General features: G+C 40.8%; 4 protein-coding genes, 1 long non-coding RNA gene and 1 pseudogene across 20 annotated transcripts; 4 read left to right on the top strand and 2 right to left on the bottom strand.

Annotated features, from left to right (window-relative positions):
• The first annotated feature begins 42,688 nt into the window (after positions 1-42,688).
• Positions 42,689-70,954, top strand: CDC23 (cell division cycle 23). Its single transcript, XM_043980079.1, has 16 exons — positions 42,689-42,862; positions 42,956-43,028; positions 59,203-59,340; positions 62,494-62,536; positions 62,806-62,911; positions 63,496-63,628; positions 65,127-65,304; positions 65,386-65,483; positions 65,576-65,657; positions 67,296-67,449; positions 67,566-67,685; positions 67,926-68,001; positions 68,407-68,468; positions 69,078-69,156; positions 69,236-69,355; positions 69,864-70,954. Exons 1-16 carry the CDS (start codon positions 42,708-42,710, stop codon positions 70,032-70,034), a joined length of 1,788 nt encoding a protein of 595 aa, XP_043836014.1. The 5' UTR covers positions 42,689-42,707; the 3' UTR covers positions 70,035-70,954.
• A 163-nt stretch (positions 70,955-71,117) lies between these two features.
• Positions 71,118-79,189, bottom strand: KIF20A (kinesin family member 20A). 2 transcript variants are annotated; one of them, XM_043980939.1, is made up of 19 exons: positions 78,804-79,189; positions 78,213-78,401; positions 77,779-77,868; positions 77,562-77,681; positions 77,176-77,314; positions 76,333-76,520; positions 76,108-76,243; positions 75,417-75,611; positions 75,200-75,311; positions 75,026-75,094; positions 74,671-74,811; positions 74,335-74,500; positions 74,047-74,211; positions 73,788-73,927; positions 73,537-73,639; positions 73,102-73,309; positions 72,796-72,887; positions 72,415-72,552; positions 71,118-71,687 (listed from the first exon to the last, which is right to left on the bottom strand). In XM_043980939.1, exons 2-19 carry the CDS (start codon positions 78,378-78,380, stop codon positions 71,361-71,363), a joined length of 2,697 nt encoding a protein of 898 aa, XP_043836874.1. In that variant the 5' UTR covers positions 78,381-78,401; positions 78,804-79,189; the 3' UTR covers positions 71,118-71,360. The 2 variants fall into 2 exon arrangements, with proteins under 2 accessions (XP_043836874.1, XP_043836875.1); XM_043980940.1 differs by lacking the exon at positions 71,118-71,687 and adding an exon at positions 71,716-72,041.
• On the top strand, positions 74,422-75,518 carry LOC122739087. Its single transcript, XR_006354662.1, has 3 exons — positions 74,422-74,657; positions 75,064-75,222; positions 75,387-75,518. It is a non-coding gene; the product is annotated as an uncharacterized LOC122739087 (long non-coding RNA).
• A 169-nt stretch (positions 79,190-79,358) lies between the features above and the next one.
• Positions 79,359-111,514, top strand: BRD8 (bromodomain containing 8). 15 transcript variants are annotated; one of them, XR_006354734.1, is made up of 30 exons: positions 79,359-79,429; positions 80,734-80,830; positions 83,401-83,470; positions 86,670-86,719; positions 86,965-87,087; positions 87,198-87,278; positions 87,746-87,810; positions 89,583-89,719; positions 90,655-90,873; positions 91,242-91,386; positions 92,081-92,290; positions 92,688-92,968; positions 93,240-93,794; positions 94,242-94,335; positions 94,503-94,549; positions 95,435-95,649; positions 95,862-95,954; positions 96,082-96,150; positions 96,587-96,764; positions 97,618-97,722; positions 97,965-98,048; positions 98,346-98,390; positions 102,792-103,070; positions 103,770-104,042; positions 104,433-104,587; positions 107,895-107,984; positions 108,791-108,884; positions 109,740-109,839; positions 110,554-110,594; positions 111,108-111,514. XR_006354734.1 is itself a non-coding variant. In XM_043982364.1 (30 exons), the coding sequence occupies exons 1-30, from the start codon at positions 79,411-79,413 to the stop codon at positions 111,112-111,114; spliced, it is 4,122 nt and encodes a 1,373-aa protein (XP_043838299.1). In that variant the 5' UTR covers positions 79,359-79,410; the 3' UTR covers positions 111,115-111,514. The 15 variants fall into 15 exon arrangements, 14 of the variants coding, with proteins under 14 accessions (XP_043838299.1, XP_043838303.1, XP_043838296.1 ...); XM_043982364.1 differs by lacking the exon at positions 110,554-110,594 and adding an exon at positions 110,752-110,918 and having other exon boundaries at positions 108,791-108,859; XM_043982368.1 differs by having other exon boundaries at positions 108,791-108,859.
• A 116-nt stretch (positions 111,515-111,630) lies between these two features.
• Positions 111,631-134,659, top strand: NME5 (NME/NM23 family member 5). The gene is made up of 5 exons (XM_043982375.1): positions 111,631-112,353; positions 124,406-124,611; positions 125,549-125,649; positions 131,183-131,301; positions 133,800-134,659. The coding sequence occupies exons 1-5, from the start codon at positions 112,225-112,227 to the stop codon at positions 133,896-133,898; spliced, it is 654 nt and encodes a 217-aa protein (XP_043838310.1). The 5' UTR covers positions 111,631-112,224; the 3' UTR covers positions 133,899-134,659.
• On the bottom strand, positions 115,438-116,373 carry LOC122740317 (annotated as a pseudogene).
• Positions 134,660-143,112: the final 8,453 nt, after the last annotated feature.

Below are 143,112 nucleotides of genomic sequence, written 5' to 3'. Positions count from 1 at the left end.
TATCCTCCAAATTTGCATCTAGATTGGGGTAGTAGTGTGGCAGCTCCCGCAAAGATGGCTTCCCAGCTTTCCCTTTTATACGGGAAAGTTCTGTGTTTCCTCCTTTTTTGGAGGGTGGTGGGGAGGGGGTCAGGGAAAGATTCCAGAATGGTGATTGGCTGAGAGAGCAAAGGGTTGTCTGTTACCTCCATTTTCACCTTTCTGCTTTAGGATCTTTGAATATGGAACCAGAATGCTTTCCAATCTATTGAGTTGGCTAGGTTGACTCACAACTGGGATGTGGAGGATGCTATCTGTGATCCCAGGTGTTATGGGGTATGTAGCATGAGGTGTCATTGTGTGGCTTGAAGAGAGGCTAGCTTTTTCTCCCTCCAGTCTTTTCTTTCTTTTTCTTTTTTTGGCAGAGTAATGAGGGTTAAGTGACTCTCCCAGAGTCACACAGCTAGTAAGTGTCAAGTGTCTGAGGTCAAATTTGAACTGAGGTCCTACTGAATCCAGGGCCTGTGCTTTATCCACTGCACCACCTAGCTGCTCCTCCCTCTAGTCTTTTCAAGGGAGGCTTTAATTCCTGACTGGGAGGGTGGCGGGGGAGGGGAGGGGAGGGGAAGGGGGTTGAGGAGGAAAGAGACCTGGCCACTTTTCTATCCTCAAAGAGAAGAGGTAGATGGCTAGAATTATGTTTCCATTAATATTGTTAGTTTAAGGGGTGTGATTTTCAGCTTCAAGCTAATTTCTAATCACTGTTTCATTAATAGGGAGATGCAGGACCCTGGGTTTTCTATCCAAGGCCTGACTCCCTTACCATCAAATACCAGTTTCACAATGAACACATATAGCACTTAGCCAAGAAATCCATTTATCCAAATTGGTAGCAAAATAGATGTTAGAGAAAGTATGCATATGAAAATGTATACCAGACAATACAGAGTCTAGGAGCTCTCCCAGTGGGAGCAAGGTAACTCAGTTTAATTGAGAGAGAGAGAGAGAGAGAGAGAGAGAGAGAGAGAGAGAGAGCGAGCGAGCGCGAGAGCTGCTTCTTCCCCAAGGGGAAGTTTTTTGTATTGTAAGTGGAGGGATAGGGACATGCTGAAGACTGGCAGGTCGTCTCATGTCAACTTCTTTGGAGTCTTTTCTTCAGCAACCTGAAGGGGGGGAGGGGTTGGCAACTTCTATCTTCTCTCTTGAAGCTGGAAGCATCTGAATCAATTAAAGTGACCTCAAGAGACTCTTAAGGTTGAAGAGAACTGAAAAGCTCTTCTTCCTCCTGTTTTTGCCAACTCTGCCCTGCCCCTCAAGCAGGTATAGGACATGGATCTCCACCAACAAAGAGTCCCATAACAATGGGCTTTGGAACCGACTCTTACATTCACTTGTTTCTACAAGGTGTTTGCAAGCCATCTCACCCATTAGGTTGTGAGCTCCTGGAGGGCAAAGACTATTTCTTGCATTTTCCCCCTCAGTGTTTAGTATTTGGCACATAGTTGGTGCTGAATAAATGTTTGTTGACTGACTGAATAAATGTGTGCATTCATCTACATATTCCCTAGCAAGTAATAATAATTAATTTACATTCTCCCGAGGAAAGGATAGCACTGTAGTTGTATCTATGACTGCTGTGATTCATTTCGCAGTGTCTGGTTTGTGGTGTCTCCTTTCTTATGGAAATTAGGATACATTTGCTTTTTAGAATTTTCCTGAGACCTACCTTTACTCCAGTATCTTTTTTTTTTTTTTGCAGGGCTATGGGGGTTAAGTGACTTGCGCAAGGTCACACTGCTAGTAAGTGTCAAGTATCTGAGGCCGGATTTGAACTCAGGTACTCCTGAATCCAGGGTCGGTGCTTTATCCACTGTGCCACCTAGCTGCCCCTTTACCCCAGTATCTTTCCCACCCCACTAACTGAAGAAGCCCTGGGGGTAGTTAAAAAATCCCCGTCGGTTTGAATATCACATAGCTGCAAATACCCCAGGAATCTTCCCCTACCAGTGGAAATCAGCACCTGAACCCAAGCTCCTAGCTCAACGCGCCTCCAATCAAGCTTCTTTACTATCACGTTGTGGGCTGTGGGCTCTGTGTTTCCTCATGCTGGACAGTAGATGTATCAAAACTTTAATTAATTCCCTCCTCCGTCTGTCTGTCTGCTGCTGGCTTTGTCCGTCTGCAGCGCCGTGCGCAGAATTCCCGAGCACTGCCCGGCCAGAGACCGCCCGACCCGGCCCGGAAAGGTCCCGGGCCTGGCCCAAGCCGTGAACCATTGTCCATTGTCCCGCGTTCCATTGTCTGGCCAGCTGGCCGGAAGCGGGGCCCAGCGTGGGGGTCTGGAGCGCTGGGTACCAGATACAATCAGTTAGATTCGGTCCAGTTTACCTGCTCCATGGGAACAGCCTAAGAACTGGATGGAGGGGCAGCTAGGTGGTGCAGTGGATAGAACACCAGCCCTAGAGTCAGGAGGACCTGAGTTCAAATCCAGCCTCAGACACTTAACGCTTACTAGCTGTGTGACCCTGGGCAAGTCACTTAACCCCAATTGCCTCACACACACACACACACAAAAGAACTAGATGGAGTTGTTGGACTGTGGGGGCTGAGAACAACTCATTGCTTATGTATACCAGCACACTGCAGCAGAGGTGGGTGCCAAGAGTTACATGTGCCCCATGTGTGGCCAGGCCCTCAGCTCCCCAGGATCTCTAGGCCGCCAACTCCTCGTCCACTCTGAGGACCAGCGGTCCAACTGTGCAGTCTGCAGAGCTTGTTTTACCAGCCACACCACCTTCAACAGTGAAAAGCTTCCAGAAGTACTGAATATGGAAGCTGTACCCCTCACAGCTGTATCCCTGTCACAATCTGGGGGAGCTCCAATACGTTCCCTATTCTCCTATTTCTTCCATTCAGCAGCTGATCACATCTGCTTTACCTAATCTGCAGTGGCCTATGCCCATTCCTCTAGTCTCCTTTACTCCATCTCCACCCACCACCCAGGCGGAGCCAAAGACTGCTACCCCTCCCCCACCTACCTCACAGACTAACCTGACTCCGCCTCAGCCCGAGCCATTAACCTCCACATCCCCTCCCCAACCTGCTTCACCCAGGTCCCTACCAGCATCTCCCACTGCTCCCCTGCTTCCATTAAGGGAATTTCCCATTGGGAAGGATACAACATTAATGCATGTTCCTTTTTCCATGAGCAGTTTATCTCAGATTAAAGAGAAATTGGGGTGTTACTCAGAGAACCCCACAAAGTTCATAGATGGCTTTAAGTCTGTGACAGTGCAGTTTGACCTTTCCTGGACCGATTTGCCCCATTGTCCTCATGGGAATCTAGCCCTCCCCTAGTTTAGAAACAAAGCCAGAAAACTAGAATTACACGTAGGAGACTTTAGGCATTCTGAAGGATGAGGGAGTCAAGAAACCCTCTTCTTATTGGTCTACTGGAGCAAGCTCTTAAGTAGGATCTAGGATGCTTAGGTCATTTTCCTCTCTCAGTAAATTCTTTGCTAGTGCTTTAACCTCAGATGTTCCATTTGTTGTGGGCCCAAAGTACCCCAGAAGTTCTCTGGGGCACATCAAGGAATCTTGTCCTAGAGAAACTAAACCAGAAGACAGATACACCTAGAGAAATAAGCAGAACCAGATAGGACTGCGCTAGCTTCAGGACCTCCACCCTCCATTCTAATCTCCCTTACCCCTGGGGAGATAACTTTGGGTGTGGTTGTGGCCTTTGTGTCCTGAATAGAGAGATGGCTTGAGAGATCTGATCCGTAGCCACCCCTAACCCAAACCCCACACCCCATTTTCCCCCATAACACATATGAGCACTGGAAAGAGGAGAAGAAAGGTGTTACTCACAGGGATCATATACTGGACAGGACTTTAACATCCATCTAGTCCAATCCTCTCATTTTACAGATGAGGAAATTGAGGACTAGAGAGGTTAAGTGAATTGCTCAAGGTAACAAAGTGGGCATTTTGAGATTTGAACCTAGGTTTTCTGATCTCAAATCCAGCATACTTTCCATTACAGACATAACTCATTTTATTGCACTTCACATACATTGTATTTTGTTTTACAAAATTGAAGGTTTGTGGCAACCCTGCACTGAGCAATTCTATCAGCACCATTTTTTCCAACAACATATGCTCACATCATGTCTCTGTGTCAGATTTTGGTAATTCTCATAATACTTCAAACTTTTAAAAATTATTATTATATCTGATATAGTGATCTGTGATCGGTGATCTTTGATGTTATTATTACAATTGTTTTGGGGTACCCAATGAACCCACCCATAAAAGATGGTGAACTTAATCAATAAATATTGTGTGTTCTGATTGCTTCACCTACTAGTGGTTCCTCTGTCCTCCCTCTCCTCAAGCTTCCCTATTCTCTGAGACACAACAATATTAAAGAATATTACATAAACTTAGCTGATAAAGCCAGCAGCAGGGTTTATGAGGATTGACTCCAATTTGGAAAGAAGTTTTACTGTGGGTAAAATGTCATCAAATAGCATCACATGCTAACGAGAAATCTTTCATGAAAGAAAGAGTCAATTGATATGGCAAACTTCTTTGTTGTTTTATTTTTTTAAATTGCTACAATCACCCCAACCTTCAGCAACCCCCACCCTGATGAGTCAGAAGCCATCAACATTGAGGCAAGATCCCCCACTAGCAAAAAGATGACGAAGTCTCAGGTGATGGTTAGCATTTTTTTTTTTTAGCAATAAAGTGTTTTTCATTAAGGTATGAACATAATTCTTTTAGACATAATACTATTGCACACTTAATAGACAACAGTATAGTATAAACATAACTTTTATATGTACTGGGATACCAAAAAATTCATGTGACTTGCTTTCTTATGATCTTCACTTTATTGTGGTGGTCTGAACTGAAGCCACAATATCTCCTTGGTATACCTGTATCCTATTCTGCTTCCTATTCATAGAGCATCAATCATTTAAGAAAGTGAAGAATCATGCATTAAACTGGGAACAGCTCTGATTTCAGTTTCTTCACCTGGAAAATGAGGCTGTTGGACTAGATGGTCTCTGTGGTAATGTTTGTCAATTTTTTTTTTAAAAAGAAAGTTTTGGGGGGCAGCTAGGTGGCGCAGTGGATAAAGCATTGGCCCTGGATTCAGGAGGACCTGAGTCCAAATCCAGCTTCAGACACTTGACACACATACTAGCTGTGTGACCCTGGGCAAGTCACTTAAACCCAATTGCCTCACTAAAAAAAAAAAAAAGAAAAGGCTAGAGAGATTATTACAGAGAGCAGAGATCAAAGGTTCCATGACTATGTAGCACATGAGGTTTATTAGGCTGACCCAAGTGATCAGGGAATCACTGAATGCTCAACTGTCAGTGTTGCAACTGCAGAAGCCTACATACCAGGAACTCAGCTACTCAGATGTGCTCTAGTCAATCAGGGAGCTAGAAGCATGGCACATGGAAAAACAGAGAGTAGCCAGAGGCTATGAAAAGTGGTTCCTTATTGGTCTCTAAGTGACCTTTTTTAGCTGTGGAACAGATATAGACCTGTTTTTAGAGGCCAATGCCAACAAGATAAACCTCTCTGTAGAAGATGGAGCCAAGACTTCTATTTGTTTGACTACCATTCAGAGTCATTCTTCCCAGAGGGTCAAAAAGGCTCAGGTTCAGAAGGCAAGACTGCCAATTTCAGAATGCTGCCCTAAGAGCCTTCCCAAGTGTGCCAGGTGGTATTTGGCTGCAACTATGGGTAAGATGATCAGAAGCACATGAAGTATACTTGAGAGTCCAATGTTAGTCTTCTAGGAGTTGAAGAGGATAAGCTAGGACCAGGGGCTACCACAAACCTCGAAAAAGTGAACTCTTTTTTGCAGAAATCTATTTCTTGGGTTTTTCCACCTGGACTCATAGGATATAATGCAGCCAGCAATGGTTGTGAGAACTGAAGATGTAGAGAGTCTTGTTCTGGAGAGCAGATGGACCCAGTGAAAATTGTATCTCAGTTGTTCTATGAAGTATATGTCAGGGACATATATTGCTTACGAAGAAGTTGATTTCTTTATATTGCCAAGACCGCATATGCAGAACTGTAATGTACCTCTATCTGGAGACTTAAAGATCTTTCCCTGTAACGACTGGAGTGACGCCACCTGCTGGAGAGTTACTGTAGGAAAGCTCCGCCATGAGAAGAAGGCATCTGAGGGCAAGTCATGTGATCAATTCCTTGGCATCAGGAAGTGACGTTTGTTCGTGGGTACTGTCTATCAAAGCTACCAGCCAATTAACTTGAGGAGCCTCCCATTTCTGGGAGGAGAACATGAAGTAGGAAGCAGATGCTGGTGGAGGGCTTCTTCCTCTTTGGGTTCAAGACATCAGCTTGGTGGCAGGACTTCATATGGGAGGTTAGGAAGGCTAGGATTTCCATGCTATAAGAAATCTATTCTCAATCTTTCTCTCTCTTTACTATCTTATATCTTTTTTGTTTGTTTGTTTGTTTGTTTGTTTTTTAAGTGAGGCAATTGGGGTTAAGTGACTTGCCCAGGGTCACACAGCTAGTAAGTGTTAAGTGTCTGAGGCCGGATTTGAACTCAGGTCCTCCTGATCCAGGGCTGGTGCTCTATCCACTGCGCCACCTAGCTGCCCCAGCTTATATCTTTTAATAAACCCCTAAATGCCTAAACTCTTGATGAATTTATCATTGATTTTAGCTAGTTTCCCCTCAAAACTGGGAGGGGGGGACAGATTAGAATCCACATTTAGATTTTTAAACAACATACCCATAAGTTGTTTGTCCTTTGTTTGCAAAGAAGACCAATCATATCATTGGGTGATGTTTGACTTGTGTGTGTTAGATATAAGTGAAGCAGAGTTGTACAAAGTCATCAGCCTCACTCTCTTATCAAAGTCCAGTGGCAAGACAAAAGTCAATATGACTGGTAATGGCCTGGGATGCAGTATATGACCATGGCCCCTTCAATGTCTGACCAAGCTCTAAGCACCCCTCTGCTCCTGCTTCAGCCACCTTCATGGCCATTGGAACAAATTGTTCTTATCCACCCATTCTGCTGGGGTTGGGGGTGGGGAGCCTTCACATGCTTGGGGTAGACATCTCTCTAACTCACTGAAGGGTCTGAGGCCTACTGGTTACCCTCAGCCTGGTTTAGCCCATCTACTGAGAATTTTACCAGGGTATGGCCACTGTACATGTTGTAGCTTCTTGGAGCCACAAGTGAGTGTTGGGCGACAGGTGGATATCAGAGGTGAATGAGCAGCCCTGAAAAGGGCTCAGTAAGCCCTCACAACAGAGGTGCTAGTCCTCCCTGAATACCTCATGCGCTCCATACACAATTCTTATTTCCCCATAAGTATATTGGTTATGGAGGACATGGATTTGGAAAGCAATTTCTTAAGGTCCCATGAGTGATTCACAGATGTCACTGCATGTGGACTTTGAAGCTAAAAGTAAGAGAAGAAGGGGGTGGCTAGGTGGCACAGTGGATAAAGCACTGTCCCTGGATTCAGGATGACCTGAGTTCAAATCTGGCCTCAGACACTTGACACTTGCTAGCTGTGTGACCTTGGGCAAGTCACTTAACCCTCATTGCCCTGCCAAAAAAAAAAAAAGTAAGAGAAGGACAGAAATGCAAACATAAGGTAGTCTTTGACTGACATTGCTAAATAGAAAACTTTCCCGCTTCTCTAGTAGCAGAAACCAGGAGTCTTGGGAAGTGTGAAAGTGAACGACATCTTGGTATTAGTATGAGTAAAAGAGCTAATAAGTGAGCAATGTGAAAAGCCATTAGGGTTGTTGTTAAATTTTCTGTAATCATTTGAAGTAAGGAAAAGAATTTCAGCTCCTTTGCTGATACTGGTTATAGCAATTGACCTGTTTCTCTCCCAGATTCTTGTAAGAATCAGATTTAAGTTTTGCATTAAACATTTGAATTTTTGTTTCACACTTCAAGGAGGAGCCAGTGGAGTGAGAACTGAGATGGTGGTCCCTTCTGAAATACATGTGTTTATTGCTTCAGCTTAAAAACCCCTTTTTTCTAATGCAATTAAATTGCTTACTGAGATAACATTCTTTTTTTGTTCAGAGGCTTTTTTTTTTTTTGTGAGGCACTTGGGGTTAAGTGACTTGCCCAGGGTCACACAGCTAGTAAGTGTTAAGTGTCTAAGGCCAGACTTAAACTCATGTCCTTCTGAATCTAGGGCTGGTGCTTTATCCACTGTGCCACCTAGCTGCCCTCTATTCAGAGGCTTTTGATTGACACAAATCAGTAGGGAAAAAAGGGGAGTGATTAGTGGAAATGGAACAGTAAAATGAATAAACTACTCTTAGATAAGGACCTGGGGAAAGGGGAAGACAGAAGTGTGGGTAGGTCATTACTCACCCATAGATTGACAGCTACTCCTGACCATGGTCTTACTTTTTTCATGAAGGACCACAGATACACCAAAGGACCACAACACTCACTCTTGTTAGAGTAAATCTGTAATTTTCCAGAGAATTTGTGAGTATCAGGAAGAAAGTAGACAACACAGCCCTGGTATGTCAAACCCCAGCCAATAATTTTAGAGTTTTGGCATTGATTGGGTCTAACCACAACTCTTCAGAGAACTCTAGGCAGCAAGCTGGGACTCAGTACCCTGACAACCCACGTCTTTTGTGCAGAAGCTTTCTAGAGGAAAGAGGAGAATGTTGAAAAAGAATAATGAGAAACTCCAACTTGGAAATAGATCTAGAGAAGTTCAATTTTGAAGATTTTCCATTGCCCAAAAGATATAAGGATCATCTGAGTAAGAAACTCAGCCTCATGCCTGGGGTGTTTTCATTGCATGAATGAAATGTAGCAGAGATGTGCCCAAGGTCCATTGAATGAGTTTCACCCCCCTAACTCCTATTCTCTTTGACATTTCTCCTAGAAAATCATCCTTTTGGAGAGGCAGGAAGAGAAGAATCTTAGAAAAGAATGGTTAGGAAATGGTATGATCAGAGAATCCCATAGTTTGTAATTTTACCCATATAGGTGATGAAAAAGAGTGAGGACATCTATAGAACATCAAACTTTGAATAAAAGAACTAAGATGGCTTTAGTATGCCACGAGATCAAAATACCCAGGATTGTTTTCTGGAGACAGTGATTTTCAGTGTTGTCTTGATGGTGGAGAGAAGACTTATATTCACCTGTCCAGTAAGATTTTATCAGTATAAGTGTGCAAGCTCCAAGGGAATTCTGAGAGCCTGTATCTGAGAAGTACCTTGGCCTAATGGATAGAGAGCTAGAGTTGGAGTCAGAAAGACCTGAGTTTAGATCTGACTTCACATCCTTATTCACTGTAAGACCTTGGATAAATCACTTAGCCTTTCTTATTCTTACTTTTCACATTTGCAAAAAGGGGTTACTAAAAACATCTAACTCACTGTGTTACAGTAAAGATCAAATAAGGGGGCAGCTAGATGGCGCAGTGGATAGAGCACCGGCCCCGGAGTCAGGAGTACCTGAGTTCAAATCTGACCTCAGACACTTAACACTTACTAGCTGTGTGACCCTGGGCAAGTCACTTAACCCCCATTGCCTTACTAAAAAAAAAAAAAAGATCAAATAAGATCATATATGGAAAATACTTTGTAAACCTTAAAGCTCTCTAAAAGTGTTAATTATTATTATTTTTCCCAACATTTATGGAAAAGATGGCTAATGACATGAGTTACTTGTAAGTATATATATATATATTGTGTGTGTGTGTGTGAGGCAATTGGGGTTAAGTGACTTGCCCAGTGTCACACAGCTAGTAAGTGTTAAGTGTCTGAGGCCGGATTTGAACACAGGTCCCAGGTCCTCCTGAATCCAGGGCTGGTGCTCTATCCACTGTGCCACCTAGCTGCCCCATATTTATTTAATCTAGATGAACTCATTGCATTTGGGAAGACATTGGAAAAGGACAAGGCTATACCATTGAAAGTTTTAAATAGGCTCAAAATTGTTATTCTTTTTTTTTTTTTTAGTGAGGCAATTGGGGTTAAGTGACTTGCTCAGGATCACACAGCTAGTAAGTGTTAAGTGTCTGAGGCTGGATTTGAACTCAGGTACTCCTGACTCCAGGGCCGGTGCTCTATCCACTGCGCCACCTAGCTGCCCCTCAAAATTGTTATTCTAAAGTTATTGATTGATGGTTGCCTGTTCTGCTGAGCCTCTGGCAAACATATAGGTCACACAGTATCTTAACTGGGATCATGACAGGATCAAAGGATTAGAACTGGAAGGGTTCTTAGAGGACATAAAGTCCAACCCCCTTATTGTCCAACCCCCTTATTTTACAGATGAGGAAAGTGAATCCCAGAGAAGTTAAGTGACTTGTTCAGGGTGGCTGAGGAGGGACTTGAACTCAGGTCGTCTATGTCTCCAATTCCAAAGCCCTATCTACTACAACACACTGATTCTAGGAGAAGAGTGCTTACCCTGAAAGATAGAAGCACTTGTCATTTGGTGGCATCTGAAAAATTATTGATTGTTGAAGATATTTCTGGAATTTAGTACCTATTATCAGATCTGTGAATGACTCTGTTATCATTGCAAAGGCTATCTATGATCTCACACTTTGATCTATGGCTGAAAAGAACCATTAAAAGCAGGATGGAAAGGAACAACCCATCCTGGATCCCATGGCACCTTTTTTAAGATTGTTAGGATAAGAAAAAGAATTACGTGTATTAGGACTTAGTTATCTGCCTCATAATAATAGTTGACTTTTTTCTAATAGGACCATGGGGCAAGTCACTTAACCTATCTGAGTCTAAGTTATCTCTTTTGTAAAACAAAGGGGTTGGATTTGCTGGTTTCTAAGGTCTCTTCCAACTCTAAACCATTGGTCCTAAGATCCTTTTGTATTGCACAGGTATTATGTCAGCCTTCAGTGGTTGGGACAGTTTTGTAGAGAGGAGGAAAATGACCATTAGAAGACACTTACATTTATCTTCAATCAGTTGGTCAATAAACATTTATTAAGCACCTATGTGTACATATTCTGTGCCAGGTACTGTGATAAGTACTGGAGATGCAAAAAAAAAAAAAAAAAAAGGGGCAAGACACAGTCCCTGCCCTCGAGAAGCTCACAATCTAATGGGGGAGACAACATGCAAACAACTATGTGAGAACAAGCTATATCCAGGTTAAATTGGAGATAATTAACAGAGGGAAGGCACCAGAATTGAGGTATAGGGACAGTCTTCCTGTAAAAAGGGGCATTTTAGCTGAGATTTGAAAGATGCCAAGGAAGCCATAAGGTGGAGATGAAGAGGGAGAACATTCCAGACCTGTAGGACAGCCAGTGAAAATTCCCAAAGTTGGGAGATGGAGTTTTTTGTTTGAGGAACACTGAGGAGGCCAGTGACACTGGATCAGAACATATGGTATAAGTATAAGGTATAAGAAGATTGGAAATGACTGGGGGGGGCAAGAGAGGGGCATGGGGGACTTAGTTATGAAGGGCTTTGAACAACAGAGGATTTCATATTTTATCTTGGAGGTGAAAAGGATGCAGTGAGTCCCTTTATCCATCTATAGATTAGAATAAGTAGCCTTGAAGAGAGTTGTCACTGAAAAGTTTCAAGACTGGGCACAGACCTCAATTTCAAGTACAGATAAATAACAATCCACTGACATATATCTTGGCAAGTGCTAAATTGGATAACACCAGCCAGAGGTGGGATGAAACTCTGGCTAACTCTGATTTCAGCTTGTTTTACTGGCCAACGAGAACCACTATGGAAGGAACCCTGTCCATTAGGTCCCTGGCGATTCCCATAGAGAATGATGATCTGTGACACAAAGGAAGCAGGACTAAAACACAATATCATGGCTAAGAGTTTAGAACTTACTCTGGAGAATGTGCCATTTTGTAGTTTTGAATCACATTCCCTGTCCAGAATGAATATGGGCTATTGGTAATGAGCTCAGTTATAGGATAAAGGTTGGTGAGTAGTGATATTGGTCAAAATAAAGGGGTGAGACCCTTGAGACATTAGTTATACCTTCCCTGAGGGCATGCTATTGTTGAGGGAGTGGCAGGAACTGGCACTCTGCCATGGAATGCTGAATCAGACTACAACTGATCTCCAGGGATCTGTGCTTGGCACCATGCCGGTTAACGATTCCATCAATGAATTGAATAAAGGAATAGGTGGTACGCTCATCAAATGATGATACAAACATGGGATTGATAGCTAACTTGCTGGATAAATTAGAATTCAAACAGATCATAAAAGGTTAGAACATTGGGCCAAAGGGAATAATAAGGTTTGGTGTAGCTAATATGTGGACATTCTGGTATATGTCTATGGTGTTACTAGCACCTATGCCATATACTTTACTCTGTGCCCTTTATTTCTGGAGATAGCCCCAATTTGACCCCAAATATTCACAGGCCAGTGGATAAAACCTGTTCCCTCAAAGAGGATGAGAAGACCAAGTGTTCAAGAAAGGACATCTAGTCAAAGCAGAAGTGGTCAAATTATGTAGACAGTGATCAGGTTAGCATACAAAACCCTGGGGCATGATGGCATTCAGAGGACAGAGTGTCTTTTAAGTCTACTATATGTAACTCTACACTATGATATTCTATCCTACACAATACCTACATGTTAGCTGTTTATCCAGTGTACTTTGCATGTACTTCTACTGTATGTGACCCATGCAGAGGAATAGAAAGAACCCTCTCTATGTCCCTATTTCCAGCTTGCTGCACTAGAGACTTCAGAGAATTTCCTTTGGATGAGATTGTTGAACTGAGATAGGGACATGCTCGAGGCACCTGTCCATTTTGACTTCTTCCCAAAGTCTTTCTCTCCTTCTGGGGCACTCTCCCTGGAGCTTAGAATTGTGTGTCCTCTCTATAAAACAGAAGCCAAAAGAATCTCTTTTCTCCCAAACTCTCACTTACTCTGCCCCTCAGGCAGCCCAGACCATTGAGTAATCATCTAAGCTACATACCTTTTTTGGGGGGGTGGGGCAATGAGGGTTAAGTGACTTGCCCAGGGTCACACAGATAGTAAGTGTCAAGTGTCTGAGGGCAAATTTGAACTCAGGTCCTCCTGAATCCAGTGCTTTATCCACTCTGACACCTAGCTGCCCCGAGTAATCATCTTCTACACCAATGAGGATTATCCCATGCAAATGTCTGGACTTGAATTTGGGATTATATCAACTCTTTTGTTGAGCATTTTATGGCTTCCCTTCCACATATTCTGCAGTTCAGTTACACTGAGCTTCTTGCTGTTCCTCAAACAACAATTCCATCTATCATCCTGTGTTTGCACTGGCAGTCCCACACACCTGCGATTCTCTGCTCACTCACCTCCACCTTCTTGTTTCCTTGGCTTCCTTCAAGACTCAGCTCCAGGTCTGCCTGCAGGAGGCCTTTTCTGATCCTCCCAGTTGCTAGTGCCTTCCCCTCTCAGATTACCTTCCCTTTACTCTGTATATCCCTAGTTATTACATGTTGTCTTCCCCATTAGAATACAAGCTCCTTGCTCAGGTAAACAAGTAGTGGAGGAACAAAAAAGGATTTGGTATATGGGCATCTGAAGGAGGAACTGATCCCATAGGAAGAATAGGAATATCCTTTGAAAATTTCATGGATCCTACATCCCCCTGTCCTTTTTGTTTGTTTGTTTGTTTTGGCGGGGCAATGGGGGTTAAGTGACTTGCCCAGGGTCACACAGCTAGTAAGTGTCAAGTGTCTGAGGCCAGATTTGAACTCAGTTACTCCTGAATCCAGGGCCGGTGCTTATCCACTGCGCCACCTAGCCACCCCTCCCCTGTCCTTTTAAGACTCCAGAAATGACCTCTCCAAGTCCAGAAGGGAAATTAGGAAACCCTGAAACTCCTGAGTTACAGGCCAGTGAAGTTAAGGATGTGAGACAGACAGCAGAGACAGAGACTGGGTTTGGAGATGCTCAAATGGAAGATGCTCAAATGGAATGGGTCAGTGCTTTGGGAAGACCAGCTGCCCATACTCTAAGTCTACATTTTAGCCTGGAGGGGTTCCAGCGTCTCCTTCAATTATACCAGAATGGGTTGGTGAAGGGTGAGAATTGCAGGGATTTTGGAGCTACTCTTCCCTGTGATAAAAAGGACAGAAGAAAAGATCATATCCACTTTTGTTGGAATCCCAGGAAACCATCCCGTCTGTCTCTCCAGATGGGTGAGAGGTTTTCTGATCTTGGGTAATATGAGTTGTATCCAAACATGGGAAGTAACCGAGAACAACTCGGTAGATTTTTTCATCCCTGATCCTCCTCCAAGCCGACCTATGGTGGTATTGTGGTGGAAGATCAACCTTACCCCCTAACTGGGCTGGAACTTGTGGGTTGGTTTGGCTGGCCACCCTCTTTTACCATGGCATCTGAGCATTTCTCTGAATCGGAATCTAAATCAAGAAAGAAACACAGCCCAGAGGGACAAAAAAGGTCATCTGATGCTCTAATCTGCCTAGATAGCATATGATTCACAGATTTAGACCAAAAGGCAGAGGAAATATTCAATACATGGAATGAGAGGAGCCAAATAGTCAAAAATAAAGAGGAGGGATTGTGAGAAATGGGTAGTTGTCTCCTCTCAATGTGGATATAACAGTCAGTCATACTCCCCCTGACATGTTTGTAGGACAAAGGTCTCAGATCCCCTCTTCCCCCTCAGGTTAGCAAGGTCACATGATTCAGGGAGCCCTGGTCTCAATAAGGTCCTCTCCGGAGTTGTGTCCATATAAGGAAGTATAAGGTCCACTCCTGAGTTATGCCCATACAAGGAAGAGGAGTGGGAATACTGCGTTCCGATTAGCTAGTTTTTGCCTGTAGATTGTAACCCCACCAGTGATGAAAAAGGGGAAGGTCCATTCGCATTAGGGACTAGGTTATAAAACAGGGCCTGCAAGCCCCCTTTCTGGGCACCCACTAGCTGCACACTAGGGTGTCTCCTTCTCATGAGAAGAAAATAAAGCCTTTGTCACTTCAAAAAAAAAAAAAAGAATACAAGCTCCTTGAAGAGAGGCATTCTCCCCTCCCCCCATTTGTATCCATTGTGCTCAGCACAATGCCTGGCACATAAATAAAAGCTTAGTAAATGCTTGTTGACTAACAAACTAGTGTTTATCCTGGATCCTGTGTTACCTAAACATTGCATCTCCTAGACATGCAGCAGACCTTTTGTTAGAAAAAATTTTTAATTTTCGGGGGGTGGGGCAATGAGGTTTAAGTGAGTTGCCCAGGGTCACACAGCTAGTAAGTGTCAAGTGTCTGAGGCTGGATTTGAACTCAGGTCCTCCTGAATGCAGGGCTGGTGCTTTCTCTACTGTGACACCCTATAATATTTTTAATGGAAATGAATTTTTAATTATTTTCTTGGGGCAGCTAGGTGGCACAATGGATAAAGCACCAGCCCTGGATTGAGGAGGACCTGAGTTCAAATCCGGCCTCAGACACTTGGCACTTACTAGCTGTGTGACCCTTTGCAACTCACTTAACCCTCATTGCCCAGCAAGAAAAAAAAGATATTAAACACACACATACATTCATGGTCAATAAGTTAAGAATCCTGGAACTAGTGCAATCCCTTATGTAACAGATGAGGAAACTGAGACTTAAAGTAGTGAAATAAATTGCTCAAGGTATCACAAGTGTCAGAGTCTGGATTTGATTCCAGATCCTCAGGAAATGGCAAACTAACTCCAGTATCTTTGCCAAGAAAACCCTAAATAGGCTCATGAAGTGACAGATACAACTGCAACAACTGAACAACAAAAACCTTCCAAATCCAGCATTCTTTCCTCTGAGTAAGATCCTGCAGGGACCCCACCCCAACCCCACCCCCGTCTTGAAATATTCCCTAATGAGAGAACACTTGAATCATAAGTTGAGAAATTTTTTTCTTGGAGTTGTTTCATTTCACAGCCTTTGATGAAGTCAGTAAGTCAGTAAATACTCAGGGCTCTCTCCTACCTAAGGAGTCAGATATAGGGGGAGCGGACCATCCAGGGAGGGGGAGGGGGGAGGGGGAGATCACCTCAGTCTTAGATTCACTCTCTTTCTCTTCCCCTAGGGAAAACTCTGTATGGTAACAATCTGTCTTGATCAATAGTGATGTCACCACTGACAAGATGACCACTTCACTCCTTTCTACTTGGATGAGTCTCGCAGGGCCCTGTTGGGGGGGGGGGAGGGGGAGGCAAGGGAGATGTCCTTTGCTCCTTTGCTCCTTGCCCTAAGCACGGAAGCTAGGTGGAATGGATTCTGTGATGGGGTTGAAGAACATGAGGAATTATGGATGTTAAATCCTGGGCGCCATCTCCTGTCCAGAATCTTGAAGCACAGTGGGAGGAAGAGACAAGTCCTGATCAGTCATTCTGCCTCTTGGCTGGCTTGCTAAGCATCTCTTGACGCTCGACTTCCAGCTTTCCTTCCTCTATTCTTCCCCACCCCCACCTCTATTCTTTCCCCCTACCCCCCTGTTCTTCTCCCCCACCCCCCAGATTTTATCCCATTTTCTTTCTCCCGGAGTAACTTCCCATATGCACTTATTAGCTGTATGACACTGGACAAGACATCTCACCTCCTTGGTCCTCAGTTTTCTTATATGAAAAAGGGATACAATGTACACATACTTCCCTACTTGGAAAGCACTTTGTAAATCTTAAAGCACTATATAAATATGTAATACTAGTAATAGTGACTAGACCTATGATTTTAGTACAGGGAACTTTGGCGTGAGGAAATGTCCCCTACCAATACAAGTGGCACCTTTCTGTAACTTGTTCTGGAGAGTTGCTTAGAACAGAAAAGAAAGAAAGAAAGAAAGAAAGAAAGAAAGAAAGAAAGAAAGAAAGAAAGAAAGAAAGAAAGAAAGAAAGAAAGAAGGAAGGAAGGAAGGAAAGAAAGAAAGAAAGAAAGAAAGAAAGAAAGAAAGAAAGAAAGAAAGAAAGAAAGAAAGAAAGAAAGAAAGAAAGAAAGAAGGAAGGAAGGAAGGAAGGAAGGAAGGAAGGAAAGAAAGAAAGAAAGAAAGAAAGAAGGAAGGAAGGAAGGAAGGAAGGAAGGAAGGAAGGAAGGAAGGAAGGAAGGAAGGAAGGAAGGAAAGAAAGAAAGAAAGAAAGAAAGAAAGAAAGAAAAAGAAAGAAAAAGAAAAACTTTGCTCTTTGACTCATCATTTCTGATCTAATGAGGGGCCACTGGGTGGTGCAGTAGATAAAGCACTGGCCCTGGAGTCAGAAGGATCTGAATTCAAATCCAGCCTCAGACACTTGACATTTACTAGCTGTGTGACCCTGAGCAAGTCACTTAACCCTCATTGCCCCACAAAAAAACAAAAACAAAAATAATAATAGGAGAGGCAGTATAATATAAAAGATGTATTCGATGCCAGGAAGACCTCTAATTCAAGTGCCACCTCTGACATATTTAGCTTGTGACCCTGGGTTTGTTTGGCAAAGATACTGGAGTGGTTTGCTATTTCCCTCTCCAGCTCATTTTACAGATGAGGAAACTGAGGCAAACAGGGTTAAATTACTTGCCCAAAGTCACACAACTAGTAAATATCTGAGGCTGAATTTGAACTCACATCCTCCTAACTCCAGGCCAGCATTCTATATCCATTGCACCACCCAGATGCCTTCTCTCTCTCTTTTTTTTTTTAAGGTTACACTCTTGCTTACATTAAGCTGTAAGGGGCCTTACATATCACCTACTTTAACTCCACCTTATTTTACAATTCATAAAACTTGGACTCAGAGAGAGGGTGAAACTTACCCAAGATCTCACAGTAAGGGGCAGAGCTAGAACTTGAACCCAGGTCTTCTGGTTTGAATGGGACATTGTCCCCTCTCCCGTCATGGTCTCATCTGTGCTTCATAACGCCCTAGGGAAGGATGCAGGAAAAGGATTCTTATATTAATTTTATAGATGACAAAATTGAGGTCCAGAGGGGAAAAAAAACGGGGAAACTGTAAATTACAGAGCTAGTCAGTAATCCTCCCTGGATGGAGGCAAGGTCCTTAGGCTTCTGGTGCAATGCTCTCTGGACTAGGTCACCCACCTTGCTGCTTCCAACCTTCAAGAGCCATTGGAATGACTCTCTAACGGTGGACTTTCAGGTACTATCACATGTAATGGGCAAAGTATTTGGGGGAGAAGAGTGACATATTCCCTTTTCATGAGACTACCACATTGGCATTATGTGGGGCTAAGGAGAACACCCAAGAGTTCAGAATGTACAAGATCTTTATTTTTTGTTTTTGTTATTGTTTTGTTGTGTTTTTTTGTTGTTGTTTGTGGGTTTTTTTGTTTGTGGGGTTTTTTTTTTGTTTGTGTTCTTTTTTGGTGAGGCAATTGGGGTTAAGTGACTTGCCCAGGGTCACATAGCTAGTAAGTGTCAAGTGTCTGAGGCTGGATTTGAACTCAGGTCCTCCTCAGTCCAGGGATAGTGCTCTATCCACTGCACCATCTCGCTGCCCCAATATCTTTATTTTCTAGTGGATCCTCCTGTTTTCTGGAAGCTCTACCCTGAGAACTTAGAAATGTGTTGCCCTTTGCCCAGCCCTAAGCACAAGTCTGAGTCCATAGCATGACCAATGAACTCTTTGGGCTCCAAGTGTCACAACTGAAAAAAAAATGGCCATGGTTGTCTTATGAAATGCTTAATAAATACTTGTTGAATGAAACTGAATCAAATTAAGTTGAATGATTCTATCCCAAAGCTCCTGGGTCCTGTTTAGTGCTGACAGGAAAGAAAGTAGCCTTGTAAATTGTCTTAGCAGCAGAATACCTTAGCAGTGACCATCAGTGAGACACTGGGTCTGGACATAAACACCAGGTTTTCAACTGGTTGGCAAGGCTAGATTCTGGTAAATCACAAAGACATCTATCTGTGAGGTGGGGCCAAGGGTAGAGGGTGTTTGCTTATCTGAAGGAGCCCAGGTCTCCTAATAGTTGAAAACTTTTTTTCTTTAGGTATTAGAAGAGTTAAAGGGTCTAGTTTTATTATGAAAATTAACCTCTGAATGTCCAGTCACTAAATTGTGACCCTTTGATTTAGTAATGCCATTACTTGGTCTATACTCCAAAGAATTTTTTTAAAAGAAAGAGGAAAAAAACCCATTCCTACACAAATGTTTACAGCATCAACTTTCATTGTAGCAAAAATGTGGAAACTAAGAGGGTGTCCGCCTATTGGGGAATGGGTAAATAAATTATGATATTTGAATGTTACTATATCATTAAAAAAGACAAAATGGAAAGTTTTGGAAAGTTTCAGAGAAAACTGGAAAGACCTGTATAAATGAAGTGAGCAGAACTAGGAAAAGAGTTTATATAATAACACCACCATTATGAAGAAAAACAACTTTGAAAGTCATGAAATATGTTTTGCATGACTTCCTACGTATAATGGGTACCATGTTTCTTGCCTTCTCAATGAGTGAGGGAAGAGGTATAGAATTTGGAGGGAAAGAATTTGGAACTGAAAATAAAAAATTTTTAAATAGTTTAAAAAAGAAAGACGGGGGCGGCTAGGTGGCACAGTGGATAAAGCACCGGCCCTGGATTCAGGAATACCTGAGTTCAAATCCGGCCTCAGACACTTGACACTTACTAGCTGTGTAACCCCGGGCAAGTCACTTAACCCCCATTGCCCCGCAAAAAAAAAAAAAAAAAGAAAGAAAGACCTGAGAACACTGACCAATGTAATGACAAACCACAATAGAGTACCAAATATAAAACATGCTACTCTACTCCTGACAGAGAAGTAGCGGAATCAAAATGCTGAATGAGACATAAGTCAATGAAGGAATTTACTTTGTATAACTTTGCATATTTATTATAAAGGCTTTTCTTTTTCTTCCCCTTTTCCCTGTTTCATGTGGATGGATGGGAAGAAGAGGAAGAGAAAATAGATGCTTGTTAATGAAAAAAACCAAACAAAATAAAATTCTAAAAAATTTGAAAACCAGTAAGGGAATATGTATATTAATATATATTGGAAAGAACCCCTAGGTTGAGGATTAGGAGAATCAAGTTTTTGTACTGAAGCTGCAGCTAGCTGTGTGAGCTTGGATAAGTTATGTCCCCTGAGCCTCAATTTCACCATCTGTCAAATGAGAGGGGTAAGTCTAAGATGATTTTTTAAAGATTCCTTATAGTTCTGACACTCTGTTTCTCTAACATTCTCTAACACATTTGTGTGTGACAGACACAATGGTGATTCCAAGCAGAGCAATGACATCAGCCTAATCAATTTTCTCTCATTTGATTGCTCTCAGCCAAGGCCTTGGAGGTGAGACTTTTTTTTAGGGGGGGATGGGGAATAGTGTTGAGCAATATGTGATGGGCAGAAGGAAGGGAGGGGAGGGCCCTGGGGGAGGGGAAGGATTTGGGGAGACTACTGGCAGAAAACTGCATCAGGCTGAGGACGGTCCATTATGTCCCTAGGGTGATTACCTTGGGGAGGTGGAAATTCCATTATGCTAAGAAATGGCTCTTCAACTAGATATCCATTTAAGTGTGAGCTTAGATAAGTGAAGATGGACCATAAGAAGGATGATTGTCCTTTTGTGGTTATTAAGAAAGAAACAAAACATTTTCCACTGTCCTTATGTTGCTTCCTTTGATCATATTGTCCATTCTAAAATCTCAGTTCACTTTTTTTTTTTAATGTATGAGGTATTTTATTTTTTCCATTACATGTAAAGATAGTTCTCAACTTTTGTTTATACATGCTTTACAATTTCAGATTTTTCTCCCTCCCACCCCTCCCTCCCCCCTCCCCTAGACAGCAGGTAATCTGATATAGGTTATATCTATATATCTCTATACATATACATATAGAGATATATAGATATATACACATAATAACATTAATCCTATTTCTGCATTAATCCTGTTACAAGAGAAAGAATCAGAGCAGTGATGCAAAACCTCAAAATAGAAAGAAAAAAAAAACCAACAGCACCCAAAACAAAAGAAATAATATGGTTCAATAGGAATCTATACTCCACAGTTCTTTCTTTCTTTTTTTTTCTTGGATTTGGAGATCCTCTTCTATCATGAGTTCCCTGGAACTTTTCTGTACCATTGCATTGGTGAGAAGAATATAGTCCATCACAGTAGGTCAACACTCAATGTTGATGATACTGTGTACAATGTTCTTCTGGTTCTGCTCATCTCACTCATCATCAGCTCACGTAAGACCCTCCAGGTTTCTCTGAACTCTTCCTGCTCATCATTTCTTACAGCACAATAGTATTCCATTGTATTCATATACCACAACTTGTCCAGCCATTCCCCAATTGATGGGCACCCCCTCAACTTCCAATTCCTTGCTACCACGAAAGAGCAGCTATAAATATTTTTGTACATGTGGGTCCCTTTCCCCCTTCCATGATTTCTTTGGGCAAAAGACCTAAAAGTGGGATTGCTGGGTCAAAGGGTATGCACAGCTTTATCGCCCTTTGGGCATAATTCCAAATTGCTCTCCAGAATGGTTGGATCAGCTCACAGCTCCACCAACAATGCATTAGTGTTCCAATTTTCCCACAGTCTCTCCAACATTTATTATCTTCCTTTTTTGTCATTTTAGCCACTCTGATAGGTGTCAGGTGGTACCTCAGAGTTGTTTTAATTTGCATCTCTCTAATCATTAGAGATTTAGAGCATTTTTTCATATGGGAATAGATAGCTTTGGTTTCTTCATCAGAAAACTGCCTGTTCATATCCTTTGACCATTTCTCAATTGGGGAATGACTTGGATTCTTATAAATTTGATTTAATTCCCTATATATTTTAGAGATGAGGCCTTTATCAGAAGCACTGGCCTCAAAAATTGTTTCCCAACTTTCTGCCTCCCTTCCAATTTTGGATGCATTGCTTCTGTTTGTACAAAAATTTTTTAATTTAATATAATCAAAATCATCTATTTTGCATTTTATAATATACTCTATCTCTTGTTTGGTCAAAAACTGTTCTCCTTTCCAAAGATCTGATAGGTACACTATTCCTTTCTCTCCTAATTTACCTATGGTATCACCTCTTATGTCTAAATCATGTATCCATTTTGACCTTATTTTAGTTTAAGGTGTAAGATGTTGGTCTATGCCTAATTTCTGCCATACTATCTTCCAGTTTTCCCAGCAGTTTTTGTCAAATACTGAGTTCCTATTCCAGAAGCTGGAGTCTTTGGGTTTATCAAACTCAGTTCACTTTTAATGCTGTGAATAAACTCTCTGAACGGTTGGGAGGACAGACATGGAAAGTGTACTGGGGGATAGGAAACCTGGGTCCTTGTTTGCTCTTCCTGTAGGGCTCTAACCAGAGTGAATGACAGATGTTTTGCTCCAGGGCCCCAACGTGGTTGTTTTGGAGAGTTTGAAGAGTTGTCATAGGAATTTAGCCACATACTCCACCCCTGCTCCCCAAACTGTTAGAGCTGGAGGAAGGTATAGATATAGCCTCCTAACCATACTCTTCCTATTCCCATCAGTCCTCTTTCTGGGCAGGCCTTTTCCCATTAACAGCATTCTGTCATCATCTTGGAGACCTGTGTGAAAGCTGGAAATGGGTACATCTGGCCTTGGGGTGTCCTAATGTTTCCCTCCTGTTTCACCCCTCCAAATGAATTTGCCCCAGGTACTGAAATTCCTTGTACCTTAGCTACTCTGCTACTCATTAGTTGTGTGACCTTGGTGAAGTCATTGTCTGGGACTCAATTTTCTTTCTTGGCAAATGAGGATAATAATTCAGTCTCTATGCCTTTGCTCACCTTCTCTATTCTTCCCACCCACTTTTTTTGGGGGGGGCGGGGCAATGAGGGTTAAGTGACTTGCCCAGGGTCACACAGTTCGTAAATGTCAAGTGTCTGTGGCTGGATTTGAACTCAGATCCTCCTGAATCCAGGGCTGGTGCTTTATTTACTGTACCACCTAGTTGCCCCCCCTCCCCACTCTTTATGTGTTGAATTATTTTTTTGTTGTTGTTTTTTGTTTGTTTTTTCAGGGCAATGAGGGTTAAGTGACTTGCCTAGGGTCACACAGCTAGTAAGTGTCAAGTGTCTGAGGATAGATTTGAACTCAGGTACTCCTGAATCCAGGGTTGGTGCTCTATCCACTGCACCACCTAGCTGCCCCTATGTGTTGAATTCTTTACCATCATTTAAAGCTCATCTTAAATGCCACTTCCTCCTCTGTATATAATGACCCCTCACCTTGCTGACCAACTCACCAACTGAGTAATCTGCTTTCTAAGAGACTTCAATTCTTAAGTCATTCCTAACCCATGTATGGGTTTTTCCAAACTAGTCAACTTCCCTTCTTTGAACTTCTCTGCTGAACTCCCAAGCCACTCGTTTGGGTGATTGATTTTCCCTGCTTCTCAAGCCTGCAACACACATCATAATGATTCCTTTTAGCTTTTAATGAGAAGTTCTCAATTCTCCACACCATGTTGTTCATCCTCCCATTTCTATCCTCATCTCTCACTTATGGTGGGTTTCTAACTCACCAATTTCAATTTCAGTGGAAGAAAAGAAGCATCATGCTTTTAACAGGGAACAATAAAGTCCCCCTCTGTTGAGTCTTCTAGTAATATAATTTAGTATTATTGCTTGTTAAGAAACACCTGCTAAGTGGCTAGCAGCCCTTAAAGTACTGGGTGGCAGAAATGGTATATGTAAGAACTGGCTGTCTATGCAAGACTTGATTATCTTTTTAGTTGCTCAGTCTCTACTGTTTTTTCTCACATGCAAAAGGATGGAACTATGGGAAGTCATACAACCAGAGTGACCATATCCATTACAAGTTTTAAATTATAAAATCTCAGCTGGGCTCTCACTATAGTAAGGAAATTCTTTAACTCCTTTCTACTTTTTCTATCCCATTTCCCACAGCTGCTGTTCCCAATCTTCTCTTTTCTCCTCAAACCTCCTACACTACTACTTCCACTTTGCCCTTTTAGCTGAGGGTGTCATCTTATACTTTGCTGAGAAAAAGAATCTAGGCCAACCCATTCTTGGAAGAAAATCTCTCTGTAGCATACTCAAGAAGAGATCATCCAGTTTTGGCTTGAAGATCTCCAATGAAGGGCAACCCATTACCTCTCAAGGAAGCCTATTTTACTTTTGGACATCTCTAATAGTTAGGAAGTTTTTCCTGGCATCAATATGACTAAAAGTGCCTCTTTGCAACTTGTACCCATTGCTCCTAGTTCTTCCCTAATCAATGTGACAGGCCTTAAAGATAGTTAAGATATCCTGCCTCTTCTCCAGACTAAACATTGCAGTTCTTTGAAACAGCCATCATAGGACATTGGACTCAAGGCTCCTCACTTTGTTGTCTTTCTTTGGATCTTATCAGTCATTCTTAAACTGTGGTGTCTAGAACTAAGCACAACAATCTAAATGTAGTTGAACTAGGGTGGAGTAGAGAAGGACTGCCATCTTATATGCTTTTTTTTTTTTTGGCAGGGTTAAGTGACTTGCCCAGGGTCACACAGCTAGTAAGTGTCAAGTGTTTGAGGTCAGATTTGAATTCAGGTCCTCCCAAATCCAGGGCTGGTGCTTTATCCACTGCGCCACCTAGCTGCCCCTGGGTAATAGCTTTTTTTTTTTTAAGTGAGGCAATTGGGGTTAAGTGACTTGTCCATGGTCACACAACTAGTAAGTGTTAAGTGTCTGAGGCCGGATTTGAACTCAGGTACTCCTGACTCCAGGGATGGTGCTCTATCCACTGTGCCATCTAGCTGCCCCGGTAATAGTTTTTTTTTCTTTTTTTAGTGAGGCAATTGGGGTCAAGTGACTTGCCCAGGGTCACAGAGCCAGCAAGTGTTAAGTGTCTGAGGCCAGATCCGAACCCAGGTACTCCTGACTCCAGGGCCAATGCTTTATCCACTGCGCCACCTAGCTGCCCCCAGTAATAGCTTTTTTATACTGCTTCATCACACTGCTGACTTGTTGAGTTTGCAGTCCACTAAAGCCCCCATATCTTTTTTTAGATGCACGGATATCTCAATACACCTCCCCTATCTTGTATTTGTGAAATTGAGTTTTTGAACCCAAGTATGAAACTTTATATTTATTCCTGTTGAATACCATCTTATTAGAATTAGTCCAGTGCTAATCCTGGATCCTGAAACAGTTATTTTAGGGTCCTGATGCCATTATTGACATTATAAGCTAGCCCTCCTGCTTTGTGTCATCTGGAAATTTGACACACATGCCATCTATGCCTTCATCCAAGTAATTGATAAAAGTGTTAAACAGCACAGGACCAAACACAGATGCCTGGAATGTTCTTCTCGAGACCTCTTTCCAAGCTGACATTAAACTGCTAAAGACTACTCTTAAGTCTGTTCAATTAAGCAATTCTGAATGCATCATTGGACAAATATTTGTAATTATTGAGTGCAAGCATACAACGCCAGTATCTCTTTCACTAGTTGTTTCATATTTATATTGCTTGTCTTGTTTGTTTCTTGTGGTTTTAGACTGAGATCATTGCTCTACTCTGAATGTGTCAGACTCACAGAAGATGCTCTGCCCAAGACCCAGAGACTGTCAGACCTGGAAGGAACCTTCAGAACCACTTGATCCATCCCTCCTGAAAGAATAACCTGAATGGATACTGATGGGTTCTCTGAATGCACTTATCATATGTTATTGTATAATGTAGTTAACTATGTTTGTGTTCATGTCTTATTTCCCTACTAGACTTATAAGATCCATGAGGGCAGGGACTATGCTTTATATAAAGTTTAATATCTCTGCTCTCCTTCCCACTGATTATATACTCTGTACACAATGGACAGTGATATCTATTGTTGAACACTTGCCCTGTCTCACAGAATTGTTTGTGTGTATTAAATGAGGTAATGGGTTTTTGTTAAAGTACTTTTAAAAGCATGAATCCCCACAGAAATACAAAGAATTATTGTTACAAACTTTTAATTGGACAGGCAGGGGTAGTTGAGGTAGAGGTCAGAAGGACAAGTAATTAATTCCAAGACTCCCAGTTAAGAGTATTCTGGGAAAGGGGCTCAGGACTACAGATGCCCATTTCTTACCTCAGACTATAAATTCTTCCCTATTCTACATGACCACAGAGGGTATAATACCAATGCATGTTCCTGGGCACCTAATTCTCCTTTCCTCATAATATTACCACCCTTTAGGTCTCCTAGACTAAATATTCGTCCTCCCATCCTAGCACTCCCCTACCCACCCCCAAGCCATCCTCCTACAATGGCCGGACACTGGACAAAGTATCCTGCAGCTCTGACCACTAATGTCTCTATCCCCTCTTCCCAGTAAGGGCTAAAAAGAGATCTATCCTAGAAAATTTCCTAATCCTGTTCTCAGGAAAAGCTCATCTGTGATCAGTTATAGGGAGTGCTGAGGGAAAAGGAGTTAATAACTGTTAGAGCTACAGCGCATCAGGGGAAAGGCAATCAAATCCTTTTATAAAAGAAGACTGATGAATACACACCCAAGGGTGATGAGTAAGGGAGGGACGACCAGGGCAAAAGTATCAGACTGAGGTTATGAAATGTTGTAACCCAGGTATAGATCCTGAAACTGATTTAGCAAGACTCTTTGCAGCTAACCTTTTAATTTTCTTTCCCTCCCTCCCTCCCTCACTCCTTCCTTCCTTCCTTCCTTCCTTCTTTCCTTCCAGCATGGTGTAGTGGAAAGAACACTTTTTCTGAAATTGTCAAGAATTCAAATCCTATCTGTGTGATCTTGGGCAAAACCACTTAACCTCCTTAAACCTCAGTTGCCTTATCTATTAGAGAGAGAGAGAGAGAGAGAGAGAGAGAGAGAGAGAGAGAGAGAGATGGACTAGATTGTTTTTGAACAATTGTCATTGTCTTCCAGTTCCTCTAGATCATAATCCCGTGAGCCTCCTTACCCCCACTTTCTCCTTCTCACCATATAAGACTTCAACAAACAAGCAATGTCCTCAACATTAGGAGGACTCGTATTTCTGTCTTTTGGGGAGGGCGGGGTAATGAGGGTTAAGTGACTTGCCCAGGGTCACACAGCTAGTAAGTGTCAAGTGTCTGAGGCTGGATTTGAACTCAGGTACTACTGAATCCAAGGTCGGTGCTTTATCCACTGTTCCACCTAGCTGCCCAAATGAAAGACCTTGTCTTTTTTTTTTTTTTTGAGGAGGACTCGTATTTCTGTTTTGCTACTTAACTTTGAATTTGATTCCACAGTTTACTTGAGAACCTACTCTACTCCTCCTGACTCCTATGCTCCTATACACTATAATTCTCCTACTTTTATTACTTATATTTTAAGTGCAACATTGATGTGGGCTGCTTATGCACTTGGTGAGTGTTCTAAGTTACAGTTAAAGTGCTATAGTAGCAATTGCAACTTGTTTTCTGTCAGAAAAGCAAGGTGTCACCTTATTAATTAATTAACCAGCAAAAATGTGTAATAAATAATTTGGCCACCAAGTAGCATTAAACAAGCTACCATAGTTGACTAGTGCTTTCCTCAGAAGGTTTATGTATGCTCACACACATAAAAAATATATATACACTATATATATAGTATATATATATGCACACACAGTGTCATATCTACTGACATATATATATGTGTGTATGTACATATATTTAGGGGGGGGGTCTGTCACAAAGGTTTCAACATACCCATATGTCATCAGAGAGCAATCAGCCTGCACACTCTAGACTAATCCCCTTCCAAAGTCCCAAATCTGTAGTATCTTAGGAAGTAGTGGGAAGATTGGGTAGGAATTGGGCTTCAATTCAGTATCGACTCAGGGGGCATGGAAACAAAGTGGAAAGCATTCTGAAATATTAAAAATTATAACAATCATAATATGGCTCTAGTCTCTACCCTTCCTTTCAGGGAAGTATCCTTTTGTCATCCAACATCATTTATAATATTCAGACAATTGGCTTTTTAGTGGCCACACATTTTTTTAAAATGCAGTAAAGTAAAACTTTAATGGGCTAACCAAACCCAATTGCTTCTTGCAAACTTTCATCCAGATCATGGGAAGTATTTAGAGAAGGAATTATATATAAACTGTCAAGATCAGCTTGGCAAGAAACGGAGAAATGAGGACAATTACAGGGGATTGGAAATCAGTCTCCTGTCCTGCTTTCACCATCTCCCAAGATTTTATATTAGCTGATGGTCCAGTCCTTCTCTGTCTCTGTCTCTGTAACATCTTGGCCTTGTGGACTTCCCAGGGTTTATGTATCAGTCACTGAAGCTCCCTAAGATCAATATCATGGGGTCAGCTAGGTGGTACAGTGGATAAAGCACCAGCCCTGGATTCAGGAGGACCTGAGTTCAAATTTGACACAAGACACTTGATACTTACTAGCTGTGTGACCCTGGGCAAGTCACTTAACCCTCATTGCCCCACAAAAAACCAAACTAACAAACAAAAAAGTTCAATACCATGATCTGCAAAGATCTGCCTTTGCCATGTAGAGGCCCAGCAGCCACAAACTACAAGCAACTATTGGCAACTGACTGTCACAGCTCTTGCTTTCCTTTTTCTGTTTTCAGACACATAAAGTTTAATGCTTAATGGAAAGGCACACTAACATTCCTTCCAAGAGCAAAAACCATCAAATAATAGGGGGAACAGTTGAGTCAAATCTTGTCCTGTCTCCCCACCTGTCTTGTAGTTTCATCCCTGTCCAGAGCCCAGGAGAACAATCCTACTTTTGATTTTCTGAAGACTCATTTCCCCTGTGCTTCCCCTTCAAGGTTCATTTGACTCCTACAGAGATGAAATATATTGAAGGGTATGACACAATTGTTTATTGATATCTTTTGCTTTTATACATCATGGTCCTTTCTGAAACTCCCCTACTTAATTTTTCTTGTAACAAAAGAGAGAAAAACAAAGCAGTTAAACAAGACTGAATGACAAAAAGGTCATATCTGACAGCACATGGAACATTCCACATGTGTAGTCTCCAACCTTTCCACTGAAAGGAAGTGGGTTTCATCATCTATTGTCCAGGACCAGTTTTGGTATTGGACAATATATGATGGCAAATCATCCATGGAAATTAATCTAAATCTAGCTGCCTTCTTGTATTATTTTTATCCATATTATTGTAATTTTAGTGTAGATTGTTCTCCTGCTTCTGTTTTCTTTGTTCTCTATCAGTTCACACAACTCTCCCTATATTTCTCTGAGACTTACACTCATGTATCACAAATGTTCAGCTATGTCCCAAACAGTGGAAACTTTGTTTAGTTGTTTTTGTTTTTTGCTGCCACAAAAAGTGCTTCTATGAATATTTTGGTATAGGGCTTTCTGTTTTCAACCTCTTTGGGCTGTATGCCCTAGTAATAAGATCGCTAAGTCAAAGAGTGTGAGTGAGCAGTTTAGTGACTTTTTTTTCAAAAATACTAATTTTTTGGTGAGGCAACTGGGGTTAAGTGACTTGCCCAGGGTCACACAGCTAGTGTCAAGGATCTGAGGCCGGATTTGAACTCAGGTCCTCCTGAATCCAGGGCCAGTGCTTTATCCACTGTGCCACCTAGCTGCCCCCTAATTTTTAAAAAATACTAATTCTTTTCTAGAAAGTGAAAAAAGAATAATGACATAATCACTACTCCAAACCTACAAGTCATCACCACTCTGTCAGTTGATGATGTAAACCCATGAATGGAGAGCACCCCTATAGATACAGAAAATGGAGGATGGAGAGGACATAGCTCATACTTTGAGTAACTCCAACACTAGGAAAGCAGTTAAGAAAATTAAAAAAAAACATTTACTGATAAATAAGTGAATAATTACTTTTAATTAGTATCATCAATTAATTACTATTCCATTAATTACTTATCCTAATAAATAATAATCAATTCTGGGGCAGCTAGGTGTCACAGTGGATAAAGTACCTGCCCTGGATTTAGGGGGACCTGAGTTCAAATTTGGCATCAGACACTTGACGCTTACTAGCTGTGTGACTCTGGGCAAGTCACTTAATCCTCATTTCCCTGCCCCTCCAAAAAATCAGTTCCATGAATTATTCTCCTACAATTGTATCTGCCATAACCCATGGCCCAGAACTGACATTTATGTTTGTTATAGGCTGCATTCAATATTTCAGAATTTCTTACAAATCACTCTTTAGTCTGTGCTGCCCCCTAGGTTTTCTTCCTAAGAACATCAGAATGTAGATCACATCTAGGTCCTTACAGAAAAGGTAAAAGGACCTTTAACTCTCATGTAAACACCCAGGATAACAATACAATGACCATAAAACAGGCCTTATTTAACTTGAGAGAAAAACACAATAGACTTATACCCTAGCCCTTAAATAGTCAAAACAACTTTCATTCTCTCTCCAATAGACCTCTACTCTCTCTAGGGCCTACGGTAGGGTTGAGGCCTCCCCAAAGGTGGAAGCATTTGGGTGTCTTCATAGCATGGACATTGGGTTCATAATGACTATTCCAGTGATCCTCAAGCTCTGGCTGGGCCTACCAAGATGAAATGGCTTGAAATACAGACTGGGGGATAGTGAAGGGGGTGTAGATTTTGCATCTGTCTTCTGAGGTGATCTAATCTAAAGAATTCAGAAAGGCTCATTACCAGGTTGGCCATCACGTTGTTTTGGCCACAAGGCCATCTACTAAGTCATGGAAGAGTTATCATTTGCCCTGGTGGATAGAGTACCTGCAATGATCAAATAGATCTTTTTGTTTGTTTGTTTTGTTTTGTTTTGGTTTTTTGGTTTTTTAGTGAGGCAATTGGGGTTAAGTGACTTGCCCAGGGTCACACAGCTAGTAAGTGTTAAGTGTCTAAGACTGGATTTGAACTCAGGTCCTCCTAACTCCAGGGCCGGTGCTCTATCCACTGCGCCACCTAGCTGCCCCCTCAAATAGATCTTTTGAAGTGTTGAAGAATAATTCTATAGTAGAATATATTGTTAATGTATTAAGAATCTATATGGGGGCAGTTAGGTGGTGCAGTGGATAAAGCACCGGCCCTGGAGTCAGGAGGACCTGAGTTCAAATCCAGCCTCAGACACTTAACACTTACTAGCTGTGTGACCCTGGGCAAGTCACTTAGCCCTCATTGCCCCACCAAACCAAAAAAAAATCTATATGAATACAGTGTGGACAATGGAATGAGGAAGTAAACAGAGTTGGAGAAGATGAGGCATGGAAATACTATTCTTTCACATCTTCTCTTTAAGGGAATCCAGTTAATAGGGGAAAGGGGATGTTTGGCTTCCTGGTTTTCCCAGAATTAATGAGATCAGGACAGACTAAAATCTTCATAATCTTAGAATGGTCCTGGTTACTCTGCAAGCAAATAGGCCCAAGTGGGGAGGGGAAAGAGAGTTCCTGGTTCTTGATCCCAAACCACACCTTCCTCCATTCTCTTTATATTATACCTTGTGATTTATGTATTAATTATGAACCACTCCTACTTCCCCACTAACCTTAGCACTACTCTTAGGGTAATTTTTTTTATCCTCTAATTTATAAACTTAAATTGCTATACAAATGTGAGCCATTGTTATTATTACCCTCCAGTGGTAGGGGCTGAAATACTTGAAACAAACTCACACTGAGGAAAGCAAATTCCCATGAAGTAGACAAGAGCAAATTGCTATCATGTACTACTCCTCTCCAGTTAAGTCACTAAGAGAATGAATTCTGGGCTTGGAATTAGGGGAGCATGCTTGAATACCACCTCAGATACTTAAAAGATACACAAACCTGGACAGCTTCATTAATCTAGTTGAGCCTCATCTATAAAATGAGTATAGTAATGTTTATGTCATATAGCTTAAATGACTGTTGTAAGGAAAGCCTTTTGTAAACCTTAATGCCCTAAACAAATGTGAGTGATTATTACTTTCTTGGGAGGGTAATTAGAAATACATTCCTATACAAAAGTTTACTTGTATACACAAACAACTTTTATATCCATTATCTTATTTAAGCTTATTTATGTAACCCTGCAAATTAGTACAGAGATTATTATTCCCATTTTGAGGAGTCTACCCAGGTTAGAACAAGCAAAATGATTTGCACAGTCATACAACTAGAAATTTGTCTATCAGTCAGGCCAATGTGATTTTCAGGTATGAATTAGAGTATAGGAAGATATTGTAACACTCAATATCAGGTCAAATGAGGCTTTTTAATTGAGTAAAGGATACATGTAAGAATATATTACATAAAAAAGAATGTATTACATTGGCTGAAATCCATATTTCAGGATTCCCAGCCTCTGGGGCTATGTAGAGACACAACTGTCATAGAACCATACCCTAAGCAAGAGACTCTTACCCACTCTGAACCCTCATTCCCCAGGTGACCTAAAGAAGGGATACGGGTACTGAATTTTTATAAAATAAGCTCCAGGAGTGGGCACAAATATACCTACCAATTCACAGCACTAAGAAATGATTTAAGGGAATTCAAACATTAAAGGGTCATCAATCCCCAAATTTGGACCCGCGGTTTAATTATTCAACCCAGGTAATTTAAATTAGCACAGAGTGCAATATTTGAAATAGCCACCAGGTGGTACCCCAGGTAAACTATTCCTTTATGTCCGCTGTTCACGCCCCCCCCCCCCCCCCCCCCCCCCCCCCCCCCCCCCCCCCCCCCCCCGCCAGCTAGACACTTTCTATTGAAGACTTGAATCAACCTGGCTGTCTGTCTCCACCCTCAAAATAGCCCTTTCATGTACTTGGCTTGGAAGTGACATTTTTAAACTTCCTATTAGCTGGGTTCCAGTTGAGTCCAGGAGACAAAATGTTTTTGTTGTTGTTCAGTCGTTTCAGTTGTGTCCAACTCTTTGTGACCTCATTTGGGATCTTCTTCCCAGAGATATTGAAGTGGTTTGCCATTTCCTTTCCTAGCTCATTTTACAGATGAGGAAACTGAGGTAAACAGAGTTAGGTGGCTTCCCCAGCTAGTCTGAAGCTGCATTTGAACTCAGTTTTTCTGACTACTAGGCTCTGAGCTTTATCCACTATGTTACCTACCTGCCCAATGAAATATTAAATTATACAATCTACTACCTATAGCTGACTTGTAGTCTCTCACCCTTTAGAGTGTTATTATTCTCCTTATTCTATTCTCTCAGGTGACTTGCTGTAGCATTCCTAAATAACACCTACGGTGGAAATGGGCAGTTTGATTCAACCTCTTTTGGCCAGTTTTAAAATTAACCTAGAGTGGAGCAGTGGATAGAGCACCGGCCCTGGAGTCAGGAGTACCTGAGTTCAAATCCAGCCTCATACACTTAACACTTACTAGCTGTGTGACCCTGGGCAAGTCACTTAACCCCAATTGCCTCACTTTAAAAATAAATAAATAAAATTAACCTAGAAGGGGCAGCTAGGTGGCACAGTGGATAGAGCACCGGCCCTGGATTCAGTAGGACCTGAGTTCAAATCCGGCCTCAGACACTTAACAATTATTAGCTGTGAGACCCTAGGCAAGTCACTTTACCCCAATTGCCTCATGAAAAAATAAATTAACCTAGAAGATGAAATGGAATATTACTCAAGATATTAAAATATAAAATCTATGGTCAGAGATCATGATGCCTCCAAATCCAGATAGGTTCCTCTCTCACTGGCCATGAGGCTCTACTCCATTCATGTACTGATGTTCTAAATATGTCCACACGGTTCATTGAACATAATGTAAAGTGAAAGGATGGAGGTTGTCTTTACCTCGATCTCCAATCCCTCCATCCCTCAGTTCTTTCCCAGGATATCATCTGCAGAGAAAAGGACCCAAATATAGAAAGGCCCCACATGTGGCAAGGGCTGTCTCTCCCAGTTGTAGCATGGGGGTGTTGTTGTGTAGCTCTAAGGGAGGCTGAGTAGACATCTCTAGCCTCTTCTTTCCTCACTCTTCTCCAAGGAATACTTTAATTCCTGCCAGGAGGGGAAACAGGAATTTGGGGCCCAAGGCTAGCACTTTGCTCTCTTCAGAGAGAGGGGGTACTGGGCTAGTACCTATCTGCTTCCTTAGATATTGTGAGTCCAGGGAATATGATCAGAGTCAACTTCTGATCACTGTGTCATTACTGGGGGTGATGGATCCTAAGTTGTTTTTTTTTTCATAGTAAATACTCCTTTATTTAAAGTTTTGAGTTCCGATTTTTATCCCTCCTTCCTTCCCTCTCTTCCTCCCTGAAGTGATAAGCAATCATATATAGGTTATCCATGTGCAATTATGTAAAATATTGACATTATTAGTCATTTTGTATAAGAAAACTTGAACAAAAGAAAAAAATGAAAGAAAGTGAAAAATAGCATGCTTCAGTCTATGTTCAATCAATTTTTTGGACGTGGGTAGTGTGCTTCATCATTAGTTCTTTGGGATTGTCTTAGATCATTGTATTGCTGAGAATAGCTAAGTCATTCACAGTTCTTCATCAAACAATATTGCTGTCACCATGCACAACATTCTGCTTCTGCTCACTTCACTATGCATCAGTTCATATAAGTCTTCCCAGGCCTTTCTGAAGTCATCCTGCTTGTCATTTCTTATAGCACAATAATATTCCATCATCATCATATACCACAGCTTGTTTAGCCATTTCCCAATTGATGGGCATGCCTTTGATTTCCAATTCTTAGCCACCACAAAAAGAGCTGCTAGAAATATTTTTGTACAAATAGGTCTTTTACTCTTTTTTAGGATGTCTTTGGGATATAAACCTAGCAGTGGTATTGCTGGATCAAAGACCCTAAGCTTTATATCCAAGGTTTGAACCTTTTCCTACCAAATACCAGTTTTACAATAAATACACATAGAAAAGAAAGCAAAAAAATCCCCATTTATCCAAATCATAGCAAAATGGAAATCAGAGAAAGGATACACAGAGGAATATATACCAGACAAAACAGAGTAAAGGAGCTCTCCCATTGGGAGCAAGATAACTCAGTTCAAGCAAGAGAGACAGTCCTGGATCTTACCCAAGGAGAAGTCTTCCTGAGTCTCTCGAGTAGCTAGCTGGGGATTTGGACATGTTAGAAACTGCCCACTCCTTTCATATCTTCTCAGAGTCTTTTCCTTCAGCAACCTGTAGTGGGGTTGGCCTCTTCCATCTCTCTCGAAGCTGGAAGTTGACTCAAAGCTCACAGAGGACTGAAGGCGGTTGCCCTCCAGGTCTTGCCAAGTCCACTCCATTTTTTATGCAAGGCAGAGAATTCATTTCCATTAGTGAGGAGAGAGTCCCATCCCAGTGTGCTTTGGGACTGCAGTGGCTGCCCTGTCCTCTCTTTCCTGTCCTGACACCTTCCTAGTTTCCATCCTATATCTTTCTTCTCCTTCTTAGAATAAACTCCTTAAGGGGAAGCTAGGTGGCACAGTGGATAGGGCACTGGCCCTGAAGTTGGGAGGACCTGAATTCGAATCTCATTTCAGACACTTACTAGTGTGACCCTGGGCAAGTCACTTAACCCCAATTGCCTTAAACATGTTGGGCCATCTCCAGTGTCCTGATGTATATTTTGCCACTGAATCCAGATGGCTCTGAAGGAGAGAGCTGAAGTTGGTAACCTTGCACAGCCCTCCCTCATTTCAATCCAATTCATTTCAAGTTACGACATCACCCCGATGTCACAGTCTTCTTGGAGAATGAAGGAACAACAACAACAACAACAAACTCCTTTAAGATAGCCTTTGATGCTAAGCCTCTTCAATCTGGCTTTCAACCTCATCATTCCACTGAAATTGTACTCACAAAGCCACCACTTAGCTCTTAATTGCCAAATCTAATGGTCTTTTCTCAAGCCGTCATTCTTGACCTCTCTAGCATTCAGCAGTATTGATCACTCCCTTTTTGATACTCTCTTCTCTAGGCTTTCATGACATTTCTCTCTTTGTTTTTCTCCTACCTGGCTGACCAATCTTTCTCAGTTTCCTTCCAGATCATGACCATTAACAGTGGGTGTCCTCCAAAGTTCCAAAGCTCCTAAGACATCCATATTCTCTCATTTACCGATTTCATAGGCTCCTATGCATTTATTTAGTTATTTATTTATTTTAGTGAGGCAATTGGGGTTAAGTGACTTGCCCAGGGTCACACAGCTAGTAAGTGTTAAGTGTCTAAGGCCGGATTTGAACTCAGGTACTCCTGACTCCAGGGCCAGTGCTCTATCCACTGCACCACCTAGCTGCCCCAGCTCCTATGCATTTAATGATCAATTATTTGAAGATGATTCCCAGATATATATATGTATACACACACATACACATATATATACAACCTAGTCTCTCTGCTGAGCTACAATCTCCTATCACCAATTGTCTCTTGTACATCTTGAATTGTATGTCACATTGATATCCCAAACAAAATTCTTCTCCACCTCTCTGCAAATCTTCCCCTCTTTTGAACTTCCTCATTAGTCAACACCACCACCATACTCTCAGTCATGCAGTGCAAAACCTTATTGTCTTCCTCGATTCCTCCCTTGCACTCACTGCACATATCTGATAGGTTGCCAAGCCTTATCATGCATACCTTCCCAACATCTCTTTCCACTCACAGACACCACCTTGTTGCAAGCTCTCATCACCTGGACAATTGCAATAGTCTTCTGGTTGGTATACCTGCCTCACGTTTCTCTCCCATTATTCACCATTCAGTTTCCAAAGTAATTTTCCTAAAGCACAAATCTAATCACCCCACTCCCACCCCCATGCAATTCAATAAACTCCAGTCATCCCCTATAATCTTCAGGATCAAATATAAAATGCTCTTTTTGCCATTTAAAACCCTTCACTCCCTGGTTCCTTCCTACCTTTCTGGTCTTACACCATAATTCTTTCCACATACTTTATGATCTGGTAACACCTGCATTCTTGTTCCTCAACATGACATTTCATCTCTCAGCTTGGCACCTTATCAGTGGCAGTTCATTATGCTTGCAGTTTTCTTCCTCCTTATCTCTGCCTACTTATTTCCTTAGAGCAAATCCTACCTTGTTCAGGAGGCCTTACTTGTTTCTCTTCCTCTCCCTCCCCTAGCGCCTTCCAACCGAGATTACCTTCCATTTACTCTCTAGATACACTGTCTTATATGTATATAGTTATTTGCATCTTGTCTCTCCCCTTAGATTGTGAACTTCCTGAAGACAAGTGTTACCCTTTTTTGTATTCTAAGTTCTTGGCACTTGAAAAAATGATTTTTGACTGATCAGGGATTGCAATATAAAAACATATACCCTGATTTCACATGTATAATTGATATATTGCTTGCCTTCTCAATGGGTGGAAAGAGGGGGGTGGAAAGAATTTAGAACTCAACATTTTAAAAAATGAATGTTAATTTATTTTTTTTACTGGAAATTTTTTTTATTATAGTGGAGTAGGAGACTGGACACAGTTTAGATGATTTCCAATTTTGCTGGCAACATCCAAAGCATCATAGTCTGGAGCCAGTAGGACATAGGCCTTCTTCTCTCCATCAGGCTGGATCAGTGTGTTGATCTTGGCCACATCGATGTCATAAAGCTTCTTTACAGCTTGCTTGATCTGATACTTGTTGGCCTTGACATCCACAATGAAGACAAGGGTGGTGTTGTCCTTTCTCCTCTTCATAGCAGACTCAGTGGTCAAAGCAAACTTAATGATGGCATAGTGGTCAAGCTTGTTTCTGTGCAGGGCACTTTCCCAAGGGCATTTGGGCCGCCTTTAAAGTCTTAGGGTCTTGGGTTGCCAGAAGGTAGGGGATGTTCAGATCTTCTTTTTGTGGCTATAGACACCTTTCAGTACTTCCTTCTTGGCCTTCAAGGCCTTGGACTTGGCTTCCTGTCTCGGGGGGACCAACCACTTCCTTCAGCTTTGGCATCATCTTAAGGAAAAGGCGAATGTTAAAATTTTTACACATAATTGGGAAATATTTAACAAAATAAACAAAAATATTACAAAAATAAAAATTAAAAAGACACATACCCCCCTTCCCTACTGTCTCCTAAAATTTCTTCCTCTTGACATCCCAATTCTGTTGGGGTGGCCAGGAGAAATTCCTGGCACGTGTAGCTTCTGGAAAATCATAAGCAGAGGAGAGACTTGCATACAGTCTCTGGACCATGGACTAGAAAATTTGATAAAGTGGTTGAGAAAGCTCAATATCTAACAATCTCATCAGATCAGGATCTTTTTTTTTTTTTTTTTGATGGGCAATGAGGGTTAAGTGACTTGCCCAGGGTCACATAGCTAGTAAGTGTCAAGTGTCTGAGGCAGAATTCAAACTCATGTCCTCGTGAATCTAGGGCCAGTGCTTTATCCACTGTGCCACCTAGCTGCCCCCTCTTTTTTCTTTCTAACTGATGTTTCTACTCATCTCTACTCCAGGATTAGAGTCTCTCTCTCTCTCTCAGTGCTGGTTTTTGGTAATTTAACTTATTGGTTCCTAGTATCTCTGGTTACAACAGCAGTGGCCACCATAATCACAAACCTGGAAGCTCACCTCTACCTCATGGATCTATGATTCATGAAATACTCCCCTAAGGACTTCATTCCAAGTTGACATGGGCTCATTAAATCATTAGCTATTTGGATGTGGATTCAATCATTCTTTATATATGTTAATTGTTCTTACTATCATTTAATCCATATATCACCATCTTGTTCACAAAAATAAGCATGAGAGCCTTTGTCTTATGACTTGTTAAGATCTCAGTAAACTATATGTAGCATGGGGAAGAACACCTAACTGGAAATTAGCTGACATAGATTTTAGTCTTGGCTCTGTTTCCAATTATCCTTGTGACCTCGAGTAAATCCTTTCTCTTTCTCAAGTTTTTACTTTTATCAATTATAAAACAAGAGGGTTACTCTAGATGAGGGCTTTTTCCACTTTTTCCACTCATGACCCCTTTTTTGCCCAAGAAATTTTTATGCAACCCTGGCTACATAGGTATATAAAATAGGTATACATAACCTTTTACTGTTGCCAAATTTTTCAGAATCCCCTCATTCAGTTATGCCACCCCATATGGGGGTCCAGACCCACAGTTTAAGAAACTAGGCTCTAGGGGTGGCTAGGTGGCGCAGTGGATAAAGCACCGGCCCTGGATTCAGAAGTTCCTGAGTTCAAATCCGGCCTCAGACACTTGACACTTACTAGCTGTGTGACCTTGGGCAAGTCACTTAAGCCCCATTGCCCCACAAAAAAAAACAAAAAAAAAACAAACAAAAAAAAGAAACTAGGCTCTAAATCAAAAGTGTCAAACTCACTCTGGTAGGCCTATGTAGCTACAGAACTCCCTAGTTCAATTTGAACCAGATTAAAATGTAATTGAGAAGTGTTTAACAAAACAAAACAAAAAATACAGTACAACATAGGTAAGGTTAATTTGTAGTTTTTTAAATCAGTAAGCCCCCTCCTTTCTATTTGTGTTTGATGCCACTGCTCTAGATTATTTTGAAGATTTCTTCCAGCTTTAACATTCTATGGTTCTGTGACACTATGCTATGAGATATAACTAAGAAGTGCTTTCAAATGTCTCTTTAAAAAGTAATAACTGGGGCAGCTGGGTGGCGCAGTGTATAAAGCATGGGCCCTGGATTCAGGAGTACCTGAGTTCAAATCCAGCCTCAGACACTTGACACTTACTAGCTGTGTGACCCTGGGCAAGTCACTTAACCCCCATTGCCCCGCCAAAAAAAAAAAAAAGTAATAATTGATACCTCTTCCTTCATGGCAGAGAGGAGGGAGACTACTAGGAGAATAGCCTATTGTATAGTGTTATATAATTTTTCAGTATCAGATGTTTTTGCTTAATTATTCTTTAAAGCCACAAGGTAAGGTTCAATCTATAAGAGAGAGAAGCAATGATTGTGATATAAAGACAAAAGGTATTGATAAAATATTTTTAAAATCTTGGCATCAAGCCATTAGCACTCATTAGCAATCTGAATATGTACACTTACATACCCTAGAGTATGTAAGAGATATGGGTTAAAGGACTGGAACTGGGAGATTTGAGGAAGAGGTCCATTACATGGTATTTAGCCAAATTTGAGGTTCTAGCTAGAAGAAAGGACATTGGGTATGTAAGGGCAGCAGATATTCACGGGCTATTTCCATGTGTTGGAGATGTGATCAGCTTCTCCCACCCATTTTCCAATATTTAATTGTAAATTATAACTAAATAAATAACTATGTGGTAAGAAGAATACTTGTGGCCCGTCAAAAGGGAGCAGGGGCCCTGGACCCTTAATATGTCCCTAGGATTATCATAGGATAATAGATTTAGAACCGGAAGGAACTTCAGAGATCAATCACTATGTCCAGGTTCCTGATGTTATAGATGGGAAAACTGAAGCCCAAAGAAGTCAAATAATTTATTCAAGTTCACACAGATATTAATTAAGAGTCAGAATTTGAACTTAGGTCCTCTAGCACTAAATATAATACTCTTCTCTATAAATGATCTGGCTACCAATGATATTTTGTGACTATCATAGATCTATTATTTATTAAGCAATACTATACGTACATCAGGCTAAGAAAGATGGCCCATACCTTTAAATGTGTTGTTCAGTTGTTTTTCAGTCCTGTCCCACTCTTCCTCATCCCATTTAATGTTTTCTTGGCAAAGATACTGGAGAGGTTTGCCATTTCCTTTTCCAGCTCATTTTACAGATGAGGAAATTAAGGCAAATGAAGTTAAGTGACTTACCAAAGGTCACAGAGCTAGTAACTCAGGAATATTATTCTTTCTGACTCCAGGCCTGGTACAGTATCCACTGTGCCACCTAGTTGTCCATAACTTTAAATAACAGAATAATTATAGAAAATTTGTGTGTGTAAGTATGTGCCTTTATCTGACTACTTTTCCAGGTCTCAGCAGCCTTTCAAATTGGGTTATTATGAAGTACCAAGAAATTTTAAAGTTCTAGTTAATTTTTTTCTTTTTTCTTTTTTTAGTGAGGCAATTGGGGTTAAGTGACTTGCCCAGGGTCACACAGTTGTGTTAAGTGTCTGAAGCTGGATTTGAACTCAGGTATTCCTGACTCCAGGGCCAGTGCTCTATCCACTGCGCCATCTAGCTGCCCCTAGTTCTAGTTAATTTTAACAGCAGTTTATTATAATTATAATGATTACCTCAATTCAACAAGCAGATATTAAGTGGCTATTATGTACAAAGCACTGTGCCAGGTGGTGGAAGATACAAAGACAAACCTGCGAAATAGTTTTTGCTCTCAAGAAACTTACATTCTCTAGGTGGAATCAATATAGAAACAGATGAATAAATAAATACAAGATCAACTGAAAATGAAATAGAGATTTGTCTATGTCTTTATGTGTAATTGGTCATCAGTCCTCCACTTTGAAGACCTCCAGTATATGGAAATCACTTCCTCTTGAGGTAAGTTTTTTTTTTTTTTGGTAAGTTATTTTTTTATCTGGACAGCTAATTGTTAGGAAGTTTTCCTTATAAGGAGTTTAAATTTGTCTCTACACTTCAACCCATTACCTTTCTTTTAGGGGGCCAAGAAAAACTACTCTAACCTTTCTTCTTTGGGACAACTCTTCAATACTTGAAAAATGTGATCCTCTCTACCCCAAAATTTCCCTTCTCTGGGTAAACAACCTTAGTTCCTTGAAATGATCCTCAAATGACATAATTCCCAACTCCTTCACTACTCAAACTGTCCTATTAGCGAACTGATCCCCTTACAGGAAATGTCTTCTTTCTCAAGCCTGCAAAGTAATCTCCAGCTTCCTTCAAAACACTGCTTAGTTGTCAACTTTCCACTTGAAGCTTTTCCTAATTTTCTTCCTCACCTTTTCCGACTCTCTCCCTAGAAATTACTTTGTTTTCATTCATTCATTCATTCGTGTGTATATGTGTATACACACATACACATGCACACCTAAACACACACACATACATACATAATCAAGTCACCTTCTTCCCTTCCCCCAGCCCCTGTAGACTCCTTGAGAGAAGACTTTTTTTTTTTTTTTTTTAGTGAGGCAATTGGGGTTAAGTGACTTGCCCGGAGAGCAGACTTTTGTAACGTGTCTTTATTTACAGAGTCCAGCACAGAGCCAGGCAGATAGTAGGCAGTTAAAGTTTGTTGGATTGAATTGGGTGGTGGTCATCCTCTCTGGAGAACCTGTGACAGTCATAAGTACAAAAGCGGTCTGACATAAACACAAGTAGCGAGGACGCTTTCCCAGACTCAGGTTAAGTTAGGAAATCGGGGCCACACCCTGTACTCAGTTAAACCTGCAGAATTTTGCCCCGCCCCTTATTCTAACCACGCCTCTCATCGCCATAGGAACAAACCAAGCCTCCAGGGTCCCACCCAGTTCTACACAGGCCCCACCCACCAGTTTGTCCAGCATCCAATCATCGTCCCTGGTTCATGTCTAGTACCACCCTTATTTGGAAGGGGCCGGCTGCTCTCTTCCTTTTTCCCTGCCCAGGTGTCAGGGCTCTTTTGACTTTTTAGTTCTGACTTTCCCGCCTCAACGACTCCCAACCAATCAGGGGTCTCAGCCACTGTGCCTACCCAGCCTATTCTGGACGAGATGAAAAGCCCTAGTTCTGATTGGTCTAGCTGCCACGGGAGGTACCCTATAACCATGGGGCTCCTTACTAGGTGATCGTCAGCAAGTATCACCTCGCGTGATTGGCCAGGATAGGGGGACGGAGCCAGGAAGATGGCTGCTCTGGTCTCTGTTGCCGCGGCATCTATGCCTTCTGTGGTGGTTTCGGGGACTTGCAACGACTTCTCAGATCTGCGGGAAATCAAGAAGCAGCTGCTCCGGATCGCGGGGCTGAGCCGGGAGCGGGGTTTGCAGCACAGTGGGAAATGGTAAGGCTTCGGGGTCTGGAGTGGGAAGCCGGGCCCGGGCCCTCGCTCCAGGTGCCCTTTCTCCCTCACTGGCTCGGCTTTTCTCTGTTTCAGGGCCTCGGAACTGGCCTTCTCCCTGGCCCCTTTGCCCCTGTCTGAGCTGCCGCCGCCTCCACCCATCACTGAGGTAATAACTTTTCCCCACCCCACTCCCCACCTCCGTTACAGGTGTCTGAATAATGACACCTTCATCTCCCGTCCCGGGAATTTACAAGACATTTACAAAACTCTTTACACGTCATGTTTCTTTGGCTTTTCTCGAAGTTCTTGTTAAGGGAAAAAAAAAGGCAGTAGTTTAGGTCTCGCGGTTCCCATTTTACAAATGAGAAAGCCGAGGCTCAAAGGAGTAAACTGAGTTAGCATAGGGTGTACAGGTGGAAAAGGCCTTAGCGATCAATTAGGTCAGTCCCCTTATTTTGTGGATGAAACTGAGGCCCTAAGAGGTGAAGTGACTTTCCCAAAGCCATCCGTCTAATAAGTGGTAGAGCCCTAAGTCAGAATGGAAAAGGACTGTATGTAGGTCGTTCAGTCTAGGTCCCAGGGTTACCGTCTACAATATCTTGGACTCGACAGTTGGTTATCTAGCCTCATTTAGAGATTTAGAGGAGGCCTTGGGGGATTGGAAGAGCAGGTTATGGGACTTGAGATAGATGGGCTGGAAGCTACGGTGTTTGAGGAATTACCAACAAAAATGATGAGGAGTCACGCCCAGTATCTCTTGAGCAACACATTCGACTTTGGGACACTTCTAGTTTTTAGGAAGTTTTGTCTTGCATTGAACATTAGTATATACTCAGTGCTTCTATCTTTCCTTTGTGGCCCGGCAGAGCAAATCTAATTCCTCTTCCACTTGACAGCCTTCTGTATACTTCAGTCAATCAATAAACGCTTATTAAATACACAGTATCTAGCATGTGGGGTAGCTAGGTGGTACAGTGGATCGATCACTGGGCTTGGAGTCAGAAAGAGCAGAATTCAAATATGACCTCAGACACTAGCTGTCTGAGCAAGAATTCTACAGGCAAATAGGGAGATAGGAGACATAAGTGAGTAAGTCACTTAAGCTCTGCCTGCATAAAACTGGAGAAGGAAATGGCAAACCACTTCAGTATCTTTGCCAAGAAGACCCCATGGACAGATTGGTTCACAGGGTCATGAACAGTCTGGACACAACTGAACAACAATAACAAATATGGCATGTACTCTGCTAGATGATGTGTATACAAATAGAAAAAACAAAGCTTGCTATTCTGTGTGTGTACATGTGTATATACTACATAAATACTAGGTAGGAAGAACATTAGTAGTTTGGGGGAATCATTCGAGGCTTCATATAGAAGGAGGTGCTCGAAGTACATTTTGAAGAGTAGGATTCTATGAGATGTTTAAGGAGTGTATTCCAGTTATAGGGGATGGCCAGTGCAAAGGCCCTATAGTTGGTGGGCACTTTGCTAGGTGCCTGCTGACAAGTAGTAGCGCCTCTTTTTTTTTTTTTTTTTTACTTTTTGCAGGGCAGTGAGGGTTAAGTGACTTGCCCAGGGTCACACAGCTAGTAAGTGTCAAGTGTCTGAGGCCGGACTTGAACTCAGGTCCTCCTGAATCCAGGGCCAGCGCTTTATCCACTGTGCCACCTAGCTGCCCCAGTAGTAGCACCTCTTGAAGAAAAGGTTTCTGAGAGGTGAGGTATGGGGGAAGGAAGGGAAATGGAATGATAGGAAGTTATAGTTAGAGGAATGTCAAAGAAGTGGAATACTTGTAGGTAATAGTGAGATCCAGGGTGTAAACGTTCCTGGGGAATGGGAGGAGGGCTTGGAGGATTGGAAGAGCAGGTTATGGGACTTGCGATTGATGGGCTAGGAAGCTAGGGTATTTGAGGAATTACCAACAAAAATGTTGAAGTCTCCCAATATAAGAAAGGAGTTGGGGGTGGAGGGCAGCTAGATGGTGGAATGGATAAAGCACTGGCCCTGGATTCAGGAGGACCTGAGTTCAAATCCAGCCTCAGACACTTGACCCTAGTTGTGTGACCTTGGGCAAGTCACTTAACCCTCATTGCCCAAAAAAAAGAAGAAAAGAAAAAGAAAGGAAAGAAAGGAGTTAGGAAGGAGAGGGAGGCAGTGAGCCAGGTGCTGGATGAATCCCTTAGTAAAGGAGGAAGAATGAATAACGACTATGATTTGAATAAGGTGGAAAAATTGTAATTGAGTCAACTTAAAAGGACGGGTTTCTAAATGATATCTACTAAGTCAGTGGCAGTGGAGAGCAAGAATTCCAATTCTCTATTTGGGAACAGTGTGCGTTGTGTGAATTAAGGTTCAACCAGTACTGGAGAAAATGGCAAGGGATATAGTATTCTTTAGGGGAAGTCACTTCTCAGTGAGAGCAAGCAGATGGGGTATGAGAGGAAGAGGTCCAAAAAGAAAGGAAATTTGTTGACTACAAAAGGTAAATTCTAGAGGGCACAGTAGGAGTGGGCAGGATTGGAGTGAGAGATGGGGTAAGGTTAAGGAGAGTTGGATTGGTAGAATTGAAGGTAGAGGTTGGGCATAGTCTAATGCTTAGGTAGTTGGTGATTAAGCAAACCCTGGATTGGAGGGTAGCTTGAAGACAGCTAACATGTCCCCACTCAGTTTTTGCTTCTCCAGATTCCATTAACCAACTTCACGGCAAGTGTTTTTGCTATTATAACACAGCTGCTTCCAACTTATAAAGTGCTTTACTCATAATAATGTGGGTTGAGGAGTAAAGGTTTTTTGTTATACCTTTTGCATTTTGCTAAACATGTCTCTACTAATTTCCTGTTTCTCTTGTTCTTTTTTTGTGGGTAATCTTTTTTTGTTTGTTTGTTTTTTTGGTGTGGGCAGTTAGGGTTAAGTGACTTGCCCAGGGTCACACAGCTAGTAAGTGTCAAGTGTCTGAGGCCAGATTTGAATTCAGGTCCTCCTGTATCCAGGCCCGGTGCTTTAATCCACTGAGCCACCTAGCCGCCCCCTCTTGTTCTTTTTTTTTTTAATAAAACTAGAGATTTGAACTTGATCTTTAAAACTTCCTACTTTGACATTGCACATTCAATTTTGTGTGGGAAGGCAGGGCAGGGATTATTTATTTTCATTTTTTAACAGGTGAAGAAATTTAGGCCTAGGGAGATTAAGCAACTTGCTGATGGTTGTTGTTGCTGATGGTGAGTGTTATATTGTGATTGGATCCTAGCTTTCTTGATTCCTAACCAGTTGTTTTCATTATACCGTACCACTTCTTCATAGGAAAGGGAAAATCCTTTTCTTCTTAGTAATTTATCTTCATTCCTGTTCTGTGTACTTCTAGGATAGTGCTTCTTATGCACAGATCTGTCATTTCACTCTTCTGCTCAAAAATATTCAGTGATTCCTTCAAGAAAGCTCAAACTTTGGCTGGCATTCAAGACCCCCATAATTTGGTGCCAATGTACCTTTCCAGCCTTATCCATCTGCTCTAACTGAGCTAAACTGGACTACTCATGGCTCTTGAACATATTTCTATTCCTTTGCTGTCAGTGTACCCTGTGCCTGGAATGTCTTCTATCTCCCTATTTGCCTGTAGAATTCTTATGCATCATTCAAAGCTCAACCAAATGCTCTCTTTGAAACAACATAGTAGACAGAATGGTAGATTTGGAGTATAGTACAGATTCTGTCTCTGATATTTAACTGTGTATGATCTTGGGCAAGTTATTTAACGTCTCTATGTTTCAGTGCCCTCATCTTTAAAATGGGACTTTGGACCAGGTGATTTTTAAGGTCCTTTTCTGCCCTAAATCTAATCCTAATTTCTTCCCAAAGTCTTTTCTAATTTTCTCTACTCCCACCAATTAATACATCATTCAAGTGCCTACTATATGCCAGGAACTATGCTTGGTGCTGGGGATTCAAAGACAAAAATTAAATAGTTCCTGCTTTGAAGGAAGTTACATTCTATTGGGAGACATGCAAAGTTAGTCCATGGTAGCTTTCTTTGGGAGGCTACAACTGCCCAGTATCAAATGAGACCTAAAATGGCACTTTAGCTCGGCTTTTAAGGAAGCAAGAGATTCTAAGAGACAGGGGTACAGCAAGAGTATAGTGCAGGCTGTGCAAAGGCACAGATATAGGACAGGAGGTGGAACGTTGTGTGTCAGTAGCAATTTGGAGGCCAGTTTGTCTGGAATAAAAAGTACATGAAGGGGAGTGATATTTAATAGTCCTGGAAAAATAGACCTCACTAAGATTGTGAAGGGTGTAAATGCAAAACAGAAGAGTTTGTATTTGATTTCAGAGGCAACATGGAGCCATTTGAGTTTTTTGAGAAGGGGAGTTACATATTCTTGTGCTCTATGTGTGCCTGGTGGACTGGAGAAGGGAGAGACTTGATTCAGGAAGACCACTTGAGAGTATAGCAGGAGTTCAGCTTAGAGGTGATAAGGGTCTGAACTGGAGTGGTGGCTATGGGGATGGAGAGAAGGAAATGGATGACAAAGTAGTTGTGGAGGTGGAATTGCTGATTGCTTATTGGGGTGAGGGAAAAGGGAGAATGAGGGAGAGTGAAAAGTTGAGAGGAGAATCTTTTTGGGGGGGGGGTGAGGCAGTTGGGGTTAAGTGACTTGCCCAGGGTCACACAGCTAGTGTCAAGTGTCTGAGGCCAGATTTGAACTCAGGTCTTCCTGACTTCAGGGCTGGTGCTCTATTCACTGTGCCACCTAGCTGCCCCGAGAAGAGACTCTTGATGTTATTGTCAACCTGAATCCCTAGAAGGCTAATGGTGCCTTTCATCGAAATGGATAGACATGTTGAGTTTAAATATCTATGAAACATTCAATTGCAAATGTTAATCAGGGCCTATCTGCTCAGTTGTACTAGTGCATTAAAGAGTTATGATACAAAGTTTGATTTTTAATAGTGTATATTGTAGTTCTAAGTATCAGATTCTAAGGCCCCTACTAGATTATTTATTTCTTGAGATAAGGAATCATAACCAATCCAAATTTTAAATATTATCCTCCATGTGGCATACTTCTTTATACACACACACACACACACACACACACACACACACACACACACACTTTCTCTCAATAATTTCCTTGTTGATTAATTGATCCCCATAGCTCCCTGGAAAGGGAGATGTGCTTAATTACCTTCTTTTTTCTTTTTAAAAATTACCTTCTAATGAAAGGGAAGCAGATCATTTGGATTAGACTCCAATTATGAATTTGGATTAGAATCCTGAAAAGGGCAGTTTTGTTGAATTAGTTCAGAACTAGGTCCCCTATATTTAATTCTAGGCAATCTACAAAAAAAGCCCACTTTTTGGTCACCTGACCACCAAGTTGTAAGTGATATTGATTAGCTAATATTTGTTATGTATTGGGCTAGCATTAGATTTATTATTGTACTGATAACCTTCAACCTCCCATGAGATATATTAATCTAGTATGTTCTTATGTTCTTTGAAATGTATTATATGTAGTGTTTCCATGAAGCTCCATATTTGTTTTTTTGGAACTCTTCTCCCCCCCCCTTTTTTGGGGCAATGAGGGTTAAGTGACTTGCCCAGGGTCAAACAGCTAGTGTCAAGTATCTGAGGCTGGATTTGAACTCAGGTCCTCCTGAATCCAGGGCTGGTGCTTTATCCACTGCACCACCTAGCTGCCCCTAGAACTCTTTATTATTAAAATAACTCATTATGTGGTGATTTAAGGTTTATAAAAGTTCCTCATGACTGTGAGGTAGGCTACTGAGGCCTTGGAGTGACTTGCCCATGGTGACACAACTAGTAATGTCTGATCTGGGTCTGGGCTGAGGAGTTTCTACTCTAGGTCCAATACACTCTGTACCATTTGATGGGGCACTTCTTTAATTTCTTGTTAAGACATACAACTAATCCGTCTTTGAGCTTGTGAATTTAAACCAAAATGAGTCTTAAAGCTTTGCCTTTATTTCTCTAGCTCTTAAGAGTTTTGCTTAGGCTTTGTAGATACATTGTTGGGAAAAAAGATAAAGAAAAAACCTTTTCATGGGAAGTTTGGTTAAAAAAAAAAACCATTATAAACTTAACTGTCTGCCAGCATATTCAAATAAAAAAGAAAATGTTGTATATGGAACCATAGAACTTCCATTTATTTTTTTCAAGTGTCTATTAGTTTTACTAAAATCCCCCTCATTGTATCTATGTCCTTTTTGGTCAGTTATTCAGTGCCTTCCAGATGGCTTCTTGTTGCTTCTGGGATCAAATACAGACTCTTCTGTTTGGCATTTATACACCCTTCACAATCTTATTGCAGCCTTTCTTTCCAGGACTATGAAGTATCACTCCCTTTCATGTACTTTATATTCCAGACAAACTGGCCTCCTTACTGCTGCTGACACACAGCATTCTATCTCCTGCCTCCTATATCTGTGCCTTTGCCCAGGTCTTTCAGCAACCTGCACTAGACTCTTGCTGTACCCCTGCCTCTTAGATTCTCTTGCTTCCTTACAAATTGAGCTAAAGCACAATATTAGGTCTTTCCTGATCATTGGGCAACTAGGGTCTCCCCTAAATAGTTGTCTCAGTTCCTGTATCTGTTTACTTCTTCTACATCACTACATCATTTCTGATGTCTTTCCATCCTTATGTTTATTGTTCATGCTTGTCATTTCTTAGGGCACAATAGCAATTCTCAGTGTTTGTATTTCAGAATTTAACTGTTTTTCAATTGTTGTGCAAATGTTTTTTCCCTCCATTTTTGTGCTCTTTTTGTAGAGATGGGCCTTTTTTCTTTTTGTCTTTATAAATAATTTCCTTAAGGTATAGTCTTTGTAGTAGAATCCTTTACTTTTCCTTCCTTCCTTCCTTCCTTCCTTCCTTCCTTCCTTCCTTCCTTCCTTCCTTCCTTCCTTCCTTCCTTCCTTCCTTCGGGGCAGTGAAGGTTAATTGACTTGCCCAGGGTCACACAGCTAGTAAGTGTCAAGTGTCTGAGGCTGGATTTGAACTCAGGTCCTCCTGAATCCAAGGCTGGTGCTTTATCCACTGCGCCACCTAGCTGCCCCCTGAATGATATCTTTTAATAATGATATTCCTTTTTTAAGGCAGCACTTTGTTTTAATCTTTTAAATTTAATCTTTTTTTTTGGTTTTGCTAACTTGTTGGAGGAACATTGAAACATTGTACTTTTGTTATAAAGCTAAACAATGAGTCTCTCAGTTTGACAGCTTAGATATCTCATAAAATCTTATCCCATCCAGTTCCCTCATTTTACAGATGAGGGACTGAGGTCCAGAAAAGTTAAGTAACTTGTTCAGGGTCACAAATGTTTATTGACTGACACAGACATTTATGATTAAGGATTTCAACCCAAGTCCTTGGATTGCAAATTTAGCATATTTCTTACCATCTACTGTAATTTTAATTTAAAATTTTTTCTCAATTACATGTAAAGATATATTTTTAGTTCCAAATTTTTCTTCCATTCTCCCTTCTCATCCCCCTTCTGAGGCCAACAAGCAATTTGATATGTTATATATTACAATCCTGTTAAACATATTTCCACATTAATCAGAACAAAAGAAAAAAAAACACAAGAAAGAATAAGAACAGGAACAAAAAAACCAACAAAAGTGAAAATAGTATGCTTCAGCCTGCATTCAGACTCCATAGTTCTGTTTTTGAATGTGAAGAACATTTTCCACCAGAAGTCTTTTTCTTACCATCTACTATAGCACACCACTGGTGGTTGGTTTTTGTTTCTTTTTTGCTGTGGGGTGGGGGAGGTGAAGATTGAGCTTTTCATAGTTTTATTTTCTAATTTTTAAAACTTTAACTCGTTAATTTTTGATTTTTTTTGTAAACAAAAGCATTCAGTGATATAAATTTTCTTTTGAGTACAGCTTTGTTTGAATCCCAGACATTAATAGATTTAGTCAATTAACAAGCATTTAGTATGTTCCTACTATGTACTAGGCACTAGAAATACAAATACAAAGTCAAGGCAGACCCTGCCTCTCAAATAGCTTGTATTCTACTGGGGGGTATATAATATATTCAGAGATAAGTAAATGTTGAGTGTACCTGGATAAATACAAAGTAATTTGGGAGAAGTTGGGAAATGCCTCTGGAAGAGAGGCTTGGGGTTCAAAGAAGCCGAGGTAGGGAACGAAAGTAGTGCAAAGGCATGAAGATGGAAGGTCCGGTGTCATATATAATATGTAGTACAATTGTATTTAGATTATCATCTTTAATATGTTTATCATCTCTGTAATTTGATCTTTAACCCAGATGTTAGTCAGCAAGTAATTTTTTTTTTTCTAGTTTCCATCTACACAGACCTTCATCATTTTGTTATGTTCTGTGTTAGTTACTGTTTTTATTGCAATAGATGGAGGGATTAGGTCTGTGATTTTTTTTTTTTAAGTGAGGCAATTGGGGTTAAGTGACTTGCCCAGGGTCACACAGCTAGTAAGTGTTAAGTGTCTGAGGCCGGATTTGAACTCAGGTATTCCTGACTCCAGGGCCGGTGCTCTATCCGCTGCGCCACCTAGCTGCCCCGAGGTCTGTGATTTTTGAGTGACATGGATGAGGTAACTCCTCTTGGATGAGGTAACTCCTCTACCAATGCAGGTCAACCTTCTGTGCAATTTATAATCTTAGTTGCCCAGAGCACTGGGAGATAAAGGAACTAGCTCAGGGTCATAATCCATTATCTGCCATATTGCAATATTTTAAAAATTCATTGTTTATTATTTCTAACTTTTTCTTTGGACCCTAGAACATTCTGTCTTTGTTAACATTTCATTCATTTGCAAAAAGAGTTATATTTCCTACTTTACCTTTTCAGTATTTATATGTTAAATTCAGTTTCTTCATCATGCTATAAATGTTAGTATTTCTTCTTTACTTTGTTTGTAATACTCTATTAGTGTGGCACTTTGAAATCTCCAGCTACTAATTGTTTTTCTCTCTAATTCTTTTAGTAATCTAGCTAAGTCTTCCCTTATGATTTTCCTATGTCATTAGGTATGTAGATATTTAATGTTTATATTCTATGGTTGTCAATGGTATTGTTGGAAGTATAATTTTCTTATTTCTTAAGCTTTCCAATATTCAACTTTTTTCCAATAGCAACACTTGTAGTCCATTCTTTTGTCTTACATTTTTATGTCTCACTGCATTAGGTGTGTTTCCCGTAGCCACATATTGTTATGATGTTTTTAATCCATTCAGTTACCTTTTAAAAAAAATTTCTGTGATGTAATTCATTGAAGGTTATAATTTTTAAATTTAATTTATCTCCATGAGACTATTTTATTTATTTTTGTTGGAAAGGAATACTTTCTTGTTTGACTTGTAATAATCCTCTCTGAATTTTAACTCATACTCGTACAATACTAAATGTAATTACTATGTCTTCTAGTAACTCTATAAATTCTTAATAAATTGAACTTCTATATCCCCTCCTCTGTGATAGTTTTGCTCTACGATTGTTTTCCTTCTCCCCATTGTGTTGCTTTTGACTTTTTTGATTATCCTTCCATAATTTCTCATTTTTTCCCCTCAGATTGTGACTAGTTATTCAGAGTTGTAACTGCTTTTCATAACTCGATGATGCTCTGCTTTCTTGTTGGTTTTGCATATCAGAAAGTGTTCTTCCCTGCCACAAGATTCTGAAATTCACATGGACTCCTAAATTGCCATCTTTTATCTCAAAAGGAATGTTTATCTTACCTAGAAGATTGATTTTTGGGATGAAATCCTATATTTTTTAGTTTTCAGAATCACCTTTCTCTCTGTGTCTCTCTCCATCTTAGACTGTTAAATTGATTTTTGGAAGGTAATCAGTGTTTTCCTTTATGACTACTTGTAAAGTTATCATTTTGATTGCAATTTTTAAGCTTGACATTTATCACAGAATCTCTCCTCTGAGGAGGAAGAGGCCACTTGGAAGCCATCCAGCTGAATCCATACCTGAATCTGAATCCTCTCTATAATATATCCACTAAGTGGTCATTCAGCTTTTGTTTGAGGATCTTTAATGAAGAGGCATCCTATTCCAATGTGAGATGGTTTTAAAAATCATTGATATTTTTCATTTTTACATACTTATCTAATTATCCTTTCCCTTCCCTTTGTATTATTCCTTGTAATAAAGAATACAAAAGAAGGGGACAATAACTGTTTGCCAAAACTAACCAGCATATTGAAAAAAGTCTCACACATTTTTTGCTGCACACCCATGGTCCATTTGGGGAGCAGTTTTGGTTGGTACAAAGTGTTTCTTTACACCAAGGTTAATTTTGCCTCCATGAAGCTTTTTATTCATTGCTCCTAGTTTTCTCTTTGGGCCCAGGAGAACCTGTTGGAAGTAAGATCAATGTAACATCCCTTCAAATACTTAAAGATATCTATCATGGGCCCCATGATAGACAGGTTAAACATTTTTTCCTTCGGGTAGTTTAGAAGAGTTATGAATATATTTATAATTAGCTTGGAGTCAGGAGAACAAAATTTGAGTATCGGCTCTAATCCTAGCTGTGTATTCCAGGGTCTTTAATATTGGGGATTAAATAATATTGTACTTGTACCACCTACATTGTATAAGTATTGTGATTAGTGCTTTGTAAACCTTAAAATGCTACAGAAATGTCAATTATTAATATTCTTGGATTATTTGCTTATACTTCCATAGCCTTTGCAGTCTACTAGTCTACTAAGAATAGACTGTCTCTATATCAATGTGTTATTGCTATTTCTGAGTTTTGTTTTTTTTTAACTTTTATTTATTTATTTGTTTTTACTATCAACCAATTCCCCTACATTAAAAATATACTGTTAATGTGGGAGGGGAGAAACAAAAAATCATGAGAAGAGTGAGGTAGGAGCAGAAATTATACCTCAGTGAACACTTTTTTTTTTTTAAGTGAGGCAATTGGGGTTAAGTGACTTGCCCAGGGTCACACAGCTAGTAAGTGTTAAGTGTCTGAGGCCGGATTTGAACTCAGGTACTCCTGAATCCAGGGCCAGTGCTCTATCCACTGCGCCACCTAGCCTCCCCTCAGTGAACACTTTTAATGGACAAACCTTTGAAGTTTATATAGATGAATTGGGTGGTAGAAATTTTTCCCTTTCTACTTAGCAAGGAATTTTCTCTATGAATATAAACTTTTAGCTTATATACATATTTCCTTAATGAAAAATGGAAATATCACACTTGCACCCTGAACAATACCTGTCAATATCACTGTATTTTAAAACTATCCTGAGAGTGTAAATATAATACACTGTTGGTGAAGCTATATAAACTGATCCAACCATTTTGGAAAGCAATCTAGAATTATGCTCAAAGAGTTATAAAACTGTGTATATTCTTTGACAGCAATACCGTTATTAGGTCTGTTTCCCAAGGTTATCAGGGAAAAAAGAAAAGAACTTACATGTTCTAAATATTTATAGCAGGTCTCTTTGTGATGGCAAAGAACTGAAAATTGAGGGGATGCTCATGAGTTGGGCAATTCTAAACAAGTTATAGTTTATGATTGTGCCGGAATACTACTTTGCTATAAGAAATAATAAGCTTGGGGCAGCTAGGTGGCGTAGTGGATAAAGCACCAGCCCTGAAGTCAGGAGTACCTGAGTTCAAATCCGGCCTCAGACACTTAACACTTACTAGCTGTGTGACCCTGGGCAAGTCACTTAACCCCAATTGCCTCACTTTAAAAAAAAAAAAAGAAAGAAAGAAATAATAAGCTGGTTGATTTTAGAAAAACATGGGAAAACTTCCATGAAATAATGAAGAGTAAAATGAGTAGAATAGAGATTGTTGTATATAGTAATATCGTTTGAACAATAACTGTGAACAACTAAGTTATTTTGAGTATTGTAAATACTCAGATCAACAACAAAGGACCTGTGAAGGAAGATGCTATCCACCTCCAGGGAAAGAACTTATAGATAGAAGTACCTATAGTATGGTTTTATACATGTCTGTATCTTTGTCTAATGGTTGCCCTTCTCTAGTGCAGGATGGGGAAGGAAGGACGAAAAAATGCACAACAGAACAAAAGAAAACTCAGAAGTGCAGAAAAGCAGGGTAGCTTTGAAAACAGTGTGTAGTATTTATTTCGTAGGTTTTTTTTTTTAAAGTAAACAGTGTGAAATGGAGATTTATGGTTTCATATTGAATCCTTTTTTTCTGTTGTGTGGTATACGTGGTGTTTTTTTGGTCTTTTTATATTTGTTAAAAATAAATAATAAATTTTAAGATTAGTATAAATAAAAACAATTAGCAATTAGTTTGTATTTATATGGGACTTTAATTTCAAATATTATATAAAGGCATTATATAATATCCTCATAAATATGTACTATCCTTCATGAAATAGAACAGATTTTCTTTTTTGGGGGGGGGAATGAGGGTTAAGCGACTTGCCCAGGGTCACACAGCTAATAAGTGTCAAGTGTCTTAGGCCAGCTTTGAAATTAGGTCCTCCTGAATCCAGGGCCAGTGCCCCAACAGATTCTTATACTTTTTTTTTTTAAGTACAAGTTGTTTTATTCATAAAATGTTGGGAGATTTTCTGTTTTTTAAAGTGGGTCTAAGAATTTTTAAAGCATTAGGTAAGGGGGCAGCTAGGTGGTTCAGTGGATAAAGCACTGGCCCTGGATTCAGGAGGACCCAACTTCAAAGCTGGCCTCAGATACTTGACACTTACTAACTGTGTGACCCTGGGCAAGTCACTTAACCCTCAATGCCCTGAAAAAATACTGTAGTCTAATATTATGGTTTCTAGTTTCTCCTAGTAGCCCTTTGAACTCTCTACCTTTTATCTTTCATAATTATTCTTTCCCTACATCTTTATGAAAGACAAGTTTAGGGAATTGGGTTAAATAGTATTGGATGAAGTTAGAAGTGTCTTATTTGAAACTTTGTTTCCATTTTAAAAACAAATATTTCGGGGCAGCTAGGTGGCGCAGTAGATAAAGCACTGGCCCTGGATTCAGGAGTACCTGAGTTCAAATCCTACTTCAGACACTTGACACTTACTAGCTGTGTGACCCTGGGCAAGTCACAAAAAAAAACCCCATTGCCTTGCAAAAAAGAAAGAAAGAAAGAAAGAAAAACAAATATTTCTTTGTACATTAATTTCCTCATTTGGAAATATTAAAATAAATTAATAAATGCCTCCTTTAGTAATTAACTCCTGCTTTAGCTATTTATTAATACCCAGACAATAATTGAAAGTTTCATTCATTGGGATATTGCCAAATACCTGTGTTATATATATATATATATATAGGTGAGGCAATTGGGGTTATGTGACTTGCCCAGGGTCACACAGCTAGTAAGTATCAAGTGTCTGAGGCTGGATTTGAACTCAGGTACTCCTGACTCCAGGGCCAGTGCTCTATCCACTGCGCCATCTAGCTGCCCCACAGCCTTATATTTTAACCTTCCGTCATACTGTTTTTCCTGAATTAATATAATTTAACAGTGAACAGTGCCTTTTGGGGCAATTGTTAGTGACAATTTACAATATGAGACATATAGTTTCTGGGTAATTAAATCATTTTATTAATATGACTGGTGGGTTATTAATAAAATGAGGTCTATGGCAGTCTCTCTCAGACCAAACTGTCTTTGTCTTGCCGTTGGGTCTCCATTCATATACCCTTCTAGCTGTAGGAGGTCCATCACACAGCAATCAAACCTAATAGGTTAGCATCATTCAAGTCTAATTGCTTAGGAGGCAGAGCCAAGGTGGCAGAGGAAAGGCAGTGACTCTCCTAAACTCTCCCCAAGACTCCTCCAAATACCTTTAAATAATGCCATAAGACAATTCCTGGAGCAGAAGAACCCACAAAAGGACAGGGTGAAATAATATTTCAGCCAAAGATAACTTGGAAGGTTGGCAGGAAAGGTCTATCTCACTTGGGTGAGAGTGGAGAGCAGTCTACTGTAGACCATACCAGGGCAGTCACAGCTAGCACAGACCCAGCCCCAGCAAACCAGGAGCAGGCTTTGGGAGCCACTGAATCAGCAGAGTCAGTGAATGTTTCTGGAACTCTTAACCTACAGATGTTAAGGGGGTTCAGTAATTGGCTAGAAGGACATTATAGGAGTTTCTTTGCTGACAATGAGGCAGGACTCTGTAGCTTTGCCTGTACTTGGATCTAGGTCCCAGTCCTGGGTGGCAGTTCCAGAGTAGGGAAGAGCACTAGAACACCAGATCTTGTAGCCACAGTGGAGCAGGGACTCTCCTCATATTTCCAGGGCAGAAAAGCAGGCTTCTGATGACTCACAGACCAGAGCACAGGCCAGGAGAGTAGTAAACACACCTCACCTTAGATCATACCACTTTGGAAGAACTGAAAACTTGTAGATCCCTAGAAGTATCTCTGAAAACAGTTGCACAAAACCCCTGGACAGTGCACTTTCTACCCTGGAAGTAGAGCCCTGCTTTAACAAAGAGTTAAAAGTCAACAAATGGGCTGGGGAAATGAGCCAACAGAAAAAAAAAATTCTGACCACAGAAAGTTACTATGGTGACAAGAACGATAAAGTCAAAGCTTCTATATCCAAAGTGTCCAAGAAAATTGGTCTCAGGCCATGGAAGGACTCAAAAAGGACTTTGAAAATAAAGTAAGAAAGGTAGGGGGGAAAAAGGGGAAGAGAAATGAGTGATGCAAGAAAATTATGAAAAAAAATCAACAGCTTGGTAAAGGAGACAAAAAAAAATACTGAACAAAATAACACCTTAAAAAACAGACTAGGGGCAGCTAGGTGGCGCAGTGGATAGAGCACTGGCCCTGGAGTCAGGAGTACCTGAGTTCAAATCCGGCCTCAGACACTTAACACTTACTAGCTGTGTGACCTTGGGCAAGTCACTTAACCCCAATTGCCTCACTTAAAAAAAACACCAAAAAACAAACAAACAAACAAACAAAAACAGACTAGGCCAAATAGTAAAAGAGGTACAAAAAGCCAGTGAGGAAAAGAATGCCTTGAAAAACTGAATTAGCCAAATGGAAAGGAGGTAAAATTTTTACTGAAGAAAATAACTCCCTAAAAATTAGGATTGAGCAAGTGGAAGCTGATGACTTTATGAGCAATCAAGAAACAATAAAACGAAGCCAAAAGAATGAAAAAATAGAAGGCAATGTGCAAATCTAATTGATTGACATGATTGGAGGTAGGTTATATTGAAATTTGGGGTGGACTCGGGTTACTTATCTCTTGGGGAAGATGATGAAAAAAATGTAAGAACACAGAAAGAATGTTAGATCTCTATTTTCCACCTAGGTGTGCCTTAATCTCTTCAGTAGCTTTGAGTTATCTAGACAAAAGGATCTGTCTCCACTCAAGAGTCCTTTGTTAGCTTGGGTCTAGTGTGACCCAGATGAATCTTACTTTCAAGGACTTAGACTTTGAGTGGGGGTGGAAGAAAGGACTAAGAAAGAAGGGGAAGTCACTGGGTCCCCCAGTATATTGATTTTTGAGAAATATTTTTCACGTATTTTAACACCTTTCCCTCTCTTGTATTAAGCAACCAAGATAATTACTTTCGGGGCAGCTAGGTGGCGCAGTGGATAGAGCACTGGCCCTGGAGTCAGGAGTACCTGAGTTCAAATCTGGCCTCAGACACTTAACACTCACTAGCTGTGTGACCCTGGGCAAGTCACTTAACCCCAATTGCCTCACTAAAAAAAAAAAAAAAAGAAGAAGATAATTACTTTCCCTGAGACCTCAGTCAGCAGTAAAGCCAAGATCTGGAAGTTCAATAAAATATTGCCTGTATTCAAATTTTCAGCCTTTTATAGGTGCATATTTCTGGATTTATGTCACCATAAGTAATGACTGTGACATTGAAATATATAAGAAATTTTCTTTTCAGGAGTTTTATTACTCTTGTTTTTTTGTTGTTTTTTTTTTCAGGGCAGTGAGGGTTAAGTGACTTGCCCAGGGTCACACAGCTAGCAAGTGTCAAGTGTCTGAGGCCGGATTTGAACTCGGGTCCTCCTGAATCCAGGGCCGGTGCTTTATCCACTGTGCCATCTAGCTGCCCCCTATTACTCTTATTGTAAAATTTTAACATGAATAAAGAAGTGGTAGGTGGAAAATTCATGATCAGTGTTGGTAGTAGGAAATAAAAGTCAACAGGGAGAAGTTAAATAGGTATTTCTTTCTTCAGTTTTGAAATTCACAGGTATATTTCCTGGACTCTCATTGCTTGCTTTCTACTACCTTTGTTTTTCTTCTCCCTCCTTTTTCTCCTCCCCCTCAAGAAAAAAAATCTCTTCAAATTTTTTTTTTCTAGGAGGATGCACAAGATTTGGATGCTTACACTCTGGCCAAGGCCTACTTTGATGTAAAAGAATACGATCGGGCAGCTCATTTCCTTCGTGGCTGCAAGAGCCAGAAAGCCTATTTCCTCTATATGTATTCCAGATACCTGGTGAGAACGATTTCCAGATATGAATGAAGCATTTATTAAATGCTTAGTATGTGTAAAGCACTGCTCTAAAGTGCTGGGGATATGAACAGAGAAGCAAAACAGTCCATACTCTTAAGGATCTTTTACTCAAACTGAGGAGATAACACATAGGGAAGATTTAGAGTACAGCAGCAAACCACATATTAATGTATGTCTCTCTCTTTTTTTTTGCGGGGCAATGAGGGTTAAGTGACTTGCCCAGGGTCACAAAGCTAGTAAGTGCCAAGTGTCTAAGGCTGGATTTGAACTCAGGTCCTTCTGATTCTAGGACCAGTGCTTTATCCACTGCACCACCTAGCTGCCCCCAATGTCTCTTCTTTAATGACATTTCTGCCACAAAAAAATCATATCGGCTTCTAATGTTGAATCATTTGACAGTGCCAAAGATTTTGCTAGCAAGAACTTTTCTGAGTTGTTAGTAGCTGTGGCTGTAGTACCTGTAGGAGCAGATATAGCTTCAAGACCTTAATATAGCTTTATTATTTGGCACCAAAAAGAAGAGTGTTTTCCATTGCTTATGTAGCAGGATTTGGGGTCAGTTATATTCACTTGTAGGTCACCTTATCCTGCTAATGATTCATTCCCGTATTTAATTTTATCATCTTGAACTTTAAAGTAATCCAGTGAGATGTTTGAATATTTTCTTACTAATAAAATTGCAACATATTTCTCATTAATTGATCAGTTAACTCAAGCCTCTACCCCAGTTCATGAAATATTTTTATTTTAATAATTGGAGGAATCTCCTTTCCCAATAGTAGTTACTTAAAGCTCTCTCTAATATTACATCCCTTAATTTCTTAGGATTAAATAAACATTAAAGTTACTGGATATATAATTTATTAATGATAAAATCACTAATAAAACAGACATTTATTTACAATATTTTAGTTGTGAGAGAACAGAGCCAGAGTAATCTTCTCTTAGTTTGATGGCAAATGATTTGTTTTCCCTTCTGGAAACACAGTTCTACCCTTTGGTTGATTCAAGACACTGATTAAGGGCTCTTAAGAATTCTCTTCATATTTCTTCTCAAGATAAGAGTTAAATTCAGTTTCTTAGGAAAAAAAGTTACTTTAATTCTTTTTATTTGTTTTTAGCCATCATAGGTAATAGTCTTTGCAGGATACAGTATAAACTTTGAGTTTCTCACAGAATCTCCACAAAACTATTTTTACAATATTTCTTCATAAATTAATAGTTAAGACAGTTTTAACAAGAAAGAATTTTTTTCGCTTTTTTTTTTTTTTGTATTCTCCAGATACTCCTCATAGATCAAAACTGAAGCCAAATAAACTATCCTTGGCACCATATGGACAAACGCCTCATAGAATGACAGATATAGTACAACTGTCATTCCAAACTGCCCTTTTCTCAACATCCCATTTGGCTCTTAAAGACAGAGTAACAATATCTATAGTCTTTATGGGAGAGTCTAAGGAATGAGGGGTTACTCTTTTTTTTTTTTTTTTTGCATGGGGCAATGAGGGTAAAGTGACTTGCCCAGGGTCACACAGCTAGTAAGTGTCAAGTGTCTGAGGTCGGATTTGAACTCAGGTCCTTCTGAATCCAGGGCTGGTGCTTTATCCACTGCACCACCTAGATGCCTCCAAGGTGTTACTGTTAAATTGTGATAGCAGTAGGTATAGCAAAGAGCTACTTAATGAAATAACTTCCTAAATATCCCACTGGGGTGATGAAAGAATCTTAGAAATATTTCTCTTGGGGCACAATTTCTGGGTTATGTATTTCAAGTTGTGAAAGCCGCTTAATGCTCAAGAGTTTCCACTCTTGGGGCAGCTAGGTGGCTCAGTGGATAAGGCACCAGCCCTGGATTCAGGAGGACCTGAGTTCAAATCCACCCTCAGACCCTTGACACATACTAGCTGTGTGACCCTGGGGAAGTCACTTAACCCCAATTGCCTCACCAAAAAAAAAAAAAAGTTGCTGCTCTTGCTTAAGAAATAGTATAGGTACCCTGGCCTATCTTTTTTTTTTTTCAGGGCAATGGGGGTTAAGTGACTTCCCCAGGGTCACACAGCTAGTACCTGTTAAGTGTCTGAGGTCGGATTTGAATTCAGGTCCTCCTGAATCCAGGGCCAGTGTTCTATCCACTGCACCACCTAGCTGCCCAACCCTGGCCTATCTTAATCACAGATCTCAGTTGGTGCATTTTTTTTTTTTCCATTAAAAGCTATTAAAATTGGTCAAGGGAATTTTGCTTATGCTTCTTTGACTTCTGGAGCTGTAATGGACCCTTTCAGTTCTCAGTTTAATGTTTTTCCTGTGACACAATGTGCCCTCAAAACTCTCTGTGTATCAATAAAGATGCCAGCCATGAAATAGGACCTTTTGACCAACTCACCAAAATTGTGAGCTTTGAGTGTTGTTAAGGGCTAAAATTCTAGCTATACTGTCTAAAATATCTAATGAGTGGTCGCCAATAAATTATAAGCTTTAGCAAGAGTTAGACTTTTAAGCATTTTTTAAGGAGAATAAGAATTTTGTAAATAGAGAAAGAAAGGCCTAGATTCCTCTATTAAAGGGAGAGAGCATTCCTAGCTCTGCTCTCCGCCAGAGTCCACAGGAAAGAGCGCAAGTCAGAGTGCCAGGCTCCCCCTTCTTCCTTCCACAAGCAAACGTCACTTCCTGATGCCAAAGAAAAGACGCATGGTCTTGCCCTCAGGGACCTTCACCTCTTGGTGGAGCTTTTCTACAGTAAGTCTCCAGCAGGTGGCATCATTCCAACATTACAGAGTAGTGTCATTAAAAAACTAATAAAAAATTATTTCACTTATAGACCTTTTAGTTGTCTTTCTAGATGCTCTATTCAAAAAGACTTCAAGATACTAAAAGTGTTTTAGACAAGCAGCTATATAAAAAGAAGCAACATTTGCTGAAATATGGAAGATGTACTCCTTTGAGGGCAAATACATCATCAAACTTTATAGAGTGATGAAATGGGACAATTACACTTATTGACCAGTCGTAGATACTGTTTTGTGTGGACTAAGGCCCTTAGGAAAAGTTTAAAAATATAGACTAGTTTTTCATTGTTGTAAACAGGTTTTAGAATGAACAATGAAAGACTCACTTTTTAATTTTCCTTTACAGTCTGGAGAAAAGAAGAAAGATGATGAAACAGTCGACAGTTTGGGTATGAAGTTCTTCATCTTACCTTGTGGGAAAAAATAACTAGCACACTGGTGTATGTTTGTTAGGTATGGTTGTAAGAGGTGAATGGCCAAAGGCCTCTTTTCTCAACCAAATTAAGGTAGCTTTCAGGCTGAGGGGCTCCTTGTAGCCATTGTTTCTTAGAAGTACTAAGCAAATGTAAATTTTCCACTTCATGCCACAGGGAGTAATTACACCCAAGAAAATAAAGCAAAACTAGTTTGAGCCTCAGAGATTTTATTTTGTCCATAGGCCCCCTGGAGAAAGGACAGGTGAAGAACGAAGCCCTCAGAGAGCTAAGAGTTGAACTCAGCAAAAAGCACCAGGCACGAGAGCTTGACGGATTTGGCCTTTATCTGTAAGTCTGGATAATCATTGGAGGTTTTTGTATTTTTCCTGAGTTGAAGAGGTGCAGTGTACCAGGGCATAGCAGAAAGAGCATTGGGTCAGAAGTCTAAAGATGGGGGGTTCAGTCCATGTTCTGTGTCTCAGCTGTGTGATATTTAGCAAGTTATTTAATTGCTAAGAGCCTCAGTTTCCACTTCTGTTAAGTGAAACCAATTATGCTTGCACTGGTGACCATATGGCATTTTCGTGAGTAAAGCTCTTTGTAGAACATAAAGAGCTGTATGATATTCATTAGTGTTTATGTAGCACTCTAATATTTGCAAAGTACTTTACAAATATGATCTCATTTTTATTCTCCCAACAACGCTAGGAAGTAGATGCTATTATTATCCCCATTTTACAGATGAGGAAACTCAGCCACATGAGGTTAAGTGCCTTGCCTAGAGTTGCAGCTGGTACATGTCTGAGGCAGGATTTGAACTAGCCTCTTCCTGACTCTAGGCACTGCACTCTCTCAGTTGGGCCACTTGAGTGATAGTTGTCAGGTGAAGTGTTGATTTTTGCTTTGTGATCCCTGATGATTTTCTCTCCTAGGTATGGGGTGGTGCTTCGGAAGCTGGACTTGGTAAAAGAAGCCATTGATGTTTTTGTGGAAGCCACCCACATTTTACCTTTACACTGGGGAGCCTGGCTGGAGCTGTGTAACCTGATCACAGACAAAGAGATGGTAAGTTGAGAAAGGAGCTATGAAAAATCTTTCATGTGCACTTTCTATTTTGTGGACTACTTAACTCTGAAATATTCAACCAATCCTTTTACTTGTTATTAGAATATTGCTGGCTAATGTAGTTAGCCTTTATATATTTTTTTGAGTTGTTTTGCTGAAAATTTGATCTTGATGTTAAAGCTCACTGGCTAGTGATGGATCCTTTGTGGTTATTGTTGTTTCGTGGTTAATGTTGGTTTGGTATCAGATTTGATTGGAAAATTCTTTCTTCACATGGAGTTTTATTGCATCTAAACTTTGTTACTTTTCAACAGCACTATTTAACCTTTAATATAATCAGGCAGTTTCATCACTGCCCTTATAGTTCAGGATTATTTTTTTCTGACATTAAGAATTGAATTAAATTAGTTTAGTTGTTTCCCAGGGTTTTTTTTGTAAGTTCTGTGAAAATTTTCTAATTTCTTTCATGTTGATGTCTTTAGCATTTTTGAGCTGGATCATCTTTAGAGTGTGTTTCTATTTTTTCAGGTATTATTAATCTCCATTAAAGGAAACTTTTTGGCATATTTAAAAAGCTAAGAGTTGTCTTCTCTTTTCCTCTTGTCTCTCTTTCACCTAGTGAAGATGCTTCCTGATGACTTCAAATCTATTCTTTTGTCCTCTCACCAAGGATTCAGTCACCTGACTCTGTCTGCTGGGCATTTCCATGTCGATACTGTGTCGTTACCTCAAACCCAACATTTACAAAACTAGACTCTTCCTTTTTCTTTACAAACAAACTTTACCTTTCAACTTCCCTTTCTCTGGCAGTGGTACCATCATATTTTGACATCTCTCCTTTTTTCCCTTTTTAAAGAAAATTCTATCACATCTAAATGCTTCTGCATAGCTTTTAGAGTACCTTATGGTCTAACTATACATACACACATGCACACTCTATTACATACATGTATAGATATATACATATACATATCATATACATACATGTATATGAATATAGAGACTTATTTCTCCCTCTTCCATTCATGAGCCCTCCAGTCCATTCAGCTTCGTTTCCTCATTGCCCTCTTCACAGTGTAGACTCATTTCCTCCCATCTCTGTTTTTTCACTTGCTATCTTTTTTCTCTTCTCTTCTCTTCTTGCTAGCCATTTTTCAAAGACCTTCTCAAGTTCTACATCCTTTTCTTGAAGCCTTCTCTAACTTGCCCTTTTCTGAATTCTTTACTATAAAACTTCTAGTCTAAATGTTACAATATAGCACTTAATTGTGCTGTTTTATGTTGATCATTATTGTTATCTCTGTGTTGATTTTGTTTCTTAAAGTTTAAAAATATTGAAGTCAGAGGTCTTGTCTTTTATTTTGCTTAATACAATGCTGAACCCATAGTAGGTACTTAGTAAACTGCTGATTGTTTGTTTGATGTCTGGGAAGGGAGTTGGGGACATAAATGGCTAATTTGTAAATTTATCCTTTCTTTGGATCTTAATTGCTGCCAGCTGAAGTTCCTGTCCTTGCCAGACACCTGGATGAAAGAATTTTTTTTGGCTCATATATATACAGAGTTGCAGCTGATAGAGGAGGCCCTACAGAAGTATCAGTCTCTCATTGATGTGGGCTTTTCTAAGAGCACATACATCATTTCCCAAATTGCAGTTGCTTATCACAATATCAGAGGTAAGTGAGGCAGGGTACTGAAATGCCATCAAGCCACCAAAGAAGTACCTTTATACTTACTGCACTCTCTTTATTGTGCAGATATTGACAAAGCCCTCTCTATTTTCAATGAATTAAGGAAGCAAGACCCCTACAGGATTGAAAACATGGACACATTCTCCAATTTGCTCTATGTCAGGGTGAGCAGTTTTTTTCCTCCCGTTAACTTTTTTTTTTTGTGCAAAGTTCTAGGGATTCCTTTTTTTTTAATTTATTTTTTCTCCTCCTACAGAGCATGAAACCTGAACTGAGCTATCTGGCTCATAATCTGTGTGAAATTGACAAATATCGGGTAGAGACCTGCTGTGTAATAGGTGAGAATCATTTTTCTAATTGGAGTGCTGGGAATAAGTGGGGAAAATGGTTAAAGAAGTCAGTCCTTGGGGTAGAGATGTTAAAGCAGAAAGTTAGTGCACAGGATGAGTCAGGTTGAGCTCTTTTTTTCTGCCTGTCAACATTATTAACATTCACATGAATGGGTGTTCAAATTTCATGATGGTAAGAGAACCTCCTTTCTCTTACCTTGAGACCATTCTTAAAAGTATAAGATTAATTTCTGAATCTCTTACCTTGAGGACAATATAAACAAACTGAAGAGAGTTCACAAAATGGGGTAGTTCTAGTAATGAGGGTAGGACTTTTAAAGTAAAATGGGGGTGGGGGAGAACTTTGACTAGATCCCAAAGAGGAGTGGTCAGATTACAGATTTCAGAACAAGAGAACAGACCTGAGATATCTTTGTTCCTTTTTCCTTTGGAAAAATTAGTTGTGAGGCTTACAGCCAAGAAGGTGCATAGTGAAGTTGAGAGAGTTGGCTTCAGGGTCAGAAAGACCTGGGTTCACCACATCTCTGACACCTAATACCTAGTGAAAGTCACTCACTCACCTTTTAGTGCCCCAGGTAATTCTTCAGGGCAACAGCTGCTGATATGCACTGGTTAAGGATGTTTTCTCAAAAGGAGTGCCCTATACCAGTGAAATCACTGGTTCTGACCAAAAAACAAGTATGGGCATCAACTTAACCATTTAAACAGTTCAGCATGGGCAGAGCAAAACTTTTTTTTAATTTTAATTTTTTTTAGTGAGGCAATTGGGTTTAAGTGACTTGCCCAGGGTCACACAGATAGTAAGTGTTAAGTGTCTGAGGTCAGATTTGAACCCAGGTACTCCTGACTCCAGGGCTGGTGCTCTATCCACTGCGCCACCTAGATGCCCCTAAAACTTTTTTTTAATAAGTATAACATGAGAAAAATTTTTTTTTCCTAACATAACCAGATAAGGGAAAGAATGTACTAAGGAGAGGAGGAAATAGGGACTGAGATCATGAAGAGAGAAGAAATGAAGAGAGACTTGGAGAGAAACACATCCATTTGCCTGACCCCACTTCCCACAGTACTCCTTTCCCTGCTGGCTTCTGTTCCCAAGGCATAGGCCTAAATTGGCTTCTTTGCAGCAGCCTTAGTTTTTTTTTCCTCTGCTACCACTAACCAACATCATTGGTCTACCCAGATTCCCTGATGCACCTGCTTCCCTCTCCTCTACTACCACTAGATGGCTGTCCAGCCTGGCCTACCCACATTTGGCATTCTTCCTATCCATTTTCTCTCATGACTGGACAGTTGGGGCTCCTGCCAACTAGTCTTCTGCTTTTCCTATTTCACCACCTAAGTTCCTCCATCTTTTAAATACTGTCTCAAGATATTTTTCCATAGGATACCAGACCATATGTCTTTCTATAGGAACTCTTGTAGATTTGTATGAAATTATTTTTGTTAATTTTAACTGCATGATATAAGGGTAGCAGCTTTGCAGATGCTTAATTTTAGGAAACTTGTTACCCTGAGCCAGATGAAAAACAAAATGGTGGTTTTGTCTCCAATTAGATTCTTTTTATCCCAAGGGAATTTCTATTTGTGACTGTCTAGTTTTTCTTATTTTCTTGTTCTTCTCAGGTAATTATTACAGTTTACGTTCCCAGCATGAGAAAGCAGCCCTTTATTTCCAGAGAGCCCTAAAATTAAATCCTCGATATCTTGGGGCTTGGACCCTCATGGGACATGAATACATGGAAATGAAGAATACGTCTGCGGCTATCCAAGCTTACAGGTTTGTATGTGTGATGGGGGTGAGGCTGGGCTGCGTTAGGCAAACAAGGATTTCGTGGGAATCAATATTGTTCTGACCTACCCTCATGTGTGTAACAATACATTTCCATTCTTCAGACATGCTATTGAGGTAAACAAGAGAGACTACAGAGCCTGGTATGGCCTTGGACAAACCTATGAAATTCTTAAGATGCCATTTTACTGTCTTTATTACTATCGACGTGCCCACCAGCTCCGGTAAGTATGACCACTGGTGTGGGACAACCTGATGCTAATCCAATAGTTTGACTTATGAAAAATCTTTGAAACTGCTTTGGAGTCATTTAAAGTTTTTTCTTTAGGGAATTTCATCAATGAGTTTTGTAGTGTGATTGTATAGGCCATTGAAGAGCAATTGGGATTGATTTGGGTTGGTGGCAGTGGTTGGACAGAAGAAGTTACAAATACCTGCTGACAGCCACCCCTTTTATCTTGTAGGCCCAATGATTCCCGCATGCTGGTGGCCCTAGGAGAATGTTATGAGAAACTCAATCAGCTTGTAGAAGCCAAAAAGGTGCCTGGGGTTGGGTACTGGGGTGTTGCATGACATTTTTGAAATTTAATGAAGGTTGGTTGGTCTGTTTCTGACTTCATTTGGTATTGATCTGATGTATACACCAGTCTCAATCTGGGTATGTGCTGGGTTTTATACCTCATCTGCTCATGTGCAGTTCCCTGTACAGTGTCTATCAGGCAAGGCAGGACCAGAAGCCACGATCTGTGGAAGGCTGTCTGTGGCCAGGTACCTGCCACCTGAGCTTGGTTGGCTCTTGTTCAGCGTGAACAAACAAGTGTTCTTCTGCACTCTCAGCACCAGCTTGAGCTCCTGCAGAGTTTGCTGAAGCCTGAGCCTCGAGGTAATTGTCTGCTTGTTGGTAGGTGTGGGGTGGCTCCAGTAACCACTTTGTCCCTTTGGCAGTGTTACTGGAGAGCTTACGCTGTGGGAGATGTGGAGAAAATGGCTCTCGTGAAACTAGCAAAGTGAGTAAAAAAGATGAAACATTCTGAAGTCTTTCGGGCCTGTGTGCTCTGGGAGTGTTTGCGAACATGATTCTCCCTTAGGTAAATTAGGGCACATTGGTATGTCATGAAGAATTCCTCAACTAGGTGAGGTGCTAAGAATGAAATAAAGGGAATTTACAAGCAGTGCATCTGTATGGTATCTGTATGTAACTCTCAGCAAGGCAGAGAGTTAAAGCTCTTTTGACCTATGCTGGGTCATGTTCCCCCCTGGCTATGGCCAGGACCACTGAGAAACCCACATAAGTTGTGACCCGTTGATAGGTGGGGTTTTTGTTTTTGTTTTTTAAAAGATGATCTGATCCCTTCCAGCTCCTTCCTGGGTTCCTGAAAAAAATATAAGTTGTCCAGTTTTCTCTAGGACTCACCCTCTCAGCTCTTCCCATATTTATCATTAGCAAAGTAATGGTACTTTGAATGGTGGTGATTATTAAATATTGAGGTCACTACTAATACTATGGGTTTTTTACTTCCATGTGGTCCAGTTTATTTTAGGCTCTGGGCCTGTGTTGTGTGTTGCTGAAGCCTTGGTTCAGCAGTCTGTTTATGCTTATAGTCCATTTCTTTCAGGCTCCACGAACAGTTGACTGAATCAGAACAAGCAGCTCAGTGCTACATCAAATACATCCAGGATATCTATTCATGTGGGGTATGTGTCAGAGGCAGAGGAGTTAAGCCAGTGCATCTGTCACTGTCACTTCAGTCATTTCTGTTCTTTGCCTTTTCAGGAAATAGTGGAGCACTTAGAAGTGAGCACTGCTTTTCGATATCTGGCTCAGTACTACTTTAAATGCAAACTCTGGGACGAAGCCTCAGCCTGTGCACAGAAATGTTGTTCATTCAATGATGTGAGTGCTGTCAAGATTTCTTATTTGAACAGAGTATCTTTCAGGGGTTGGGGCCCTTAGGCTGGGGGATATCTTTATTAAAAGTATATAGTTTTTGGGGGCAGCTAGGTGGCGCAGTGGATAGAGCACTGGCCCTGGATTCAGGAGGACCTGAGTTCAAATCCAGCCTCAGACACTTGACACTTACTGGCTGTGTGACCCTGGGCAAGTCACTTAACTCCAATTGCCTCACCAAAAAAAAAAAAGTATATAGTTTATGGGGCAGCTATGTTGCACAGTGGATAAAGCACCAGCCCTGGATTCAGGAGGACCTGAGTTCAAATTTGGCTTCAGACACTTGACACTTGCTAGCTGTGTGACCCTGGGCAAGTCACTTAACCCTCATTGCCCTGTGGGCCTCCCCCCCCCAAAAAAAAAAACCCCACCACAACACACCATTAAAAACAAAGTTTGAAAAACAAGTATTAGCCTAACTTTTTTATAACTTGGGATACATTATTTATTTCAGACTCGAGAGGAAGGCAAAGCCCTACTTAGACAGATCTTACAGCTTCGGAATCAAGGAGAGACTTCCACCACAGAGATACCTGCTCCCTTTTTTCTACCTGCATCACTATCTGCTAACAACACTCCTACTCGCAGGGTGTCTCCACTCAACCTATCTTCGGTCACACCATAGACTACTACTTTCTAGGCTGGATTGTCATTCCCCTATTAAGTCCTGACTCAGACGGAAGCTGGATCTGCTCTTTAAGGACCTCATCTCTTTCCGTTTCTGCATTTGGAGACCACTGCTTGAGAATGATATAGGGTCAGTGCTCCAGCTGCTTGCTGATTGAATCCTCTCTGAAGAAGACATTCTCTATTTGCTACAGTTAGAGCAGCTGGACTCTTTTGGAAGCACTTTTTTCTCCCTCCCGACTCAGAGACTAGCTGCAGTTTTTAGTCCTCTTTCCCAACCAAAATCTTTTTAAGAACCCCTTATGGCACTTTAGCAAGTGATGCTGCTTGGTGGGATCGTCTGTCTGAAGCTGAAGAAGGCAGGCGGCTCTCCTACTAAGATATCTGCTTTCAGCACCTATGGGATGCTGTTGGAACGAGCCAAGTTGTCACAACTAAATACTCAGAAGCAGGGTTGCTACTAGCTTGCTGAAACGTCCATCTTTCAGGCTAGGAGAACAGAGCACACTTGATGCTATATAGAGAGGGAGATGAAGCCTGGACAGGCCCTTGGTTTCAGCTCTGAGGTGTGGGGAAGAAAGATCAAGCTGTCTTATTCAACGAACAGTATTCATTATGTTCCTGTCTAGAACGGTGTATCTCACAAGTGGCTCTCTAACTTGTCATGGAGGAGAGGGAGAGCCTGGGCAGAAGACTCGTATCTGAAGAGCCAGTCTGTTTTAATAAAAATATTTTTTTAATCCAACTTCCTACATTTATTTTTCCCCAACTACATCAGAGTGATGAAAACCATCCTTGATAACTAATATTTTAATCTTGGCTCTGAAAAACTACTCCCCCTCCCCCCAAGCCCTGCTCCCCTTGAAGAAACCTCTCTGGTGACCTATGTAAATGGGAGCAACACAAAGATGGGCTTTAAAAAGTCTTAACAGGGGCAGCTAGGTGGCGCAGTGGATAGAGTACTGGCCCTGGATTCAGGAGGACCTGAGTTCAAATCCGGCCTCAGACACTTAACACTTACTAGCTGTGTGACCCTGGGCAAGTCACTTAACCCCAGTTGCCTCACAAAAAAAGGAAAAAAAAAGTCTTAACAAAGGCTAAGTATATTTATTATAACATACATACATACATACATGTTGAGTGCATAGGAACCATTTAAAATGAAAAGACAATAACATAATTATATTACATGAGGGGAAAAAAGCAGCCACTGGAGTATATCAAAGCCCTTGGTGTATATTAAAGCTTATAAAGAACATCACGACTTCATGCATAGAGCAACTTGCCCCACTTTAGCTCAAGTGCTAGTTCTACAAGTGTTTTCTTAGTATTTTTTCCCAAAAGGCCCAGACTTGAGTAAAGGGGAGCGCCGGGAACGCAGAATGCGGGTGTAGGGGCTGTTTTCTGCTGCACCTTGGCAAGCAGGGGTTCGAGGAAGCAAGTTTCGAAGGAAAGGTTTCTTTCCTGGGGGTTGCTGGGTAGGCTGCTGGTTCTCCTGGTTGGGACCTAGCCGCTTTTTTAAGGAACCAGAGGAGGAAGAGCCCTGCAGCTTCAGTACTGTATGATACTGTTCAGCGATGCAGGCAGCTTTCTTCCGAAGATCCAGTTTTACTAGCATCATGTTATTTTGTAGCTCAGCTAGGGTCTGGTCCTACATAGAAAACAGAGATATTTAAACTAAGAGAAGAGCTAAATCTCAGAATCTCTTTCCTTAAGTCCCATTCCACCCCACTCCCCATCAGTGTCCTAAAAACCAAAAAGAAAGGAGGGTCATGTACACAGTACTCAATGCTGTAGGTTGAAAAACTCATTGAGAACCACTGGGATGAGATCACTAGATTATTTATGGTGGTTCCCCTAAATTACAAAGGAGGTATTCCTTTCCCTATAACCAGATCTGTAAATAGTAACTCAAATCTTTACTAAATTCACCTGATCCTGTTGGTTTGTCTTTGTGGGCAAATGTTTCTCGAAGCCAAAGCTCAGTTGATTGCAGGGGGTTACCCTAGGAACCCAGTCATTAGGTAGCAGCCGATAGAACTCCTCACTTCCTACCACATAATATACATCCTCATGACTGCCTTTGACTTATTCAACTCTAGGTTCTGCTTATCATCCCATAATAGCATTAATTGTTGGTATCTACTTCAGAGTGTTATGAAGAAAATGCTTTTACAAAGCACCAGATAAAATGTCAATTATTTAGCAGCCAGTCTTTTCATTATAAAGATCAACAATAAATCTGAAAAAACAGTATAGATTAGTGTTCAGGTATTAACAACAGTTTCACCCTAGATTTGGGCTTTTTCCCTTACTATCTTCAGCTTTCTAGAGTAGGGGTGGTATGGGTCAGGGCAAGGACAGCTAGGCCAGACTACCTGTTTGATCAAGATGTCATCACAGATGGTCAGGGCCTGTCGGAGTTTTCCCGCTCCGGTGCTATGACAACAGGCCCTCTCAGCTGACTGGAGGGACTCACCAAGTTTCTGTAGCTCAGTCCTCAGTAGCCTGATGTTCTGAAAGAAGGAAGTGTCAATTAACTGGCCACAATGAGTTGAGAGATGAAATGTTAGTGGCTCACGGACCCCAAAAGTATATGGTGCAGCCCTCATGTAGATCTGGGGCAGTGTAGAATGTTAACTGATTGGAAGAGTTGTGGTAGCAAAGAGACAAGCTAGTGAGGCTAAAAAGTAAGGCTGTATAATACAAGGTGATTTCTGATGAGATGTATCCCCCGCCTCCCTTTTGTTCATTATTACCTTTTGCCCCTCCTCTAACTTCTTGTCTACATCTGTGGTGAATGGTTTGGCTGAAGGAGGTGGATCTAACATTCTCCGATACTTGCGCAGTTCTGAGAAAAGAAAGGAACCAGCCTAGTCAATGGACATTCCTCTTTGGGTCTCCTCTCCAGAGCAGTCTGGGAAGAGTTGGGCTCAGATAGACTAGGACATGACAGGTCCTGAGAATGAGAACCTCCCTTTCCCTCCAGTTTAGACCCTTCATTCATTCCAAGGGTGTTACTTTGCTTTTTGGCCTTTTCCCTCCCTCCCTCCCTCCCTCCTTACCTTCAGTGGTAGAAGCCAGTTCTGCCTCACATTGTTCCAGTCTGGCTTTTGTCTCCTGAAGCTGCTTGTTAGAAACGGAGGAAGCCACCCGCTCTGATCTTCGCAAGCACTGTTCAGGGCCTGACTGCAGGCTTTTCTCAAGGTGCTCAGACTGCTTCTTAGCCTCTTGCAGGGCATCCTCCAAATCCTTCATCTTTTCATCCCGCTCCTGAAGGGAGAGCAGAGTGCTGTGAACAATACTCAACCTCCCTAACTGTGGGATAACCTGCTTTTCCTGATGCCCGTTTGGTGAGATCCCATTGATGCTAAAGCCACAATGAATCCCCCATTCCATTTCCTAGAGGCTTCAGCCTCCAAGGAGCTTGGTGATAGGCACCCTAGCTTCTAAGTGGAGAGAAGATCAGGGTGGCTCCTCTGATTTTCTCTACTCCTTACCTGAAGCTCTTCCTGATAATAACTCTGCAGGGACTCCTTCAGGATCTTTAGTTTATCCTCATACATTTCCTCCAACAACTCTTTCTGAGTATCTAAGTGTTCACTGTAAGGCAAGATGAAAGCAAAATGAGCAACAGTTTTCTTTGGGGCTGAGTCAGGTATGTGGAAGAAAACAGACTTCGAGACAAAATTCCATTCTATGCCCAGAGTTCTGCTTCTCTAGGAGATCCAGGAGGCCAGCCATTGTCTACCTGTACCACTGCTCCCGCTCTTTCATCTGCTCTATCATCTCAGTACAAATTTCATCACGGAGCCGCACGTCCAATTTCAACTTCTCCTGACGCTCTTGGAGCAGAAGCTCTTTCATGGCTTCCACCACTTGTAGTAGCTCCTAGGAAAGTCATAATTCCTGTGTCTTAAATTGCAGTTACCATCTTAATATCCCCTTTCACCCATGGAATACAAATCCCAGCAGCTATCATTCAAAAATAAGTCCATTTGCTTCCTCACCTCTTTGTCGTACATGGAGGTATCCAATTCATCACTAGTGTTTTCATCGGACCCTGGTTCCTGCTTAGCCCCTGTCTCCAAACTGGGAGAGGCTCTTAGACTGTGCTCCTTAATGAATGACTGTAGGGATGGAAGCCCTAGTTTCACAGGTGGCGCATGAACAAGCTAGAGAGAAAGAGAAATCTCTTTGTACCCATGTCCCTTTATCTCAAAAAAAAAAAATTTCAAAAAGGGTTATGAACACAAAATTAACCCAACCAATTTAGCTGGTAAGTTCCAAGGACTCACCTGACTGGCAATGGCTGAGAACTTGGCCACATGAAGTGTCTCATCATAGGTAGAGGCACAAGGATTCACATTGACAATCATGCAGGAACGCCCACGACCTGTGAAGAAGCCCTGGAATACCCGGGTCAGCTTGCTGTCACGGAATGGGACTAGGTTTTGCTTGAGCCTGACAAGGAAGAAGAGACAACTGAGTTTTGGGAAGGATGCTGACCATTATGCGATCTCAAAGTTCCACTCTCAAGAGTAACCAGTATCCAGTGACAGGCCTTTCCATCTGGCCACAAGCAAAATCCAGAGGCCCCGATTGTCCTTCCTGTGCTTGGGTGGGTAACTTACCGCTGCTGGTTCTGACGTAAGGCAGTAATACATCGGCCCAGGGTATGAAGGGAAGTGTTGATATTCCCTGCCTCTTTCATCCGCTCACTGATCTTCTGTTCCTTGCAGCGCTCTGAGCCAGCCAGATCACACAGGGACAACCTGGAGGGGGAAAGAGGTAGACAGGGAGGAATTGACTCTGAACCTTTATCCCTTCTTATGATCCAGACCCTCACGCATCTCCTGGGAGAGAACTTTTATTCTAATACTTCAACAATTCCCTAGGACACCCAGCTTTGTAACTCCCAGGCCATTCCACCACCCAAAAACAACTGCCCAAGACCAGGTAGCCAAATTCCTGCAACATAAAACTCACTCGCTGATCTTAGACACCACGTTGTCTTCTCCCTGCAGGTGCAAGATCCGGATAGAGAAAATGCTGTGGCTGAAGGATACAAGAAAGAAGCAGGAATGAGCACAGTGGGCATTTTCCCTTGACAGGGCTCAAAGGTATTTTCCAGTAGTGGCTATGAATGGACCCTTTTCTCACCTTCGACTGGAGTTCTGGTTCAGGTGAGTGCTGGCAAAGCTCTGATTCTTACGACCCAGTTTCAGGAGCTTCCAGGCCTCATCAGCATCCTGGATGTTAATCCAGTTCAGATCTGAGGAAGACAGGGAGAAGGGGGCGAGTTAGAAACATCTTATTTATTCCCCTTCTTTCCTTTTCCCTTTTCTAGTTACTGCCTTTGACCTCCACTCCTCACTACCTTTCACATATGGATGGCCATTTTGGTCTTCACATAGCCGGAGGGTCTGCCTCTTCCGCTGCTGGCTGGGGGCCTCCAACAAGTCAAAGATCATCTCATTATAGATCTCAAAGAAGGAGATCCAGATAGAGAATCGGACATCAGCTGGGACACGGAATGGGGCAGTGTCTGGCTCAGCCCATCTGTAACATGTATCTGGAAGGTATAATAATAAACAATTAGCCACAAGCCTTGTCCTGATCATCATGCTTGCCTTCTTGGTAGCAAAGAGACATCCTGGGACGGCACTCCTAACAGCTGATTGTTCTCTGGATTTGTAGAAGAAACTGCACTTGCAGAGCAAAGTTTAAAAACACGCCCATCATAAGGCCAATCTGGGAATTTGTTTTGCCTTACTATGCATACTTCTTTTTTTTTTTTTTTTTTTTGCGGGGCAATGGGGGTTAAGTGACTTGCCCAGGGTCACACAGCTAGTAAGTGTCAAGTGTCTGAGGCCGGATTTGAACTCAGGTACTCCTGAATCCAGGGCCGGTGCTTTATCCACTGCGCCACCTAGCCACCCCCCTATGTATACTTCTTACAAAAGTTTGGTTTTCCTTTTTCAGTGAGGGGTGCAGAAGAGGTGAGGTGGGATGGAGAAAAAATAGATTTTGTTCACTGAAATTAAATCAAATTTTAAAAAGTTAAATACCCTCCATTTGGCTGAGGCTGACACTGCTTTGGCTAGTAGAAGAGAGTCCAGCAATGCCACTGTCAAAACTGGCACTGGTCCCCAGCCGTAGTGATTCAGCTGTGTGGCTTTTCTTCATAGAGTTTATCAATTCCTCCTAGGGAAAGACAAGAGAAAATAAATACAAAGCTTTTCTAGAAGTATTCCTGCACTTCACTGATATGGTTCTGGTAAGTGGGCACTCACCTCCCGAGCACTGCCATTCAGCAGGGCTGCTTTCTTCATTTCTTCTTGCCTCACCTGCTTGCTATCTAGCCAGATCACTTCATTAGCAAATGAAGGCTTCAGATCAGAGGCTGGGTAGAGCTGGTTCTGAACGCTATTGAAGATCACAGCTAGAGAACGAGGTAGGATTCCCCCATCCTTGTTGCTACCTAGAAATATACATATATAAAAAGAGATGGAGAGCTGAGTGTTAGCACTTAAAATGCTGAGAAATTATTCTAAAAATTCACCAGACTGTTATTGCAATAATCAACCTCATGCATGGATTTATTGCAAGGAAATCTCTTTAAAGTACTGTAGTTTACTATATTAAAAAAATCATGAGCAAGATGCTATCAGAAAAATCTGAAAAGATCTATATGAGATGATGCAAAGTGAAATGTACTGTATACAAATTGACTTCAATATTGTAAGATGATCTGCTGTGAATGACTTAGTTATTTTCATCAATCCAACGATCCAAGACAACTCTGAAGGACTTATGAAAAATGCAATCCATCTCCAGAGAAAGAACTGGTGGTATCTGAATACAGATTGAAGCATAACTTGTTTGTTAGTTTCTTAATCTGAAGTTTTGTTTTTGTCTGTTTTCTTTCACAACCTGGCTAATGTGGAAATGTTTTGCATGACTACACATATATAACTGATATTAAATTGCTTGAATTCTTAAGGCGGGGAGGGAGGAAGAGAATTTGGAACACAAAGTTTTAAAAAACTGGATGTTAAAATTTGTTTTTATATGTAATTTGGGAAAATAAAAACAAAAATTCACCAGAATTTTATGATGCTGAGAGTTTCACTTACCCTGAACAGTATGGGTCTTTCCGGAATTAGTAACTCCATATGTATAAATGAGCCAGTTATAGCCTTTGAGCACATCTCTGACTATTTCTTTCACTGTCAGGTTGAAGAAAGATGCCTGTCCTACTTCTGGTCCAAAGATCTAGAAAGAATACAGTCCATTGAAGTCTCTTTTGTTTTTAACACAGGCTCATTTCAACTCTCCCAACCTAATTCCTTCTCCCCACACCTTCCTGCCCCATAGTTGCTTCTTCCTATAACTCTTCATTACTCCCCAGGCCACCGTGGACTCAAAAACTCTGTAGATATTCCTCTCAGCAAACATATAGAAAAAACATTCTCTCACTGGTTGTATATCTGAAGGTGCCTGGCTTCTGAAAGTTTGATACCTGGGAAAAGGTGAATCTATGAGTGGCTTGGCCCACACCCCTCTCATTGCTCCTCATGGCAAAAGAATCCTTGGGTGCCTGCAGAATAAGGGTTTCTGGGTTCTCGATTCGAACACAGCCCTAGCAAATGGAACATAAATATGTTAGGAGAAGAAAGCAGTCCTGTTACCCTTTTATGTCATATCATACCATACCACGTGCCTCCCTAGGCACTCACCTGTTCTTCTTGTCTCTCTACCTCTGAAGGGAGCAGGGGCCGGACTCTCAAGTACACTTTTACCTTCTCTGTAACATCATCAGGTACAACCTGAGGCAGAAACCCAGGCAAAAGTACCACTGATTAGATTAAACAATTACTTGAGTCTGAAATCACAGGTAAACAACAGATTACTCAGGAGCCACACCAGGGGAATGGTGAAGAATTCTAGATCTCCCTCTACTGCTATGCTCATCCTAAGAAACTGAAGAAAAGCCATTTTGCTGCTTGGCCTCTTATTCCTCTCTCAACATTCCTTTGAAGACTTAACCAGCCCACAAATGTTTAGTAAAAGCCGGCAGATTTGCACCAAGAGGAGGGTGCATGCCTCTGTGTGTGTGTGAGAATGGGTAGGAGGGGAGTGAATGGGTGGGCGTCATCTCCCAGGACTTTACCTGCTCTTTATCCTCTATTGGGGGAGGGGAGATGGCAGAGAATTCAGGCAACAGGTCTTTTTGGATCCCAACTCCTAAATCAGCAGCAGTGGATTCGAACATGGGAGACACAATAACTTCCTCATCCGAGAGGAGGCCCACGGGCGGTGTCAGGATACCCTGAGACATGACAACGGTGGCAAGTTCCTCCTAGAAGAGGAAAACAGCTTTAGGTAAAAGTAGTGGGGGTGGGGCATAATGACCTTCCACACCTGGAGGTATTAACCCGTTCTTCCCTCAATTTTCCGCCTCCCCAGACTCAGGAGCGAGGTTACTAAAAAGCTTTGGTCCCCCTCCTCCCCCCAGCAGTGGAGATGAGCACCTCGTGCCACCGACCCCGCCGTGAGCTCCTGCTCCAGCCGCCGGGTGGAGAGGAGACTCCCCTGGTCTACCAGGACTGGGCGGGGCCCGGAGTACCGGAGATGGGGATCGCAAGCTTGTCCCTCACCCTTGGCAGACAGGGTAGTTGAGGGGAATGAGGCTACGGGGTCAAGTTCATCCAGATGAGAATTGCCGGCAAAGGACCGAGCCCCGGGGCATGCAAACGTTTACCCTTCGGTTCGATGACTCTCCCAGCTCGGTCTCCAGTGCCCGTCCCCGCTCAACTCTGGGTACCCCTGGCGCCCTAGGTCTCTGCTCTCCCTGGAGAAAGAAGACCAAGCCCCAGGTAGTCCCGCAGCTCCAGGTCCAGGTCCGCTCCACCCACGAGGGGCAGCTTTGTTTCTAATGCAAGGTTTCAAACTACGCGCTCTGCTCTCTCAGCCAATCCGGGGGCGAGATCATATCCGCCAATCATGGCGCTCAGAAGGTGGGTCGGGTTACCAACCGTCGCGGCGTGGGCCTTTGGGCTTTGGGCTCCGGCCCAGGGCTCCTGCCCACCCCTAAGGATCCTCGACAGCCTGTCTCGCCATGAAACGTGAAGAGAAACCCAGAGCTGAGGCCACCATCCCCCGCCCTACCGTTTTTTCATCCAGAAGCTTGTCCGAGAACTAGAGGCTCCTCCCCAACTCTACACCACCCACCACAAATAAACTCCATTTCCCAGAAGCCATCTGATTGCGTGTCGACTCAGGGACGGCACTCCATTTCCCAGAGTCCCTCGGGGCACGGCCAGATAAGGACCTGCCTCTTCCACAGTCGGGGAAGACTCGGGGCCAAGATGGCGACAGGGACGGGCAGTGAGTGTCTACGCTGCTCGGGGATGGGCCGCTGCAGCGGTTGTGGCAGAACCCTCCCGACCGAATCCCCTTCCCGTTTCCGATCGAGGGTTGGGATTCGCGGAGCCCTAGGCCTGGGGGGCCCTGTGAGATCCGCGCTAGGCGAGGCTAGAGCTTTCCGAGAGGGCCGCCGAGGAGGGGTTGTTATGGAAGGGTTGTTATGGCGGGGCCTGGGCCGTGTGCGGAGACCTTGGGAGCGGGGGCGGGGCGGGGCGGGGCAGCTAGGCCTCGAGACGCCAGAGAGACCTGAGGATGGAGGCCCCAACCCGCCCGCGCCCCTCCCTCCCTGCCTCCCTCCTTCGAGTGCTGCGTTCCTGGCTCCTTGGGAGGGACCAGGCCTCCTGCGGCCTGGCCTGTGGGGAGCGGCTCAGATTTCCCGCAGAACGTTTTGACCATGAGCCAGGGTTGCCTTCTGCGAGTCTGCAGGGGGCCGAGTGTAGGCTTAGGGGTTTTAGAGCTGGGAGGGACCTTAGACGTTAGGCAGCCGACCCCTCCTTTTTTTTTCCCCCCGTTTTTAAAAAACAACAACGTTCCCTGCAGTAGAAAGATTATGGGACTAGGAGTCAGGAGGCCTGGATTCTAACCCGAACTTGATTAATCGGTCTTTTTTAGATCTGAAGCTAGTCATTTGGAATCTTTAGGCCTTAAATTTCCTAATATGTAAATTGGTAGGAAAAAGAGGTGTTGGACTAGATGCCTTGTAGTACGTGAAAGGGTGCTGGGTATGAAGTTAGGGCTGGTTCAAACCCCAGCTCTGCTACTTGTGAGAGGTCATGGGCAAGTGATTTAGCCTCCTTTTTCTTCATTAGTAGAATAAGAAAATTGGGCTAAATCCTGGAGCTCTTAACTTGGAGTTTATGGGTAGGTCCCTAAATAGATTTCAGGAGGTCTTTGAATTTGGATGGAAAAAAATTAGATCTTTATTTCAAAATAATTGATTTCCTTTTTATTTTATCGTATGCATTTAAAAACCTTCTGAGAAGTGTAGTTTCGCTAGACTGCCAAAGGGAGCCATGACACAAACAAATATTAACCCCTGGGCTAGATGATTTCTAAGGTCTTAACTGCCTCTTTACCTTGTTCTCAAAGTGGGTTGTGGAGAATTTAAGGCATGAAGCAGGTACTGGTCCAAATTGGGGTGCTGCCCAGTCTTTGAGTTCTACAATGGAAAGAGTTGTGTGGAGACCAATCTGGTTTGTTTTGGTTGGTATATAGACCTTTGCTGTCTTTTCGATGGGCTCTCACTGAGTTTCCTTTTTCTACAGAACACAAGCTGCTGAGTACTGGCCCCACAGAGCCCTGGTCTATTCGGGAGAAGCTATGTCTGGCCTCCTCTGTCATGAGGAGTGGAGATCAAAACTGGTAAGATACTTAGGATATCGAATGTAGGGTAGCAGTAGCTTGGAACATTGAAGTTGCTGGGTAGCTTTCCTATACTTCGGGTTGTTTGATCCATAGAAGCCAGGAGCTTCTTAAACTTTTTCCACTTGAGACCCCTTTTTGCCAAAGAAATTTTTACAAACCCTAGGTATATAGGTATATGAAATAGGTATATATAACCTTTTATTGTTGCCAAATTTTTCACAACCCCATATGGAGTTGCAACCCACAGTTTAAGAAGCTTTGGTGTAAACCTTGTCAACCTGAAAATTAGTAAAATAATCAATACAACAAAATTAAGGTCTTTAATCTAGGAGTTATAACTCCTCATACTGCTATAGAGAGTGCTTGAAATACCCAAAGGTGGGAACTTGGGACAGGGTTTATATGGAGTAACAGAACTGAGAGAGGGAAGAGATTGCCTATGGAAAGAGTAAGTTTCTCACAAGATAGTTTCTTTTGCATAATAAGCTAAAGTCCTGGTAGAAAGCTTGGGAACCTTTGTAAGGGGAGCATCTAGGAGATAGACAAAACCATTTGAGGCTGGATTTGACAAAGTCTGATCCACCTGAGGCAATTCATTGGCCTGGAAACTAGTCAGTTCTCAGTCAGTTGTGTTTGCCAACCCTTAACCAAAGTTCCTAATCTTTAGATTTAGCTAAACCTTTTTTGTGCCTTTCGAAACAGAATGAGCACCTTCTTGATTAGTCTTCTGCTCTTTCCTTTAACTGTTACCACTATGGGGCAGCTAGATGGCTCAGTGGATAAAGCACCGGCCCTGGATTCAGGAGTACCTGAGTTCAAATCCGGCCTCAGACACTTAACACTTACTAGTTGTGTGACCCTGGGCAAGTCACTTAACCCCAAATGCCGCACCCCCAAAAATAAACAAATAAATAACTGTTATCACTACATTTTTTCTTCTCTCAATCTAACCCCAATTTTGAAGGTTTACACCATTAGCTTAAATGAGAACCCAGGTACTCATAAAATAGAAGATATTGTTTTCTATATAAAATTTTCTATACTTGCTTTCTGATGTTCACCTGGGCCCTTAGATGGAATCTTATAATGAAAAAGTTTGAGAACTACTTTTTAATAGTTACCACATGGTTGCCAAAATTTGTACTACAGTAGTCCTGCTTCCCATGCATTGGTAGAAGTATGTCCAGTGGTGGTAGAGAATACTATCAGTCATTCTCTACCTTATAAGTAAGTAGTAGCAATTGAGGAGCCATCCCTTATCTTCAAAATGTAATGAAAAAACTACTGGCCTTGAAGTCAAAAGACTTGGGCCTGATTTCCTACCTGAATGAATATTGATGAACTTTGTGACCCTGGACTTAGTTACAAACCCCTGCTGTGGTGTTTCCTAATTTAGTGGTGTCCAGTTTGTGAGCAGCATATAGTTATTACCAGGAGGCCTTTAATCTCCATGTATAAAAGCTTTGTCTTTATAACATTTAGTTCCAATAGCTTCTGTTAGAATTGTAAATAAAGGATGTTTCAAATATATGCAGATGATTTGGGGATTAATCAAATTCAAATAAATTTTTTTAAGATGCTTTTGAATTCTTAGTATCTTTTAGTCGTTAGGTAATTTCTCAGTTATTGGATGCCAGTATTAAAATTAGTGTCACAAAGAGGTGTATTTATTTTACATTAAAAAGGGGTCTTCATGTACAGAGTCTCGTAATGACTGTCTTAAATTTGCAGAATGGGAAATAGCACTTTTAACTCCCTATGTTACAAGAATATTGTGAGGCAATTGCTTTGGAAACCTAAAAGCACTATATAAATGTAAGTTATTACATGTAGGAGATGTAATAAAGATATTGTTGATCTGTATCATTTTGGGAGTAGAATGTGATAGAACACTGTTTTTGTTTTGGGTTTTTTGTTTTGTCAGATCAGAGGCTGAATCCTAGCTCTGTCACTGTTGTATAATCCTAGGCAAATCACCCACTCTTTCTGTGCTTTAGTTTTCTTATCTTTAAAATTAGCATGATAATACAAATATTATTTGTCTCTTCGGTTACTGTAAGGAAATTTCTTTATAAACCTTCAATTGATAACACAATCAAAGACTAGAATAAACAATAAACTATGCCAATTTGTTAAGCCCTACAAACTCAAGTGTTATTTTACTGTAATATAAAGAAACCCCCAACTTTTCATAAAACATTTAGTGAAATAGTTGGAACTGGCGTGATACTGATTTATTTTTAAGGCATTTGAGCCATAGGAAAATGAAAATATTGGTATAAACTGATAGAGCATTAGATACTTATTCTTGTTCTTTTTCACCTAGAAGTTCTACTTAGGAATATTTTTTATTATAAATTATTTTTACGTTATTTATTCACTTCCACATTCAAAGTCTGTTCCTTCACTGTTCCTAACTCTAATCCTTTTGGTTTTAAAAGTGTGACTCCTAACCTATGGACCTGAAATTCCCAACATATCTTTTGTCCTCTCATGATGGAGTTTTATAGTGTGTTGTGGTCCAAGACAGATGCTTTGAAGGTCCTTATTTTTTTCTTTTTTTGTAGGGTGTCAGTTAGCAGAGCAATCAAGCCCTTTGCTGAACCTGGCCGACCTCCTGACTGGTTCTCTCAGAAAGTAAGCTCCAGGGAGAGTGTCCTTCTATAGCAGTCTTTCCCACCCAGCCCTATTAATTTAACCAGAAGACCTTTGCCATGTTGAGAGAATTTAAAGATAAGGCACTTTTACTATAGGAGATCAGTGAAAATTGCCTTTTATTTCCTTGGTACCCCTCCTTCAGATTTACCTGTTTGTATTGAGGGTATCACTATCCTTCCATTTACCCAGTTTTATAATCTTGGGATCATTTTTTTAAATTAAACTTATTTTTTTCGACTAACCAAAATCTAATATCTTTCCCTCCCACTATCCACCATTCCCCATTGAAAAAGAAGGAAAAACAAAGCCCTCTAATGAACACGTTAAAGCAAAATAAATACCCACATTGGCCATCTCATAAAACCTCCCATAGGTTTCAGTGTCCTCTCTGAGTCCATCACTGCTTTGTCAGGAGATAGGTAGCACATTTAGTCATAAGTACTCTAATTGTCATTTTAAAGTTATCTTTCTTTAGAATGCTTTTGCTATCTTATTCGTTGTTCTTGAATCATTCTTGACTCTTCCTTTCCCTCACCCAGGTCTTGTTGATTTTTGCCTCCACATTATCTCTCAAATACATACTCTTCTTTACTTACTCCATAACCATCCTAAGTTAGGCCCTTATCACCTCTTACTTGGACCAGAGCAATAATAAATGGTTAGCATGGCTTCCAGTTTTTTCAGCAATTGATCCTCCACAAAGTTCTCACTGATCTTTCCAAAGCACACATCTGATTGTTACTTGCCTTCTCAAGAACCTTCAGTGGCCCTCTGTTGACTCTAGGATAAAATGTTGAGGGTGATGATAATGGTGATGATGATGATGAAGAAGATGATGAAGATGATGTTACATCTTTATAGCACCATGTTTGAGGCACTTTTGTTTAAGTGCTTTACAATTATCTCATTTGTTCCTAACAACAACCCTGAGATGTAGGTAGGTGCTATAATTATCTTTATTTTCTAGATGAGAAAACTGAGGCAAAGGTTAAGTGTCATGTGTAGGGTCACAGAGTTAGTAAGTGTTAGAGGCCAGATTTGAAATGGGGTCTTTCTGATTCCAGACCCAGTATTCTATCCACTTCACACCTAGCTACCTGACAAACTAAGCTTGGCATTTAAAGCAATTTGCATATTGGATCTTGTTTGTTTTTTCCATGTTTACTGTTTATTACTACCCATTGTGGATTCTACATTCAAGCCATTCCCTTTTCATCTCTACTTCTTAGAATCCTTAACTTCCTTCAAGCCTCAGTTCGTGATTTATCTTCTATGGCATTGGTCTCCAAACTTTTGATTGTACATTACTATCAGTAAAACTTTTTGCTTCCAGTGTATGTATATTTACTTAGAAATTATATTTGTTCAGTATTGTACTAGTGATGGTCATAAAACTTACACAAAAAGTATATGTTAAAAAAGGGATGTGATAAAAATTGAATAATATTTGATGCTAGTATTTGTAAGGAGCCACTGGAGTTTTGAGTATAGGAATGATATGGTTAGATCTGCACTTCAGTCACTTTTGCAGTTGTATTGGAAGTCAGGCTTGAGCCAGGCAGATGCATTAGAAGGCTATTGCAGTAGGTGATGAGGCCCTGAACTATAGTGGTAATTGTATGAATAGAGAAAATGGGACAGATTGGAGAGTGGTGGTGAAGGTAGAAAGGACATGAGGAATGGAAGATGACATGATGATTTTGAACATGGGTGACTGAAAGGGATGGTGATGCCCTTGATAAGAAATAGTGACTTTGAGAAGAGAAATGGCTTTGGTATGGCAGTTTGCTGGTAAATGCTTAATTTAACAGTTGGCACTCTGGGGAGGGTAGGAGTAGTGGAAGGCATACATATGCCACACTTTGAAGTTTCAGTCTGCATTGTTAACATTTTCTCTGCTTTCTTAAGTCTAGATAATCACGCAAACAGTAAATCAAGCCCTGATTTGTAGAGTTTGACTTCAAAGGTAGAAATGCTCATACTAAAAATTTTACCAGTTCTCTTTAGAGAGCCAGTTTGAACTTATTTCCAGTACATGGCTGGTTTGGTGGGAAAGATGACATAATGAAATTGGTGATGCAGATCACAGCCCATCCATGACTGTTTATCCTATGCTGTTCTTACCATCCCACAGGAAACAAAAAGGGAACTTTAGCAGGGTGGAATGTCTAGATGTGGGGATTACTGGGGAGAGATAGAGATAAGGCAGGAAATTGTGCCTCTGCATTTGCTGCAGATGTTTAGATCAGGGTTATGGCTACAACTCTCCCTCTCCCTCTACCACACCAAGCGGTGAAGTGGAGGAGTACCAATCAATAATGAATTGGGTCAGGGGCAGCTAGGTGGCACAGTGGATAAAGCACGTGCCCTGGATTCAGGAGGACCTGAGTTCAAATGTGGCCTCAGACACTTGACACTTAACTAGCTGTGTGACCTTGGGCAAGTCACTTAACCCTCATTGCCCTGCAAAAAAGAAAATAAGAAAGAAAAAAAATAATGAATAGGGTCATATATCTTCCTTTCCTCTAATTGGTTGATTACATGTTCTTGTTATCATGCCATGGCTTCTTGGGGATGGATAGCATCCCCATTTTAGAGACTAGTTTTTTAATTGTAAAAATGCTCTAAGAAACCTTTCCTAACTCCCTTAGTCATTAGTACTTCCTCCTAAAATTACCGTGTATATACTTATCCATCTGTAGGTTACAGCTCCCTGGTACAATATAAATTCCTTTAAGGCAGGGAGTGTTTTGCAATTTGTTTTGTATCCTTGGCTTCTTAGCATACAATGTGGGTGTTTAATTTGATTCCATTCTTTTGATTGATAGTCCTGTGGTTCTGTTCTTCCTCCTCCCTGCCAACCCCCTTTCTGAACTCTTTGATTATCTTTGCAAAGACACACATGCTCTAGGTCAGGTTTGGAACTGGTGCTAATGAACTGACTTGGTTACAAAGAAGTTTGTCTTTTAGAAGCTACTTCCTTTCTCCTCCTACAATTTGATTTGAGTTTATTGGGTCACTGAAAATCACATCTTTCCTTGAGCTGTTCAGATATTGTTTATTAATAATAATAGCTAACATTTATATAGTGCTTACTACGTGCCGGACACTGTGCTAGGCACTTCACAATTATTATCTCGTTTTATTTCATTAGATTCTTGATTCTTTGTTTCCATAGCATTGTGCTTCCCAGTATTCGGAACTTCTAGAGACCACTGAGACCCCAAAGTGAGTGACAAGCTAAGGGATTTGTCAAGTGTTTCTAGGCATATTTATGAGGTAGAGAGAAGTTATTAGGAAATATTGACTTTATATTTATGGGAGTTATTAGGAAATATTGACTTTATATTTATGGGAGGTATAATTAGAGTAGAAAGTACTTAGGATTGAGTGGTGGGGAAATTGAGGGATGTTAGTTGAGTATGGGAGGAAAATTTTTTTTTTTTGCTATCATGTGGATTGTCCTTTTGCAGGCGGAAACGTGGTGAAAAGGGGGAAGTGGTAGAAACAGTAGAAGATGTTATTGTTCGGAAACTGACTGCTGAAAGAGTTGAAGAGCTGAAAAAAGTAATTAAGGAGACACAGGAAAAATACAGGTATTTATCACAAAGGGTGCTGAGCGTCAAGGAGTGGTGACTTTTAGTACTGGGCCAGTGTAGGTGTTGAAATTGGGTAAAGGCTAAAAGATCTTTTTCTCTCCCTGAAGACAACTGAAGAAAGATGCAGAACTTATCCAAGCTGGACATATGGACAACAGACTGGATGAACTATACAATGACATTGCAATGTGGGTAGTATTGGTCTCATCTCTGTGCACCTTTTCTCCCTTTTCCCTAGAGAAAATCTGGTGTCTCTATATTTTTCTTGCCCTTTCTTTAGACTTTAGAGACAGTCTTAAAGGGGAAATCTTCCAGGTAGCTTATATAGCCAAGATTGCCCATGTGGAGCTTGTTCTAGAAGGCGATTTCCAAAAACTACCATGTTGTCATGGTAACCTGGCTTTTATCCCCAATGACAAATTTGGCATTTAATAAATTTTGGTGCAATTTGAATTGGTTCTCATTAGAAAATGACAGTTTCTACTTTGCCTGAGTCTAGAACTCAGAGATGAGCTTGGTCTCATTTCTTCCTGGCTTCACTGAAGAGGGATTGTGTGAAAGAGGCCCAGCTCATCGTAACAGAGTCTTTCCAGGACACCATAGAATTGGAGGAATAGAGCTAACTGGCAGCTAACGGTTAATGTCCTCTGCCTAGGAAAAAGAAACTGGAGGAAGAAGAGGCTGAAGTGAAGAGGAAGGCTACAGATGCTGCATATCAGGGTGAGCGGAGACACAAGGTATTCTTTTCAGAGTAGAAGATAGTGCCATTGTAGGTTATATTACCAGTTAACTGGCCTTTCTTCAATTTTCTTCACAAGTTTTTCTCTCTCCTTTTTCATGTTTACTGACCTGAGTCTAAATAATCTTTTGGAAAGTGAGAACAGAGACTTGAGCTCTTCTTGATCCTCATCTGACTCTAGATGGGTATGATTGGAAGACAGTACAGGATTGTCAGGACATCAAGCTTTAGAAATTAAATACTTGTTAAATTGAGGCTCATTCAGGGTAGATTTGAGTAAACAATTTTCAAAAGAAGAAACACAGATTGTGACTGATTACTTGAAAAAATGCTCAAGTTCATTAATCAGAAAGATGTAAATTAAAACAGTTTTGCAATGCTGCCTGACATCACATTGGCAAAAATAATCAAACAGTGTAACTCAGTGCTGACAAGTTGTAGAGGAACAGATACACATGTTCATTACTGATGGAATTGTAGACTTGAATCTTTTTGGAACACAGTCTGGTAGTATACATTAAATTTTTTTTTATGATACTCTTTGGTCTGATAATTCTGTTGTTGGGATCATACACTGAAAAGGTTAATAATCAGAAGTGAACAAAAAACACTGCTTGTTCAAAAGATTTTCATAGCACAGTTGGTAATTGTGAAAAAGAAAAAAGACTGGAAATAATCTAAATGTTCAACAAAAGGGGAATGATTAAATAAATTTAGGTATATTAATATAATGCCATGATATAATTAAGATCAAACATGAATAACACAAAGATGTCTGGAAAGAACTTTTTGTAAAATAGTATAGGACTAAGGACAGCCTGTAATTTCATGAGTACAAACAAACACCCTCTACCAATGAAAGTTGGCACCTTCTTGGCAAATCACAATCTTAGAGAGTTGCCTAGAGGTTAAGTGATTTGCCCAGGATCACTCAGCCAGTAGGTTTCAGAGCCTGGGCTTGAACTCTAATCTTCTGGGTTCTGAACTTCTCAGTTCATTCCACCATTATAGTCTCTATATAATGTGAATAAGGCAAAGCAAGAAATACAAAGCCAGAAGAAAAGAGTATACCTTATGACCAAAGAAGAGTGAATGTGAGAATAGACAGAGACTTACTTAGAAGGAGTGACAGAAAAAGATTTTATTTTTTTATACTTTGAAGCTAACTTAACTATAAGTGGCTACTAAGCAATGTTATTAATGTTTAATACTAAGTTTTCAGTAAATATTTTTAATTTTAGTAAACATTTTTATTTAAAATTTTGAGTTCCAAGTTCTAGGCCACCTTCCCTCCCTCCCCTCCCCACTCCCTGAGGCTGTTAGCATATCAGATATAGGTTATACTCAGTAAATATTTTTTAAGATAACTTTATTCACTTGGATGCAAGGGAGCTTAGTCATTAGCTTAGCAACTATATGTGTGACTGCTAAACTATAGAGATCTTTCCTTCTCAAAAATAAGTATAAACTGCCTTTGAAGAGAGGTGCCATGTGGTGATGACCACTATCTGACACCATGGACATTAGGATTATGAAGTGGGTTTGCCTGGTAATTGATAAGGATATTGAACTTAAGGAAGAAATCAGGCTGAAAAAAGATGCTTTTCCAGAATTAGCAAAAGAAGGCCAAGGACACTGGTTTTCTTTCCCTAAGTTTTTATTAATGCCACAACATTATGGCTTTTTAGTATATACAAACTTGTGTCTTTATTCTGCCTTAAGACTTTGGGTGGTGGTCTTTTATTTGTTCTAGCTCGACAGGCAGTGAAAACACCTCCTCGGAGGTTACCGAGTGTGATGGTCCGATCCCCTGCAGGCTCTACTTCTCCAGGAGGTGACTATCCACTGAGCGACTTGACTCCATCAGCTATTGAAGAGGCCAGTCCTGGAGTAAGTATGTTATCTTTGTTGAAGTCACTGCTGCTGGAAGGATAAGCCAGCAATGGGCTGGAAGGATAAGCCAGCAATGGGCTGGGAAATAAGGAAATCATTTAAAGCTTAGAAGCAATATCCAAGTTCCTCCAAATTTTTTCTATGATAAAATTGAGGGACAGCTAGGTGGCAAAACCGATGGTGTCAGGCCTGGAGTCAGGAAGACTCAGCTTCCTGAATTCAAATCTGACCTCAGGCACTTAGTAGCTGTGTGACCCTGGGCAAGTCATTTAACCCTGTTTACCTCAGTTTCCTCGTCTGTAAAATGAACTGGAGAAGGAAATGGCAGACCACTTCAGTGTCTTTGCCATGAAAATCCCAAAAAGAGGTCACGAAGAGTCAGACATGACTGAAAAACGACTGAACAATGAAAATCAAAGTCCTAATTTTGTGTCCCATGCACTGAGCTGGAGAAGGACCTAATGACTGAGTCTGAGTCTTGTGTGGGTACATGGAAAAACTGGATAGCAGTGTTACTTGTTAGGGTTTTGCTAAGGTCTCTAGGCTTATGAGAGTTGAAGCCAGGGATTTTGCTCTCTAGGTTGAGAAATGAAATTGACAAGAAATTTGATTCCTCATCTAATTCACTGTTGGCAAGATGGAAGTGAGGAATTTCTATTGAGGGGATTGGAGGAAGTGTATTGTTGGTTTGGGTGGGCAAAACAGTTGTGAGGCGGAATGGGGATTGTCTTGTGAATAGGAGATACTTAGGAGGTGTTTTTTAGGCATACTACTTGGGACTTAGATTGGAGGAAGTGGGAGTGAGAGTACCATATATAGATGTGTAGATATAGATATATAGTACCATATATAGATAAGAGAGACTAACCCTTCCAGATTAGTAGAGACCTTGAATTTGAGAAGTCAGATACAGGTTCTCTGTTGTCTCTTAGGTAACCCCTGGGACACTGCCGAATACCCCAGTTACCTCGTTTCCTGGGATTCCTGATACCCCTCCTCCAGGCTCTGCACCCTTAGAAGCCCCCATGACCCCAGTTACAGATGACTCACCCCAGAAAAAGATGCTTGGACAGAAAGCAACTCCACCCCCCTCCCCTCTGCTGTCAGAGCTCTTGAAGAAGGGCAGCCTCCTGCCTACTAGCCCCAGACTGGTATGGAGACTTCTGTGGGTGTTTTGAGAGCTATAAATGATTCGGTACTTGGAAGGGAGTGTCTGGGACTTAAGAAGTTTTGTTTTGTTTTGTTCCTTAGAAAGGTCCAAAAGCGGGAGTGGTCTCCTAGCTCTTTTACAGGGTGCTTTGAGTCCTGAGGCATCTGAACCACAACTTTCTGATGTCTCTTCCCTAGAAAACCCATGTCTTAACAAATGGGAACCTGTGTTCTGTGGGTCTGGATTTTTTTTTTCTTGTCAGATAGAGTATAGGTTTAGTTTTTCTAAAGTTTGATCCAGTGCAGAAGTTTCTTTGGGTAGGTTGGGAGAATCTCAAATGTAGCCTTCACCTCTCCTATTTTCTGATAGGTCAGTGAGAGTGAGATGACTGTGGCTTCTGGCCACCTGAACAGTGCAGGTGTTCTCCTAGAGGTAGGCGGGGTCCTTCCTATGATGCATGGAGGGGAAATGCAGTCAACACCCAGCACTGTTGCAGCCTCTCCTGCTGCCTCAGGTAAGTCTGTGCTGCTCTTTCCTTCTTTTGTGTCTTCTTTCAGGGCTGTTAAGCTTGGTACAATTATTAGTTCATTTTTAGTGGTCTTTGAAGTATAGCTAACATCACTCAAAAAAGGGTGGTGGTTTTGGGTTGGTCAGTTTGGTTTTTGACATTCAACCTTACCTCAAACTATTTTATTGACAGACCTCATAAAGCTTTAGAATTTGAAACCTCTCACCCCACAAGAAATGAGTAGCATAGACTGGCTAACCTTAGTGTAAAGAAATGAGAGAGAGGAGGGGGTGGGGTGATCTGGACAGTGACTTGAAGGGTTTGTGTTGTCTGTATAGCTTGTATTAGTTGTGGTGCTTAGATGAAGTTGTGTTTGGGCAGTTATGACCTGTCAGTATAGCTGGGAAAAGTAAGGTGATTTTGTTGACTTTACTAAAATTGGTAGCTTTATTTGTATAAACCTTTTTTTGTTCATTTTCCTATCAAACATCATGTGTTAAGCATCCTGAGGGCTCATTTCTAGTATGGATAATGACTAAAGCTTTCTGAGTGATGTATAGGGCAATTCAACAAAAGTTTCTTTCATGCTCTGATTTCTAGGAAATGATTGTTGATTGAGTTTTAGAGAAAGTAGTAGCTATTGCTTTCTGTTTGTGTGCTTTTCCGCCAATTCCGTTTTGTATACCTCTTTGTCTGTTAGGTGCTCCTACTCTTTCCCGGCTTTTAGAAGCTGGTCCTACACAGTTCACCACACCTCTCACTTCCTTCTCTGCTGTTGCCAGTGAGTCTCCAGCTAAACTTCTACCACCCCCTGTAGAGTCTGTACCCCAGGCTACCATTGTCATGATGCCTGCCCTGCCAGCACCATCCTCTGCTACAGCTGCTGCCACATCAGAAAGTGTAGTTCCAGGTGCGTCCCTGACCCAGACACTTCAGAGGCCACTTGCTCCAAGATTTCAAAGTTCTCATATGGACTTCAGGGAGGAAAAGTATGACTAAGAACATCAGCCCCAGTTCGGACCTTTATTTTCTTTATCTACAGACTGATGCTCTTAGAAAAAGTGGTGTGAGTGGGAGGTGGGTGGACTTTTGTGTCCTGGAAAGGCAGGTGGGTGGATATCAGGGGCCTGGTTCTTGCTTTGCCTCCTGGATGAAACTGGGGAGTGGTGAACAGTCATGAAAGTTCTTATTCTTGGTCTAAATGGATAAGTACTTAACACTTGTTTCTTCCAGGTGTGGGACTTTTGGTGGTTAGTTTGTACCTAATAAGCTCCTGAGGTGTTTTATTCTTTCTATTGTTCATTCAGTAAGTCAGCCTGACACTCGTGTACCTATGGAGGCTGTGAGCGATCAGCACACTGTGACTGTTTCCATGGACAGCAGTGAAATCTCTATGATCATCAATTCTATAAAAGAGGAATGTTTCCGATCTGGGGCAGCTGAGGCCTCTGGAGGATCAAAAGCCCCCAGCATTGATGGGAAAGAAGATTTGGACCTGGCAGAGAAGATGGACATTGCTGTATCTTACACAGGAGAAGAGCTGGACTTTGAGACTGTGGGAGATATCATTGCCATTATTGAGGACAAGGTAAGTGCCCAGTTGAGACTGAGTTTCACCATAAGTCTTCTCCAGCATTCCTCTCTCCAGCCTTTCTTCACTCCATGAGTGAGAATTGGTAGAAATTTCTCCTGTTTGTGTCCCTATCTTCCTTTTGTGGCCCAAAGGAAAGGTGCTGACCCCTTGGTTGCTTACCCTCGGATGGGGGAGGTGGAGAGAGTACCACATTGAGGCCATGTAATGAAATTGACGGGCTGAGGCTTTCCTCAATGACTTCATCAGTCTCTTTGTTATGGAATAGGTGGATGACCATCCAGAAGTCCTGGATGTGGCAGCTGTGGAAGCTGCCCTGTCATTCTGTGAAGAAAATGATGATCCCCAGTCTCTGCCTGGCCCTTGGGAACATTCTCTTCAACGGGAGCATTCTCTTCAACCAGAGCAGGAGAAGCCAATCCCTCCTCCCCCTGCAGACATGACAGTCAAGCAGGAAAGGCTTGACTTTGAGGAACCAGAGACCAAGGGAATCCGTGATCTGGTGGACATTGTGGAACCAAGTGTTGAGGTCAAGGACGAACCAGCAGAGCCGGAGCCCAGTCATCCCAGCCCTGAATCACCAGCTGGAGTTGTTATAACTGCAAATGCAGAGCCACCTGACCTTAGAAGTCAAGATGTAGAAGAGGAACCCAGAGAACCCAGAGGTGCTGCTGCTATTGCTGCTGCTGCTGCCACAGTCAGCACTGCTACCACCGTCACCACTGCTGCTGTTGCTGCTGCTGCTGTTGCAGCAGAGATTCCTGAAATGGAGACCTTGATTGGGAAAGTTGATGAGACGGCACATTCCACAGTAAAGATAGAGGTAGGGGGCAGCTAGATGGCACAGTGGGTAGATCACCGGCCCTGGATTCAGGAGTTCAAATCTGGCCTCAGACACTTAACATTTACCAGCTGTGTGACCCTGGGCAAGTCACTTAACCCCAATTGCCTCACCCAAAAAAAAAAAAAGAGGTATCAGGAGAGTGGGTGGCAGGTTACATTGGGGTAGAAAAGTAACAGAGGGCACCTTTCCCTTTTCCCAGTGGCATGAGATAACAGCACTGATTTGAGCTTTTTGTAGTAATGCTATGCTGAGTACTACCCTGAACCCCATAAACCATAAGGAGAGTCCTATCCTGTTCCTGATTAAGACACCAGCTAGATCTGTGGTTGAGTATGTAGATGAGATGTGGCATTTCTTTTTTTGGTCTCATTGTCAGTCAGATTTTCAAATACTGAGTGTTAAAGTTTTTTAAATTTTTTCCTTTAGGCTTCTCCTGACAGTGTGATGTCTCTCCCGCATGGTCAGAATCCCAACGAAGAACCTTCAGAGACAGATAATCAGCACAAGTTTGAGTTGTCAGGTAAATAAGCTCACCAACTAACCAACTCAATGGAATCAGTTCTTATTCTTGACATATTTTGAGGTATGGGTAGACAGCAGAGGAACACAGGTCAGCATGAAAGGGAAGACCAGAAGAGGAAAAGATTTGTAAGAAGAAACACTTGAAGATGTCTCTTTTCTCTGCAGATTCGATGAAAGAAGAATCAGGAACCATTTTTGGAAGCCAGATAAAGGTAATTTAGGATTTTCTTTCTTCTTGTCATATGACTTGCTTTTGCATACAGTGCCGTGCCTCTAAATTTCAGCATTTCCCCCCATATTTTTCTGAGACTAGAATGTTTTGGGGGAAATGGAACAATTGATTCTAGGGATTGAGCAAGATTGATGATCTCTAGTATCAATATGTTCATTTCTTGTCAAAGCAACATATAAAGCTCATCTTAGTGCATTTTACAGATGGCAATGTCTTTGATAAGTCTTGGATATAGCAATGAGTGGTAGCAGAGTAAAGATCAGTATAGTCAAGAAAAAAAGATTTAATTTTTACAAAGGCAAATTGTCTCTCCAAAGAGAAAATTTTAAGTTTTTCTTAGTCTCTCAGTCACTGCAACTTTCTGGATTTCAGAAAAGTAATTAAAGGTGGGTTTGTAAAATGACACCATGTTAAATCCATTTCATTTCTGTGCCTGAGAAAGCCAAGGACAGGATGGGGGTTCATAGTCTAGACTTAATTAAAAACTTATGTTTTAAGTTCCCATATGTGTTAAGCTTTTCTCCCCCCCCCCCTTTTTTTTGGTTTGTTTGTGGGGCAGTGAGGGTTAAGTGACTTGCCCAGGGTCACACAGCTAGTAAGTGTCAAGTGTCTGAAGCCAGATTTGAACTCAGGTTCTCCTCAATCCAGGGCCAGTGTTTTATCCACTTCGCTACCTAGCTGCCCCCATGTGTTAAGCTTTTCTAAAGCCAAAATTCCTTGACGTGAGTACAAGTGATATTTGAACATACATGTAGTGCAGGTGGATGAGGGACAATCAGTAGATATGAGTATTAGGCTATTCTTAAAACTAATCTAACTTGATTCCTAGACCAGAAATTTGCTGACTGTAACTCTTATATCCCAGGATGCCCCAGGTGAGGATGAAGATGAAGATGGGGCCAGTGAAGCTGCCAGCCTAGAAGAACCTAAGGAGGAAGACCAGGGAGAGGGTTATCTGTCTGAAATGGACAACGAGCCTCCTGTGAGCGAGAGTGATGATGGCTTTAGTATTCACAATGCTACTCTTCAGTCCCACACTTTAGCAGACTCCATCCCCAGTAGCCCTGCATCTTCACAGTTGTGAGTATCAAGTGCTCTTAGGGTTCCCCTGGGTGGGGAGGGGTAGGAAGTAAGAGTTCACCTTTTTTACTATTTCACTGTCTCATCCTCTTTCTTCTTTTGACCTGGATTAAAGGCTAAACTCAGATCTGACCAAGGGCCCTGGTAGTGTATTCTCTTGGCCCTGTGCTTAATGTGGGACTCCTTTAACTCATAGATTCTTTTTATTTCAGTTCTGTTTGTAGTGAAGATCAGGAAGCAATTCAGGCCCAGAAGATATGGAAGAAAGCTATCATGCTGGTATGGAGAGCTGCAGCCAATCACAGGCAAGTCAGAGGCAGGATTCTGTCCTCATCCAATAAATGTTCAAATAATACTAGACTGCATACGTAGCAGCAAACCTTACTAATATCTGTACTAGTAAGGTGAGTTAATGACTTCTTTTTTGGATAGGTATGCCAATGTCTTCTTGCAACCTGTCACAGATGACATAGCACCTGGCTACCACAGCATTGTACAGAGGTAAGGAGTGGTCTTGGCACTTTGAGCACACATGTGACTTGGTGAGAATCTAGCAAATTTTACATTCACTTAATTATTAAATACCTTATGAAGAAATTGTCAGAGAAATATCCTCTGCCTGAATGTGACTAAAACTAAATAGAACTGATCTTCAACAGCATTGGTAAGGGTAACCACTGGTATCAGAATAGATGAATGATAACAGTTGCTGCTTTTTCAGAGTCTAGTGTCACAGCTCTTCCAGCTCCAGAGTTCTTTGTACAATATTTATTTGCCTCTTGGTTAATGGCCAATTAATATTGACAGTTTTAGAGTTGGGGGCTGGAGTCCTGACAGTTGTGGTCCAAGTCTAGCCTAGAAACAATAGGGTTGCTCTCTTCCAAAGATTCAGAAGCAGCAGCAGCATGGTTATTTTTACCCTGTGCTCCCTTTCCAGGCCTATGGATTTGTCAACCATTAAGAAGAACATTGAGAACGGGCTAATAAGGACAACAGCTGAATTCCAGCGAGACATCATGCTGATGTTCCAGAATGCTGTGATGTACAATAGCTCTGACCATGATGTCTACCACATGGCTGTGGAGATGCAGAGGGATGTTTTGGAACAAATCCAGGTAATAGCAGAATCCTCGTTGCTTGGCCTTGAGCAGTTAGCCATGCTAATAATGAGCTATAGCCATGGTGTAGTACACAAGTGTCAAATGCAAACAGAAAGGGATCTCTGCCAGCTGTAGGGAGACTTAAAAAAACTCAAATGCTCATTATGTGTTGTGTTGCATTTTTATTTATTGTGTTAAACATTTCCCAATTACAGTTTAATCTGGCTCTGAATGTGACAAATCTAGTGTAGTGAATGAAGGCGGACCAGTCTTGGTGTCAGGATAGCTTGGTTTCCTATCCCAGTTCTGTCACATCTTGGCTTGGTGTCACTTGGCAAGTCTCTCTGTCTCTTGACACTACAAACAACTCTCTATGACCATAAGATGCAGAATGGTCTTCATTGGTAGAGGGAGTTTTCCTTACCAAGGAGCTTCCTACCCAAAGAAATCACCAGAAAATAAAGTTAGTCATGGTATGAGGGTAATGTGATCTTAGTAGCCCATGGGATTTCAACTAGAAACACAGGGTTGTTCAGCCACATTTGAATGTTTGTTTCACCTACAGTTTTAAGAGTCAGCAGAAAAGTAGCCTCTTATCTTCTCTACCTCTGTCCTGTTGCTTCATTGCCAGGAACCCACATGCTTGTAGAAGTACTATATAATTCCGATCTTATGTTTATTCAACTAGTGTCTCTCTTTCCTAAAGCTCATGCTGTTAACTCTACCAGCTTACTACTGTACTGAATGATATGGAGTATAAAACAATCCATACTTAACAGTCCTGCGCTTTGCCCACTGAGATTCTTGTCCTCATTGCCATTGCCAGTCTTTTAGTGGCCTCTGCCAACCCTCTGTCTTCTCCCTACAGCAATTCCTGGCCACACAGCTGATCATGCAGACATCTGAGTCTGGAATCAGTGCCAAAAGCCTTCGAGGGAGGGATTCTACCCGCAAACAGGATGCTTCAGAGAAGGTGAGGGAGCCAGGCTATACTATGCCGAGGATAAATCTGTATTACAGAGATCTGGTGGTAGAAACCCAAAACATCTAAAAAGCTGCTGCTCCCATGATTAGGTTTTCCAACCCATTATTACATGTAGACCATTAGGACTTTAGCAACATTTATAGTCAGATGGATGCTACATCTTTTATCAATAGTCAGACTTCTGGGTGTTGCATAGACTGCTCCCAGAAGCCCTGACATTCTCCCCGTAGCACGGTGGACGTTTTCTCCCAAACCAAACATTGAAGAAGCCGGGAGTGACTGAGAGAGACAGATCCAGTCACTTGGGGGAAACCGTAAGTTGAGTGAGTGATCTTGCTGGGGGAAGCTACTCAATTTGCAAGGGTTTGGGTGCCAGCGAATCCCCTTGCTAGAAGCTTAATGACCAGATTGCTTTTAGATCTGTTTCACAATGTCCTTTCCTCTTGTTTTTGAGTGTTAAAAATTTGTGTCCATGTCTGTCTCTCTGTGTGTGTTAAGTGTGTGTGAGTGTGTGTTCGTGTATGGTGCTTGAGTCCCTGTCCTAAAGTGTGGGTTGCTCATGGCTGAGAGTATCCGTGGAACCTGATCAGTGTTTGTTTGTCCTCTAACAGGACAGTGTCCCCATGGGCTCTCCTGCCTTCCTTCTCTCTCTCTTTGTAAGTATTGAATGGCTGCAAGGGATGTTGATGCCACAAATGTTCTTAGCTCTTGGTAGGGGAGGGTGGTAGAGGGAAAACTGACATGGCAGACTCTAGCAATGTCTTGAACTTACATTTATTCAGGTCATTGAGTAAGAAGTGTTTTTCTTCTATATTCCTGTCTTCTATGCATGCATGTGTGTATGTGTGTGTACGTGTGTATGTGCTGGGTGGGTACAGCTTATGTTGATAAGGGGTCACTGGGCTAGGGTTATGTATTCTCTGGGTGGTATGAAGGATCTAGAATGCACATTCCCTTCTTTCCTTCTCTCCATCTTTTTTATAGGGTCAAATTATATAAGTTATCCCTTTGCAAATGAAAGGTTATCAAAACAGTTGTTGGCTGGCTTTCTAAGCTTTTTATCCTTGCAGATATTCAGAGTCTGTCCTCATTTCCTCCTCATAAGTTACAAGACCAAGTATACCAGAGGGTCTTGCACAGTGATAATATAAGGGGGTGGGGCAGGGATGAGGGATCCGCTGGAGTGGCCAGCCTAAGTTTGCTTTTGGAATCAAGAAAGGGGTTTTGACTTTTCTTTCTCCACTTTGTTCGTTGTGGGTTAGAGAAGCAGCATGGTGTGATAGAAAGAACACCAGACTAAGAATTAGGAAAACTGATCACTAATCCTAGTTTTGTCCACTAATTTTCTTTGTGACCTTGGGCAAGTCAGTTTATCTGTGCCTCATTTATACATTTCTTCTGCATAATAGAGCTAATGATACCTGTGTTACCTACCTCACAGGGATGTTGTGAGGACAGAATTAAATTATAGTTGTGAAAATGGTTTGAAAAGAGTTAAGTGCTATACAAATGCAAGATGGTGGTATTTTTATTATTCTTCCTGTTGCTTCACAGGCAACCTGTGTCCTTGAGTTGGGAACAGAAAAATTTTTAAAGACTTGGCAAATTAGTAACAAAAATTTACTGGCCCAACAAAGATGTTCACTAGCTCATCTTCTCCCACAGGCTTCCCAGCCTGTACTACCGAAAGAACAAATTAAATACAATCACCATTCTTTCCTACTGGCCTGCTGCCCATCATCAGTGACTCTGGATCACCCAGACAGGTGTCTGGCTGCTGCAAGGCTGGTTTATAGGATTGGTCCTCTAACCTTTATCTATTGAAGACAGCAAAATATTGCACAAGAGGAAGGAGCTGGGCTGCAGGGAGAGAGCAGCAGATGGAAAGAAGCCTTCTGATTGTCCTGCCCTCATGGAAAGCAGCTGTCAGGAGGTGCTAGGGAGCTAGTGCCAGGGTCAGTCGGCAGGAAAGGCCTTTCTTGTAGGGACCCCAACAGCTGGACAGGTACGTTAGCCAAGAATCTCACTGTTCACTGCCCTTTCTGACTTTCTATCTTTATTTTGACTCTTCCTGTCCCTTTGCACAGGGATCTGGGAACTGTGGGTGGGGTAACTAATATTCATTCTGTGGGGACCCCAAGGTGAATGTTAAAGGCCTCTGTTTTGGGTTTGAACAGGATTCCCTATCCTGTATCTCCCCTGCATCTCCTCTCACATACTACCAGGTGCTCTTCAGCCACTTTGTGGGAAGACAGAAATGCACCACATTTCCTTGGATTCCTCTGCTGATTTGTCTCCTGAGAAACTTGACTCCCAAGCGTGCCGGGTCCCACCTTCCCATAACCTTTGACCCCTCTCTGACGCTCCCTTTCTTTGTTTGCCTGTCATTTAGGATGGGGGCACAAGGGGGCGCCGCTGCGCCATTGAAGCCGACTTGAAGATGAAGAAATGAGGCTTTAGATCGCCTTTCTGTGTGGAAGCCGAGAGAGAAGAGAAGAGAGAAGAAGACTGAGCTTGGGCTTGTTGGCCTTGCTCCCAGGGTGGAACAAGAGGCATCTGGGCAACTGCGCACAGGCCAAGGAAACCTCTCGGAGAGGCAGAGCCCTCGGCGGACTGCCCGTTTTAGGGCAGAAGTGATGGCCTATGTTCATGTCTCCATGTGTAGCTAGCGATTGTGGCTAGTTTGTATTGTCATGTGAAGTGTACAGACTTTTTTAAACTTGTCAAGTGTCTATGTATACAATAAACTGTAGAAGCAAAGAAAACCCTAGCCATATTTGTGTGCTCATTTTCAGTTTCGATGGCTTTTTTTATGAGGTCAGCCAGCCTTTGTGTGTTTTCAGTTGTCTCACCATTTTTTGGCTTGAGACTGCAAGAGGGGAAAGTACATTCCCATGGTGGGTGATTAGAAAAGGTAAGTAACTACCCACAGTTTAAATCTATATGTTTAGCTAGCCTTTTTGTGGTGTGGAGGTCAGCATTTAGTCTTTTGATGGATATTTAGAAAAGAATTCTCAGAATAGAATTTAGCCAATGCATAGATATCCAGGAAGGATTATTTCAGTGATGTCAGCCACCTTTGCAAATGGCATTTCTAAGAGAAAAGACTGCCTGCCATTCCTTTGCCTGTTGTGTAATTTTTGTGTGTCTGTTTTGGAAATGAATTTCCAAGGTTTTTAATGTGAAGGATGAATAACGCCTTTTAAAGTTGTTTGATTTGGCCAACCTTTATCTATCTTCTCTAATGGATACCTAGCTTACAAATGAAGAAAGGGTGATTTTAGTGATAATCTTATACTCGTTACAGATCGTTGGAGAAAAGTGTCTTAAAGTGTGAATGTTAGTATGGTTAAAAATCACAAAGGCTCTGGCCTTAACTAATAGAAACACTTAACTGAATGATAACTTTGTTGTGCCATTACTTGGCGTTAAGGAGGATACTTGAGTCCTTGTCTTTTCTAGTCAAGTTGGAGATAAAGGAAGTGGAAGTCATTTGCAAGTTGTTTGCCAACATTTAGTGCTGTGATATAATGCCAAAGGTCTTAAGTAGAAAATAACTTTGTGAAGGAAGTGGGCATTGAAGGTCACATTGAGTGTAGATTGATGGAAGGTAGTTTATGTGAGCATAGAAATAGCATGAGAAGGCATAGAGGCAGGAGTAAGAGCTTTTATGGTGAGTGATGATGACACCGACTAGTTGGAACAAAGGTGGTTGGGGTTTGGTTGATGAAGGAACTTGAATGTTGGGAATTTGTATTTGATCTAATGGGTGATAAGAAATCTTAGTGGGTTCTTTCTTGATTGGAAAAGTAATTTAGGTTTTTAGAACAATGTTGAGTGATGCAAGAAAGACCTAAGGGCAAGGAAGGTATTGTATCATTCTAGAAGTGAATTGAGTGAAGGGCCTGAAGAGAGAAGAAAGAAGAATGAATGTAAAAAATGTGGGGTGAGGCTATTAGAACTTTTAATTTTAGAGTTCCGAAGGGACCTTACAGGTCATCTGGTTCCATCCTCTCTTTTTAAAGATGAGGCACTAGGATTAAGAGAAGTTTAAAGTGACTTGCTCAAGGTTACATAGGTAGTAACTGGCAGAGCTGGAATTCGTACAGAGATCTTCTGACTCCAAAGACAGATGGATATGGGGAGGCATATTCAAAGATGGTAAGCTCGGGAGCCTAGAAGAATGCAAATGATAGTGATGGGAGTATTGGAAAGGAGAAGCATCTTTTTAAAGCTGATTAGTTGAATTTTGGACCTGTTGAATTTATTATATCTGGGCACCTGAGGAATATTATCTTTTGGGTAGATAAATCTAAGAAACTGAAAGATTTGAGTGGTCAGGACTGGAGATTTTACATATATATGTATATATACATTTATATGTATGTGTGTATATATATATATATATATATATATATATATATGGTGAGCAGAGGGTCAGGAACTGAGTCCTTGATGCTCATTGTTAGGGAGAAAGAAGATAAGTCCAGTAAAGATGAGAAGAAAAGTCAGAGGGCTAGGAAAATTGGACGGTATGGCTTGGAAATGCTAGAGGCTTATCATTTTGCAAGAAGGTTAAGAGAACATTGGCAAATTCGGAACAGTGTCGAGGGAACGACAGAGATGAAGCTTAATAGCAATTAAGGACTATGGTTAGTGAACACATCTCAGGTTTACCTTGCTGCATTTTGTAACATGTCCCTCTTCTCCAGGAGAAGCGTATTTTTTGGGAATTTGCCTGTTTTATTTATTAGGTCTGTTATTTCTGCCTTGGGCTAAACACTGGGAAATCTAAAACAAGACTTTTAGGATTGGGAGTGATGGCTGTTTTATTTTGCTGATTGCAGTGCTTTCTCTTCACTCTTTCACTTCCTCTTCAGCTGCAATTAGGAGAAAAACTTTAAAAAATCAACTTGGGGCCTTAGATAACTTTCCCCTTCTTAAAGATCTAATAAATTCCTGGCCACTCGACTGTTCTGATTATGGAAGAGAGGTGGATGTTGGGGATGGTTCTGGAATGTTGAATAAATCTAATCCTTTTTTCTATGTATTTGCAGATGGGGCATGACTGGGTTTGGTTGGATTCTGAACAAGATTATCCTAATGACTCTGAGCTGAGCAACGACTACAGGTCCCTCGTCAGCTCATGGGACTCCAGTCTGGATCTTGAAGTGGGCAGCTGGAGGGAAACAGAAGAGCCAGGAGCAGAGGAGCTAGAGGAGAGCAACTTAGGCAGAGAGTCCAGTGACCCCGTTATGGGGGATGGAGGCAGTGAGGAATCCCAGGAAGAGACAGAACAATTCAACCACCAGAACCTCCTTCATTTCCTCTCTGAGGTAATCGTGTTTGCTCAGAGCGGTCAGGTCCAGAGTGAGGGAAAGTTTTCACCCTCTTGGACAACTTTTCCTTTATACTTTCCCCACATGTTTTTGAGGGAGCCAAGATGATTAGCTCATCAAACACTGTCAGAGTTGAGACAAGTGTGGTGTGACGTAGAGGGCCAGTTAGGAAGTCGAAGACCTCAGTTCCATCCTGCCTCTTCCACAGTTGGTTACCTTAGTGGTGTGACCACAGGTGAGGCACTTAACTTTTCAGTGCCGAGGCAGCGCTTTAAGATTCTGTTACAGATGAGTTTTCATTCTTCATCACTGGAGAAGGTTTCTGTACTGGTAATTCCCTGTGTCTAGGAAATTACAGGAAAGGCTTTTTAAAAACAGTACAGGACTATCTATAGTATTGCTGTAGTTCATTTTTTCAATATCACCGGGGAGGTCAAGTTGCCTAATATGAATGAGGATAATGGGCTTCCAGTATTTTGTGACTTCAAGCTGAAACGTAACTTTGGGTGGGAGCTAAGTGCTTTAAACGGGCTGGGTTTGGAGGGTGGCAGGGGGATAGAGGGGTATTGTATGGCAGTAGGGATAAAGCTGTCTCGAGAATAACCAGGCACACACCTGGTTCCTAGCTCAATTGTGAATCCAGATGATGATTCCCTTTGGTGTCCTTATGATTATGGAAATAAACTGTTATTGCAGGTAGCCTACTTGATGGAGCCACTGTGCATCAGCAGCAAGGGAACAAGTGAGGGCTGCAGGTCTCAGCCTGGCTCTAGGAAGCAAGAAGGAAGGGAAACTCAAGATGTTGAGGGAGAGGCAGGGGAGCCATGCAGGGAGATGGAGGAATTTCCAGCCAAGGGAAACGGCTCAGTAGCACAGAAGGAGCTGGAAGGGAAAAATGAGAGACCAAAGGTGGCCCCAGTTTCCTCAGATATATGTGAAGTTCAGGGGCCACCCCCAGAGAGTGAAGAGGTAAGTGAAGAGTTAAACCAGCTGTGTAACTAGAACATGTTTCTCATTGCCCAACCAACTTGACTGTGTGCTCTGGTCTAACCTAGAAAGACAATAGGTATCGAAGAGTAGAGCATCCCAACCAGCCTTGAGAGCTTTTCATAGCAGGGTTTGCTGAGGGTGTAGTGTTTCCTTATTTGTTCTGGAGGAAGAAAGGGAAAGTTCTATTGTAGAGTTATTAAGTATTCTTCTGCTGATTCATCTTGTCTGAAAACTGCTTGTTATTCAGTACTTTATGTAATTAGTCTCTGAAGAATAGGAGGTTCTTAAGTCACCTTAGCCAGGAAGAGAAATTGTTGCTCTGATGCTGAAGCTTTTTCTAAATCTTGCTTTGTCTCCTGGCCTCCCCAGGGGGGGACAGAGGAAGAACCCAAAGAAGAAAAGGGTGAAGGATGTGTCTCTGAGGTAGAGAGCAGACCGCCTTTGGGTGAGTGTGATGATGGCCTCAACATTAAGGAGACTCCATTGGTGGATTTAGTTTTCAGCAGTGCCTCTTCCTCCAAGATGTGAGTAATAGCTTTAACCACGGTTGTCAAATGTGTCATAATGATCTGGTTTGGGGGATTTTTGGTGTGTTTTTTAAAACTTTACCATAACCCCTTAAATATGCTAACAAAAAAAAGGTACAAAGATAGTATATGATAAATGTCAAAGAAGAAATGCACTCTGGGATGTTTTTTCTTTTGGTGATTTTTAAGCCTATTTGCATGGCAACTTTCCATCTCTAAATCAAAAGGTAGGTTCAAACATCCCTTTTCATTGGAAATGCAGTAACTGAATCCTAACTCTTTCTTTCTTTCTTTTTCGGGGCAGTGGGGGTCAAGTGACTTGCCCAGGGTCACACAGCTAGTAAGTGTCAAGTGTCTGAGGCCGGATTTGAACTTAGGTACTTCTGAATCCAGGGCTGGTGCTTCATCCACTGCACCACCTAGCTGCCCCCCCGAATCCTAACTATTTCAAGAAGACATTTGAAAAGTGGGGGTTTGCGGTTGTCCTTTTAGCTAAAAACACCTCTGAAGGTTAACATTCTTCAGAAATGGACCCCTCTCTCCCCAAAACACCTTTCCTCATTAGATAGTAAGCTCCCTGAGGGCAGAGACTGTCTTTTTCCTATTTGCATCCCTAGCACTTAGCACAGTACCTGGCCTATAGTAGGCACTCCATCTCAATTTTGGCCCCTTGCTCTGTATTGTTACCTAGTAATAGAAAGTCAGGATTCTGAGAACTCTGCTAATCCAAGAACATCTTTTATACTATTATGGTTTTTTATTTCTGCACCTAAAATAAGTAGAAGCAGAAGTAAGCAAGGTATTGTGTTTAAGGGAAATCATGAAGGTTTTTAAGGGGTTAAGGAATTTCAGGAATCTGAATTATCATTGTGCAGACCTTGGTAGACTGCCTCTGTGTTTTCTTAAATCGTATTGAGAATCACTGGCAAAAAAGATCATTTGGTTATCTAAATTCTGGTGACTGACTTTTCTGAACTTAGGTAGGTCCAGTAGGACTTTAGGACCTAAAAGGAAAAGCTGTAGAAATTAAGGTATTTTATCTTTGAGGAGAAAAAGCTTTAGAGAGACCTTAAGAAATATGGGTAGTTATTCATATAATATATGAATAATATAATGACAAGCTTTCACTAAAGGCCAGAGCTCTGACAGACCCTCCCAAACTGGAAGGGCTTCAGATAAGGAGCTAGGCATGGGCTTTCTTGTTAAAGGACCAGCCTATCACCAGGTTGGTCCACCACGTGATAAATTTGTTTGGCCATAGACAAAACTTGGCCAAGACCACCTGCTAAAGCATGGAATGGTTGTGATCTTCATTGGGGAGAAAATGCTTCTACCAGTCTTTGAAGTAAAGTGGTGATAAGGGAAAAGAAATACTTCTGATGTGGTAGACTTGTTGCCCTTTTATTGACTTACTAAACCACTGTTTTTTGAAAACTGGTTTTAAAAATTGGTTTTAGCTAATAATCCAGTAAAGCAATAAACAGTTAAAATTATAGCTAAAAAAAATTCATGGCTAAGAGGAAAGGGTATAGGAATTTATATAGATCTGCTCTATGCCAGGCACTGTGCTAAGCACTTTTTTACAAATATTACTTCAGTTGAAGATATCTTTTGTATCAGAGCAGTCGTATTGCCCTTCTTGCCCAGTCTTTGTTAGAAAAGTGGAATGAAGCCAAATAATTACCTTCCGAATTGTATTCTCTAGTACTATTAGCATAAGACAGTACTGTATGATGTTCCTAAGAAAATAGTAATAAATAACTTACACGACTTTAAAGTTGATAAAATGTTTTTTATATATATGATCTCATTTAATCTTCACAATAACCTTGTAAGGTACATGCTATTATTATCCCTATTAACAGATGAGGTAAATAAGATCTTAGAGAAGTTATAATTTGTAAGGCAGGAAGTGTCTAAGGCAGGATTTAAAACCTTGGAGTCTGCCTGAGCCCAAGTTCACACTCCTACTCTGCCTCTAAAGTGTCCTGTACCTGCTTATGAGATGTAGTAGTGTCTATACTATACCAGAGGGTTTTTTTTTTTTTTTCCTCCTCGGGGCAATGAGGATTAAGTGACTTGCCCAGGGTCACACAGCTAGTAAGTGCCAAGTGTCTGAGGCCAGATTTGAACTCAGGTCCCCCTGAATTGAGGGCCAGTGCTTTATCAACTGTACCACCTAGCTGCTCTCCAGAATTATTTTTAATGACTTTGTTTTAGATAGAATTCTATTTTTTCCTATATGGAAAAGCTGTATCAGTAATAGAATGCTGGGTTGTTGGGGGTTTTTTGTTTGTTTTGCTTGTTTTGTTTAGGGTGGTGGGTTTGGGTTTGGGTTTTTTTGAGATTTTTTGCTAAGCTTCTTTTTGGGTTTTATGTCTTTTTTTTTTTTGGTGAGGCAATTGGGGTTAAGTGACTAGCCCAGGGTCACTAGTGTCAAGGGTCTGAGCCGGATTTGAACTCAGGTCCTCGTGAATCCAGGGCCAGTGCTTTATCCACTGTGCCACCTAGCTGCCCCGGTTTTTTATGTCTTTTAATTGCAAAATGAAATGAAAGTGAAAGGTGTTTAAGTTTGTTCAGATGATTGCAGAACCTGAAAAGGCTTTTGCCTTTTCTATTGATGAAACCTAGCAAATTGTAATTGTGTACATTTTGAAATTTTGGAAACTTTACCTATGATGCCAACTTCAGAAGAAACATTCCATTTTATAAGATCTCATTTACCTAGGTTTAAATACAAAAACAAAAAATAATCTCTAAATGTGTGTGGGGGCAGAAGTACATACAATTCAGCTCTTTTGGCATGAAGGGGAATTTCCTGAAGGTGAAACTTCTTAGACAATTGGATTAGTGACTAAATATCTCTCTCCTGAAGATGCAGAAGAGAATCTCAACATTTGAGTGCCGTTCTGGCAGACAGAGGTCAGGGGATGAACTTCATAGGCCAAACTATGTAATGTCAGAATTGTAGGAGAGTACATTAGCAGGAATGAAGAAGGCAAAGACCATCATAGATATGCTATCAGGATCACGGAGAAGCCTTAAAGGAAACCCAGCTTTGAGTTACTGTGAAGACTGAGCTTGTTTATAGTGTTGTCTCATTTATGAAAACTTTGGAAACAGAGTATTTCTCATTCTCTAGTGTTTCAGTTCTTTAATGTTGAATAGACGCAAGGAGTAAAGTTTCTTTCTTTGGTGAGACCTGATAAAAAGTTTAAGACCTAAGCATAGGCAGTAATACCTTGATTGTCTGTCTGAAAGTGGTAGAACAACATTTGGGAAATGACCATGTCCCTTTCTGTAGGACTGATCCAGACCAGGGTGATCCTGTCAAGGAACAGATGCTATTCAAGAAAACCCTCCTTCCAGTCTGGAAAATGATTGCCAGTCACAGGTAAGTGTCTGCAGTTTGACAGGAAGCTGGTGGTAGAATGGCTGTTCGCCACTGAAGCATATTACAATCCAGGCTGTGTTGTCAGAAGATAGGTAGGTCAGGCATAGTAGAAGATAGGAATATATGATGAAAGTGAGCCACATAAGACAAAAGCTTGTCCTGTGTTTGGTCTTTTCTATCCATTAGCAGCAGTAATTTCCTTTATAAACCTGCTTTTGCAGGTCTCTGGAAGAAAAAGTTGCTGTCATTTGAATTTAATTTCTAGTTTTTCTTCAGAAATGGGACTTTTAAGAGATAAAATTCTAATTTTTATTTTCTGAACTGGTAATTTCATTGCTATGAGGAACTTCTAAAAGGAAACTACCTCTACCAGTGAAGAACAGTGTCTAGGGAACTACGAGGTTCCCTTGTGTGTGATCATATAGTCTCTGTGTGTCAGATGTAGGTCTTGAACCCAGATCTTGTAACTCTGTGGCTGGTTTTCTATTCCCTCCACTATGCTACCTCTGAGATAAAATTTATATTTAAAATAAATGCCTCTTCCTAGGACCGTAGCAGACAGTCTCAAACAAGTATCTGAGCTCTAAACTGGCATGACATATAGCAGTAGTATAAAGTGCTCTATAAGTTTATACATCAAGAGGGAATTTACAGGTTTTTCCACTCCCAGATGGTGTTTCCTTGGAGGAGGCTGGCATAGAACAGCACAGGACTTTGTAGTTAACCTGTTCCATCTTCTTCCTGTTTTGATTCAAAGTGACCTGCTGGGGCTCCCCTTTATCCTTTCTGGGTTTGTCCCTTACCAGGTTCAGCAGTCCATTTCTGAAACCTGTGTCAGATAGGCAAGCTCCGGGGTACAAGGATGTGGTGAAAAGGTCAGTGAAGAAGGGGGAAGGAAAGGTTGGTTGCTTCATATCCTTGTGCCTGTTCTCTTTTTATTCTGTTTCTCTGTATTTTAAATGACCCTTGTGCCTTATTTGCTGCACTAGAAATAAGGAAAATAATGTTTATCAGCAGATGTTTATTAATAAAGCTATGAAGAAGTCATTATCTTTCTCTTTGGGAGGAAAAGGAGGGTGAGAAAAGACAAACAGATCATTTGCATCAGTGTGTACTCTTGAGTCTAAGACTTTGGTTAGTAACTTTATAATTTCTGAAAATTTCCTTTTGAACTGAAACTTCTCAAAAGGAGAATCTGCATGGTTGCTATGAGAGCAGTCAGTGTTGGTTACTTCTCACTTAGGTTTTTCAGGCTCACTTGGTATGATTGCTGTTGTCTGTTAAGCCCACAAGAAACTTAGAAAATTAATGTGGGTGTATTAAGGCCAGAAAACTCAAATGGATACCACATGTAAATGAAAGCAGAATTTTTTACTAACATAGCATTTTTCATAAAAAATTGTTGTCTATGAAAGAAATACCCATTTGGGTTATCTTTCCTACTGGAGTCCTTTCTCCTCCTTTGGTTTTCTTCACCTGAGGAAAAAAATCATTCTTCATAGCATTTGAATTATCTAGAGAAAGTGGGAGTAAATAAATCAAAGATGTTTACAGTGCTCTACACACTGAGCCACTCAATAAGTACTTTTTTTTTTTACTAACCATCTGAGTTTCACGGTGTGATAATCAAGAGCGATAGCTCCTGTTGAAGGGTGGAGGCGGGGATGGGGGTCAGTTACCCAGAAGAATTCATTAGACCAGTTTGTATTCCTTGTGACTGTGTAATTCCTTCTGGTCTCTCTTGACCAATTGCAGACCCATGGATTTGACCAGTCTGAAGAGGAGCCTCTCTAAGGGACGCATCCGCAGCATGGCCCAGTTCCAGCGTGACTTGATGTTGATGTTCCAGAATGCTGTAATGTACAATGACTCTGACCACCATATTTACCACATGGCTATAGAGATGCAAAAAGAGGTCCTAGAGCAGATCCAGGTATTCTATTTTAGGGACTTCTAGGAAGAGGAGGCCACTTTTCAGAGCATTCACACAAGTGGTGGTCTAGAGTAGTACTCTGTCCCCTAGAGATGAGGGGCCATGACCAGGTGTGGTCCTGACTCCCTCATAGGTTCACAGTGAAGTTTATAGCCCAGGAAATCCTAAGTCCCAGCTAGTGTTTCCCTGGAGGAGGCTGGCATTGAACAGCATAGTACTTTGTAGTTAACCTGTTCCATTTTCTTCCTGTTTTGATTCAAAGTGACCTGCTTCAGCTTCCCTTAGACTTCCTGGGTTTGTCCTTTACCAGGGTCAGCAGTCCATTTCTGAAACCTTTCAGAAGGCAAGCTCTGGGGTACAAGGATATATTGCAGCTCTGTGTAGAGAAGTGGAATGTTATAGGACCATATATTTAGAGTTGGGAAGATATCTTGGAGATCATCTCCAGGGGTTCTTAATGTTTTGTGTGTGATGGGGAAGCCTCTGATCCTCTTCTCAAAATAATGTTTTTAAATGCATAAAATACATAGAATTACAAAGGAAAGTGACATGTTGAAATGCAGTTTACAAAATAAAACAAATTTATGGACGCCAGGTGAAGAACCCTTGATCTAATCCATCACCCTCATTTTACAGATGAGGAAACTGAGGCCCAGGGAGGTTGTGACTTGCCCAAGGTAACATAGCTGGGATTTTAACCCAGGTTCTCTGACTCCAAATCCAGGGCTCTTTCCACTATACCACAAGTAGTCAGGGGAAAGCAGCAGAGATGGGTTCTCACAGGAGCTGGGGGAAGAGGAAAGGAATCCTGAAAGGATGAATTTCTGTGGTGAGATCTTGCAGGTTGCCTGGAGCAATTTCCCAAGCCACAAGTCAACTGCCACTGGGAGGAGAAACTGCAGCCAAACTTCTAAACAAGAAGCTATAGCCATTGAATATTTTCAGGCAGCTGCTTTTGCTCATATAAATTTGACATCATTCCATCTTTGCCCATTCCCAAGGTGTGTAGCAGTCAGAAAAAGGCCTGCATGCGAAGACTATATGCCTTAGTCGCATTGATTTTTTTTTTTAAGTAATAAAAAGTTAGCTGGACAAGGGGAAAGGATATGTAGCTAGCTGCTTTCACGATTGTGCAGACATACAGGTGCTCTTGAGATTGACAGCTTTTTTCTCCTCTTTGCCTGGTACAGGTGCTAAGTATTTGGTTAAACAGAAGAAGAGATTTGAGTGATGTGGACTGATTAACCGGGCGACCATCGAGAGCCCTTGGGTTTCCCAGCGGAGCTGCTCCGGGAGCCTGACCTTAACCTCTGACCTCAGCTCTGACCAGGCCGAGGCTGTTCTGGAGTCAGGGTCTCCGCTTGGCCCCGACCTGGATCGTATCTCAGAGGTTGTTCGAGTTGTTCAAGTTGATGAGTTATCCATTGTTCCTAAGAGTGAGAGGCCTTAAGTCACGCAAGAGAAGAGGCCCGGGCTGCTTTTAGTCAGGGACCCGGGAGGAGCGGACGGGTCTGCGGCTTGTGCCTCCGCCCAGAGGCTGCCCGTTTCCACCAGGCTTCTTGTGTGACCGACCTTAGAATAAACGTTGTTTAACAAACCGCGAACTGCTTTTTAATCGGGGAAAGGAGTGAGGGAGTCGGGCGGGCGGAGCTTGGTGCTACACGCGGCCACAATCCTGGCCTGGTTTGTCATGGGAGAGGGGGAGGGACGCAGGGGCGTGGCCGCCTCCGCGCGTCCTTAGTGTCTCCTAGCAACTAGAGAGGCCGCGGAGTGCCCGGGGCAGAGGAGGGCTGGCGGTTCCGAGGTGAGCGTGGTGGCCGGGCCGGGGACTGAAGGCCCGGCCCAGCGGAGGCGAAACACCAGCCGGATCAGAGAAAGGCCCGCGCGCCCTCGGCAGCCCTCCTCACTGGCAGCCGCACCTATTCTATCACTGGTCACCGCCACCCTTGTCTCTGGGCTTCTGTGACCTCATCTGCAAAAACCGGCCCACCTGCCCTGCCCTGCCCTGCCTAGCCCAGCCCACCTCCCGGGAAGATAAAACCGCCCGATTGTGACCGAGGTGGGGAAGCCCCAGGAAAATCTTAGAGCACCTGAGGGACTCACTGGAGGTGTTGTGATTACGACCCTCGGGGTGGTACTTAACTAGTTAGAAAAATACACAGCAGCGGTTAAATTTCTACTAAATCAGCTATCTAGCTCGGAGAAGTCTCCTACCTCCTTAATCACAATCCCTGCATTTTCTGAGGGAAGTGGGCCGGGTCTCATTACTGTTTAAACCCATCAAAAAAGTTTATCTAAAGGGCCTAGATGGAGCTATTAATGCCCCCACCTCAGATTTATGTAGAAAGAACACTGGCTCTTATCAAACCAGATATTGTGGACAAAGAGGAGGAGATAGAAGATATCATCCTCAGATCTGGATTCACCATTGTTCAGGTAAATCTCTTCTGGGACACAAATGTTTCTTTGCAAATGAATGACTTATTTTGTTGGTTTTCGGAATGGCTGTTTTATTTCATGTCATACTTAATGAAAAGTTTAATGAATAGTATCATTGTTATTGCAGGGTTAGTGCTTGAGGGAGTAATGATTTGCCAAAAGCTTCTTAACCAGTTGATGGTGGGACTTGGAGGATAATGATTATTTACCAAAATAGAATATAATTGAGTATTCTTGAGCCCTTATTTTTTTTAATTAATAAAGTATTTTTTTTCTGTTACATGTAAAGATAGTTCTCAACTTTTGTTTATACAAGCTTTACAATTTCAGATTTTTCTCCCTCCCTCCCCTCCCCCCTCCCCTAGACAGCAGGTAATCTGATATAGGTTTATATATATATATATATATATATATATATATATATATACACACACATATATACCTATACATATACGCATAGTAACATTAATCCTATTTCTGCATTAGTCATGTTATAAGAGAAAAAATCAGAGCAATGATGAAAAACCTCAAAACAGAAAAAAACAACAGCACCAAAAACAAAAGAAATAGTATGGTTCATTCAGCATCTATACTCCGCAGTTTTTTTTTTTTCTTGGATTTGGAGATCCTCTTCTATCATGAGTTCCCTGGAACTCTTCTGTACCATTGCATTGGTGAGAAGAATATAGTCCATCACAGTAGATCAACACTCAATGTTGATGATACTGTGTACAATGTTCTTCTGGTTCTGCTCATCTCACTCATCAGCTCACGTAAGACCCTCCAGGTTTCTCTGAACTCTTCCTGCTCATCATTTCTTACAGCACAATAGTATTCCATTGTATTCATATACCACAACTTGTCCAGCCATTCCCCAATTGATGGGCATCCCCATAACTTCCAATTCCTTGCCACCACGTAAAGAGCAGCTATAAATATTTTTGTACATGTGGGTCCCTTTCCCCTTGAGCCCTTATTTTTTAAGGAGCTAAATATTCCATCCTCTTACAATAAAGCTCTCCTGCCATAATCCCTCGTTAGAAAATGCTAGCTATCATAACAAAAATGTTTTAAAAGAAGAAAAAAAATCAGTTCAGCAAAACTAACCAACACATCAACTGGGCCTGACAGTATATGAAACACTGATCGTCCCTCACTTTTACAAAAAAGGGAAGGAGGTTCATTTTCTCTTTTTTTTTTGGGGGGGGGGGAAACCTGCTTGGTCATTATATAACATTTAATTGTTTTTTTTCTATTTGCGTTGTAGTGATGTTTTCCAGGTTCTGCTTATTTCATTTTGCATCTTCAATTTTCATTTAAATTTCCCTTTGCATCTTTGAATTCTTCATATTCATAATTTTTAATAGAACTGTAAGATTCCATTACATTATTTGTTAAGCCATTCATTCCCCAGTTCATGGACATCTGCTATGTTTCCAGCTCTTAGTTTCCACACCTATGATTTATTTTCTTGTTTATAGGACTTTTCCTATCTTTGACCTCTGTAAGGCATGTGGCTAGCAGTGGGATCTCTAGATCAAAAGGTATGGAAGCATTAGTTATGTTTCTTGCTTAATTCCAAATTGCTTCCTAGAATACTTGGACCAATTTACAGATTTCTCAGCAGTGTATTTGTGTGGCTGCGTTTCTGCAGCCCCTCCAACATTGATCTTACTGTCTTTTATCATTTTGACAATACTGGGGGGAGAGCAGGGTTGGAGGGTTGGGATATAAGGTGAAACTCAGATTGATTTGCATTTCTCTTATTAGAGATTTTTGTAGCAGCTTCTTTGCATGGTTCTTCCTAGTTTTACAATTCTTCTGAGAACTGTTCTGTCCTTTGACCAAGTTATTCATAGGGAATTATACCTTGGACAGCAGACCCTTTGAGGGAGTGGGGCAGAACTATGATTTCTTTGGTTTATCTCCGCGAAAGGACATGACCTCTACCAATAGCTCAATCAGGCATTTTTTAAGCTCCTTCTATATGCCAGGCCAGTAACTTATAGTCTTAGAGAGTTGCATGGGGCACCTGTAGGGTAAGTGACTTGTCTAGTGTCAGTTAGCAAGGATGTAATAGGCAAGATATGAAACCAAGTCTTCTTGCCTCCAACCCTTCTTTCTATTTGCTTATTACATGTTGCCTTTCATCAGGCCTTTATTGTAGATATTTGATGCAAAGATTTTTTTTTTTTGTAATCTGTAACTTCTCTTCTTACCCTAGCTCATTTTTTTTAGTGCAAAAGCTTTTTTTAGTAAGGTAAATCCACATAAATCATCAACATTCCTATAGATCACAAACAAAACTGCAAGAAGAGTAAGAGGTACCCCATTTAAAATAACTAGACAGTATAAAATACCTGGGAGTACACCTGCCAAACCCCCACTCCCCCCCCCCGGAGCTACATAAAATTATTTTTTTTTTCAAATGCACAAGTATTTTATTAAGGAGCTTACTATTATGTGTGCTAGGCACTGTGCTAAGCACCAGGGACACAAGGAAAGGTTTCTGTCCTCAAAGAGCTCATAATCTAATGGGAGAGAGGGAGAGAGAACAAACAGCCAACTATGTACACACAAGACATATACAGGGAGATAAAGTGGGGTATAATCTCAGAGGGAAGGCACAAACATGAACTTCTATTTCTGTTAAAAAATATATTAACGATAAAAATACAGAAAGAATAGCTTTAATTTACTACCCTAAGCATAATTTTACAAAATACAAAGAAAGGTATCAAAATTCCATCAACCCAACTTTTCCCTTACGTGTTTTTTCATCTTTTTCTTTAACTGATATTGGGTTTTATCCTATCATTTAGATCAGGATTCTGAAGCTTACAGACTTTCTCTGTAGTCCAACAGTGCCTAAACCTGGAGCCAGCCAGCCAAATCTATAAAAGATAGTGACCCTTTCTCTGCATGTAAGATATGCCTTTACTCATATAAACCAACCAACCACAACAGTCAAATAAAAGAGTTACTTAAAAAGGCAGGAAAAGAAACCAGCAGTAAAGAGTTCTGAAATGAGTACTTTTCCCGGAAGGGCGGGGGTGTGTGTGTAGAAATGAGTCGCCCAGATTATGACTGAAATATAGGTATTCCACTGGGATCTAAGAATTGTGTTTGAACGTCACTGGCCTGCCAATAATAATCATAGTCCTCTTCTGATTTGCTGTGAGTCGGTTGCACGTTCATGGAGTAGCTTGGGAGATATTCGACGGTGTGGGGGGAGTTAAAACTCATAGTCGTCTGTGGTTTCATGGGATAGACTTCGCCAGTATTATTTCCAAAGGTAGTCCCTAAGTCACTGGCAGGGTAGGGGTGCTGAAACCACTGGTGCTGATATGAGCCCTCGCCACCATTCTGGAACTGGTTATTCCAAGTCTGGTTACTCCATACTGGAAGGTTTCCAGAAGGATTCACCATAAAGTCCTGGTGGGACGGAGAGTAGAAGCTTAAGTACTTCCCAACAGCTGATGCATTCTGAACCATATGATTGCCATTCTTTGGCCACATGGTGTCTTTCTACCATCTCTTTGATTTCATTCTCTGGTTCTGAAACCAGGTCTTGACCTGTTTGTAAGTAAGGTTCAAATTCTCAGCCACATTTCGGATCTGCTGTGGGCTGAGGTATTTTTGCTCCACAAATCTACTGTTGAGTACATTCAGTTGAGCTTGAGAAAACACTGTCCTCATCTTCAGTTTTTTGACCAGATTCTGATCTTCTTTTCCCTGATGAATCTTGGACTTCTTCTGGGAGGAAAGGTTGCTTGAAGTTGGGCTAGTGGCAGATTCAGGAATATCTTGAACAAACATATCAATGGATGGAGGAGGAGGAGGAGGAGAAATTGCTGTGCTCGGCTGCAGTTTTTACGGGCTTTGGAAATTAGAGTACAGGCTGGAGGAGGTAAATGGCTCTGGCTGGGACTGGGAGATACAGGCGTTGTAAGGGCAGCTGGCATCACCTTCGGGCCGGGAGGAATGGCATTGCTGCGAGTGGGAGCAGGAGGTCATGTTTAAGGCAAGATGCTCGAAGAAAGAGGTCCCACCAGGCCAGTCACAGTTCAGGAGCAGAAGCCTCGCCTGTTTGGTGAGTGAAGTGATTTGTAGAGTAAAAAATGCACTACAAATGCAAAATAGTCTGGTAAACACTGGAAGAGGCTGAAAAATGACAAAGGCCCAGGCTAGCCTAAGAATACCAGCCTACACAAGAGGGTGTCAGCTACATAAAATTATAAAAAACCTTTTATACAAATCAGCTTTAAATAATTGGAGAAATGTTAATTGTTTATGGGTAGGCTGGGCCAATATAATAAAAATGACAATTTAACCTAAATTAACATATATTCAATGTCATCCCAATTACAAAAAAAAATTTTTTTGGAGGGGGGGTCCCCACTTAATAGTATTTTATTTTTTCCAATTACATCTAAAGATAGTTTTCAGCATTCATTTTCATAGGATTTTGAATCCCCCCCCTCCTCCTCCAAGACAGCAAGCAATCTGATATAGTTTATATATGTACAATCATGTTAAACATATTTCCACATTAGCCATATTGGGAAAGAAGAATCAGAACAAAAGGGGAAAAGCACAAGAAAGAAAAAAACAACAAAAAAAGTGAAAATAGTATGTTTTGATCTTCATTAAGACTCCATAGTTCTTTCTCTGTATGTGAATAGCATTTTCCATGATGAGTCTTTTGGAATTGCCCTGGATCATTGTATTGCTGAGAAGAGCTAGCTCAATCATAGTTGATCATTGTTCAGTATTGCTGTTTCTATGTACGATGTTCTGGTTCTGTTCACTTCACTTAGCATCAGTTCGTGTAAGTCTTTTCAGGTTTTTCTGAAATCCATCTGCTTATCATTTCTTAGTGCACAATAGTATTCCATTTCATTCATATACCACAATTGATGGACATTCCCTCAATTTCAAATTTTTTGCCATCACAAAAAGAGCTGCTATTTTTGTACATGTGTGTCCTTTTCCCTTTTTTATGATCTCTTTGGGATATAAACCTAGTAGTCGTATTGCTGGATCAAAGGGTATGTACTTATATGACCTTTGGGCATAGTTCCAAATTGCTCTCCAGAATAATTGGATCAGTTCACACCACCACCAACAAAGTTTTCCTACATCTTCTCCAACATTCATCATTTTCTTTTTCTGTCATATTAGCCAGTATGATAGATGTGAGGTGGCACCTCAGAATTGTTTTAATTTGCATTTCTCTAACCAATAGTGATTTAGAGCATTTTTTCATATTGCAGATCAAAACTATCTGGTACTGACTAAAAAATAGAAAGGTAGATCAATGAAATAGAAATGCTAATATAATCTTAATTTTTAACAGTAGAGGTTAGGGTTGGATTAAAGGAGAAATTTCTATGGTTTCTTGAACTTCTTACACTACCAAACAAAAGCAATTTCACCTTAGATTAGGTATGAATAATTTTTATGATATGGCCCACTCCCTTTGAGGGGTAGAGCATCATATATCGCATACCACTGCCTTGGGTTACCAGTCCCTTGGAAAGGACTTTGAGATATCTAATGAAGGCCACTCCTCTCCTCAGGCAGAATCTAATAAATGGTATTTGAGTTTTGGGGCAGTGCTCAGAAACCCATTTTTGTGTAGGCTAAGTGAATTTAATTATGTGATGAATTACATTCATCTTCTATTACAATTACCAGTTGATATAAGTAAGTCATAGATAGCAAAACCCTTGATGATTTGGAGTGGGGAAGGGAAGAAATAAGTGGTTAGACCCAATCAATTACATTTGTTTCTTTACTAAGTAACATTCCCCGCCCCCCCCCCCCCAAAAAAAATCAGTCAGTCTATATCCCAGTGTTAGGCAGGCTATGTTTGTTTATTGGACCATGTTTTGGAGCTGGGGACCAAACTTGTTGCAGAAAGATAGCTCTGACTTGGGGCAGCTAGGTGGTACAGTGGATAGAACACCAGCCCTGGAGTCAGGAGGACCTGAGTTCAAATCTGGCCTCTCTCTCTATATATATATATCTCCGATTCAATCATAAAAATTCGAATTCCAAAGAAAGCTAGCTGCTTTTGGTAAAATGTTCAAGTGTTTTATCCTTCTAGGACAAGAACAGCCAAACACTGAAAGAGGTCTAATTGGAATAATGTGACTTTTAAGCCTTTTCCCTCTTGTGTTATCTCAAGGGAGGTTGGAAAACATCTATGTAACTTGCCCTAAAATTAATAATATTTTCCCCATTTTTTGCTATTTATTCCTTAGGACCCAATCACTGATCTTCAACCTTGCCATTCTCCATTATCTTTATTCCTCATTTTCTTTTCCTGAAAGCTACCCCTCATTGGCTACACTCTCCTCCATTCTTATTTGGACCCCTTACTAAGCCAGGTTAACTCTATACTATATACTACTCTAACTCTACATTGACTTGTCCCTTGGTCTTATCACCCGTCATGCTTGGCCAAACCTATCCCACTTTTCACTGTGTGTAATTTAAGATTCTAAATGTGGATTCTAATCTGTTCCCCCAGTTTTGGGGGAAACTGACTAAAATCACTGATAAAATGAGTTTAGGTTTTTAAGGGTTTATTGAAAAATAGAAAGAAAAAGATTGAGAACAGAATTCCAACAGCCTGGCATTCCTATCTTTCCTCAAATTTCCTGCGAAGTCCTCTGCCGCCACCACCACCATCAAGTCAGGAACCCAAAAGCGTGAGAGCTCTCCGCGCAGGCTCCCTTTCCTCCTTCCTGTCTCCTCCCAGAAAATAGGAGGCTCCTCAAGTTGATTGGCTGGTAGCCTTGATAGACAAGCACCCATGAGCAAATGTCATTTCCTGACGTTGAGGAAAAGCCACAATGCCTCTGAGGCATTTTCCTCATGGCGGAGCTTTCCCACAGCAAGTCTCCAGTAGGTGGCATCATTCCAATCATTACAACTGCCTTCACTTCTATTCACATGCTACGGAATGAAACTGAAGAAAATTTACAAAACTGTGCCAAGTGGGTCCACTGTAGATTAATCTCCATTGGCCTCTCTTGGCAGCAAGGCCATACTTTTTTTGCTCCTCCTTAATTCACTATCCCATTCACCACAGCTGGCTATTTTTAACCTTTTCAACTCTCCTCAAGCCTCTTACCACACCCCTTCTTGAAAGCTAAGGTTCTCTCCTCCATTTGACATCATTAACTGGGAACTCCTACTTTTTCCCTCCTCCTCAATTCAGGGCACTTGGAAATCTTCCTTCACCATCTCCTCCTTCATTGTGGTCTCTCACATCAGGGCTTCTTAAACTCTTTCCACTTGTGACCCCTTTTCCCTGAGAAATTTTTATGTGACCCTGAGTATATAGGTATATAAAATAGGTAGACATAACTTTTTACGGTTGCCAAATTTTTCGTGACCTCCACATTCAGTTTAAGAAATTTTGTCTTAAATGACCCTTCTCCAAGTTGAGACAAATTCTTCTACAAATACCCTTGATCTCAACCAATCCTATTGGAGGAGGCAGATTGCCCCAACTCTCATCCTGACTTTTTCTCATGTTCAGTCTCTCCCTATCTTCACTACTACTTACAAATATTAGCCAATCCTTAAAAAACCCTGTTTGATCCAGTTCTCCCTACCAGCTCCCATCCTTTATCTTTTCTTCTCTTCTCAGATAAACTCCTTGAGAAAGCCCTACCACACCAATAATGTCAAACTCGTCTAGAAACAAGGACCACTAAACCGTACACAAGGAACCCTGCAGGCTGCATATTAATATTACCTGCATTATTGTATTTTTATTTATTTTGTTAAATATTTCCTAGTTACATTTTAGTCTGGTTCAGGCCTCATGCAGGAGTGTTGTGGACCACATGCTGTATGATGTGCCTCCATTTCCTCTTTCTAAATCCTCTATAGTCTGCCTTCTGACCTTCTTATTGAATTGAATTTGCCCTTTCTAAAGCTACCAGTGACCTCTTAATTGCTATATTTAATGTGCCTCATTCTTTTTAACCTCTCTGCAGCGTTTGACACTGGATCATACAGTGATGCTTTCTTCTCTAGGTCTCCCTCACACTATTCTCTCCTGTTTCTCCTCACCAGTTTGACTGTTCATTCATTTTTGTTTCCTATGTCATTCCCACTAATGTTGTGTTCCCCAAACCTTTGTTATAAGCCCTCTTCTTTTCTCCCTCTGTACCAGGAGTTCTTAAACCTTTTATGTGTTAAGGAAACCTTTGGCAATCCAAGCCTATGGACACCTTCTTAGAATGTTTTAAAATCCATAATAAAAAATGCATAGGATTCAAAGGGAACAAAAGATTAATGAAAAGAAATATGTAATTTTTTCCATCTGATTTCACAGCCCCCCTCCTGAAATCTGGCCATGGTGGAGGGTCCTGGACCCCAGATTAAGAGCTATTACTCATATTGATGTGGGATGGAATTAGGGTCAAATTGAACATGAGTCCCAGAAGAATTACAAGACTCAGTGATTCAGTTTCCCAAGTTTTATTGGAGTACTGTGAGTGAACACAGGGAGAGAACCAGAAAAGTGGAAAGGTATCTCTCAAATAGGGAAAGAAAAGATAGTTATATTTATAGTATGGATAAATTATCAGTCTCATTATAATAATCTCCTCCTTAGGGAGGTACAGGGGAGGGCTTATCCTAATTTGGAGTTCCTGGGGGCCCAAGCCAACCCCCGAGGCTGGTACCTTTTTCAGTGGAGGTGTGTTTTGGGGGTTTACAGGTCATAAGGTGAATCTGGGGACAAATTTGGCCTTTTCTGCACATGTCTCTTTTTGATTCCCATGTCTGGTTTCAAAATATTTTCATTTATCAGTAGAATTTCTATGTCCTGTCAGTGTATCATTGTTATAGTTAAGGTCTCTATGACCTGCCTCTTTATGTTCTTTTTTATGGGTGCCGATTAATGTGGGACTTGTATTAATAGAAGACTCAAGTCTTAAGTTAGCCATTAACTGGGGTCTGAATTCCTTTTAGAGCTTGTATCTAAATTAGAGCTTGGGTCTTAGGTTTTTCTGTTAACCCCTTTTTTGCCTCCTACATCAATATCTCTCCCGAGTTCCAGTCCATGTCCCTACTGCCTTTTGGGTATTTTTAACTGGATGTCCTTTAGGCATCTCAAACTCAACATGTCTAAAATAGAATTCATTATCTTCCCATCAATATGGTCCCTTCTTCTGAATTTCTTTCTTCTTTCTTTCATTACTATCATTCTCCCTGTCACCTAGACTTACATGTACTCTTGGTATTGTTGATGTGGGGTGGAATTTGGGTCAAATTGATCATGAGTCATCCCAAAAGAATTACAAGACTCAGTGACTCAGTTTCCCAAGTTGTATTGCAGTACTGTGGGTGACCACAGGGAGAGAACCAGAAATGTGGAAAGGTATCTCTCAAATAAGGAAAGGAAAGACAGTTATATTTATAGTATGAATAAATTTATTATCAGTCTCATTATAATAATCTCCACCTTGGGGAGGTACAAAGGAGGGCCTGTCTTACTCAATATAATATTCTCCACCTTGTGGGGAGGTACAGGGGAGGGCTTATCCTAATTTGGAGTTCCTGGGGTCCTAAGCCAACCTCCAAGTCAGGTACCGTTTTCTGCGGAGGTGTGTTTTTGGGGTTTACGCATCATAAGGTGAATCTGGGGACAAATTTGGCCTTTTCTACGCATTCCTGTGCTTAGTTTCAAAGCATCTTCATTTTTCATTAGAATTTCTGTACCCTGTCTTGTGTCTTAGTGTTATATGACCTGATCCTTTATGGTCCCGTTATGGGTACTGATCACTGTGGGTACGATACCTAGCATCCTGACTTGTAAGTTATCCATTACCTGGGGTCTGATTCCCTTTGAGAGCTAATATCTGAATTAAAGCTTGGGTCTTAGGTTTTTCTGTTAACCTCTTTTTTGCCTCCTACATCATTGTGGCGAGTAAAATTATATGTGGATCGCCCTATTATTTTCCCAAGTTTAGGGAGTTTATTATACATTTGTTACTTAGAAATTAGAGGCTTCTGTATTAAACAGTTTGGGGGCATTAAACATTTATTAAAGCATATTAAATATTACTATATCTTTTTCTTTTTTTGCGAGGCAATGGGGGTTAAGTGACTTGCCCAGGGTCACACAGCTACTAAGTGTGAAATGTCTGAGGCTGGATTTGAACTCAGGTCCTCCTGAATCCAGGGCCGGTGCTTTATCCACTGCGCCACCTAGCTGCCCCACTGATAGACTTTTACAGCTCTATTTAGGAAAAAGTATGAGATGAGATTGAGAAGGTGATTGTTTTTATAGTGACCTTTAGCAGGTCAGGAAGCTTCTATGATTTTTTTTTTTTAATGGAGTTAAATTAACCTTGTAGTCTGTCTCTTAGTGAGACTATAATAATTATAAAATGGAGACTCCTGAGAGGAGGGGCAGAACTAAAAGAACATGAACCTTCAGAGGCCATTTAGAAATCATTCATGTCTAATCCTCCAATAGAGATTGCCTTCTGAAATACAGTTATCTCTTCCACATCGTGGGGGACTAGGGGTAGGGTGCCCCCCCCCAAATCTGGAAAGTCCATGTAAATTTTTTTGGTCCTCCATACCAGAGAAGAAGTCTGAAATTTTTCTTTTTCTTTTATGGGGTGTTTATAGTACCTTATTGTAAAATTTGGGTTGACATTATACAATACTATACGTATATTTTATACACTTCTGAGTTTTTAAACTTTTTCTGTGTCGTCTACTGACTTTCATGTGTCATCTATGGCTTCTGCAAAACTCTCCCCCAAAATTCCCACTCAATTTCTAATGCCAACCTGTGATATATCAAAACTATATTGGGGAAAGTTGTGATGTGGAAGGGATAACTATATTCAAACATTGGTAGGGGAAAGGTCAGTGTGGATTTGTGAAAGGTCTGAATTACAAGTTTTAAAAGAAAATCAGTTTATTACTCTTGAATTATGTACTGGGTTGTTGTCTTTTGTTTGTTTTTGTTTGTGGGGCAATGAGGGTTAAGTGACTTGCCCAGGGTCACACAGCTACTAAGTGTCAAGTGTCTGAGGCCAGATTTGAACTCAGGTCCTCCTGAATCCAGAGCTGAAGCTTTATCCACTGTGCCACCTAGCCGCCCCCTGAATTATATACTGTAAAATAAACTGCTTAACAATTATAAATTGTTATCTAACTGTCATAAACTGTTAAAGTCCTGTCTGGTCCATATCTTAGGTCTATTATATAAATGAATCTTTCTACAGATGTGCCTAAGTCCTTGAATTATTACTAAGTCATTTTAGATGATTGTATAAAAGAACTTTGAAAACTGTAATGTTATATGAATTATGTAAACAACAGTACTATAAACATATCGGGCACTTAAATATTTCTTGAACTGAATATGAGTTGGCATTTTTATTTATAATTAGCACATCATAGCATTGTTTTGTATGCAAATTACTTAATGGGATTGCATTTCAGAGCAAGAAGGAAGCTTAGAAATCATCTAATCCAGCCCCATTTTAGAGATGGGAAACTTGAGGCCCAAAGAGAGTCATAGCTGTTTGGGGGGCCATAGAAATAAGGGGTCAGATGCCCTGACTTGAAAGTTTTTCCCTTGAGGTCAAACCTTCCCTCTCATAATCTTGGCTTAGAGAGACAAGAGGGGGGAAATTGGCCCATATCTGTCAGTACCATCCATGCTGGAAACTCTCCCCCTATACAGATATTCACCTGCATCTAAGTTTTAGAGTGGCCTGGGGCACTGAGTTTAAGTGACTTGCCCATAGTCACACAGGTAGTAGTTGTCAGAGGTAGGACTTGAATCCAGGTCTTCCTGATGACTCTGAGGCTAGCCCTCTTTCCATTGTACATGCAATCCTCATCATCATGTTTACATTTAATTTTCTTGGCAAACTCTTTCTTCATAGATCCTAACTGATCAGATTATCTGCATTTAATATCTGAATAAATCAAGTTTTAGTACACTATCATTTAAAAAATGTATTTCTTGCATTTTTGTTCGTTTCCTTTATAGAGAAGAAAACTACGTTTTAGCCCTGAACAGTGTAGCAACTTTTATGTGGAACAGTATGGGAAAATGTTTTTCCCAAATTTAACAGCATACATGAGTTCGGGTCCACTCGTTGCCATGATATTAGCAAGACATAATGCAATCTCTTACTGGCTGGATCTTATGGGACCATTTAATAGCTTCAAAGCTAAGGAGACACACCCAGACAGGTAATTTACCTAGGAGAAAATTCTATTTGCTTCTGTAACTGGAGTCTGATACCTGTAATATGAGGTATTCCTTTTCTTTTGGAAATTTCATTGTTTTCTTTTCTTTTCTTTTCTTTTCTTTTTTTTAGTGAGGCAACTGGGGTTAAGTGACTTGCCCAGGGTCACACAGCTAGTAAGTGTTAAGTGTCTGAGGCCCGATTTGAACTCAGGTACTCCTGACTCCAGGGCCAGTGCTCTATCCACTGCGCCATCTAGCTGCCCCTCATTGTTTTCTTTTAATTTTGTTGAGAGTGTGTGTGTGTGTGTGTGTGTGTGTGTGCGCGTGTGTGCATGTGCACACATGCACACAAGCACAAATAACAGATACCACAAAAAAATCTTGGACTATTTCCAAGAAGTATCTGATTTTTTTTTCTCATACTTATAGAACATTGCCAGTGTTAATCAATAGAATTGGGATGTTAGTATTTCATACTATTGTCAGTGCTACCAAATTTGGTTTCTTGATTCCCCCTAGTCAAGGTTGTCCTTATTGAAGTCTGGAGAAATTGTGTTCCTAATTTTTCAGATTTCTATGTTTATTTTTTTCTCAGTGCTACCAAATTTGGTTTCTTGATTCCCCCTAGTCAAGGTTGTCCTTATTGAAGTCTGGAGAAATTGTGTTCCTAATTTTTCAGATTTCTATGTTTATTTTTTTCCTTGACAGCACATTCGTCTCTCTTTCCCAGCTTTTTGTCTAGTGTCCTTGCAAATTTAAATGTGTTGTTTGACCCTCCTTTAGATAGCTTTGAACCCAAGTTCAAAATAAATTAAAGCCTCCATAAGTGAGAAGTGACAATATCTTTGTAAAATGGACTTCATTTGTAAGATGAATGCATATATAAAAGATTTGGGAAGGATGTTAGATTGATTTGACATCAATTCTACCCTCCTTTAGTCTAAGGGCAATCTATGGCACAGATGACCTAAGGAATGCACTTCATGGAAGCAAAAATTTTGCTGCAGCAGAAAGAGAAATTCGATTCATGTTTCCTGAAGGTGAGTTATTTATATTTGATGTAAATTTAAGTGTGTGTTCTTGCAGTTCTTATTTTTTTTTTTGCCTTCTGAAGAAAAACTAGATTTTAAAGGATTTTTCATTTATTGAATGCTAATACATGAGTAATCACCACATGCTTTCTCATAACCAAATAGAGACTTGAAACAGTCTTTCTGAAGAAAACTTATGAAGAGTTATAATTGCTTCTCTCTTCTAGTTTTTTACTTCCCTTCCAATTGTGTTATTTTCATTATGAAGAAGAAAATGTAACCTAAAGAGTTGATAAATTTTTTTTGTTTTGATTTGGTGTTTTTTTTTTGAGGGGCAATGAGGGTTAAGTGACTTGCTCAGGGTCACACAAGAGTTGATCAATTTTAATACCTTCTATATTCTTTCAATTTTTCTCTCAAGTAGTCTTTGGCTATTTTATTGTAGTCTATCTTTTTATGTAGGCAGTTGACTTGAAAGTTCTAATGTTTTTGAAGAAACACTCTAGGACTTTTGTATAATTTATTGCACATATTGCATTATTTATTAGTATTGCTCAGTTTTTCTTTTTATAATCACATAAAGTTTTTACCCTATGGCTCCACTGATAGTTCTTTTTCACACAGTAGATGTTTATATCAACTAACCTTTCTTCTAGACTTCATTACCATCACCAGTTTTGAGAAGTAGAATGGCACAGTGGATAAAGCACTGGCCCTGGATTCAGGAGGACCTGAGTTCAAATCTGACCTCAGACACTTGACACTTAGTAGCTGTGTGACCCTGGGCAAGTCACTTAACCCTCATTGCCCCACAAAGAGAGAGGGAGAGAGAAGTAGAATGGATCAAATTATCTTCAAAGTAAAAGATGATTATATTAATCACTTGTGATTGGGCCATGCTAATCAACAAAAATGACAATACTATCTTAAGCAATTTACAGATTCAGTATTAGATCAAACCACCAAAGGATTCCTTTGTAGAATAAGATTAGTAACAAAATTTAGATTAAAAAATGACTGCGACAAAAATAAAACTAGTGGTTATTTCATTATTTAGGCTGAAGAATTTCTAAAACACATTTCTTTTTTTAAGTATTTTATTATTTTCCAGTTACATATAAGAATACTTTTCAACATTTGTTTTCACAGGATTTTTAGTTCCAAATTTTTCTCTTACCCTCCCTTCCCTCCCTCCTCCCCAAGACAGAAAGCAATCTGAGATAGGTTGTATATGTACAATCACATTAAACATTTCTATGTTAGTCATCTTGTGAAAGAAGAATCAGAGCACAAGGGAAAAACCTCAAAAAAGAAGGAAAAAAAAAAACCAGTCCAAAAGTAGAAACAGTACGGTTCAATCTACATTCATAATTCACAGTTCTTTTTTCTGGATGTTGAGAACATTTTCTATCATGAGTTCTTTGAAACTGTTTTGGATCATTGTACTGCTGAGAAAAGCCAAGTCTATCACCGTTGTTCATCACTCGATGTTGCTGTTACTGTGTACAATGTTCTCCTGGTTCTACTCCTCTCAGTCAGCATCAATTCATGTAAGTCCTTCCAGGTTTCTCCAAACTCCTCCTGCTTATCGTTTCTTACAGCACAACTTATTTCATTTTCCACTCTAAAACTTAGATATCCACCAATAGCTATTTTTTTTTTTTCGTGAGGCAATTAGGGTTAAGTGATTTGCCCAGGGTCACACAGCTAGTAAGTGTTAAGTGTCTGAGGTTGGATTTGAACTCTGGTCCTCCTGACTCCAGGGCCAGTGCTTTATCCACTGCACCACCTAGCTGCCCCCTACAATGGCATTTTTAACATTTGGAGACAGCTACCATGTCCTCCTCCTTTTCTTCTCTAAGGTACCTTGGTTGCCTTCCCCTACACACATTCCAGCTTGTCAAGCTCTTTCTAAAATGTGATTCTCAAAACTGAATATAATATTTGGTGGGGGAGGGGAGAAGGGAGAAAGAGAAGACAATAAGCATTTATATAGCAAACCAAGGTGAAGTGACTTGCCCAGGGACACACTGCTAGTAAGTGTCTAAGCCAAATTTAAACTCAGGTCTTTTTGATTCCAGGCGTGGTACTCTATCCACTGTGCTACCCATTGCCCAAGTAAAGTACTTTTGTTGTTTGGTTGTTTCAGCCATGTCCAACTCTCTGTGATCCCATTTTGTGATTTTTTTTGGCAAATATACTAAAGTGGTTAGCCTTTTCCTTCTCAAGCTCATTTTACAGTGAGGAAACTGAGGCAAACAGGAGTAAGTGACTTGCCTAGGGTCACACAGCTAGTACATATCTGAGGCCAGATTTGAACTCCAGGTCCAGCAGTCTATCCACTGTGCCACCTAGCCCCCCAAGTAGAGAATGCATTGGGACTAAACATCTTTCTTGTTCTGAAGACCATAATTCACAAAGACTGAAGCTGTTAACATGAAAGTACCTTTTCTCTCCAACATTACAGTGATGCCCACATCCTCATGTTACCCTTTGCTGTTCTCTAAGGAGAGCATTGTTTGATTGCTTATCTAGTGCTTATCTAGTTGTCTTTGGTTCCAGACCACTTTGACTGAAGAGTTAAAAATTCAGTGTACCTCCTACTCATCCTCTATGAGATTTCTGTGCACCTAAAGCCAAAATCAGTGACCACCCCCAGCTCTGTCTCTCTCATCTGCATGCAAATGAAGTTGAACAAGAACTAAAGCTATAGGGAAAAGATGAAGTCATTGCTGTCCATCACGTTCCTGTCTCAGCTTGTGTGTTCCCTTTTGGGTTGTGGTCTGGACAGGGCAAAATTTAGTTGTCTCCCTTCACAAAATTTAGATAAGACACAGTGCCTCTCAAAATGCAGCTTATATGATAGTTAAGAGACTAGGATATTGGAGGCAGCTAGGTGTCACAGTGGATAAAGCACCAGCCCTGGATTCAGGAGGATCTGAGTTCAAATCCGACCTCAGACACTTGACACTTACTAGCTGTGTGACCTTGGGGAAGTCACTTAACCCTCATCGCCCCACCAAAAAAAAAAAAAAGAGAGAGAGAGAGAGAGACAGACAGACTAAGATATTAACAGAGATAATTACACTATTCAGAGTATGTGATAAGTACATTGGAAAATGATAAAAGAAGGTGGTGCTATGTGAGAATTGAGCAGGTAAATTAATTGCTGAGCACTCTAGTTAATAACACATTACAAAGGAAGTAGAAGACATAGTCTTAGGTGGTTCATTGGATAGAGTGCTGAGCCTGGAGTCAGGAAGACAAATTCAAATCCAGTTTCAGATACTTACTAGGTGTGTGACCCTGGGCAAGTCACTTCACCTTTGTCTAACTTAATTGTCTCAACTGTAAAATACATAAATTGTAATTACAGTTAATAATAGCATTATTAACATTAACTGGAATTACAGTTAATAATAGCACCTACCTCACAAAGTTGTGAGAATCAAATGTTATAATTGTAATAATGTAATAATAATGATATAATAATATAATTCCTTAGGACAGTGCCTGGCATAGATACCTGCTTAGTAAATGTTTGTTCCCTTCTCCTTCACTGGATCATAGATTTAAAGCTGGAAAGGGCCTCACAGGTATCTAGTGTAAGCCCCTCATTTTATAGATGAGGAAACTAGGGTACAGAGAGGATTAGCAAACACACAGGCAGTAAATGGAAAAATTGGGCTTCAAAATGAATTCTTATGCTCCAAATTCTGCATTCTTTTCACTGTAGCCCCTCTCCCATGTGGGAGCTTTTATTTTTCTCCTTTTACTCTCCATACAGATTACTTATAGTTCAGTTTCTTTATTGATTCTGAGTCTATCAGCTCAGTCCTATAACTTTTTCAGGGGAAGGACAACTCATTTTATTCAACATTCAATTTGTGTTGCCTTGAGCGCTTACTTACTATGTGCAAAGCACTATGCTTCTTCTGGAATGATGAGACAGTTCAATAGTAGGTTTCCTAACCTAAATGTATTCCCCAGTAAAGATCTGTCTCTCAGGAGGCCTATTCAACATAAAAATGTTCACAAAGTATCTATATACTGTTGTCCTTTTGTGTATTAAGATGAGTGGGGCAGCTAGGTGTTGCAGTGCATAGAGCACTGGCCCTGAAGTTGACAGGACCTCAGCCACTTACTAGCTGTATGACCCCAATTACCTTAAACATCCGGGACCATCTCCATTTGTCCTGATAAATATCTTGCCTCTGGACCCAGATGGCTCTGGAGGAAAAAGTGAAGCTGGTGACTTTGTGACAGGAGGGCTGGTGACAGTCCTCCCTCACTTAAACCCAATTCGTTGCAAGACAGGACATCTGTCATGATCTTCAAGAACAAAGGAAAAACAACAATTAAGATGGGTGCACTTGGACTTTGCATTCTTCTATATAGCTGCAAAGACAGTTTATCCCAAGTTGTGAGTACTCTGTTAAAAATAAGGAAATAGGGGGGCAGCTAGGTGGCACAGTGGATAGAACACCGGCCCTGGATTCGGGAGGACCTGAGTTCAAATCCGGCCTCAGACACTTAACACTTACTAGCTGCGTGGACCCTGGGCAGGTCACTTAACCCCAATTGCCTCACCAAAAAAAAAAAAGGGGGGGGGCAACTGGGTGGCACAGTGGATAAAGCACCGGCTCTGGATTCAGGAGGACCTGAGTTCAAATCCAGCCTCAGACACTTGACACTGACTAGCTATGTGACTTAGGGCAAATCACTTAACCCTCGTTGCTCTGCAAAAACAAACAAACAAACCCCCCCCCCAAAAAAAGGAAATAAAAAACATAAATGATACTTACCATAGTATAAATGAAAAGATCACTAAAAGGTAACACAAACTCAGAGCAATTGAAAAACCAGTTATGGTTTAGGAGAACAGATAGTTGAACAACACTTACCACTCTCTCAGGAGAGGCAAAGGAACTGAAATACTGGTCAGAGTGTCATCTCTCTCTGTCTGTCTCTCTCTTCCCATCCCTATCCCTACATACATGTATTTTTTATGTATATGTATAGATATACATACACACATGCATATATGTATATGCATACACATACAATATATATTTACATACACATATATACACATACACATATACATATAGAGAGTCTGATGCAGCCCCTGTTATTGAGTGGTGTTTGCTTAACTTTATTTTTTACAAGGGAAGTTTCAGTTTTGAATGGAAGAATATTTTGAGAAATAACTGATATAAATATACCAAAAGGTATCAATAAAACATTTTTAAATTAAAGAGTAATATGGTAGAACAGAAATTTGACTGTTTTCTTTTTCTCATACTAATTTTTTAAAAGCATGGTTTATTTGGGGTTTCTTTCCTTTTTTAAAAATTATATTTTATTTCCTCTCAGTTACATGTAAAGACAATTTTAAACATTCATTTAAAAAAAATTTCTGAGTTCCAAATTTTCTCCCTCCCTCCCTCATCTCCCCCCTCCATGAGACAGCAAGCAATTTGTTATAGATTATACATGTTCCATCATCTCATACTAATTTTAAATGTGCTTGTTGTTGTAGTGGTCATTGAGCCCATCCCGGTTGGAGAAGCTGCTCAGGATTACCTGAATTTGTATGTAAATCCCACTCTATTGGCAGGACTCACAGAGCTTTGCAAGCACAAACCAGCAGATCCCTTTGTAAGAAACATTTCTTTCATACTAAAATAATGTTGTCTGTTAGCCTTTTAAAAAATGGCCTTCGAACCCAAAATGAAAGGGACTGAGATTTTTTTTGGCAAATGAAATGTCTAGAATCTATTTGTATTTCAATTTCTTCCTTATGTCTGACCACCTCAGCTCCATTTTTAACTCATTTAAAATATTCTTTTCTTGATGCAGTATCTCTCATTGAAGGGCATTTTTATGTATAAATAGCTCATGTTTATAAAGTGTTTTCCTCATAGCAACCCTGTGAGGTAAGTACTAATATCTCCCATTTTTTTAAACAAATGAAAGAAATGAAACTTAGCAAAGTTAAATCACTTTTTATAAGGGCTACAGCTAGCTGCTTAGGTGGCAGAACAGGGCGTGGAAGCGGGGGCCTTTCATTCCAGGTTCAGTGCTTTCTCTACTACACCAGCTATGCAAGTTTGTACAATTATTCTAAAAGGAAAGAGCAAAAGAATCCTTAGTTCTCTATAGAGCTCCTGGCTCTAAAGTAAATCCTGTTAATTTTTCAAAAAGAACAAACTCTTCCTAAAGCCATCCATGTCCTTCATCCAGGTGCAAGGGGGTAGGCTAGGTGGGGAGAGGGAATGGTAGAACAAGATGGCTGTCTATCCATTGGGGCTAACAAGCATCCATTAAGGCCAGGTATTGTGGATGCTTTTTATCCATTTTCAGCTGTTCTGAAAAGCCTTAGACAAATCCAAGGGAAATTATACCCATGACAGCCTGACTTCATTAACATCTCTTTCTCCATTTCACAAGGGACTATTAAGCCTCTTAATAATTTTTCACAGACACTTCTCCTACTTACTATTTTGTTACTAGCAAATCCAGGTCTCAGTTCCCTAGGAATTTTTCCCTTCCTCTTTTTCTAGCTTTCATTATATCTAGTGTCCTAGGCCAGGGCTTTTTAAACTTTTTCCATTCAAAACCCCTTTTTGCCAAGAACTTTTTAGGCAACCCCAGGTATATAAAATGGATATATATAACCTTTTACTGTTGCCAGATTTTTCACAACCCCTACATTCAGTTATTCGACCTCATAGGGCGTTTCGACCACAGTTTAAGAAGCTTTGATCTAGACCACAGGGTCTGTGCCATCCTCATCCTTTTCTGCTCAGTAACTACTCACAAACTTCTCAGGTGATTTAAGAGAGACTTATGATAAATATATATACAGTGGGCTGGAAAAGGGGAGGGAGGAAGGTTATAGGATGAGATTAAAAGGTTAACACTTCACAGTTTACAGATGTTCTTACCATTCTGGTCCTCAGCATCAGCTACTCATCAGCTAACTGCTCCCCTTAGTACTCCCCCTCCTAACTTTTGCCCTGGTCTTGGTCTTGACATCAACACTATTTTATTTCCACTTCACAAAGTTGTGAGGATGAAATGAGCTAACATGTAAAACATTTTGCAAACCTTAAAACACTTTATTTTAAAAAACACTATATAAATGCTAGCTGTTGTTAATATTATTTGATTGCTTGGGGGCAGCTAGGTAGCACAGTGGATAAAGCACCAGCCCTGGATTCAGGAGGACCTGAGTTCAAATCCAGCCTCAGACACTTGACACTTACTAGCTATGTGACCCTGGGCAAGTCACTTAACCCTCATTTCCCTGCCCCCCCCCAAAAAAAATATTATTTGATTGTCAAGTAGTTGACTGTATAGAGTTACCATTCTGAACAATAGAGTCTTTGTCCATCCTCACCTTGGCCTGGGAGTGGAGTCTAGGACATATATAGGGATTGTCAGCCTTGATATACTTCACCTTCATTCCCCTGGCTGATACCTCTGTCTCTGTGGCTTCTCCTCAAACTCCCAATAAGAAAAGATCTTCCCTATATGGGTCCCAAAGCTACTTTCCCTTGGGTTCAGGCCTTATGGCCTCCCCCCACTCTAATCTAGAACCTCAACTTGTCTTTCTCTTCTGGCTCGTCTCTTAACACATTTACTACTAGTCCAGTATTTTGGCTTGATTCAGCCCTTGATGGAAAAATCACCTCTACCTCCTATGTCATGCATACGTCACTTTGGGCCATGAAGCCCAAAGTGACAGGCCAACCTCTCCTAGACTTGAGTACCCAAATTCCTTACGGTGTGTTTGACAGAGTGATGGTTCTTTAGATCTGAAGGGGTGTTCACCAGGAGTGCCTGCCTCCAGATACCCACCTTGTGTTGTGATGGTCTACACACACCCTAGAGTAAAGCATCTAACTACTCTAGATGTCACAATAGTAATTTATATTCACATCAGGACCATCGCTTCCTAATGTAAAGAATGTCCAAGCAGGTGAATTTTAATTTTGTTTTCAAGGCTTTTATAATTTGACAATCATCTATATGAGAGATGCTTAGTGTTTTTTATTTAGCATTTTTACTTTCCCAACTCTCATTGTTGACAAGCTTTACTATTTGTATAGTATACATTGAAGGAACATTAATTTTTTTCCTTTTTCCTTTAGATCTGGCTGGCTGATTGGTTGCTTAAAAATAATCCCAACAAACCTAGATTCTGTCACCAAGAAATAGTGGAAGAGTCTAATGTAAATAAAACATACTGAAGAACTAATCAAGAACTATTCTATTATTATAAAATTTTTTTATTCTACTGGCCTTTTGTTAGCATGATTCTTAAGTAGAATATGGGTGATAAGGAACTGTGCATGAAGTTAATCTTATTTTAAAATAATGGTTTTTAGAATATTCTAAGCAGCAAGTAACCTTTGCAAAAGAATCAAATCTAGAACTAGTGTTTGATTTTAACCATAGGGAAGTAACTTAATAGAAATTTATTTTGTTATTTAGTGGGAAAATGACTTGGGAAGGAATATCATTTTTCCAGACACTTGTCCTATGTACACATCTCACACATCCTAGGTACAGGAAGTAAAATCATTGCTATGATTGAGTATAAGCAACTAAGCTAGATCTAAGGCACAGTTCTTATCACTTATACATCATTAAGGCTCAACCTAATCCTGGTTGTGTAACCCTCTAGGGCAGAGATTCTTAACCTAGTGTCCATAAAGTATAAAAAAAAATTGAGGGAATAACCATTTCAATATAATTGATATCATTTGCAATCCTATGGATTTTAATTTTCTTTAAGTCTTAAAATATATGCCAAATGAAGCTTTTTTGTGAAGATCTGACAAACAGGAGAAATCACTGACAGTGAACCAGCTACCATTCCAGAAGACTCATGATGAAGCATGCTCCTCCACTCCTGACAGAAGTGATGGACTCAGTACAGACTGCAGCAGCTATAATTTTAGGACATGACCAGGGTGGGAATTTGTCTTGCTTAACTATACCTATTTGTTACAAGGGCTTTTTTCTTTTTCATTTGGGAGAGGGGGGAGGAGGTGGGAGGGAAAGGATTTTGGTTAATTAAAAAATGAAGTTTAATTAAAAAAAAGAATTGACACTGAAAGATTTTTACTTTCAAACACCCATAGCTCAAATGTATCAATCCACAATTTAAAAAAATTTAAACTAAATTACAAATACAAAGATCAAAACAATCTCTACTCAAGGAGCTTATTTTTTATCATCATGCATATATGTCTAATCCTGTTGGTTCAAGTAGGCTGTGCTTTTGGGTACAGCCCTGCCTAGGGTCACTGGTTTTAAGATGAAAGAGCTCTTAGACATTGTCTTATCTAACCCCCTCATTTACCTATGAGGAAATCCACTTATAGAGATCAAGTGACTTGTCCAAGGTCACAGTTGGGAATTGGATCCTGCTAACATCCAGGGCTTTTCACTGCTTCCTGCTGCCAACTCGTGTGGCCCCACCAACCAGGTTAATACATACATTTCTGTCCTTTGAACAACCTCCACAAGAAAACAGAAAAGCAGGCGGTGTGTCTGCAGTAGAACTCCATGACAACATCTCCAGGAGTCCATTTGTTTCTAGGATTTAATGCTTCTCATGTGGAAAGGGAGATTCTTTTACTTAGCAGGGAGAAGGGTCAGAGCTGAAAAGAATGCTGGTGGGAATACCTGTCCCAAGGCCTAGAGACTAGAGAGAGCAACATTAGAGAAGCAGGAACAGGGGAGGAAGCCCTTCGGCTTCCTGGCCCTGCAGGTCACTGACCAGGGAAAGAAAATGCTTGCCTTCTCAGTAGTTAAGTATGAGTGAAGTTTTTTTTTGTGTTTTTTTTTTTGGTGTGAGGCAGTTGGGGTTAAGTGACTTGCCCAGGGTCACACAGCTAGTAAGTGTCAAGTGTCTGAGGCTGGATTTGAACTCAGGTCCTTCTGAATCCAGGGCTGGTGCTTTACTCACTGCACCACCTAGCTGCCCCTTGAGTGAAGTTTTTGATAGAGACTTGAGTGCCAGCAACGGAAATGGTGACTTCTGAGGACACGTGTCTAGTTTAGGATATTAGATAAGTGACATCTAGCCCCTTCTGTCAATAGTCTGAGCTCAGAAAAATGAAGGTGACCAAAGAAGAAGAAAAGGAAGACTGTAGGTATCTTGAAGCTTAAAGATAACTAAATAGAATACTGGCTTCAAAGGCAGGAGGCTCTGAGTTCCAATCTGGCCTCAGACACTAGCTGTGTGACTCTGGGCAAGTAACTTAACCCTGATTGCCTCTCCCCCTGCAAACCCCCCCCCCACAACAAATTAAAGGTGGTTTTGGATTCATTCATATGCCCCCCCCCAACGCCCATGTTCAGAGTCCCTAGGGATTTGTGGAAGTGAAAGAACATCAATTTCTCTTGTGCACACACACATAGGTTACCCTTATCCCTCCACAGGGAAAGATGAATCTTTGTAGGTACCTAAGTTTGTAACCCGTATCATATGTCAGCTAATACGTTCAACCAGAAGACTTGTTCAACCCTTGTCTCATAGTTCTTGTTTAGGAAACACTGAAACAGGGTTTGGAAAATGAGAACTGGAAGGTCCACAAAGTATGGAACCCCAAGCAAATGCCTTGCCAGCTCTCAAGTATACTTTGTGTGAGTGAGTTAAATTAATGATAATGACAATAATAATAATGCTAACACATAGAGCACTAACTACATGCCAGGCACTGTGCTAAGCACTTTGCAGTGACCCCATTGGATCTAGTTAGAAGCCTGCAAAACACATGGAGCAACTTGGACAGAAGCACATTCCAGCTCAGAAATATTACCAGTTTAGCCTGGTGCTGATATAGTGTCAGAACAAAGTATTCAGGTTATTACAACCCACATTTGAAATCTGAGATTCTGGCTTCAAATCCTGACCCTGCTACTTAACCTGTATGACCATATAGAGTCATCATTTAACCTTTCTGAGTCCTGGTGATCTCTTAAGCTCTAAATATATGATCTTTCTCTGATTTACCCTTTAAATGCTGATGATCCAGTGACATGGTTGCTTTTTTGGTACCTTATTTTTGTTAGTTCCCCGAAGAAACTTCCTATTCTACTTTTCATCTTGGATCTCTAAGCATCAACGGAAGCCTTTACAGAGGTACTAATAGTAGAGTCCAGGGGTTTGACTGATTTGCCTGTAACCCTCAAACTTCCAGAGGAGGATGCAAATGGTAGAGGTTTTCCCTTGTTAGAGCTTATCCCACTAAATGTTGAGATCCTGACACCAGTACCCTTTGGTGCTTCACTGTAGAAGGACTTCTTAAATTTTTTTCTTTTTTAAAATGATGAGCATCTTTCTCTTTTGTTTCATTCTTAGTCTGACTCAAGAGTTATCCACTCCAGGTCTGTTTCAGTTCCAATCAAATGTTGATGACACCGTTGTGATGGATTCCTTTTGTTCCCTGACCAAATTGGTTTTTTACAGCCCACCCCTTCTAACCCCCTGCTAGCATTTAGGAAAGTGCCACTGACATCTGCTCAGGAGGGAGTCCCTTCTTGGCCAGCTGAGGTATTGTGATGATTGGGAGCAAGAAATAGGAGGGGAAAGCAACTTGCAGACAAATGGGCAGATAATAAGACCAATACCCTCAAACACTAGAACTATAAACAAAATTCCAATTTTTCCCCCATTTATGACCCATTCCTTGCCCAGGGAAGGAGGGAAGTGAGAACTGTCTACACTCCATTAGGGAAGCCTCAGAAATATATAAAAACACAGAAGTATGTTCTCCCAACCCAAGTTTTTTTAGCCCAGGCAATTATTCTGGGGCCTCCTTGAAATCATTAGGGTTACATCACAGATTGGTTCCCTCTTTTAAGGCATAGTCATTGGTCTGAAAGCCTAGTGTCCCTTAAATTTGGATTTCCATTTACCTCTTCAAACCGTAGTTATTTGGGGCTGGGGAAGGGGGGGGTCATCCTATCCATAGAAGCTGACTATTTGGGGGAGATGGGCAGTTAGAAGGCCTGTATCTAAGGGGTTATCGTGCCTTATCTCATTTGTGGTTGTAAAACCCTTCTCCTTCTGGGTGGCATTTGTCCTGGGGCCTGAATGACTCTTCTAATGACTTTATCTTGTGTTTCTCCTTCTTGGCAATGTGTGAACATTTCAAGGATCCTTTAGCATATACATGAAGCCACATCCCCATACTGCCATAAAATGGTTAGCCAAGGACCAATATAAAGTAGTCTGTCTACAATAAAGTCAAAGCTATTGAAATGAACACATTGTTTTCAATGGTGCTTTCTTCATTTTATTATGTGTTATTTAGAAAAAATGAACTGTGAAAAATCAGCTGTGGTAAGCTCACTAAAAATACCATGGGTCTACATAGAATAAATGCCACAGATCAGATTAAAAAACAACAACAAACTTAAAGCCTTGAATCTTACTCCTCTAGGTGGGAGACATGGATTCTATTCCTAACTTCATCCCTCATTTGCTGTGGGACCTTAGGCAAGTCACTTAACCACTAGGATGGTATGAGAATCAGCAGCTTAATGCCTCTAAATACATTCTATTCTCGGAGAAAACGCAATATAAATATAAGTTATATAGGCAAAAAATGTTTGGCAGTGATAATTTCCTGGCTAGTATAAGTGGCTATGTGTCTCTTCCAATCTTTTCAACTATACCAAATGTATTATTTCCCAAATAGAGTGATGCAATATGCCTTTACTACAAAGCTTTCATTAATAGAGTGACAAACAGGGTATTTGTATAGCTACTCCATTTGGGGTTTACTTTCCTATGTAGTTTATCCCTGTTACGCATGTATCAGCCTCCTTTCGCATACCAAGTTGCTACCTCATATATGATTTAGGGTTTTGCCAGGCTAGTTGCTGCTTAAGCTGGGCTGCCATGATTGATGGGTCTAATACTGCTGAAATTTCCTTCATTGTTTCCTCTTCCCCTTAATTATCATAGTTAACTCCATTATTTTAAAAAGTTTTCCTATTGAAAAATTAATTCTTCACTAGTAGATCAAACCAATATAATAAAAAATCAATACTTTCCAAGTTACACAGTGGCATACCAATCAAATTACCAAAAGGTTATTTCATGGATGTAGGAAAAATGAAATTCATCTAGAAGAACAAAAGGTCAAGAATCCCAAGGAAAATGATGGAAGAAAATGGGAAGGGAACTTAGCAGTACCATATCTCAAATTATACTACAAAGCAGTAATCAGCAAAATGATTTGGTACTGCTGAAAAAAATAGGTTGATTAGGTATGCAACATGCAGAAGTACCTAGCATTTGATAAACCCAAAGACCCTAGTGAAGACTTTATTTGCAAAAACTGTTGGAAAAACTAAAACGTAGACTAGCAGAAATGAAGTTTAGACCAACATTGTGTGCTATATGCCAAGATAATCTTCAAATTAATATATGATTTAGGGGAGCAGCTAGGTGGTGCAGTGGATAAAGCACCACCCATGGATTCAGGAGGACCTGAGTTCAAATACGACCTCGGACACTTGACACTTACTAGCTGTGTGACCCTGGGTAAGTCACTTAACCCTCATTGCCCTGCAAAAACAACAACAACAAAACAATATATGATTTAGATGTAAACAAATTAGAAGAGCAAGGAAGAAGTTACCTTTTGGATCTGTGCATAGGGAACAGTTCATGACTAAAAAAGGGAGAGGACCACAAAGTAAAATGGATGATTTTGATTATATGAAATTTAAAAGTTTTTGAACAAACAAAAACCATTTACTAGGGGAAAAAGTAGTCTAGTTTACAACAATCAGATTAGCAAAGTTGACAAGAAGACAAAAATAACACATGTTGGAAGGGCTTTGGAAAACAGGTCCATTAATGTCATTCTGGAAAGTAATTTGAAACTATGCCCCAGAAATTATTAAACTATGCCATACCTTTTGACCCAGAAATGCCATTACTGTACCCCAAGGAGATGTCATTATTATATATACCCTATCAAAGAACAAGGAAAGGGGCAGCTAGGTGGTATAGTGGATAAAGCACCAGCCCTGAAGTCAGGAGGACCTGAGTTCAAATCCAGCCTCAGACACTTGACACTGTGTGACCTTGGGCAAGTCACTTAACCTCAATTGCCTCACCAAAAAAAAAAAAAAAAAGAACAAGAACAAGGAAAAGGATCCAAATGTACAAAAATACTTTTAACATCTCTTTCTCTAAGGGCAAAGAACTGGAACCTAAAAGGGTGCCCATCAATTGGGGAATGGCTAAACAAATTATGGCATATGAATATAGTAAAATTTTATTGTGCTGTAAGAAATGACAAAAGAGGAAATTTTAGAGAAGACATATGAACTGAGGCAGAGTGATGTGAGCAGAACCAGGAGAACAATTTATAAAATAACATTTTTTAAATTAGCAACTTTGAAAGACTTAAGAACTCTGATGATTAATGCAATGACTAACCACAATTCCAGAGGACTGATGATGAGGAATGCTATCTTTTGACAGAGAGGTGATGGGTTAATTATGACTATTTAGACATACATTTTTGAACATGGCCAATATCAGAATTTGTTTTACTTTAATATGCATACTTATTACAAATATTTACATTTGTTTCTTTTTCAAATGGTTGGGGGGTGAGCAGGAAGGAGAGAAATGCTTGTTAATTGTGGGGGGGAGAAGGCTTTAAGAAAGCTTTAAAAAGTCTCCTTAATTATCCCTCAACAAAGTCTCCCAGTAAATATGGGACATTCTTCCCCACCCCCTACTAATATTTGTTCCATGATATTAGAAAATCACCAAAATTCTGCTGTTGTTTTTTTTCTATTTTGAGGTTTTTCATCATTGCTCTGATTTTTTTCTCTTATAACATGACTAATGCAGAAATAGGATTAATGTTATTATGTGTATATATTTATTTTCTTTTTCTTTTTTTTGTGAGGCAATTGGGGTTAAGTGACTTGCCCAGGGTCATATATATATATATCCTACATCAGATTACCTGCTGTCTAGGGGAGGGAGGAGGGAGGGAGAAAAATCTGAAATTGTAAAGCTTGTATAAACAAAAGTTGAGAACTATCTTTACATGTAACGGGAAAAAAATACTTTATTAATTAAAAAAAAAAAGAAAATCACCAAAATTCAAGGGAGTACAAGATCTGCCATGTCCAATGAAGCTAAAAAGGCATTGAGCCCAGCCGTTATCACAGTCCGATCCTACTCATTTGAGAAATACTCATTACCACAAGTTTTGCCACCCGCTGATGGATTTTTTTAAAGGTGTGAGTTGTGACCTGTGTTGGTGTACTAAGTAGACATATTCATGAAAATTATGAATTTTTGAATTATTAAAGTTATTCACGGAGTGAAGAAGGTTCGGAAATAATGGTCTAACCTAACTTGCTGCTCAAGTGGCCAAAAGATTCCCTGTGGTGCAAACAACACCTGTACCAAAAACAAGTGTTCTTAGACAGACAATGTATCCATTTCCATTGGATAGATAAGTAAGTTTGAAATGATTTTAATTGTATCTTTTGAGAACTAATTGACAAATATTTTATGTGCACCTAAGATATACCGAGCATGATAAGAAATATTTTAAAGTACCCCACCTTGTGTTTTGTATGACTTCATATGTATAATTGATACATATTGCTTGTTTTCCTAAGGGGTAGGAAGGGATAGGAAGGAGGGAAAGAATTTGAAACTCAAAAATTTTTTAAATGAATGCTAAAATTTTTTTACATGTAATTGGAAAATATTTAACAAAATGAATAAAAATACATTGAACTGGAGATAGCTAGGTGGCGCAGTGGATAAAGCACCTGCCTTGGATTCAGGAAGACCTGAGTTCAAATTTGACCTCAGACACTTGACACTTACTAGCTGTGTGACCCTGGGCAAGTCACTTAACCCCGTTGCCCCGCTGCCCCCCCTCCACTACACTGAACTACCCTGCCTGACATTCAAAGCCCTTCAGGCTCTGGCCTGCATTTGATGTCTTATCCCTGTCTTTCACTGCCCACTTACACACCCCCTCCCCAGACTCCATCTGTATTAGTTTATTTGCTGTCCCTCAACCATACCTTTCTCATTCCTCACTCTTCACTTGCCCATATGGAAGGCTCTTTTGCAGCTCTTGTTTGCCCATGCACTTCTTACTCTAACCCCTTCACGATTCAGCCCCAAAGACAACTCCTGCCTCTTTTATGACTGACTCCTTGATCATTCCAAAGCACAGCTATGCTGCTTTTTTGTGAGCTAACATTTATTATTCATTCCCCTTTGTCAATAATATATGTGGTATTCTAAAAGTAAGTGCAATTTTAAGTTATTAAAGTTTTAAAGCTATTTAAGGTATTAAAGCTTAAAATTGCACTAAGACATTTGGAACACCTTGTATTATAATATCTCTGACTATGGCAACTCTTACTGTAACTTTTCATATGTAGATGTATGATTTCTTCCTTTTGTTGTTGTTCAGTTGTGTCTGACTCTTTGTGACCCTGTGTGGACCATATCACACCAGTACTGCCCATGGGATTTTCTTGGCAAAAATACTGGAGTGGCTTGTCATTTCCTTCTTCATTGGATTAAGGCAAAGAGAGGCGAAGTGACTTGCCCAGAGTTACACAGCTAGTAAGTGCCTGAGGCTGGATTTAAACTCAGGTCTTCTTGACTTCAGGCCCAGCACTCTATCCACTGAACCACCTAGCTATTAAAGTTTAAAACTGCACTAAGAGATTTAGAATACCCTGTATTAAAACATCTCTGCCTGTGGTAACTTATAGTAACTTTTCATATGTAAACGTATGATTTCTTCCTGGGGAGTACTTTGTATTCCTCACATCACATTGGAAGGTGTTATGTGCATAGTAGGTACTCAGTAGATATTTGTTGAATGATATCGTGTCCAGTAACCATCTATTAACTGCTTAATATGTGCCAGGCACTGTACTAATCACTGGGGATACAACTAATAAAAAGAAAGTTAGACACTGTCCTCAAGGAGTTTACACTCTGATATGGGGGGAAGGGGGAGACAACACACAAAAGGAGGCAGGAAAGGGGGGAAGGGACCAGGGATATCTTGTTCTGTGGATTTGAAACCAGACATAACAGCAGATGTAGATTGGAATGAGCCAAAAAATCCACTTTCTGGCTTCTATAAAGGAAGGCATTGGGAAGAGTTGATACTCTACCCTCCAGCCCTCCAGTTCCAGGTGAGAGGAACCTGAGAGAGGTGGTGTCAGTCAAAAGTTGAGTTACCAGTGTGATGATAAGATTAGAGATAATGAGCTTCACCTAGGAGGGACATCTTGTTCCATGGAATTGAAACCAGGCATAACAGCAGATGCAGAGTGGCGCGAGTCAAAATTTCCAGTTTCTGCCCTAGTACTGGGGTTTTGAGTAGGTTGCACATTAATTTAGTATCTTGCAGAGGCAATGGA

The sequence above is a fragment of the Dromiciops gliroides genome, chromosome 2 (genome assembly GCF_019393635.1).
Source record: "Dromiciops gliroides isolate mDroGli1 chromosome 2, mDroGli1.pri, whole genome shotgun sequence".
In the NCBI taxonomy this organism is placed as follows: Eukaryota; Metazoa; Chordata; class Mammalia; order Microbiotheria; family Microbiotheriidae; genus Dromiciops; species Dromiciops gliroides.
This window is presented reverse-complemented; position numbering and strand designations above follow the sequence as displayed.

What these genes read in the sequence shown, in the direction of transcription:
- CDC23 (XM_043980079.1), top strand. Translation starts at nt 42,708, where the DNA reads ATGGCTGCTCTGGTCTCTGTTGCCGCGGCATCTATGCCTTCTGTGGTG. An exon ending in TGAAACAGTCGACAGTTTGG is followed by an intron (nt 62,537 to 62,805) that starts GTATGAAGTTCT and finishes TTTTGTCCATAG; the next exon opens with GCCCCCTGGAGAAAGGACAG. An exon ending in TGATCACAGACAAAGAGATG is followed by an intron (nt 63,629 to 65,126) that starts GTAAGTTGAGAA and finishes AATTGCTGCCAG; the next exon opens with CTGAAGTTCCTGTCCTTGCC.
- NME5 (XM_043982375.1), top strand. Translation starts at nt 112,225, where the DNA reads ATGGAGCTATTAATGCCCCCACCTCAGATTTATGTAGAAAGAACACTG. An exon ending in AAGGAGACACACCCAGACAG is followed by an intron (nt 124,612 to 125,548) that starts GTAATTTACCTA and finishes ACCCTCCTTTAG; the next exon opens with TCTAAGGGCAATCTATGGCA. An exon ending in TCGATTCATGTTTCCTGAAG is followed by an intron (nt 125,650 to 131,182) that starts GTGAGTTATTTA and finishes TTGTTGTTGTAG; the next exon opens with TGGTCATTGAGCCCATCCCG.
- KIF20A (XM_043980939.1), bottom strand. Translation starts at nt 78,380, where the DNA reads ATGTCTCAGGGTATCCTGACACCGCCCGTGGGCCTCCTCTCGGATGAG. An exon ending in TAGAGAGACAAGAAGAACAG is followed by an intron (nt 77,682 to 77,778) that starts GTGAGTGCCTAG and finishes TCCATTTGCTAG; the next exon opens with GGCTGTGTTCGAATCGAGAA. An exon ending in TCTCAGCCATTGCCAGTCAG is followed by an intron (nt 74,212 to 74,334) that starts GTGAGTCCTTGG and finishes CTTTCTCTCTAG; the next exon opens with CTTGTTCATGCGCCACCTGT.
- BRD8 (XM_043982361.1), top strand. An exon ending in TGCCTACTAGCCCCAGACTG is followed by an intron (nt 90,874 to 91,241) that starts GTATGGAGACTT and finishes ATTTTCTGATAG; the next exon opens with GTCAGTGAGAGTGAGATGAC. An exon ending in TCCTTCATTTCCTCTCTGAG is followed by an intron (nt 103,071 to 103,769) that starts GTAATCGTGTTT and finishes CTGTTATTGCAG; the next exon opens with GTAGCCTACTTGATGGAGCC.